This window comes from Topomyia yanbarensis, chromosome 2 (assembly GCF_030247195.1).
Source record: "Topomyia yanbarensis strain Yona2022 chromosome 2, ASM3024719v1, whole genome shotgun sequence".
NCBI lineage: Eukaryota > Metazoa > Arthropoda > Insecta > Diptera > Culicidae > Topomyia > Topomyia yanbarensis.
This window is the reverse complement of record NC_080671.1, coordinates 122,705,378-122,849,556: the sequence shown is the minus strand read 5'-3', so window position 1 is coordinate 122,849,556 and position 144,179 is coordinate 122,705,378. Positions and strand designations below refer to the sequence as shown.

At 38.8% G+C, this 144,179-nt stretch overlaps 1 protein-coding gene across 1 annotated transcript; it reads right to left on the bottom strand.

The window, feature by feature from the left end:
* Positions 1-26,882: 26,882 nt before the first annotated feature.
* LOC131680183 (photoreceptor-specific nuclear receptor-like) lies at positions 26,883-128,808 on the bottom strand. Its single transcript, XM_058960902.1, has 11 exons — positions 128,082-128,808; positions 109,645-109,788; positions 109,336-109,573; positions 86,122-86,225; positions 51,504-51,618; positions 50,750-51,303; positions 28,617-28,717; positions 28,437-28,547; positions 28,221-28,370; positions 27,988-28,152; positions 26,883-27,926 (listed from the first exon to the last, which is right to left on the bottom strand). Exons 1-11 carry the CDS (start codon positions 128,134-128,136, stop codon positions 27,744-27,746), a joined length of 1,920 nt encoding a protein of 639 aa, XP_058816885.1. The 5' UTR covers positions 128,137-128,808; the 3' UTR covers positions 26,883-27,743.
* Between the last annotated feature and the right edge of the window lie 15,371 nt (positions 128,809-144,179).

Below are 144,179 nucleotides of genomic sequence, written 5' to 3'. Positions count from 1 at the left end.
AGCGTACGTGCAGCATCTTGAAGCATCGCTGCCACCGGAGGAGGAGCTCATCGAAGGACTGCTGGACAAGGTCTAAAGCAGCCATAAGCAGCACTGCGGAGAGCGTCCTGGGATACGTACAGAGGAGTCGACGGAACGACTGGTTCGATGGCGAGTGCCAAGAGATATTGGACGAGAAGAATGTAGCACGCGCAGCGATGTTGCTTCAAGCCACTCGTCAGAACGTGGAGTTATATCGACGGAAGCGAAAACAGGGGACTAGTCTTTTTCAGGACAAAAAGCGCCGTCTGAAAGAGTCTGAGAGAGAGGAGATGGAGCTGCTGTATCGCTCTCAGGAAACGAGGGCGTTCTTCAAGAAGCTGAATGACTCTTGCAACGGTTTTGTGCCGCGGGCCGAAATGTGTAGAGGCAAGGAAGGTGGCATCTTGACGGACGAACGTGAGGTGGTCGAAAGGTGGAGGCAGTACTACAACGAACATCTGAATGGTGCGCAGGCGGACAATCGGGCGTTGGAGGAGGACGATTATGTTAGTGTCGCAGCTGACGGGGATGTACCGGCGCCCACTATGAATGAGGTTAACGAAGCTATTCAACAGCTCAAGAACAACATAGCAGCTGGTAATGATGGTCTAGGAGCGGAACTCTTCAAGATGGGTCCGGAGAAACTGACGGAATGCATGCACTGAATAATCGAAAGAATATGGGACAGGGAATAGCTTCCGGAGGAGTGGAAGGAAGGGGTCATCACCCCAAGAAAAGCGACAAATTGGACTGTGAAAACTATAGAGCGATCACAGTGACAAATGCCGCTTACAAAGTGCTATCCCTGATTCTGTTCCGGCGCCTATCACCGCTGGTGAATGGATTTGTCGGGAGTTATCAGGCCGGTTTCATCGACGGCCGATCAACAAAAGACCAAATCATTACTATACGTCAAATCCTCCAAAAATGCCGTGAATTCCAGGTCCCGACACATCACCTGTTCATCGACTTTAAAGCCGCATATGACACGATGTACCGTGTGGAGCTATGGAAAATGATGGACGAGAACGGCTTCCCTGGGAAGCTGATAAGACTGATTAAGGCTACGATGGATGGTGTAAGGTGCTGTGTCAAAATTTCGGGCGGCCTCTCGGGTCCGTTTGAAACACGCAGGGGACAAGGCGATGGGTTGTCCTGCCTGCTGTTCAATATAGCACTGGGAGGTGTAATGCGAAGAGCGGGGTTCAACATGCGGGGCACGATTTTCACGAGGTCCAGACAGTTCGTTTGCTTCTCTGACGACGTGGACATAATCGGTAAAAGCAAGGAGACGGTAGCAGATCTGTATACCCGATAAAAGCGCGAAGCAGCATGAGTAGGACTGAAGATAAATGTGTCTAAGACGAAGTACGATGAACCTCGAACTTGCGCGACTCTATGGTGAGCCAAGTATCCGGAAAGTAGCTCAAGCTGGAAGGGTACGGTGGGCGGGGTATATTGTGAGCATGCCGGACAACAACCCCACCAAGTTGGTTTTCACCTCCAACCCGGCAGGTACAAGATGAAGAGGAGCATAGCGTTCCCGGTGGCTGGACCAAGTGGAGCAGAGCCTGGCGAGTATCGGGCACCTGAGAGGTTGGAGAAAGCAGCAATTGACCGAGCGACGTTGCGGAATATTGTGGAACAGATTAAATCATGATAATATGATGTACATTCAGGAAATATAATATAATTCATCCTGCCACTGTTATCTGCCAAAAAAATGCGAACAGTAGCCCTGTCAAATACGAACCCCGGGATTAATTTGAAATTGGTTTTCGCATAAGTTTCATCGTCGATGAAAACACACCCATCGAGTTTGATCAGCACTCGGCCGTAAGTGCATCAAAATGAGAACCAACCTGATATCTTATGTGGCACTACCAATATGAAATCTAATTAACATTTGAACACTGAGAACTGACATACAAGTAAAGTTTTCAACTTGTGTAAGAAAATAAACTGTCGCTTTCAAATGACAACAGCAAGTAGCAACTTGCCACTGGTCGGCGCTTCGATCGGCGGCCAGCAATCGCTATACGGGACTTGTATGCAAACTATGGTGACTCACGCATGCAAACCTGTGCGACGGTGATTTCAACGTATTTTCATTTAAATGTTTACACAGGTTTTTAGGGAAAGTTTGTTTTAGCTTATATGTCTGTTCTCTGTGATTTGAATTCGATGCTAACATCAAAATGTTATTTCGTTTTTCTGCAGTTATTATGTTTGACTTTGCACGGGAAATGACACGATTGTACATTGATGCTTTTAGAATTTCTATCGCTATTTGTATCGCTAAGAGTTCTGCTATAGCAAAACCCTTCAGATTAGCGAATAGCAACAACATAAAAAGAATCATCATGAGCTGTTTGTATTTAGAAAAAATGGCAAAATGAACTCCCTGAAGATTAGTAGAGGACAAAATAGAGATTGCATTCAAGGATGGTGTGATTAGTCCAACTATTCGCCTATTGTTAAAAATAAGTCTCCAAAATTCAACAGCTAGAGCCGCCTATGCATAGTAGACAAACACAGGAGAATTTTCTGAAAATACATTTTTATTAAATTAACCGAAAAAATTGGAAAGTCCACGTGAACATCGTAGGGAAGGGTTAGGGGTTTACGTTTCGTGCGGTCATTCTAATTGTCTTCGAACGATTAAGCTCTCTTCCAAGCTAGGTATTCACATTATTAATTGAATGTTTATGCTTCCACCAAAACAAAATGCCCACTACGAGCTTGGTCTGACCCCAATATGTATATAAGAAAATAACATGGATATTCTACGATCGATTTCTCAATGATCCCTGTTTTCTTCGGCATCTTGTCAAGAATCCAACTTCATTTAATTTTAAAACCAATGATGCCAATTTACCAAACAATATACATATGCAATTATCACTTCTATCAAGTGTATTTTTAATTGCCGCTCACTGCAAAGGTATACAATTTTTTGTTTGTTTCGAAAATATGTGATTCGAAACCATTAGGGACTGCCGGACATGCTGGTAAACACGAAAAAATCTAATTAATTTTTATTTCATGTGTCGTTGTCATGTCAGTGCAATTGATATTAATTGGTTCCGTTTCTGGCTGTGCGCCATCATCAATGCCACAGAGCGGATGGATAAGGACGATGCGATGGTTTTGTAAAATAACAGTGTGAGACCGGATTTAATTGATTGGACGCATACAAGCATTATTTTCATTGTCCCTTTGAAATCGGGGGGTTCCTGAAACACTGTTGCCGAAAAAAAAGTGAAAGTGAAACAGCTTCGGGGATCAATGAAGCAATTGTCTGGCTTGGTTCGGCTATGGGTGAACCGCAACCATATTTTGGGCTGGAGCAGCAACATAATATTATTTATTTTCAAATTTTCCTTTGAACAATAAAAAAAGAAAATATCTCGGGTCCTCCACCCTGGGTTTGCTTTGTTATTTTTACCAGGGTGATTGATATCGACTCTAATCAATTATGTAAGTCATTATTATTTTATTGGCTTTCATCTTCGAAACTATTGATCGTGGCTAGTTTCGTTACAGAATAAGGAGATGGGTTGAAGCTATTATCTTCAACACCACATGACAGGAGCACAAAATTTTACATTCGTGATTGATTAATGGGTAAGGGTGCTTATCCCAAGTCAGGCACACGTGACTACTGTTGTATTACGCTTCTCAACTGACACAATTTAACAAATGAAAACCAGTTTGAAGTTCTATGCTGAGAGGATGAGTTGAGCAACCATTACATTTATCCGCGCTCGGGGAGATGCTGGCAATACGGACCCCCTGAGGTGAGGTTATGTATTTTATTAATTGGATTAATTAAATTTATATTTTTAATTGAATTGAAATCGAGGCAAGGGATGGTAAGCTGCTCTCAGTCAAAATGCATTTATATTCCCATCATAATTACATTAATTGATTGGAGTGTTGGAATCATACTCCAAAGTGTAAGATTTAGTATGCTATTACTCTTTACGGTGCTATTCTTAACTTTTAACTCGAGCCCTTTACTCTTTACTCTTTACTCTTTACTCTTTACTCTTTACTCTTTACTCTTTACTCTTTACTCTTTACTCTTTACTCTTTACTCTTTACTCTTTACTCTTTACTCTTTACTCTTTACTCTTTACTCTTTACTCTTTACTCTTTACTCTTTACTCTTTACTCTTTACTCTTTACTCTTTACTCTTTACTCTTTACTCTTTACTCTTTACTCTTTACTCTTTACTCTTTACTCTTTACTCTTTACTCTTTACTCTTTACTCTTTACTCTTTACTCTTTACTCTTTACTCTTTACTCTTTACTCTTTACTCTTTACTCTTTACTCTTTACTCTTTACTCTTTACTCTTTACTCTTTACTCTTTACTCTTTACTCTTTACTCTTTACTCTTTACTCTTTACTCTTTACTCTTTACTCTTTACTCTTTACTCTTTACTCTTTACTCTTTACTCTTTACTCTTTACTCTTTACTCTTTACTCTTTACTCTTTACTCTTTACTCTTTACTCTTTACTCTTTACTCTTTACTCTTTACTCTTTACTCTTTACTCTTTACTCTTTACTCTTTACTCTTTACTCTTTACTCTTTACTCTTTACTCTTTACTCTTTACTCTTTACTCTTTACTCTTTACTCTTTACTCTTTACTCTTTACTCTTTACTCTTTACTCTTTACTCTTTACTCTTTACTCTTTACTCTTTACTCTTTACTCTTTACTCTTTACTCTTTACTCTTTACTCTTTACTCTTTACTCTTTACTCTTTACTCTTTACTCTTTACTCTTTACTCTTTACTCTTTACTCTTTACTCTTTACTCTTTACTCTTTACTCTTTACTCTTTACTCTTTACTCTTTACTCTTTACTCTTTACTCTTTACTCTTTACTCTTTACTCTTTACTCTTTACTCTTTACTCTTTACTCTTTACTCTTTACTCTTTACTCTTTACTCTTTACTCTTTACTCTTTACTCTTTACTCTTTACTCTTTACTCTTTACTCTTTACTCTTTACTCTTTACTCTTTACTCTTTACTCTTTACTCTTTACTCTTTACTCTTTACTCTTTACTCTTTACTCTTTACTCTTTACTCTTTACTCTTTACTCTTTACTCTTTACTCTTTACTCTTTACTCTTTACTCTTTACTCTTTACTCTTTACTCTTTACTCTTTACTCTTTACTCTTTACTCTTTACTCTTTACTCTTTACTCTTTACTCTTTACTCTTTACTCTTTACTCTTTACTCTTTACTCTTTACTCTTTACTCTTTACTCTTTACTCTTTACTCTTTACTCTTTACTCTTTACTCTTTACTCTTTACTCTTTACTCTTTACTCTTTACTCTTTACTCTTTACTCTTTACTCTTTACTCTTTACTCTTTACTCTTTACTCTTTACTCTTTACTCTTTACTCTTTACTCTTTACTCTTTACTCTTTACTCTTTACTCTTTACTCTTTACTCTTTACTCTTTACTCTTTACTCTTTACTCTTTACTCTTTACTCTTTACTCTTTACTCTTTACTCTTTACTCTTTACTCTTTACTCTTTACTCTTTACTCTTTACTCTTTACTCTTTACTCTTTACTCTTTACTCTTTACTCTTTACTCTTTACTCTTTACTCTTTACTCTTTACTCTTTACTCTTTACTCTTTACTCTTTACTCTTTACTCTTTACTCTTTACTCTTTACTCTTTACTCTTTACTCTTTACTCTTTACTCTTTACTCTTTACTCTTTACTCTTTACTCTTTACTCTTTACTCTTTACTCTTTACTCTTTACTCTTTACTCTTTACTCTTTACTCTTTACTCTTTACTCTTTACTCTTTACTCTTTACTCTTTACTCTTTACTCTTTACTCTTTACTCTTTACTCTTTACTCTTTACTCTTTACTCTTTACTCTTTACTCTTTACTCTTTACTCTTTACTCTTTACTCTTTACTCTTTACTCTTTACTCTTTACTCTTTACTCTTTACTCTTTACTCTTTACTCTTTACTCTTTACTCTTTACTCTTTACTCTTTACTCTTTACTCTTTACTCTTTACTCTTTACTCTTTACTCTTTACTCTTTACTCTTTACTCTTTACTCTTTACTCTTTACTCTTTACTCTTTACTCTTTACTCTTTACTCTTTACTCTTTACTCTTTACTCTTTACTCTTTACTCTTTACTCTTTACTCTTTACTCTTTACTCTTTACTCTTTACTCTTTACTCTTTACTCTTTACTCTTTACTCTTTACTCTTTACTCTTTACTCTTTACTCTTTACTCTTTACTCTTTACTCTTTACTCTTTACTCTTTACTCTTTACTCTTTACTCTTTACTCTTTACTCTTTACTCTTTACTCTTTACTCTTTACTCTTTACTCTTTACTCTTTACTCTTTACTCTTTACTCTTTACTCTTTACTCTTTACTCTTTACTCTTTACTCTTTACTCTTTACTCTTTACTCTTTACTCTTTACTCTTTACTCTTTACTCTTTACTCTTTACTCTTTACTCTTTACTCTTTACTCTTTACTCTTTACTCTTTACTCTTTACTCTTTACTCTTTACTCTTTACTCTTTACTCTTTACTCTTTACTCTTTACTCTTTACTCTTTACTCTTTACTCTTTACTCTTTACTCTTTACTCTTTACTCTTTACTCTTTACTCTTTACTCTTTACTCTTTACTCTTTACTCTTTACTCTTTACTCTTTACTCTTTACTCTTTACTCTTTACTCTTTACTCTTTACTCTTTACTCTTTACTCTTTACTCTTTACTCTTTACTCTTTACTCTTTACTCTTTACTCTTTACTCTTTACTCTTTACTCTTTACTCTTTACTCTTTACTCTTTACTCTTTACTCTTTACTCTTTACTCTTTACTCTTTACTCTTTACTCTTTACTCTTTACTCTTTACTCTTTACTCTTTACTCTTTACTCTTTACTCTTTACTCTTTACTCTTTACTCTTTACTCTTTACTCTTTACTCTTTACTCTTTACTCTTTACTCTTTACTCTTTACTCTTTACTCTTTACTCTTTACTCTTTACTCTTTACTCTTTACTCTTTACTCTTTACTCTTTACTCTTTACTCTTTACTCTTTACTCTTTACTCTTTACTCTTTACTCTTTACTCTTTACTCTTTACTCTTTACTCTTTACTCTTTACTCTTTACTCTTTACTCTTTACTCTTTACTCTTTACTCTTTACTCTTTACTCTTTACTCTTTACTCTTTACTCTTTACTCTTTACTCTTTACTCTTTACTCTTTACTCTTTACTCTTTACTCTTTACTCTTTACTCTTTACTCTTTACTCTTTACTCTTTACTCTTTACTCTTTACTCTTTACTCTTTACTCTTTACTCTTTACTCTTTACTCTTTACTCTTTACTCTTTACTCTTTACTCTTTACTCTTTACTCTTTACTCTTTACTCTTTACTCTTTACTCTTTACTCTTTACTCTTTACTCTTTACTCTTTACTCTTTACTCTTTACTCTTTACTCTTTACTCTTTACTCTTTACTCTTTACTCTTTACTCTTTACTCTTTACTCTTTACTCTTTACTCTTTACTCTTTACTCTTTACTCTTTACTCTTAAGTAAAAACTCTTAAGTTTTTACTCGCCATTTTGCCATCGGAGCGCAACACGCCGCCATCATTCCGGTGACATCCGAATAACCGCCATCATCGACAACGTTATCGTCGATTGTCAAAACAGCCAGCATCGCCCATCGTCAGCAGTAAGAACCTTGTGCACAGGTTGGTGGAAAGCTTTTTTCATGGTCTTGATGATCTTTTCACCAGAGTAAACTGTCTAATGAGAAATTCCACGAAAAGCCGTTCGAAAATCTTTGAAATCGTGACTGTCCATCTTCGATTCCGTTTCACCAGAATGAAAGACTAAACATTTTCCGCAGTCAATGAGATCATTTTGACTCAAGAGCAATTTTTTAAAAGGGCGTGGAAGTTTTTACATGTAGTATTTTCAAAAAAAGTTAGTTTACTGTTTGTACGCGGGACATGCTTGGAGATTATGTAGATATTTCCCACAGTAGAGACACTTTTCAACATCTCTTTCACAGGAATCATCCTCATAATTCCCACCGCATTTCCCAGAACGAACATTATTGCTAAAATTGGAGGTTGTGTGTTCCAGTTGTTTTCGATTTGTACAGATAATGATACGCTGCACAGCAGGCGAACGGGTAGACGAACCTTGTCAAAAAGGAAGTAGTTGGGTAGTGAAGGTCACCCGATAAGACTCTGAGTTGACGTTTGTCCTCTTCCCGTCAGCTGCAACTGATGCTGAATGCAAACATTTGCACTCCAGTATCTTCACTGACTGGAGCATGGTGTCTTTTCAACAGCCAACCTCGTGTGTCAACAGATCTTCGCAAGTCAGAATCCAGTCGGTGATAACCGCGTCAATTTCAACCCAATTAGTTGGTACATATACTCTGCACTCCTTTGTAAAAGGCCCGTTGTCAGTAATATCGTATGCCTGCTTTAAACTAATCACCACCACCAGAAGCTTAGCAGAGCGAATTTACGATATTTATATCCCCGCCGAATATTGTTTCGTCAGAACTCGAGAAATCTGCAATAGATTCATTTTTTGTCGTTGGCCCGGAAAAAGATCACGAAGAGCCCGATGGAAAAGGATGGGTACAATTTCAAACGTGGGGTTGATTTTATTTCGACATCCATCTCACCTTGAAGCGAGCTCTTGTCAAGGAAGTCATTTTTGCACTGACCTATTGCTCAGTGCACGTTAGTAAGAAAGTCACAAATGGGAGATGTAATATAATAGCGCTACTTATCTTGGATAACGGCGTCCAGGCAGCTCACAAGAAACGAAGAACTGCTACTGCTCTGCCTGTCGAATCACGTGTATGATTGTGAATTCTTAAATAATTGTTAATAAAACTTGCATCTAAAAAGTGAAAAAAGCTAACGAAGCAATTGAAAATTGTTCTTAGATTGCAGGAAACGTCAACCTAAGGACAATATCCAACAGTACTCTTTATACATAAACGTATAACTATACAATTGTGGCCGTTTCTTTTGTTTGTTACGTGTGACTGTTTCGAGCCTAGATTTGTGTTGAAAACATTGTTAAACTCACAATTAATTCTCAGCTACAGCCCATTATGTCCCACCGCCCAGCCCAGCCACGCAATGGATCCGGTCATTATTTATACTGAATTACGTCCAAAACCGTTAATGCCGTCAACAACATCTTCTCCGGGATGGATAATCGAAAATCACTTCAAGCAAAGAGCCTCTCAGAAACAGACACAAATCCTTGCGTCAGACAGCATCCTTTCACCGCCATCGCATCGTAACAGAACACAACAAGCAATTATGTGAAAAGAGCATAATTGCGGTATTTCTTTCTACCCAAAAGGACCCCCAAGTGAATGGCGCTTTCCTGCTCTCTATCTCTATCTCTCTCTGACTGCTGACTGCAGGATAGGCCATGATGAAAGGTATAACTCAGTGCCTAATTTCTTCGTCTATTCACCATAATAACAGCAATCATCGTAATGATCGTCCTTTCACCGATACCCGACCATCCTCGTGTCGCAGAACTCGTTGTGAGAGCTATTCACAAGTTTTTGGGCGGGGGATGGGTTATAGTTGCGCTGGAGGATGTTCGTCGTCCGTGTTTTTTGTTTGTCTGCGTTTACGCTGCGGAAGTCTTTTTTGGATTTTCCAACCCAACTGCTTAATTTTGTTTGGAAAATCTTTCTGCCGCGCGTTAAGTTGTTTCTTCCGCCGCTGATGACGGTGGGTGACAAGCCACGAAAAGGATAAAGTTATGTGCTGTTTTTGCTGAAATATGCGTTGGGTAAGATCGCCCAAATTTTTGAGAGAATGTTCCATTCCACATACGAGCACTTGATTGGAGTACCACAACCACGTACCAGTGTGCTATCAACTAAACTTTTCGATTATAAAGAGTATGGGCATTTCCGAAACAAAACAACCAAAACCATGCAACGACATCCAATTGAAAAACTAATACCCTACCTATTAGGTTTATCGGAATTCAAATCTACAAATATTTGATGGCATACCACTGACAGACTGATTTAACCCTCCCCTGTCAAATTCCGGAACCCAAAAACAAGGGAACGAAACACTTGAAAGCGATAAATTCTACAACAGGCAGCCTCATTTTAATTCGTCTCGCAAATATAATAAAACACCCCTCATGCTCAAGTACCACATCGGATTGATGTGCCAGCCATAGTGTTTTGAGCCTTGTTCCGGCAGTCGGTTTATGGGTACTTTTCATTCAATGAATCAAATTCTAGTCGAGCAAATCGAACAAAAGAATTCGAAACATACGCCCATCTCGAGTGGGTGAATGGAACCGAAAGCCGAAGAGTGGGAGGCGGGAAAAAGCATGTCGAATCGTGGTAAACAAGGACCTATACCGATTTGACGCGTGTGCTAATGGGTTGGCATGTGGATGAGACGCTGCCGGGTGGTCGGCAGCTAAAGATTGCGTGTGTACGACTTCAAATGTCAATACTTTGAGAGCGTCATTCTATGTGCTGCTGGTCCATTGATGAAATGAAACAGAAACTTGCTGCGGTTGAAGTGTCCTCGTCGATCGAATCAAATCGGGATATAAGGGAGGTAGCTCGAAACATTATTGTATTTACCCTTCTTGTTCTTACTCGTGACGCGTCGGAATAGGTTGGGGATGTGTATGCAAGTCTATATTTGCCCTTCGAAGTTTGGCAGCTGAGACCGTAAATTGACGATGTGAAGTACTTTTGCTTGAAATGAATCGAATCCAATTGGCAACCGACTCTCATTTATTTCAATTTATATGCTACTGAAGGGTTTAATGAATGGAGACCGATAGAACGCGTCATGGTGATGATCAGGACAAACAAATGAGGCGTAGGTTCTCACTCATAGAGAAAATACCTCATTTTAAAAAATACTGTAGCTTGTGTACAGTATTCGATAAAACGAGAAGATTATTGCGGTATTAGAATTTCTCTTTCTGTCAAGAAGTCATAATTTAATTGTTTTTAAATTCAATCTCCATATTTAATGCGCTAGCTTAAAGGCGCATATTTTTAAAAAAAAATTAAAACTAGAGGTTTGCAATTTGAAATTTTTGTATTGTATTACATTATTTATTGGTGCTTTTACCTTGATGGGTCATCCACTCTTAAAAATTCGTATGTTAAATTTCAAGTTTACATTTCAATTGTCTTTATTCCATTTTATTTTGTTGCCATGGTTACCTAGGTGCGGGAAGCCTCCCCGCAGCTCTGAGGAGTGCTGTGGTGGACCCGCGTGGGATTCCATCGGGCCCCCTTGCCGGTGTTTATAGGATGCTGATAAAAGGTTGTTGGGGCTCCGGGCGGCTTTCCCATCCCGGTGGTGTGGCGGAGGGCCCATGCTGTGCCTTGGTTGCAGTTCTCGCTGTCTGGTGGATATGTTGGGCCATAAGTAAACCTCTCCAGCACCTGCGAGGGCACTTTTCTAGTGTGATCGTTGGGGTTGCTGATTAGATATTGTCGAAGAGACCGGCGTCTTTAAGGAAGTTTAGGACGATTTCTTCCCTTACGGAGCCATCGGCTAGAATGTCGCGAATTGAGATCGGGATGTCGTGTCTTACTCGAAATTTCTGGAGCTCGAGGCAGTTGAAGAGGATGTGTTCTACTGTTGTCCTGGTCCCGCATTTGGTGCAGATAGGAGGTGATACATTCGAGGTTGTGTGGCCGTGCATGGTCTTCGTGTGGACGGTCCGCAATCAGAACAGGACTTTCCTGTCCTTCCAGTCTGGCCGATTGTCCCCTTTTAACGAGTATCCCCTTAATTTTCTGCAGATGTCCCTTGGACGTCTGCCAGTGCTCGATGAAGTTATTGTTAGAGACTTCGACGAAGTGCCGAATGACGTCCACGGCTGGCACTTCCTTGGTTAGGGTCCTCCTGACCTCTGACTCAGCGCAGCTATGTGGTCTGCTTAAGCGTTCTTCTGCATTCTGCAGTAGCCGGGGATCCAGTATAGTATGGCGAGTAGAAAGGCGTTCATCTCGATGGCCTAGAGAAAGGGGTGTCGGTACTGTCCGCTCTCAATCGCGCAGAGTACAGAGAGGGAGTCAGTGAAAGCCGTGGTTGCTGTGTCTTCTAGGTTTCGAAATAGAGTCCGGACGATGGCTGCGGCTTTAGCGGAAAAGGCGGAAAAGAGGGATGAGTGTGTCCCGCCATAGAAGACTCCGACCTTACCGTCCTTCCTGGACCGTCGGTGTAGCTCCACGTATGATTCGAAAATCGCCGCTCCACTAGTCGATTGTAGATTGAACGGGCGACTGCAGGGATTCCTCTACTCCGGATTGTTTGGGACAGGCTTGTGTCGATCTGGCATTCCATGGGCGAGGCCATACCCGCTACAGTCGAGCTAGGGGTGATAGAGGGATCCGGCAAAGTCGACGTGCACCTCTCTGGCTATTCTCATCGTTGCCGAGCTGTCATCTCCTGATGTGCGCTTGCTGACCCTTAACGCCCGCCGTAGAGGCACCGGGGCACAGTGGTCGGAAACGCCATAAACGTGAACTTAATTCACTAGAGGCCAAACCATCAAATATATTCACAGGTTGTCTTTGGAGAAATTGTTCGTATGAATATTCCCCACAATCTGATAACAATTGAATTTAGATATGGCTTACTATGATCGATCTAAAAAAACTAATTTTTTATACTGACGAGGTAGAAAGTTGGTGTCTTCGACAAAGTTTTAGAAATGATCATAGTGAAGAACTTTGTTGAAAAACTTGAGCTCGTAGGACTAAATGTTATCGATTTATAAGGCATTTTCTATGGCAACCCCCTTAAATCTAGTTTTTTTATATAACTTTATTTATTGTGACTTTTCGTGCTATGTTCAAGACAAATGTGCAGGTATCAAAACTACTCAAAAATACTCATTCGTTTCAAAGTTATTGAAGATTTTTATATTTTTTACACCAACTTCAACTACGTATAAGAAAGAAAGGTGCAAACCAAAATGCACGAACATGCACTTTTTTCATTGTCTAAACTATGCACAATAAAGTTAAGAAGGTTTGGTGCGTGGCACTCTAGAACCATATGAATAGGGTAAGCTTACTTTATCATGTTTTTTGACTTTTTTTACAGCTTGAAGAAAATTCTAAAAAACCGAAGCTCTAAAAGTACCCGCCCTGCTAGCCAAATACAAGATAATAAATGGAAGGTGGGATTATTTTTACAGTTGTCAAATAGAAATAGAAAAATCGTCGATGCCACATACTACAACTTCCCATGGAATAATGGTTGAAATGAGCAAATTTAACGAATGCAGAGTAACGACTGCATATTTACGTCCCATCATAATCATTTATTGTTCTATATTTGGGAAATTAAGCAACAGTAAAAAAGTTTTTGTTTTGTTTGAGGAAATCAATTCCTGTTATCGTTTCATTGTTTTTTTTGTTTCTATTTAGTATTCTGTACCGTCGCTCTTTTAGAATCCTGCAGACATCAGGTACGGAAGATTTGCTTCTATCTTGACAGTGGCGTAGCCAGAAATTTGGTTTGGGGAGGAGGATTGATGAAAATCGTTAATTTTTCGAAAATGTTTTAATATAATGTAAATTTGATAAAATATTAAAAGTTCAGTAACAATCCCGGGCCCCGTGGTGGTGGAGGAACGCTACGTGGGAAGCTGAGCTGCAAGCAACCGGGCGGGTCATAGGAGGTGGATAATGCTTAATCGCGATAGCAACTAGTTGTGATTCGCGACCCGAACCAGCAGCGGGGGCTGACTGCGGGTGTGGTAGGACGAGGTAGTGGGCCCTATACGTCCTAGGCCTAAATACCACATGCCCTAAAGCAGCCCTGACAAGGCGAGCCAGTGCCGCCTTTAAATAAGCGCTTAGCCCAAATCCCTCTCCTCCCGTTATCCTTCCTCCCTTCCTTCCTTCTGCGGCTGTTCGCCCATCTAAATATGGAAGCTGTTCTTCAATGTCAGCTTCTTTCACCGAACAGCCTAGATAAGCCATGTAGTGTCGGTAGTGGTTGTTTCAACCGGCTAAGAATTACACTACGGACTACCTGTTTCAGTGGTAAAAATCTACCATACAGGGAACCCCAATTCCATAGTGTCATGCGACCCGTGCTATGGGTAAAATTGTTGAGGGGGTTTAAAACATTCTCAATGGCGAACGGAGCCTGGGAAGAGTCGGGCGAACTCCCCAGTACGCTGCATTACGCAGCGGAACGTTCACTCTACACTCCGATTTTTTTCACCGATGATCCACTTAATTTTGCCGAATTTTTGTTGGCTGGGGGTTTGCAGAGACTCTCGGCTGATGGTAGTTCGGTGAAGTTTTGTTGAGTCTCGATTATCAAATTTCGATGTGTACAGATGAACCTGCCCAGAGGCCGTGTGGTATCCGGCCTAGAATTGAGCCACTGGAGTCCTGCTGCCATGTCGTAGGAGGCGACTGAAAGTAGGAGACCCTAAGTCAAGGTGTAGTTCCGTGCCGAGGACTTAATGATTGGAGGGTCTAAAATATGCCAGTCGCGCACGGAGCATTTTGGGTTTTGCCCTTGCTGTGTTATGCGAATCTCTGACACAGTGGACCATTATTTTCTTCGCAAATCGTGGGAATCAAATGATCATGTCCCATTTAAACCTGATATGGCTCGCTAAATGCGTTAACATCCCAACTCGCTTGGTGTCCTCTAGTTGTTGTGCAATTTGTGTTGGAGATGAAATGTACAGTTCTCTAATCAACAATGGTTAGAATAGCACAAGTCAATCTCCAACATAAACGTACAGCAACTATGAATTTATCTCGACTCATGCAGGAAGGTAAAGCTTCCATAGCATTGGTTCAAGAACCGTATTTCCGTAAAGGAAACTTCTATTTTGGAAAGTTACTTAACACTGCCTTCATTGCTTACAACAAGACAGGCATGACTAACCCACGTGAAATGCCTCGTGCTTGCATTCTTGCAAATAAGGCTATTGACGCGTGTCTCATATCGGAGCTCACAACTCGCGATATCTGTGTTGTCACAGTTACATTGACTGTCGGAAACGTAGACAAGAAATATATATACTGTTCAGCATACCTACCGCATAACGAATCATCTCCTTCTGATGATTTCAAAAGCGTTGTATCATATTGTAGCAGAAATGGGCTTCCGCTCATTATCGGCAGTGATGCGAATGCTCATCACATCATTTGGGGCAGCTCAGACATCAATCTGAGAGGCTCTGAACTGATGGAGTACATAAGTAGTACAAATCTCCATATTCTGAATGTGGGAAACCGACCAACTTTTGCGAGGTCTGGGAGGGAGGAGGTGTTAGACATAACACTTTGCTCTGATAGAATTTTGCATGAACTGGGAAATTGGCAGGTTCCAAATGAAACTGAACCGTCTCTATCCGATCATAAATATATATTTTTCGAGCATTTTGATGTCACCTTCAATGTGGTGACATATCGTAATCCTAAGTCTACAAACTGGGACCTCTTTTTGGAAAACTTAGCGACTAAATTTCATGGATATTTTCCAACAATTAGTCAACTAGACGACTTAGATGACGTCGTGGATACGACAAACTCATTCATATTAGCATCCTACGAAGAAGCTTGTCCACTTCGTACTGTTAAATCGACTAGGGGAACCCCTTGGTGGAGGGCTGAGCTTGATAGAATGAAGAAAGTTATGAGAAGAGCTTGGAACCGGCGTCAGCGTGATGACTCCAGGGCTTTCAGGTCAGCTCGTAGTGCATATAAGAAATGTCTTAGATCTGCAGAACGGGCTGGCTGGCAAAGCCTATGCACTAATGTCTCTAGTCTGAACGAGGCTAGCAGATTAAATAAAATTCTCTCCAAATCGAATGATTTTCAGATGAACTCCTTGGAAACCAGAGATGGTGTTTATGTGACAGACGAAAAAGATGTTCTTAATTGTCTCTTCGACACACACTTTCCAGGTTGTATCGATCCGGAGTTGATCAATGTTCACAGATCTCATTCTGGTGATTCGGACTCGTGGTCGTTAGCACGCACATTGGTTTCCACTGAATCGGTCAAGTGGGCAGCTGACAGCTTTGCTCCGTACAAATCACCCGGAAAAGATGGAATACTTCCCGTGCTACTGCAAAAGGGATTTGATATTATTAAACATGTCTTGAAAAAGATTTTGCTTTCCAGTCTTGCTACCGGGTATATCCCGAAAGCATGGCGAGAAATAACTGTTAGATTTATTCCCAAAGGGGGGCGCTCAAGCTATGAAGAAGCCAAGAGTTTTAGGCCTATCAGCTTAAGTTCTTTTCTTCTGAAAGCTTTAGAACGGATAATCGATCATCACATCAGGAACGTTAGTTTAGTTGAATATCCTCTGCACAAAATGCAACATGCATATCAGTGTGGGAAATCCACGATCACTCTGCTTCACGATGTTGTTTACAACATTGAGAAAGCCTTCTCGCTCAAGCAATCTAGCTTGGGTGTATTCCTAGATATTGAGGGTGCTTTTGACAATGTGTCCTTCCAGTCTATTCTGGAAGCGACGCGCGGTCATGGGATACCTGCATGTATCTCAGGTTGGATAAACGCAATGCTTAGTAACCGCATACTTTGCTCGTCACTGCGACAGGCTGAGATACGGAAGTTGAGTATTTGCGGTTGTCCTCAGGGCGGCGTTCTGTCACCTTTGTTATGGAACTTAGTAGCTGACGGCTTGTTGAAGAAACTCAATGAGCTTGGATTTCCAACCTACGGGTTTGCTGACGATTACCAAATACTAATTACTGGATTTTGCATCGGAACAATCTTTGACTTGATGCAACAGGCATTAAGAGCTGTCGAACAGTGGTGTCGACAAGTTAAACTATCAGTTAATCCAAGCAAAACTTCAATGGTTCTTTTCACGAAGAAGCGAATAACAACCGGGGTTCGTCCCTTGCAGTTCTTTGATTCTGAGCTGCTGTGTGCAGATCAAGTCAAATACGTTGGAGTCATATTGGATTCCAAACTGAATTGGTCTGCTCACATTGAGTTCAGAGTCAAGAAAGCGTGCATGGCCTTCGGGCAGTGCAGACGAACTTTTGGAAAGACCTGGGGTCTCAAACCTAAATACATCTATTGGATTTACACGACAATTGTACGTCCAATACTGTCATACGGATGCCTTGTGTGGTGGCAGAGGGGAGAGGTGGTGACAGTCCAGTCAAAGCTAAACCATCTGCAAAGAATGGCGCTCATGGCGTTGACTGGTGCTTTCACCACGACTCCGACTGCTGCTCTTGAGGCACTTCTAAATATCAAACCATTACACATACACTTAAAACAAGAAGCACTATCATGTGCATACAGACTGCAGGTTACTGGGCTTTGGAACAGTAATCATGTTGATCTTGCTACCAGTCATACACGATTGTGGTCACAGATGGTTACATGGGGTGAAGATATTCTTGCTCCCAGCGATATTACACTCACTTGTAGTTTTCCTTACAGGACATTCCATGTTAAAATTCCCTCTCGAGAGGAGTGGTTGTCTGGCTTTATGGAAAGACAACAACAAACGCAAGTGGTTTGTTACACTGACGGTTCTCTGATGGAGGGACGTGCTGGTGCTGGTGTCTACTGTCGTGAAATGAGACTGGAACAATCTCACTCACTAGGTAGATACTGTACTGTATTCCAAGCAGAAATCTTTGCGATTATGTGCGGGGTGCAATCGGCCCTTCAACTGAGTTTGTCCGGCAGAGTTATAAACTTCTGCTCCGATAGTCAGGCTGCAATCAAGGCCCTTAGCTCAGACAAATCCCGGTCCAAGCTAGTGATCGCGTGCCGAACCCAAATCGAAGAACTAAGCATTGTCAACACTATCTACCTTGTCTGGGTGCCCGGACATTGCGGTATTACTGGAAATGAATGGGCTGACGAATTGGCCAGGGCAGGTTCAGCGATTGACTTCATTGGTCCTGAGCCCGCGCTGCCAATTTCGACAAGTTGGATAAGGGAAAAAATACGGTCCTGGGCTTCGTCCGAGCACCGCAATTATTGGAGAAATCTACAAACGTGTCGCCAAACAAAGGCGTTTCTAGAACAACCATGCCCAGTGGTTTCGAAAAATCTCTTACATTTTTCGAAGCTCCACTGCGGCATGCTGACCAGGGCTTTAACCGGCCACTGCAAACTCAATTATCACATGGCAACTATTCAGCGCGCTGAGTCTTTTTCATGTGATCTTTGTGAATCCGACTACGGAACTTCATATCATCTGATATGCAACTGCCCAGCGCTAGCGCAATTGCGATTACGAGTCTTCAGCCGTCCTTATATAGACGAAACCATGTTTGGTCGACTGAAACTCAGAGACATACTAAAGTTTCTTATCCAATGTGGTAAAGAGCTTTAGGCTTATTCGCAGGCAAGTTGAACTACTTGTGAGTTTAATTTACCTGTTGTTTATTTTTTGTTTTGTGCTGTTTTTCCCACCCTTCCAAGTCTACTTCCCCACACCTCCTTGTCCTTTCCTTCCGCTCAGGAAATGATGAAAACACACAGCAAGGCACAAATCCCCGACTATGTACGGGGAACGTGCCATTTGAGCCAATATATTCTGATTCCTGATACGTCCCATCATAATCATTTATTGTTCTATATTTGGGAAATTAAGCAACAGTAAAAAAGTTTTTGTTTTGTTTAAGGAAATCAATTCCTGTTATCGTTTCATTGTTTTTTTTGTTTCTATTTAGTATTCTGTACCGTCGCTCTTTTAGAATTCTGCAGACATCAGGTACGGAAGATTTGCTTCTATCTTGACAGTGGCGTAGCCAGAAATTTGGTTTGGGGAGGAGGATTGATGAAAATCGTTAATTTTTCGAAAATGTTTTAATATAATGTAAATTTGATAAAATATTAAAAGTTCAGTAACAAAAACAGTTCATCAGTTACCATTCCATCCTACAAATGAGAAAAAAATAATAAGTAATACTTGTCATATCTTCAAAGACAACTTTCTATTATTAAATATTAAAAAATCAAAGAATATACACTTTTTCAGTGGAATATATGTTCGACAACTTTTCTTAAAGTCACATAATTTCGAAACCAACTTCGAAGGTTGGTCGTTAAATGGTGAATACTTCCCAGTGTTCACAAGCTCCTATCTCATGCTTCCCTGTGCATCTATTGATGACATTTAATCTGTAGGCCGACATCGACTGGGTACTACCGCCTTCTGCATTAGAAGCGAAATGATAAGGTGCGAGCGGGTATGGGCGCTATAACCCTACCGTAGAAAGAACTAAATACAAAGAAACCCCGCACGGCTGTTGTTCGACGAGACACCACCTTACACCCAGAAAACACCACGTTACGAAGAACCAGGAACAAAAGGCTGATCTGGAACAATCGGTCAAAGTTTACGTAACGAAAAAAGGACTATGATTGAAAACTTGGCACATCGAACTGCAAGTCACTTTGCTTCCCTTGGTTCGAACGAATCCTACACGATGAACTGAAAACTCGCAACTTGAAAGCAGTAGCATTGTAGGAATTTTACTTAGCGGAACAGAATGTATGTAAAAGCGGGCATCGAACGGTTACATTTTGTTAGAGCGACAGCACAACAAACGAGTTAAGAATCCGCTTTGTAGTACTGGGCAAGATGCGCCAATGCGTAATCAAGTAGCAGACGATCAGCAAAAGGATGTGTGTGGATCAACGGCCATTTCTACAACTACAGCATCGTCAATGTGCACTGCCCTCACGAAGCGTGATCCGAGAACGAGAAAGAAGGATTTTACACGCATTTGGAGCCCGCGGCAGAATGTAAAGCTCCTCATCAGCGACATGAACGCCACACTTAAGATCACCTGGTTAACAAACTGAGAACTAAATCGACCAGGTTCTAATGAACAGAAGTTTCTTCTCCGACATCACAAATATTCCGCAGTGCGAATATAAACTCAGAATCCCTTCAGGAAGATCGGAATACCGAAACGATGGAACATCTGTAGAGTTACGAAAATTCTACGAGCAGGTAAATCGCTCGAGCAAAGGCTAGGTGCCAAAGGCCGACATATGAAGAGATACTAATGGAGACTACCTCACGACCGAGTGTGAGCTGATCGATAAGTGTATTATGACGAACATCGAAATAGCAGTAGACGACGAGAGTATCGCCAGAATCAACCTGGGGACATGCGTAGCTGACGACAGATTCCCAGTACCGGATCTACCAAATTTTTTTAAGGAGATCGGACGGTTGAGGACTGATAAAGCCACTGGCAATGACCAACTGCCATGTGAGCTACTGAAACACGGAAGAGAGGCGTTGGTTAGAGAATTCCACTGAGTGGTTTTCAAGATCTGGAAGAAACAGATTTTACTGAAGGCTTGGATGGAGGAAGTAATATGTCCCGTCTATAAAAAGGGTGTTAAGCGGGTGCCCTGCGATGAGACAAACAGCCATGGACCGAGTAGTAGTAGTAAAAGACAACGCGGTCTTAGACTGATTGGTAACTAAATTATTTAAGTGAAAGTTTAGCAAGAAGTTTTCGAATATAAAATAACACTCAGATATAATCATTTTAGTGATAAATCCTCCTAGAAATAATCATGGAAAATCAACTCTTCAAAAAGTAGTAAAAGGCTTGATGTCTTCAGCAAAGTTTTTGCGAATTTCATTTAAAACATCTTTATTGGAAATATGAACGCTCTATGTCTGTAGCATATCGAGATATAAATCGATATTTACGTAATTATTCTTAAATCCAGTTTTCTTCAATGTTACTGTAAACTTCAGAGACGCATGGCTTGAAGAAAATGTTTATTTTGTTGTTCATTAACAGCAAAAGAGATTGATCATATACAGTAATATTTTGATTTTGAAGGTTCACTTTCGCAAATAGCACATATATCTCGATGCCCTGAATATATGGAGCATTCATATCTTCAGCCACGTTATTTGTAATAAAATTCTCGAAAATTTTACTGAAGGCACCAAGTTTTTCGAGACTGAATTTGTTTGATGAATCCATCTGGGAGGATTAATTACCAAAATTATTTTACCAGAAGATGTTTTACGTTGCAAAATTCTTCGAAAATATACCTCTAAACCTGACTGTTTCGAAGCTATATGATATTGAGCGTAAAAACTGTTTTCGAGCATTTATTATTCTTTTCTTCGCATTTAAAATTTATAACATAACAACGAGTCCTTCTATACGAAATTGTATTACGCCATTTAATTCAGTACTCAAATGTACATTATAAATAGTCACTAACTCGCTTTTTTAATTTTCTTCATTTCCAATCCTACTTGATGGCTACTCAAATAATTGATAGCACAAAAAAATTAAATACTCATAAAAGCTGATCCTGGCCTACTAGAGCCCAACGGAAAATGCCTTTTTGCATCAGTTTCTATGTGGATTATGGATTCTTGTCAATTATAAGCTCCTCACTAAGACGTCAGTTAAAAATCCCATTCCCATAATTTACCAAAAGTCCCAACGATGTTTAAAATATTAAGTTCTCACTGTAATGATAGGATAGTAAACATCTAAAACTCTTACTTAAATATTAAATATAAAGTATTTTTTTGAATTGAACTGGTCATCAGCAATTTTTTTTTCAATTCAATTAATTTTGATTTGCAACACCCCCCCCCCCCCTCCCCCCTGGCTACGCCACTGTATCTTAAGTGCAAAGTACGCTCGATGTGCTGGTATCATACGGATCTGCATCCTGACGAAACTCAATATATCAATATATACAGTTAATATCATTCATAATAATTCCACGACTTGATGTTTTACCTCCTGTTGGGTTAAAACGGGTCACTAAACATGTCTGATTGACAATGGTCTGAGCGTATCTCTAGTTTTCGTAGCTCCTGCCCCCACCAATTCCTCTATCAGTTCCGGCTATATTCGATACACCGAATCAATTGGCATCGGCATCGTGTGGTAACCTATGAAATGATTTTGAACAACTCTGCCTTGGGTACTTCGACAAGAATGCTTTTCACATTTCCGGTCAATTTTGTTTGTTTTGGTTTGCATGAGATTTAAAAACCGCTAACATTTTCGGGTTGGTGCGGAAACTAATGTTGTTTTTTCTTGAAGCGAAACTGAGTCGGCTTTAACCTCAACTGCTGTCAAAATGTATGAGCTAACAGCAGTTGGGGCTAGAACCTGACTCAGTTTCGGGGTCAAGCAAAAACGCTATAAGTAACGCATTTAGCTCTGTGTTAAAATCACAGACACTTTATACACAGACTAGCGAAGCGTCAAAAATTATGATGAAAATTCATCTCGTGTTACGTCTATTTGTCGGTGATATCGGTCTGGTGAAACTGACACTGAAAATCTTTCCTACGTTAAGCTCAACCACACGACGGTTAATTTATGAGACCACTCGCAACTTCAGTGCACCAGCGTCGCGAAAAGTCAATATCATTCTGCCCAACAATTCCTTGAAAAAAAAAAATGCAGGTCAAGATTTAATCAATGAACCTCGTATTGAAAACAATTTTCGTGTTTTCACAAAACTTGTTCACACAAAAAAGAGAAAAAAATGGCATTATGCTCTAATTTTCAGTAAAGTTACTGTGGTTGTGTCTGAAAACGTTTACTATTTTTATGATTCTGGTTCATAATTTGAGGATGCACTGATTTGTATTAACTATACATATATGTTCGGCAAAAATATGTGTATCGAACCCGCAAACAACTTTATGGAAGATTCCAAGAAGATAGGAGAATGTCTAAAAAATTTATCATGAAAAAGCTAATTTTAAGGAGTCTTCCATACAATATGTTCCATAACTTGTAAACTGTTAAAGCTGATGTCTTCAGCAATTTCTTTTGTAGTAACATTTGCTACAACTTTGCCGAAGACACAGTCTCTATCTTAATTAGTTCGGAAAATAAATTTTGTATATCACTTATAGGTGAATTAATCACTGAACGGTATGCTCCTGTGGATGCGCAATCATAAGAACAACAACTTTTCCGAACAAACTATACTTCTAAAGTCAACTTAATTTTGAGCACGAAATCGACGTTTTAAAACACTGTGCAGCGGCGGCGCACAGGTCTGTAAGTCTAGAGCTTTTATTCTAAACGACATATCTACAATGAATGACTCTCTTTGTTTACTTTCTCTTTCGATTTTAACGGCATTAATATAAAACTTTAAACTTATTTTAAAGTACAGATTGAAAGACGGTGGTTTTGACTAGCATATTATGCAAAGAGTTGAGGGATAAATGTTAAAGCAACCGCATTATTAACAGAAGAGAAAGTAAACAATGACAGTCAATCATTTTAAATAGCCTTTTGAAAAAAAAAGAAATATTATCAGTCAATTTAACATTTTAAATAATCCTGAATTCCGCGAAACAGTAGTGCTTCTCACATCATTTTACACGATAGTGTAATCCATATATGAAACTAACAAGGATAACTGATTCGAGATAAAAAGGATCCGATCTAAAACTGATAAGCTTCTGATAGCTTTGTATAAGCTATCCGTTTATAAAGTTTAAAAGAATGCTAAATTTGCTACACACAGTGCTTATCCAGCGCTTTCATCCAATTTGGATAATATCAAAGTGCAATCATAAGCTTTTGAGCAACATTAATTGCATGCAACATTGCCTGCAAAATCGTGTTCCATGTATCGGATGTCTTCCGTTGAAACATTTCAAGATATATTAATTTGATATGTGATGACCAAGTGTAGACTTTGTAGATTTACAATAATGGAAAATGCTTGTGTTTCATGAAACGGGTGGGGGGGGGGTCAGCCGGTGTAATTGCCGCGGAGCCCGGGTCGTATTTGGGGGCTCGCGTTTTTACCCGGAAGATGGGCGAAAACATTCGGTATCCATAGAGGAGCACTAAAAATAGTGTTTGTAATTTCTTTGTAATCATTCGCCTTATTAAATTGTTATATTCAATTTGAAAGACATTTTAATTAATAACTTGAGAATTTGAACTCCTATTGCGCACACCATAATATTATTTCATATTTGACTTTTGTTAAAATAGGGTGACCATATCAGGCGAGTAAAAATCCAGGACAGTCGAAAGGAGAGACCCTCCTCCGCTATCTCTTGCTGGAATATGCCTGGCGAAACTCTTCCCAATGATCCGTCAGAATATCTTTCGTGAGATCACGTACACCACACCGAGTGCTTATGCGGTTTAACACAAACGCTATTCTTGCTACCCCACAATCAGCGAAGATTTCAAGCTGTTGTTTTAGAAATCTGCAATCTTCAATTGAATGAATGGGACGACATCTTATGCTCAGTGCCAACGAGTCTTCAGGCTATTTCTGACGTAAAAGTCAATGTAAATGCCTAACAATCTGTAATCACAACCATTATAGCTCTCGATCTATTGGCTAGAATCGAAACAACTGCAAAAACTACCATTGGTTCCAAATTTCTCCATTTAAGCGATTGTTATATCAAATACAAATTATTTGTATTTGGTTATATTGTGGTTCACTCTAATGAAAGCGGCAAATAGGTTAGTGTAAATAACATTGTTTTTACCATTTCAATCATGAAATTTATCATTAAAAAAGTAAACATGGCGAAACATTAAACAAATAGAAATAAAGGTGCACCAGGTGCGGCAGAATTACCACCATTTCAGCATTTTTAGCAACTGCCGAAATCTTGACGGATATCTGTCGGCTCTTCCTGCCATCGGTTAGTATAGTTGGTAGACTTGAATATTTACGGTTCTATACTCTGCTTGAAAGCAACATGAGAGTTAGTTTCCGTTGCAGTTATGATTACGGTCGGCCGCAACTCAATGAAGTAAATTATTTTAGGCTTAGAGGAGAAAACCCAGGACAATTCAAGCGTTTTCCTCGACATCCCAGGACACCAGGACAATCAACTCAAAACCAGGACATGTCCTGGGAAACCAGGACGTATGGTCACCCTAGTTAAAACAAACGTTCTTAAGCGAGTTGTCTATTTTGTTCTATTTGTTGTTCAAAAAAGCCGAGTTTGTATTGTTTGAATCGACGGAGTACTCTACCAAATATTTAGAAGCCAATTCAAAGTATTTTCGAAGAAAGCAATAGAGCGCCAAACAGGAACACGAACGCACGGACGAACGATCGCTTCTTTGCTGGTGGTACCAGTTGTTGGTTTGGAGACACTGGGCGCGATTTTTATTGAGTGAATATTTGTTCCTGTCAGACCCATAGATATTGGTTTTGAAGCCGTTTGTGGATTGGCACAAGATAACGGAGTGTTGTTTACGGTTATAGTAGGAGGACTTTTCTTATCGGCTTATGCAAAATGTTTTCCGTGATGCAGTGTCTTTTTCAGAAGTTGCGCATAGAAATCCACCATGTATGCATAACCTGTTGCCTGAGGAAACGTCCCATTTTCAGTTAATCTGCATAAAATGGTTACGCATGAAGGAGTTGGTTTGTACGGAAGCATTCTCACCACACGAGCAACGTTAGGGACACCTGAGTAAAAGTTTCTCCTAGTTTCAGTTGCTATGGAATCCACTTTTCTGCCCCCTGACATAAATTTGTTACTCACGATGTCAGGGATGCGTTTAGATAATTCATGTACGCAATGTTTGACTTGGTGTGTTTGCAGAGCATCAACTTCTCCCATATTGACTACCATCTGTACATTTAGTGAATGTTTCACTTTATGAGCAGCTGGTCTTACAGGACATTTGAATCAATAGCAACAAAATTCGTCTACAGTGGGGCTAGTTTTTGTCGTGTATCTGTAGCAGAACGGAGGCGAGATGAGAAGATAGACTGACCTTAGTTAACTGGGGAGTAAAATGGATATTTTTGTGTTTTTAAGGAATGTTAAAATAATTTTACCTCGAAAAAATGCATTGTGTTAAGATAGAACGGTGATTTTGGGCCTTGCCAAAGATACTTGCGATGTTTATAAGAACCCAATTAATATGTGCGAAAAAATGAAATCAAATCAGTTCAATTCAGCCAACAGCACCAGTATTCGGTTGCCTGTTGTATTCGCGGGTGTTTTATTTGCGTGTGATTACTGCGAACTGTGTCTATATTGTTGTCGGGTTCTACATAATTCTACAACCTATCAAAACCTGCTCCTGCGTTAGACGCATCACATAGTTTTTCAAAAAAAACCTGCAAAAAATTGCGATTAGAAAACAATTTTCATGGATTCATCTTTTTGATTTTATATTTCTAAATGGGAATTTCGAGCTGCATCTGCCACCTTCTCATCTTGCATACAACAAAAGATAAAACTGCTTCACACTACCAGCAAATAAATCAACCCAGGTGTCGTTTTGTGTTCCAACTTACTATGTCGAATGTGAACAAAAATGGCCTATCGTGGCCAAACTGTTTCCTGTTTACTTTCCGAGATATCCCTGTTCTAAAAGTGAAAATTACAAATAGAGCTAAATATGGCCAATTTTTACACCCTACAATTGCATCATATTAGACATAGCGTGTTGCGTGTGTTCCAAACCATCAATCAAGCAGAAGCGTTTGTTTTGCGGAACGAAATATATCGTTGGATGTGGCAACATGAAGTCAGTACCTCTGTATATATAGGCGATGACACAATCGAGGTACGAATACACAAATTAGTTCCGTGTACCTCTAATAACGTTGTTAATCGTTACGCACTCCCGGGTATCCGTAAATTGAAAAACTCCTAACTATGGCAATTTTAGCCGATTTGTCATCTTCTTGGAACCAAAGGAAGAGGAAATCGCGTATTTTTAGTTTAAATAAAATATGATGTCGATGTGAATGAAACTCTTTCAACCATGTTCATATACCTTATATTTCGTAACTATTCAATCTTATCCAATACCACAAGAATATTTGGATTCCGAAGAATGTTCTTACATTTATTGAAGTTAGCGAGTGTGCTTCCCAGAAAGTACAATCCCCCATAAATACTAATCCACACTCATTGCACTTGTTTGGCATTCCACTCTCCGCACTGTTTTCAATATGCATATGTCAATTGTACAACATGGTGTAACGTAACTGATTATGGTCCAACCAATTATATTATCGCGAGGTAACCGAAAAAGCCGTCTTTTGAATTCAATAATGATCACAACTGGTAAATAAACACCGCAATACAATTTCCCTGATTAGAGCAACCGGTGAAACAAGCCGCAATCAAACAAATCTGTCCGGTACAGAAGTTTTCAGTATTGCGGCGAAGCATAAGCCCATTAGGTGGAAAGGAAAAAAAATGAAATAGTGAAGTAGAATATGTTTGTACACTGAAATAGTCCACACGTGACGTGAAATGTGACCGCAGGAAAATGTACGCACGAGCCTGCAAATGTGAAATCGTACCGCCCAGCAATCTAGTTCGGGCGACCACATTTCAGGATCCTCACCTCACTTGCAGATTTTGCGGTGGGTAACAAATTTGGACCAGGCATAAAACGAACTGTTCTAATTACGCAAATTATCGAAAGTTTTTAGCTACAAAAAAGTCGACCTAACATTCGACAGAATTGACAAATATTCCGCAAAAGCGGTCATTGAAGCAATTTCGCGTGACCCTCGTGCTATGTGTGCAATATTATCTATTTCGAAACTATTTAGGCTAGTCTTAAACTATATTCACAGATTCGACCCAGCAACAAAAAACAATCCAGCTACAGTCGATCACTAATTTTTGTACATATCACAAAGAACTTTCTCCATCGGGGTGTTTCCGATCGTTTTCTGGAAGTAAATTGATTCAATTTTGTGCGAATTGATGCTCCTCAGTAAGGGCACCATCAGCAGCAACCTTCCGAAACGAGCAATTTGACCGGGGAACTGGGTTCGAGAGTGTTGAGCCAACATGACCTGAAAGAAAAATCGATTGTAAGGTTATTGGCTATTCATAGCTTGAACATTTATAATTTACTTGTGCTTGATCTTGAAGATTTTCGATTTGAACCGGATCCTTGAGCCCACGGGCTTCCGATCGGAACAAGACGATCGCTTTCATACAAGCAAACTCGGCTGGATCTACCATCACCGATTTGAAGCGGCAAAGCGTATCGTTCAGAACTCGTAGGTCTTGTGCTAGCTAAAAAGTGTTAAAATGTCGAATTTAGAAATATTCAACTCACTCAAATGCTATACAAATTCTTTTACCTGACCCGGTTTGAAGACTCCGGAATTATTTACACTCGAACAGTGCTCGTTGAGCGAGAACAGAGTGCAGGCAGATGTGTCGATCGGCATGCACCATTGGATTGCATTCAGAAGAAATAGTTCGGCCCAAGATTCCTCCAGCAGGATGACCTGAACGGAAAAGTTAAAGAATTGGAAAAAATGTTTTAACTCATGCACGACTCAGCGAAACGTTACCTGATCTCTGAAAGTCAAGCTTGCAAAACTGGGTAAATTTTTTGCCCACTTTACAGCCATGAACAGAAGTCTTGCGCTGGTTTCGTAGATCGTCTCCTGGAAGTTGAACATCTGAAACGGATATGTGTCAGCATTAGTAATGTAATCGTCTGCTAAGTTTGTAAACTAATTGCTTCTTACCGGGCTTTGGCCGTACAGCGGGTGATTGACCAAGCTAGGAATGCCGGAATTATTCTGAGCGGGTTCCGCATCTTCGTCGTTGGTGACATCAATCGAATCGTCTGTAAAGAGAAGAAAGATTTTTAATAACTGACCAAAGGAGCTATTGAAAGATTGGTAGAATTCGGCCGTAAATCATTTAGCTTAGCCTTTTCTAGATAAAAACAACCCATTTTAATCCATTTTGTGGTGCAACGGTGCATTTCTTATGTATCCAAACTGTGATTCAGATTAGTGAAAATTTATTCAGTCATCGCCGAAGAACCGTTGTGACTTTAGTTTTGGGATATGCCCGGAAATTGGGACTTCTGTAAATATCGATAGTAGACAATATATTCAAAAAATCTTTTATTTGCCGTTAATGATCTAGACCTGCAAATCGAAGTCCTTTGATGATCATTTCCATAGATTTTAACCTCTAAGGTATATCGGTTGTACCGGTTTACATGGATAATTTCTATGTGACCGCAATAACGAACTTGTAACCCTAGAACCAGAATTCTGATCTGAATGAAATTCAATAGCAGTCAATGGGAGTATTGTATCTTTCATTTGAAATCTATTTTGGCCAAGAATTCGCTGAGATATAGGAATTCAGTAAGTTCCCCGAGGTCATCAAGAACTGTCATAGGCGGCCAATGTGGTGAAATTGGCTTCGCTTAGTCATAAGTGATCTGGACTCGCAAATTCTAGTAATTTTGCTTCCATTTTAATATGAATTACATCATTTGGACATGATGGTGGTGCCAGTTTTTATAATTTGCTGTGTGACCGCACTCTTCAACTCGATCAACTAAATATTTAAAAGCAGCGTATTATCGTTATACTATTCATTTGAAATTATCTTTATGTAAATCCATCAAGCCATATCTGAGAAAATTAGGCGACATGATTTGGCACACACAGACACCTACACACAAACATTTTGCGATCTCTACGAACTGAATCGAATGGTATATGTCACTCATCCATCAGAGCTTTAGTCGGAAAGCATAGCCTTTATTTATATAAGAAGAGCTAAAGGTTCCGGGGAATTTTATTTGCGGTGGCACTCTTCAACTTATAACTCCCGAAGAAGTACTCCGATCCAGATGAAGTTCGACAGCACTTAGTTACTATACCTTTCATTTGAGACAAAGTTCTTGAAAGTCGGGTGAACCATTCCGGAAAAAGATGTGCGCTTAATTCAGGAACTTGATCCTTTCCTCGAAGCTTCTGGTTCCATTGCAGGTAGCCTAAATGGTCAAAGAGGGTTTGATCGGATGTAAGTTGGCAAAAAACAAAAATCCCAGTAGGGGATGATCCATAAATGACGTAGCATTTTTTGAGTGATTTTTAACACCCCCCTCCACCATCGTAGCATTTCGTCACAAACTTCTATATACCCGCCTGGTAATTACGTAGCTTGACGGTAACCCTCACCCCCCCCCTCGTTGTCCCCGTAAAAAAAATCAAAAACGATGTTAGATGAAACGGGTAAGATTGTTGTGACATAAGGTCAACCCCTATTCCCCTTTAAAAAAGCTACGTAGCATGACATGACCCCCTACCCCCTGTCGTCACACATCATCACAAAATACAAAACTCCCCCCTCCCCCATATAATGCTACGTCATTTATGGATGGTCCCTAGTTAAAAAAATATTTCAATAATTCTTGCGTCATTTTGATTACACGGTAATACCGGTTTTTATGGGAATGCGATGTGTGACTAAACTTCTCAAGTCGTAACTCCGGAACCAGAATTCCGATCCAAATAAAATTCAATGGCATTGTCGATAAGGACATAAACAATACTGTCCAAAGAATGTGTGCGGACAAAAAATGGGACGCGGTGAACAGAGCAGTCGTCCAGATCATGTCAGCGATGCAACGAAGATGACGAGAAGAGAAACGACTAGCAACATAGCAGTATAGGGCTTTGGGTCGTCGAGGAACCGGAAATGACACTCCAACCGGACCGACCTTGGCACTCGAAAAGTCAGTTTGCTGAAGAGTGATAAAGGAGACCAGCGAGCGCGACCAGAGTAGGCTAGATCCATCGCCGGGGACTAGACTGAGCGCACGTATCGTCGACGATAGATCGTCGGGGCACCTAAGAACCGGAAGTCATCCACCCTCCGGAATAGCTGGACTGACCTCGCCACCTATCCGATATGCATCGAAACAATGGTTTTAAGAGAACTTTCGACGTCGAGAAATTTCCCCGTAAGCGTAGGCTAGGCCCAACACCGGGGACTAGTTCGAGTATATCGTAAAGTAGCATTGGCAAATGATCCTCGGGGAGCCTGTAAAATGGAAGTCACTCTCCACGCAGAATCGCAGGACCGACTTCGGCATCCACTGTAGCATTGGTTTCGGAAGATCTTCCAATGCCGGGGAACTCTGCGTCCGAGTAGGAAAAATCCACCGTTGGGAATTATTCCGGGTACTCCGTAGCGAATCGCCGGCTTGAATCTTGGGGGCACCAGTAAACCGAACATAATCCTCCACCCGGAATCGCTGGACAGACCGCGCACTCGGCCGAACTGCATCGAAGCAAGAATAACACGTCCGTCAATGGTTGCGGGAGACATTCTTTCATCGAGGAACTCTTCGCCGAGGTAGGCTAGTTTCCTGTCAAATGGCATGAAATCGGTAGTACAGTACTGAATGTATTCTGGGTCAGCGTAAAAGCTTTACCACCGAGTAAAAAAACACACGCACAAACCAAATCAGATTGCTAAAAGGAGCTGTGCCGAAAAGGAGTCGCCAATCCCTGGGGCGACACATACCGAGTCGTGATGGCGAAAATGAAGTGCCCGTCGACGCCAGCCGAAATGTTCCCGTTACCAGAGCAAAAGCCCATAATACACCCATGCTCATGGGGTTTGACATGGGTGTTTGAAATGGGTTCAACCCATAAAAACATCATCACCATGGTCCTGCAGATCCCATATGAAATACCATATGTTGGTGTATTTATGGGTTATTGAGACCATTTTATGGTGTCTTGATGGTTGTGAATTTTGGCAGGGACCATGTTTAAGGTCTTTTCAAGGGGCTATGTGGTGTTTGAACCCATGAGTATTTGCTCGGGTAAGCTGAAGATAATCGGACACCATACGGCGAAGCAGAAGAAGCAAACACGGACGATCTGCAAGTGATAAACGATCAGCTCACAGAAGCGTCGAAGCGCCTGAAGCCAAAGTATGCCCTCGGTCCGGATGGAATACCAAACATCATGCTGAAAACTTTTCTGGCATGTCCGGACATGTTGCTGTAGAAACGTTTAATGAATGAAGGCAACATCCCCGAAATGTGGAAGATCTAGAAGCTGGTGTTGCTGTTAAAACCGGGGAAGCCACCTGGCGATCCGACCTCGTACAGGCCCATATGTCTACTGGATGAACTACTGGAAAGGATCATCCTTAACAGGTTGACGAAATTCACGGAAGGTGAGCGCGGACTGTCCATCTTGCAGTTCGGATTCCATATGGATGCAATATGGACAGTGCTCGAGAGAGTGGAGAAGGCATCTGGGGACACTATAAATGTGAATACTGCATATTGCCATAGCGCTGAACAGAATAGCGATCCCCAACTATCTATGCCGGATCTTGAAGAGCTACTTCCAGAGCAGAGTGCTGCTGTACGAGAGGAACGAAGGGCCGATGTCAATGCAAGTACACCGGGTGTTCCTCACGGCTCCATTCTCGGTCCAACTCTTTGAAACGGGATGTATGATGGGGTCTTGATACTGCGCCCTATCCAGGAAAATCGTGGGTTTCGTGTACGGAAGGGGGGGGGGGGGGGGGTTCGGAGACGACGCGTCGCTAACGGTGATGGTTAAGACACTTGAAGAAGTGGAGGTGTCTGTGGCTCGATTAAGAACTGGATGGACGAGGGCAAGCTGCAAGACGCAGTTGTTGTTCATCAGTAACTGCAAAGTGGTGCAGCGGATCGACGTCGGAGGGCACGTGAATTGCATCGAATCGTGTATTGAAGCAAATGGGAGTAATAAACGACGGTCGGTTGGCTTCAACAACCACGTCGGATCCCGCCTGGGGTGCGGCACTGAAAACCAAGCGAAACCACAAAAAGCTTAACAGGAAGTTGCGCTGATAGCCTAACGAGTCGCGAGTACGTACAGAACAATATCATCAGAGGCAGTATGCATTATCGCCGGGATGATCCCCAGCTGCATTACCCTGGTGAAGGATATCGAGGGCTACAATCGGAGAATCACCAGGAAGAAGGTGAGAATCGATTTGTTGGCGAGGTGGCACCAGGAATTGGGCCATACGGAGAAGAGAAGGTGGACTTACGGTGCATCGCAAATCTGTCGACGTCGTTAATAGAAAGCACGGAGGGTGGAACTTCTGTTGGGCCTCGACTGCTACAAGAAGCATCTTCATCGATTCGGATACACAAGATCACCGTTTTCCCCGGAATTTGAGAACGTCTAGGAGGCACCGGAGCACGTAGTGTTCGAATGTCAGAGGTTCGAAGCGATACGCAGAGAGATGTTTGAAACGGAATGACCGGACACCAACCCGGATAATGTCGTCGACAGAATGACAAGCGACGTAAACACATGGAACGCAGTCAACAGAGTGGTGACGCAGATAACGATTGCCCTAGTGCGGAAATGGCGTGATGAACAGCGAGCAACGCTACCGGGAGATCAATCACCGCCGAGCAATTCTCGCCGAAGTCGACTGGATCCCCCGCCAGGGACTAGCAGAGTAGATCGCAACAGAGCACTGGGTATGGGTCGTCGGGGCACCAACAAACAGGACGCTACGCTCCATCGAAAAAAATCGGAATCGCCTTACTCCACCGGAATCACCGGACCAACCTCGGCACCAGGTTGGTTGACTCGGTTTCGGGAGAACTTCTCTCGCCAGAGAACTCTTCGTCCATTGTCAGTAACTAGACCGAGTAATTCACAAACAAGTCGGGAGCTGAATGGATCAACGGGGAAGTGGTGCTAAATGGCACGAGGAGGGCGTCAAAGGGCTCAAGAATTTGGGGTGTTTAATGGCACAAAAACGCCGAGTCGTGGTGCTGAATGACAGAAGGGAACCGAAGGGCTTAGTTAATTAGACAATCTGAAGTTTGCCGCCCAGATTGTCTTCGTAGGAGAAAAGCACTAATTCTCGATCCATAGCTAGCTTTCGTACTGCCATAGAGAAATTGTGACATTGTGTGGATAGTCGAAAATGGTCTGTGTGTCAAGAAGTGGTGCTCAAACCTTGCAGACGGAACTAACTAGCCACCCCCCCCCCCCCTTCTCCTTCTCCGAAGTAATGCCTTAAGGTAGCGCCGTATTTGTTTCAGCGGGTTGGGTGACTGATAGAACCCCTTCCATGAGTGGGTTTTTGTACAATTTTCTTACTCTTAAAAATACACACATAGTCTTTTTTATGAGCGTGTCCACTGGAAAACAGAGAAAGAATGACCGGAACGGTGAGAATGGAAAAAAACGGTGAAAATTCACCTTTTTATTGGAAACACTGAGAAAAGATATGTCCTCAAGCAGGAATCGAACCAGCGATTTCCCAGTCTCTAGTTGGATGCGTTAACCACTCCGTCAACGAGGAACTGTGATGATGTCATCACATATTCCCAACAGTATCGTGATCATCACCACAGCCCCCAATATCCTCCTAATTGGCCTACCGACCCCCAATGTCTTCTATAAGCAGATCGTCACCTCTCCCTCTTATCGATCGGGCCAAATTTCTCTCGTTATCTATTTTTAGGGCCAAACAGTGATAATAAATATCTCAAGCCTTGAGCGCAGTCCACTGGACCTAAAAATAGATAACGAGAGAGATTTGGCCCGATCGATGAGAGGGAGAGGTGACGATTTGCTTATAGGAGACATTGGGGGTCGATAGGTCTATTAGGAGGGTAGTGGAGACTGTGATGGTGATCACGATACAGCCAGGTTTTTACGCGGGAGATACGTACCGCGTAAAAAACCGCATAAAAAACCACGTTAATTGGAAAATCCGCGTTAATTGGAAAATCCGCGTAAAAAACGCGTTAATTCGAAAATCCGCGTAAAAAAACTCTCAGCAAAAGACTTAGAATATTTTTGGAAGTTTTTTTTGCACGGATTTCGCAATTAATGCGGTTTTTGCAAAAATAGTCCTTTTGAATGCAAAAGACTTAGACTTTTTTCTGAAAAAATCCTTTTAAATGCAAAGAACTTAAAAGAATTTTGGAAGCTTTTGTTTTGCGCGGATCTCGCAATTAATACGGTTTTTGCAAAAAAGTCCTTTTGAATTTGATTTCAAAATGGTGTCAAAAATAAATTTCAGGCACCTACTCTTCAAGACCACTCCGAAAATACCCATATTGTTGAGGTGTGGGCCATAAGGAGGCTTGCAGACATGTTCTATCTTTCCGAAAATCAAAAGTATTTTGCATTCAAAAGGACTTAGAATATTTTTTTGCAAAAACCGTGTCAATTGCGGAATCCGCGCAAAATAAAAACTGGCAAAGTTCTTTGCATTTAAAAGTCTTTTGCATTCAAAAGGATTTAGCGTATTTTTGCAAAAACCGTTTTAATTGGAAAATCCGCGTAAAAAAACCGCGGTAATTGGAAAATCCTCACAAAAAACCGCGTTAATTGAAAAATCCGCGTAGAAAACTCTTTAAAAACCGCGCAATAAAAACCGCGTGAAAACCTGGGAATATGTGATGACATCAACACAGTTCTTTGATGGCGGAGTGGTTAAGGCCCCGAACTAAAGACTGGGAGATCGCAGGTTCGATTCCTGTTTGAGGACATATCTTTTCTTACTGTTTCCAATAAAAAGGTGAATTTTCACCGTTTTCTTCATTCTCACCGTTCCGGTCATCCTTTCTCTGTCTGTTTTCCAGTGGACACGTTCATAAAAATCCTTAAAAAAGGAAAAAAAGACTCACGTCAAAACAAGGAATATGCATAGTTTTATTTTATATGCGAAAAGCAAAAAGCTTCCAGGAATTTCATGCGTAACCGCACTCTTTAACTCATAACTCCGGAACCAGAATTTCGAAAATTTCGAAAAGAAATTCTACAGCAGTTTATAAGTATAGGGGAACCCGGGGCTATTAAGACAGTAGGGGTAATTCGGACCCCCTCGATTTCTCAGAAAATTGTAAGACTTTTTGACTGTCGTACATATTCGTGGAATCGCTATTCTGAAACATTAATTTTAACAGCAGAATCTAATTATTTGTTTTGTTTATAAAGGCGATACAACGTTTTTCATTTTTTTGCCATCCTCAAAAGAAAAATCACAATAATGCAAAAACCGTAATTAAAGCAACAAATAAAATTGAAAAAAATGAAAGGTATGTATTTAAGAAAGCTTGAGGCTCTTATTTTGGAATGATTTTTGTTTGGATGAAACCACAGATATTTTCAAGACGCTAACCACTTTTGCGCGAAATGAGCGTACGGGGCTATTCGGACCCCTATTCTATCAAACACCGTTTAGCGGTTTCGCTGGCGATTGCACACGGCATAGCAAAGAAAACACATGATGCGCCAATCGACAGCTGCGACTAACCAAATTAAGTTTTTGCATCGGATTTTTTTTTTGTTTCTTAAGGAGTTTCTCTAATAAATATTTCACAGGTAAATATAGTTATATTGTAAAAAAACTAAAAAAAATGACGGTCTGAATTGCCCCGTAGGGAGGTCCGAATTATCCCAACATTGTAAAAGGATGGAAAAACGTAGAGTTTTGCAAATCGCCACCTAGCGCTGCCATGGAGTGGTGCAAATTAATTTTTATGGCACCAAAATGTAGTTTAGATTTCAAACTAACAATTAGAACTTTTGACCGATTAATTTTTTCACATCTATCCACCTAAAAGGGCGATTTTCTTAGGTAGGTCCGAATAGCCTTCCCCTACCATAACTATCATTAGAAATAAAGTTCTTCGAAACTGCAAATCACATCGAAAGTGGCCAAAGTCGTCAAAGATGGTTTAATTGGGCGTCAGTGAGCCAGAATCACAAATCTCTGCATTCTGGAAATTATTTTATAAATTTTGGCGTCATTTAGATAGCCAGATGATACCCGTTAATAAGAGAATTCTTATAATTCGCACTCTTTAAACCGTAACTCCGGAACCAGACCTCCGATCCAAATATAATTCAATGGTAGCCGATGGCCTTTTCAGCTGTTTTAGTTGAGGATGCTGGTTTATTTGTTGTTGTCAGTAATGGTGTCTGTATTATACTTAGTTGTCTCAGCACAGTTTTTTTTTTAAATAGATAAATCAGAAATTAGAATATATTGGCTCAAATGGCATGTTCCCCGTATGTAGTCGTGGATTTGTGACTTGCTAGGGATTCTCATAATTTCCTTTGCGGAAGGAAAGGAGGAGGTAACAAATAGAATTGAGAGGGTGGGAAGAAGTAGTTGAAGTGGTTAAAATCGCCTGCGAGCAAACCTAAAGCTCTTTGCAACATGTGATAAGAAACTTTGGTATATCTCCGAGTTTCATCCGTCCAAACACGGTGTCGGCTTTGTAAGGTCGGCCGAAAACTCCGCTACTGCTGGGCAGTTGAATATCAGATTATATGAGGTTCCGTAGTCGGTTTCACAAAGATCACATGAAAATGACTCAGCGCGCTGAATAGTTGCCATGTAATAATTGAGTTTGGAGTGGCCGATTAAAATTCTGGTCAGCATGCCACAGTGGAGTTTTGAAAAATGTAGGAGATTTTTCGAAATCACTGGGCAAGGTTGTTCTAGAAACGCCTTTGTTTGGCGTCACGTTTGTAGATTTCTCCAATAATTGCGGTGCTCTAACGAAACCCTGGACCGTATTTATCTAAATTGGCAGGGCGGGCTCAGGACCAACGAAGTCAGTCGCTGCACCAGCGCTGGCGAATTTGACAGTCCATTCATTTCCAATAATACCGGAATGTCCGGGCACCCACACAAGGTAGATAGTCTGGATAATGCTTAGTTCTTCGATTCCGGTTCGGCACACGATCACTAGCTTGGTTCGTGATTTGTCCGAGCTAAGGGCCTTGTTTGCAGCCTGACTATCGGAGCAGAAGTTTATAACTTTGCTGGATAAGCTTCGCTGAAGGTCCGATTGTACCCTGCACATAATTACGAAGATTGCTGCTTGGAATAGAGTACGGTATCTACCTAGTGAGTGAGATTGTTCAGAATTCCGCAAAACGACTGCTTGGTATAACCTGTGGACTGATATCAGTACTAGCTTCATTAGCCTAGGCTCCATTTTCACTTTCAGAAATTTGAAGTCAATAGCGGTGTTGTGTCGAAGCAGCACTATTTCGAAAACTACACTCAAAACAGCAAGAAGGAAGTTGCTAGTTGTCGTTCACGTTGTACTTTGTTCCATTTAGTCAAGTCCAATCTGTTGAAACCGTTGGTGATACAAAATCAGAAACCATTTTCAGTAGTGCTTCCTGAGCAAAATCTAACATCAGAATTACAGAGAAGTAACATATCATTTTGATGTCATCATATGAAATCTTAATTTGATTTCATGATCTTATGAAATCTTAATTATAATTGTCAAATGTTCTGATTGTATTCTTCAAATTTCTTTGGCAGAACATCAAATTAAATACTTGTTTTGCCATAAGCAAGAAATTTTACCAACGCAATGAGATCTCACTTTGCGTTCGCCGATAGCAGAAATAGTTTTCTGTTCAATGTCATCTTTTTTATTTTAAATTTTTAATTTCGGATTTCATAGCTAATTTTACGGTCCCAAATTTTTTAAATATTTCTTCTGTCTATGGATCCCATGAAATAATCGATTCTATTCCTGATAAAACAAGGTACCAAGTTACAGTTTTTACAATCCGATCATGCCGTAGGCTTGGACATAAAAATAAATAAGTCATGAAACCTTTTGGGGCCGATAATGTAGTTACTGACGGTTTGAAAGAGGTATTGAGGGAATACGTTTCCCAGAGACGTTGTTTAGCAACGCAACCCTTATTCTTTCTGTTTTCGTAAAAACGACCTTAATCTGAACTTTTCCACTGTGAATGAAGGAGTGGAATCGTGACGTAGTCTTAGCCAAAGGGAGATTCGGAACTCAATATGTTGGTCAAATAATATTGAATACGGTTCTAGTTAAGTAATACCTATGATGTCCGACCTAACTATAGAGCTAAAAATGAATTCACATCCGAAGGACTATAAAATTAAATCTCCTATGTGCAATTGCAATACTCTTTAGGCTTAAATTGCAATTAATCATCGAATCACTTCTCGATTGCAAAATCCCACCCGACACGGGGCACACGCTTCGCAACCCTCTTGGGATATTTACCGAAAATCATCGCAGCACCAGGCTCAATTTTACTTTGAACATAAACAATCTTCTAGGTCGTTCTGTTGCCTTTGTATCAGTACGACTCGCTACTTCGGATTGTGTCAGAACGAACGAAAACAGCTAAATGGCTGTTAAACGGCTATAAAATTTCAATGAAAAACTCATATCTGCTGTTCCCGGGTATTCAATTGGAAAAGTTTTTAGAGTAGCAAGTTGAAAAATATATCCTTTTTTTCTGATTCGTCTTGTGCCACCATAGCAAATCACACCAGACGGGACATCAGGTAGGTAGGTATATTGAAAAACAGGGAAATGATTATTGCCGTAATCTAGGGCTAAAACTCGCACAAAAAAGATAACCTGCCTTTTTTTTTTCTTAAGCAATCACAAAGAAAACTTCGACTTCGGTAATGGGTACGCTGTGAGACATTTTCGTTTGCCTTCGCCATTGCGTTGCCACCGTCGTCTGTCGTGAGTCACGTGGTGTGGCATTAGGAGCTTACCCCGTGAATTTCGCAATGAAGGAGAAAAAAACAACAGGCACCCCTCACAACCTGTCCCCAGAGATTGCAACGCAGCCGCGAAGAATTCGTTCAAGATGCAAACAAATATCTCCAGACAGCACCGGCAGAAGCAGCTAAAACATTTGATGCAAAATCCCTTTCGGAAGGCTTTTTATTTGATTGAATTTTTATTTCTCCTCTCCCCGGTCCGTGCTCGTTTGATTTTTTTTAAACGTTCACGTCGCAGACTAGGAGTAAATCCCACTGATTTGCATCGAGGCTAGCGAGCGCCTTTTAACTGTCGCGCTTTTGCGGGTGACATTCGGGGAGTGTAATGTAGAGTAATAAAAAAATTGTTGTAAAATTTGGGAACCTGCAGCAGACGATGACAGTACGACGGACGGGAAAGGATTTGTATGGAAATCAGCTAACAGATGGAAGGGGCTGGGTAGGCTTACCAAAAAGGCTTTTCGTTGCTAGTTTGGTAACAGATTGTTTGATTTGTTTGACTGATGCAAGGTGTGGTGTATTACTTTATTAATCGTTTGATCATATGCTAGATCAACTCACATCCGAACGTATGGCGTCCGGGTTCACACCGCCCTTGCCGTCAAATGTCGTAGAAGTTGGTCACGTGCAAATCTTTAGAAGAAAATCTTCCGAATTTAAAATTGAATCAAAATGATATCCTAGAAAATCTTGTCACAGTTGAAGTCAATTAAAAATATACACCGGTTAAAAAACCTTTAATGTGCGTCCAACGAATTCTTCGGAACATAACTTCTTTGGTAACAGTCTATTATCTTTCCCCGGACATAACCAGCATGGAGGCCGTGTGGCATCGGGCGGGATTAAGTTGCTAAACGGGTTGAAGTGGCTGGCAGGACTAAAATATGCCAGTCGCGCACGAAGTGTCGTGTTACCCTTACTGTGTTAAGCGAATCTCTGACAGAGTGGAAACGTAGCACAAATTAATCTTCAACATTAACGTACAGCAACTATGAATGTATTCCGCCTTGTGTAGGAAGAAAAAGTTTCTATAGCTTTGGTCCAAGAACCTTATTTCCATAAAGGAAACTTTTATGTTGCAAAGCTACTTAACCCCGTCTTCGTAGTTTGGCATGGCATGACAAATCCACGTGAAATGCCTCATGCATGCATGTTTTATGTTACTCATATTGACCGCATAATGAACCATTACCTTCTGATGATTTCAAAAGGGTTGTATCATACTGTGGCAGAAATTGGTTTCCCCTTATACTCGGCGAAGATACAAATGCCCACCACGTAATTTGGGGCTGATAAACAGATTAATAAACCGAATCATCAACCAGCAAACGAGTGCTGAGAGTGGGCGCATCCCCGAAAGCGAACAAATGGAATTTCGATCACTCCACCATGTAGATGGTCTCACGCCTGCCCTCTCTAAAATCATTTAAAGAAACCACAAAAATATTTCCCTTTAACCCTCCGGCACTCGCGCGAATGGCTCCCCGATTGAGCAGCCGCTGGTGCTGAAAGAAGATTTCGCTAGATTTTCTGAAGGTTGCACAAAATACAACGGCCTGAGTGCCGGAGGGTTAAATATACAAAAACCATTTTATCTCCAATCACAAAATTGAAAGATCCAACATCGGAACAATCTAAGCGGAATCCGATCTATCACATTCCTTGCTAAGATTGTGAGAGCTCATATGTCGGATTAACAAATCAAGTACTCAAACAACGGCTATCTGGCCACCGCTCGCTTATAAAACGATACAACGATTTCAAATCGTCAAACTGTGAGCGGGAGACAGGAAACGCAGATGAGTTAAAAAACAGCGCTAATGGTTCACATGATCGATTTGTCAAAAACCAAAATTCTTGATCATGACAACAGACTACCGGCCCTTCAATTTCTAAGAAATGTGCCGTATTTTCAGTGACGGTTCAACTATCAATTTAAACGCAACATACTCTGGTGTGTTGCATTCTCTCTCGCATTAAGCATAACCATTACTCGCTCTTTCTATTATTGTTTCTCTCTCTCCGCGGATTCATTCCATCTGTCAAATTTTCGTTTCTACTACCATCTGTTCCGTACCAAGACGATAATTACACACACTTTTGCTTTATTGAAACATTTCATTGCTCAGTCTGCTAGTAATGTGCGTGGGGTTCCTTTATGCCAGATTTCCGAAAAATAAAATATTTCCGTTAAAATTCATTTCAACCAAACTTAATGATGTTACAGTGTAGAATAGCGTTTTGAGATTCCATGTTCAAAATCACTTGACTATGATATTATTGTAACCGTTGTAAGTAATTCTGTACTGTTTGTAAATCTGCGATTGATTGATATATGATAAGTTGTTAATTGTAGTTTTGCCCTGAAGATGAAGGCGTAGACCTTTGAAGGCTAGCATAAAAGCGTTGCATAACTATCATCGTTCCGTGTATTCCAATCACAGGATGAATCGAATACACAACGTAGGCCGCAGCCATCAGACGAAACATTGTTTCTCTGATGATCCGTCAGTTAATCCGTCGGCGGACCGGTGCCAATAATCGCGTTTTTCAGATTTCATTTGCATTTGTAGCGTCGCGTATATTGGTAAAAATTCGGGCGATCTGACGTTCAAAAGTCCCTTTCGCGTACAATTCTAAGCAATCTCTAACCACCATGAAGTAGGTGACTGTTCGCGGTTGTTCGCGTCGGGTACTCGTTTCGTCTGACCTTTAATCGTAGTGCAAATGCATTGTGTAAAACCTGGCGGAAAATGTAGGGACACTTGGGGTTTTTGATGTCCCATGTGGAAATTCCTGCTAGTTTATAAGATTACCGAGACCAGGAATCACTTACTTCGGTTTTGTAACAGCACCCTTCAAGGGTCACTCTTAGGCCTTTACGAGGAAGCTTAAGATAGAAAACTGATTTTCCTCTTTCGTAAATTTATAGGCACATTAGAAGAAATTCCCACAATAGGATGGTCAGACTCTCGCTCTTTAGTGTACAAGGAAACGTAGAAATTAGTCGTTTTCGATGGCGTAGCGCTCTTTTGCATTCCTTACCGGAGCGTTTCTTGAAAGAATGTTTAATTTTGTCCCACATAATTTATATGCGGGATATATCGAGAGATCATACGGAGTCTCTCCACAGTAGGAAAACTGTTCATGATTCTCTCCACATTTTCCACAGCGTGTCTTATTTCTACAATAAATCACTGCACAGTATTTTAAAACGTCGTTTTCGTGCTCAAAATTAATAGCGTCTAAACCGTTGACTTTAGAGGTATAGTTTGTTCGGAGAAGTTGTTGTTCTTATGATTGCGCATCTACACGAGGTTACCGTTCTGTGATCACCTATAAGTGATATACGAAATTTATTTTTTGAACTAATTGAGATAGAGACTTTGTGTTTTCGATAAAGTTGTAGAAAATGTTACTACAAAAGAAATTGCTAAAGACACTATATATCTAGCTTCAATAGTTTACGAGTTATGGAAAATATTATATGGAAGATCCCTTAAAATTAGTTTTTTCATGATAACTTTTTTAGACATTCTCGTATCTTCTTGGAATCTTCCACAAAGTTGTTTGCGGTATCAAAGCACATATTTTTGTTGAACATAGTTACTTCCTATCTGTTGAATTTAAAAAGATATTCCAAATTTTACGATATTTTTGGGGTAACTTCCACCTTAAATCATTCGTTAAGGAGCAAAAAGGAGCAAACAACATCATAACATACTGAAAGTAACAAACAGTAACTATGTTCAGCAAAAATATATGTTTCGATACCGCAAACAACTTTGTGGAAGATTCCAAGAAGATACGAGAATGTCTAAAAAAGTTATCATGAAAAAACTAATTTTAAGGGATCTTCCATATAATATGTTCCATAACTCGTAAACTGTTGAAGATAGATATATAGTGTCTTCAGCAATTTCTTTTGTAGTAACATTTCCTACTACTTTGTCGAAGACACAAAATGTCTATCTCAATTAGTTCGGAAAATAAATTTCGTACATCACTTATAGGTGAATTAATCACAGAACGGTAACCTCGTGTAGATGCGCAATCATAAGAACAACAACTTCTCCGAACAAACTATACCTCTAAAGTCAACGGTTTAGACGCTATGAATTTTGAGCACGAAAACGACGTTTTAAAACACTGTGCACTGTAGGCCCAATTGTTTGTAACGACGGTAGTTCATGCCTCGCGGCACAAAAAGGCAAATAGGTAGACTAGCCACGTCCGAAAGATCAAATTTTGGAGGATCAGATTTGGCGAAAGGTTCGAAATGAGGTTGATGGAAAATAAGTTTTTAAGTTTTCACATACTGCTTGATTTTTTCCTGAACGCAATTGCTTGCGAACCAGAATTTTCACTGGCCGAAGCAAAGGGTTCTTGAAGGAGTGAACCCCATATATCGTAATTAAGGCCCCTGCTGGAGACTACACCATCAATCCCTACTGCACGGGCGGGAAACGACAACATAGATAAGATACTTCTTTGTTCACGGCCAAGTGGTATTTAGTTAAATCTCGCATATATCGATAATTTTAAATGGCTTATCTTTGCCCTCATTAAAGTTTGTTATGAATATATACCAAATTGGTTACTGACACTTTTTGCCTGTATCAGATAACTAGCAGTTGGGAAATTGGATTCTGAGATGATTATGACTTTCATTGGTTTAGTTTTCGATAAAAAAAAACACAAAAAAATCAGTTTGGACAAGGAAAAGCTTTTTTTAAAATAACTTTTTTCCCTTGTGCCCTTGAATTTTTGACGACAGGTAGAGAACATAATTACCTACCATGGAACAAAATTTCATCCAAATCAAACATGGGTTTTTTTATAAATCGACCTTGAATTTTTAAAATCAATTTTTTTCGGTGTAGGAGTCGATGAAGAATTTGTTCAATATTTTGATTAAAAAATTTGACTAATTTCTTGAAAATCGCTCCTACAACATTTTGACGTAGGACTACGTCTTTGTTTTCGATATGGGGGTGCACTTTGCAAATTCTACAAAAATGGTATGTAACTAAAAGTGGTCCAATTTTAAACGCATATAATTCAGCCATTTAACGATAAATTTCCAATTTTTTTGCACAAATCGCCCCGAAATACTTTTAAGAATAGATTCCAATAGATAAACCCAAAGATTTTTTCCAATAGATAAACCCAAAGATTTCCAATAGATAAACCCAAAGATTCATGGCATTAAAAATTTAAATAATATGCAACCTTGTCAAAATATAGCGCAATTACATACAGAAGATAGCGCTTCCCAAGCCCGGTACGACAGATTTGTGTATCTAGCGCACTACGCTTCTATGAATGACCTCATCATCGACTATTTAAAGAACGGATTTGGCCGGACAAGCTCAGTTGCCTGTTGAACGGAACTGCGCTATGTGTTTTCACAGCCGTTACTGCTTGTGAAGATACGCTGTCCAGTGCAATGCTTTGTTTTGTGCTGTGCTCGTTTCCAGCACACTTTTATGTACAATCTCGAACACAGTTATACCTACACAAAATCGCTTGTACATTCGAGCTGCATTTGCAAACACGGTTAACATAGTGTCGTGGTACTAGTTGTCTCTTTCGCTCTACCCAGCATCATCAGCGTTGACTCATTTTTCTTAGTTCGCTTGGGTTCAATGTTTGAGGCGAATGTAGGTATATCTAATTTGTTGGCAGGGTTACCATATTCACAGATTTTTCTGTAATGTCAGACATTTTTTTCACAATTTTTGATCACAGATTCTTTTTCACAGATGGTAGATTTTTGGCATTTTGATAAAAATTTGATAGATTTTCGGAAATATTTTGATTTTGTGCAGATTTTTCGGAAATTTATCACAGATTTTTTTCCTGTTTCAGTTATCACAGATGGTAAAATGAGATTTTTGACCGAAACACAGATTTCAATGTGGCATCCCTGTTTGTTAACGGATGCATGCGTAACCTGCATGATAGCAATCTGTGCTTTCATTGCGCAAACACGAAAACTTTCTTAGCAACAAATTTACTCGGACCGATGGAAAGCACGGATACATGATTAACACCACTGCATTCGCTACATTTGTATACGTACTTTAGGAAAGTTAAAATGATGACGAAATAAAACTAGAAAGCTTGGTCTATACATGAAATGTTATTATATTGTCTAAAATTTGATTTTTCTTCGCCGGTCCGGGTTTTTTTCCACACACAATCGAAAAGTTTTTACAATTTTTAAAAGCTGATCTTGTGCTATCAAGATTTAGTTTCAGATAGTAGTTCGGTCACGGTTTTCTGTCCTCTTTTTCAAATCTTCTGAAATAAGTTTAATTGAATTCGATCGCCTACTACAAATGAAATTACCTGATAACCAAGAAGGTTTGGCTCAATATGTAACATTCGATGTTGATTGGTTGTGCTTAAACTATTCGTAAGAAATATATTTGATTTATTATTACTCTAAATGAACTAAGAAAATAAATATTTTACATTAAGTAGTACAGTCCTACGTCTACAGTTCGTGCAACCCCATAGGGCTGCCCCTTGTAGTTTTTTTGTAGGATTTGTCATTTTTATACTATAACCATTTGAAAAAAATTGTTAAAAAAAATGTTTGACCCTTTGCAAAAGACAGTCTAGATCATTTTTGGAAAAACAAAGTATGCAAAGTGGCTTTTTGTGACAATGTCTTCATGTACAGAAAGTTTCATTAAAATCTGAGAGGGTGCTGACAACTCTGAATACTATTAGCGCGAAATTCGTCAATTATGGAGAAATAACTCTTCAAAAATAGTAAGAGACTTAGTGTCTTCAGTAAAGTTGCTGATAATGTTATTTTAAACAACTTTGTTGAAAATATGAAGGCTACATGAATGCAGTATATCGAGATATAAAATGATAGTTAACAAATTTTCTTACAGCCAGCTCAATAATTTATTTTACTGTAGGTTTTAGAGACTACCTTCAATAGAATGTGAATTATATTATTTATACACAACAGAATAACCTGTTTTAATGGTTTTCTTTCCCATATCGTCGATGTTGTGCTATCTAATGACAAGCACCATTTTGCACACGAGAAAAATGATTCAATTCAGAGAGGACAATGCTTCTATCTTTTGTGTATTAATCTCTCAATCATTATGAAGTCGGTTGACCATATTGAGAGTGCTTGCCAAAAATGTAATACACTCACATGTCATACGTCTGAATTGATGACAAAATATGTATGACGTATCATAATCGCGAATAAAGAATCAATTATTAACTTTTATTCATATTTTTGGTAGAATTAGATCTATAAACAATCGGTGAGATGAATTTGGAAGGAAATCAGTAAACTGCATTTTTCTCACAATTTGTGTATTTTTGTTTTGAAAATGATTATGCCATTGTATTTCTCAGATAATTTTACACATAAAAACAACTAAAACATCAATATAATTTGAGCCAATCCCAAGACACAGTCATTTGAAGCAAAAAGCTCACAATTTTGCAGCATGTTTATCGCAGTAGCTCATTACCCATCGTACTGATTGCTTAGCTTCACTCACCATTTCCGATCGTTTTTCCCCGTTGGATACCACCAGTCCCAAAATGGCGCTTGTCATAAGATAGCACAATAGCGACGATATAGTATAATATATTTCGATATTCTGAATACATGGAGTAGTCATGTCGTTGACAAGATTAGTAATGGAATGTCATCAACAAAGTTTATTTTAATTATAGAGGCTTTAACCTTACAATTTTTCGGCTCTTTTTCAGGTTAGAAAAATTTCTAACCTGACGTACGGGGTTGGGAATCGAACCCAGGTGAGCTGCATACAATGCAATCGACTGGACAACCACTCTATGGCCGCTTCATTCGATAAAATTGTTTGAAATAGCATTTTCGAAAACTTTGCTGAAGACATTAAATCTCGAACTAAATTTGTTTGAAAAGTAAATTTGTTATAATTACGCCTCGGAGGATTGACCACTAAAATTATTTCATTAGATGAGGTGCTCCTTTACGTTGTAATATCGTGACCATAAAAATTGTTTTCGAGCATTAAATTTACATTTCTTCAATATAGAATCTCACAACTCGAGAACAAGTCCTCGTATACAAAATTTTATTACACCATTCAATTCAACACTCAAATATACACCATTAATAGCCATTAAATTAAAAATTCTGAAACTTTTATTATATCCAATCCTTCTTAGAGGCTATTAATATAATTGATAATACAAAAAAATAAAATACCAATAAAACCGACCTGCTAGAGACAAACGGAAAACGTCATTTGTCATCATTTTCCTTCTACTTTCCAAAATATTATTGTCGTTGTTAATCACATTGAGTTTTTGTCTCAACTCTCAAAAAATACATTTTAAAAAAATTTGTAAAATGTATTTTTTTTGAAATTGTATGCAATCTTTCGGTGAGAAAGTTTATATTTATAAACATCAAACTACGCTTCCCATACGAAGAGCTCATGGTAATTTTACAACTATGGGATCTCGACAAAGAGATCAGTTACAAGATCCAATACCCATAATTTTTCAAAAGTTCCCATGATGCTTAACCAATAGGTTCTCAATGTAGTGATCCGACATTATATTTACAAAATTATTATGGCGCAATATTTAATTAAATTAGTCAGCATAAAGTTTTTTAAGATCCATCCCCTTGCTACGCCACTGTTTTGCGCCCACTGTTTAAAGTTTCTATGGGATTTTGCATGGGAAAATTAACTTTCACAAGATAATTGCTCCAGAAGTCCTAAAAATAAATCGTAATCTCGCTTTTATAGGAAACTAGCTAATACCCATCCCGCGTTGCTGCGACTTTCAACGAAATAGGTGGAAAACACCATTTGTTCCGAAGCGCCATCTGGCGGACAGATAATCCCCAACTAATAGCACACAAACACGCTCCATAACAAATGCCTACTATGTGCAAATTTTTACAGCAATCGGTTAAGCCGTTTGGAAGTCCATAAATCATATATATACAAACATTGACTTTTATATATATATATATATATAGATTTAACAAAGAAACTAAATCTCGCGGACTACGAAACGATCTGAGGCTTGAGAAAAAAGATATTAAGCAGAACCCGATTGATGCTCTGACGAGTGATAAAATATTAATTTTTTCTAGCACCCCTGCTGCTGCTTGTTTAACTATATGCAATTTGGTTATGATCTGTTTGGATACATCACAAGAGTTTTGAGGGATAAATTGAGGCTTATTTTGTACATAATAAGAGTAAGTTACCACACGGAGCCATCTCGGTCCAGTAATATTCTTCCTCTACTTTAATGACGTCAATTTCACATTACAAGGACCCCGCCTTTCTTTCGCCGACGACATGAAAATTTTTCAACAAATACGGGATAAAACCGATACCGAGCTTCTTCAGAGGGAACTGGACAGCTTTAGTACGTGGTGTGATCTAAACAGAATGGTTTTAAACCCGAGCAAATGCTCAATCGTTACGTTCACGCGGAAACGCCATCCGACTCAGTTTAACTACCATTTCTTCGGCTCGAGTATTCTAAGACACTCTCACATCAAAGATCTCGGAGTCATCATGGATTCGGCACTAACATTCAAACCACATACTTCATACATCGTGGATAAGGCATCACGACAGCTTGGGTTCATCTTCCGAATAGCGAAAAACTTCAGGGACGTATATTGTCTTAAATCGCTTCACTGCGCGTTGATCCGCTCAACGTTAGAATATTGTTCAGCTGTTTGGAATCCGTACTACCAGAACGGAATTGACAGAATCGAGGCTCAACGCAGGTTCATACGCTTCGCCCTTCGGCATCTCCCATGGCGAAACAGATTTCAGCTACCGAGCTATGAAAACCGTTGCCAGCTAATACACCTCGATACACTCAGCATTCAGAAGGACTACTCTCGAGCCTTGTTCGTCTCGGACTTACTCTCTGCCAGAGTGGATTGCCCTACAATTCTTGGACGTCTGGATCTTCAAGCCCGCGTTCGAGCTCTACGTAATAACTCTCTTCTGCGAGTTCGGTTCAGGAGAACCAACTATGGTTGCCAGAGCGCTGTTACCGGACTCCAGCGAATTTTTAACAGTGTGGCGACGGCCTTTGACTTCAACCGGACGCGGAATGCGATAAAAGCGAAAATTTTGGAAATTTTAAAATGTAATTAGTTTAAGAAACCACCATTGGGGCCAAGGGGCCTGTTGGTGAAAGTAATAAACATAAACATAGGTTAAATTTTTTGTATATAATTTTACCGTCAGTAGCAGTGATGCTATACAAATTGAAATTTTCATCAATCGATTTTTGCTTAATAACTTTTTTCCACAAGCGTCAGATCGTTTCGCGGTCTTTGAGACTTTGTTTCCTTGACAAATTTCGTATAAAAATGAGATATCTATTTATTTTTAGGAGGTAACGGGCGACTCTTGAAAGAATTATTTAGCAAAAGTCGATTTTCCCATACGAAATCCCATGTAAACTTTAAACCGTGGGCGAAAAATATAGTTTTACCGATCGAGCTTAAAATTGGCAGAGTTGCTCTGACACCTAAATGGGACCCAGAAAGTTACTAGGAGCAAAATTTTATTATTTTTTATGTAACCGCGTCCCACTCTAGTGTCCATGCATAAAGATAGCCTTAACTATAAATAACAAATGCATAATTGAACACATATATTAGAATGATTACGAAATTGTAACCTTCCATGGCAGACAAGTCACAAGCTGCATCCATACTGTATAACTAACTTATCTAAAGTGACTGTTATAGCAGCGCTTAGTCCAGACTTCACATACTCAGCAACCCTTAAGCGATATTACCTAATACCCGTATCACCATGAAATCTAAGTAAATCATACGCTCCCATCCCCTTAACATCCATCTCGCACCCTTCCGTCGGCAATTATTTATGCGGTATTAAAATACCGAAATGTGACAAATAGTTATTTTATGTGGCTTCCCTTGTTAGCTTAAGGTGCACCGACAGCGTCAGCCCAGCGGAACCCTTCATTTAGTTATCCTCCAAGTCACCCCTATTTCAACCAAACTTCATTAGTCAAATTAGGTTTCCCTTTCGACGGGCAGAGATTTTCCTCTCCCTCCTCCTTCCAGCAGAACAGCAGAACTGCATCAAATTATGATTACTATTTTATGGTTGCTATTCCCACACTGAATTGGGTATCAGAAACAACTCCTTCATCTCAATTGGATCTCAGCAAGTGCAATAAAATTTCCATCAGTTTGATTGAATCAACTCACCATCGTTGTCGTTGGCGTTATCCTCCGCAAGGTTCGGACTCGCGGACCCACAGGACGAACTGCTGTGGCCATGCTGCTTGACCGAAGAGTTCTCCTGTCCGACTGAATTGAGGCACCCCGACGCTGCTCCATTTGTGTTCTGATGCACCGGCGAGGCTCCACCGGCGGGCGAATGCTGCTCGCTGGAATTGGAGTGATTTGATGACTGGGTGTTATTGAGATTTTCCGTCGAGCTAAGATTGTTGTTGTTGACCAGAGGACTGTTGTTGTTGTTGTTATTATTGCTGTTATGGCTATTGGCGACGGCTGACATGGCAGCAACAGCCGAAACGTTATGACTGGCCACGTTGACTCCGTTCAGACCCAATGATAACCCATTGGCTAGGCCGTGCATTGCGTGGTGTGGATGGTGCGGGTGGTGATGAGGAAGGCTGTTCACCAGCGAAGAGACTTGGCTGTGATGATGCAGGAATTGACTAGTGGGAAGGCCCGGTCCTGGGAGGATACTCGGCCCGTACCGGGATGGGGAGAGCAGGGCCAGCGAAACGGGAGGGCTGAAATTAAAAAAACGCATCTTACTAAACAAAAAATATTTTTTAAACAAACATTTTATGAATCTCGAAATTGAGAAACGAGAAAATGGTTAGAATGCCGGAAAATTTTTCAGATTAATTACATTGTCCTCGGGGAAGTGTGAAAATCATGAGAGTGACTTTCGGGTGAAAACAAAAACGCTGCAAAAAAGAATACTCACCCGAAAACGCCGACCGCAACCGCAGCTTCCCGTAGGGCACGTCCCTGTTCCATGTCCCGCAGTGCTTCCGGTCTGATTGTTGCCGTATTACGTGGCTGCCGCTCATTTTGAACCGCTGGGAGTGATTATTATTTAAACGCGGGTTTTCCGCCAACCCACCGAGAAGCGTGAAAAGAAAGACAAAAGGAAAAATACCTCAATCAACGTGAATCTGCTACATGTGTGAGAGATGGGTGACATTTTTATGCATAATTAATTTTCTCTGATGATGTGATTTACTTTTTTGCGCGTGTGTGAAAAGATTAACACATTTTAAGGGTCGAAAGAGCTATGCAACAGTGGACACGTGCCGCGGATATCTGCCTCTTCAGCTGCGAAAAGGGGTTAACCGCAGCGAACATCTCAATTGAGATAGCCGTGCATGTTTGAGGTGAGTCTTCGAAGTAGGCTCATCAAATATTCCGAGCGAGCAACTGTCACACAACTGCGCTACATCTTTGGATTTGAACAATCATTATCAACGCGCACACAGACCGTAGCTGAGCGCGGTGATAGGTGCTGCTGGTACGGGTACTGGATATCCAAAAACAACATGTACCAATTTGCAGTAATAGATGTATAATAATTAGTGGCTTTGTAGTCTGTCACACTGGGAAGTCCGGAGCTGGCGCGTGTCTTCAAAGCGCCCGAAGAGCCAGCGCCTCGTTCCGCTTGTTATTGATGCTTCAGTGGCAGCACAATTCGCCCTGGAGATCATTTGAATAAACAACAAAGTGACACTTTAACGCTCGATGATATTCGGAAAGTGTGCATGCTTGTAGTTGTCGTTTTAACCTAGAGAAAATTCGGTTCTTTTTCTGGATGTAGGTCGAATAATGAAGATATGAATCAATCGCTGACATATTTAAATAATTGATTTGTTGTGACTGCTAAATCTGATAATGTATATGTTAGCAAGAAAAAATACTACTTCGTCCGTACCATTATTAACACACTCAAATAAGTCAATTACAGCGAAAATAAAAAAAAATGAACAATGTGGCAAATGAAGAAATTATTGCGTGATTCCGAATGTTTGTTGCAGTTAACCAAAAAAAATTATTTTATCTTTTGTGGCTGCTTCTGTTTGCTCTATATGTTACAAATTGCCCGAATCCAATGTAGTTGGAAGCGAGTTATTTGTCCACATGTATCGTCCCATCCGGGTAGTACATTAATAATGTAACTGAGGACCCACGGTGGTCGGGCACTAGCGACTGAGGACCCTGCCTGAGGCTAAGCTTAGCATCGGCTCGTGACCCTCCTCAGCGTCGGTCAGAGCCTTAGGTTAACACCACGGTTTCACAGTGTACGTGTGGTGTCAATGCATGTTTGTCCTCCTCTCGCAGTTATAGTTTTAAGTTAGCGGATGTATTATAAAAACCTGGTTGGGTGGTATTTTATGTTTTAATATTTTGTATTGTATTAATTAGCGTAGCGTCTTATTCATTTGTGAACATTTTAACTCACCGAGTAAACTCCAAATTAGCGCCTAATTCCTCATCATGACCTTGCGCGCTTTAGAGTCGTATAGTTTTACTGCATGAAGGAGTTTTATATTTAGTATTGGATTTGCGTTTTATGTTGTGTATTTAGTTTACCCATTTGCTGGGCAGCTCAAAACTCCCGCCTGTCCAAACGACCGCCAATGATCAGAGCGCGGCTTCGGTCTATTGTCTGAAACGCGTCAGTTGGGGTTTTGCCCCTTAACTCTGTAATTATTAGTGTACTTAGAATGCTTCTCGTTTTTGTTACTTACTTAGTTTACCACTTTTCCGTACTATTAACACTTAACACTCACGACTTTAGTTTTAAATGTTGGCTTTTGACTTTTTAAAACTTTCTTTCGGGATGCAGAGTATTCGTAACGGACTCTTGCTGGTTACGGAATAAATGAGGAAGATTCCTATGTCATGAATCCTTTTTATTAGTTTTTCTGTTTTAGGCCATTTTTAATTTTTAGTATTTTTAACAAAATGGATTATCATTGTACGGAGCTTTTTTATATTTTTTTTTGACATGCATGTATTTTTGTATTATTGCAGCGAGGACTCACACCGTTGTGATCGTTGTAATAGGGTTTTTCCATCTTTAGATTTGTTCGTGTTGATCTGTTATACGGTGTACTGAATTTGAACATTTGAAGTAAACTATTCCGTTTCTTTTGCCAGATTATATTTTGTGTTGTGACCTAGCCTTAAATTTGCGTAACGGTCACAAGGTCTCAGATTTGATGAAAACCGGTAATGTTTCGGGTGTTCAAAGCCTCATATCTCTGGTTACAAGTGCGTGCGGTGAACAAATTTGATTGCGTCTTGATTGCTGGAGTTTTTTTTTGCAACTTTAAGGGTATAATTCTTTGTACTTTTACTGCGGCTTCCGAATTAGGTCTCAGATTTTATGAAAACCGGAAATGTTCTGAATCTTCAAAGCCCCATATCTCCGGCCACAGTTATGTGCGGTGAACAATTAAATTGCATATTATTTCCTAAAAAATTCCGCAACTTTTGGTATATATATTGTCATACTTTTTCAGAGGCTTCCAATTAATTGCCTTTTGGTCGGATTTCTTCCACTGTATCCACATATCGTATAATCTCTATAGCGCTCCTCTCCGCCCATCAAACCCCCTTCCTATCAACGCCCCCTCCACACCCTTCGGTCAGGTTTCGTTCCCATCCATCCTCTTACAGACCCATTACTCTCTCATTTCCATCGCCTTCACCCAGTGGAGTGGTGTCTCTGAGTTGTGGGTTTTTCATCCTCTTCACCAGTGGCGGATCCTGGGGGAGGGTCTTGAGGGTCCGGAAACCCCCCCCCCCGTAATTTCTATTTTAAATTCATTCTAAGTTTAAAATCATTCCAAACCTAATTCGATTACCAAAACTGATTTTAATTGAATAAGTGTATTATATATTACGTATTGTACAATGAACATTTGAAGCAGTGGCGTAGTAAGAAAATTTTTCGGGGGGATATGAATTTTTTTTAGTATATATATATATATATATATATATATATATATATATATATATATATATATATATATATATATATATATATATATATATATATATATATATATATATATATATATATATATATATATATATATATATATATATATATATATATATATATATATATATATATATATATATATATATATATATATATATATATATATATATATATATATATATGAAAAAAATGTTCAAAAATATTCTGAGCAGGAAAAAAAATGATTAAAAACCATCAACTCAGGGAACGGGTTTGAGTAGTCAAGGTAGGAAAGCTAGCTGTTGGTATAGAATTATTGCTCTTCCCCTACGAGGACAACCTGGGCGCCAAACTTCAGACTGTCTAATTTACTGAGCCCTTCAGTTCCCTTGTGCCATTCAGTACCACTTCCTCGTTGAGCTTCCGACTGGTTCGCGAACTACTCGGTCTAGTGCCCGACAATAGATCTAGCCTACTCCGACGAAAAGTTCCCTGGCGCGAAAAGTTCGAGCCAACCAGCCAGGGCATCCGGTTTGCTGGAGCCCCGGCGCGACTGGTGGTGTATCGTCGCGGTGTCGTTCCCGGCGGTGAATCTGACTGTAAGCTGACGGAGAGGTCTCAGACGAAAGAAGTTCTCCCGATACCGATGCTTATTTGGTTTCAGTACTACAACTTCTTGAGCCCTTTGGCTCCGTAACGGGTGCCATTTAGCACCGCAACTCCTTTAAGCCATTTAGTTCTCTTCTTGGGCCATTTAACAATACCTCCTTGATGGTCCATTCAGTCCTCGACTTGTTCGCGAACAACTCGGTCTACTCCCCGACGATGGACCTGACCTACTCCGACAGAGAATTCCCCGGCGAGAGAAGTTCTCCCGAGATCGAGCTAATCAGCTAGGTGCCGAGGTCAGTTCGGCGATTCTGGTGAAGCAGGGTATCCGATGCACTGCTGCGCCGATGACCCGCGACTAGTGGTGTCTCGTCGCTGTCTACTCAGTCTAGTTCCCAGCGATGAATCTAGCTTACGCTAACACAGAGTTCCCTGGCGAAAAAAGTTTTCCCAATATCGATTCTTCTTTGGTTTTCGCTATTTTTCTATCGAACCCACCGGTGGGGTGCCGTGGTCGGTCTGGCGAATTCGCATGGAGCGTGACGTCCGGTTCGCTGGCGTTTCGACGACTCATACTCGCTGCTCTGGTGCAGTCTACTCGACTAGTCCTCGGCGGTGGATCTAGCTTATACCTGCGGAGAGCTCCCTGGCGGTGATTGTTCTCCCGAAACCGTTGTTCGAGGTCCATTCCGCTGTAAGACGGTCATGATCTACATCAGTGGTTCTCAACCTTTTTCGTACCACGGACTCCTTAGATATCACACTGCGTTGCTGCGGACCCCCACAGATAAACATCAATTTTGTATGCTATCAATATGTTATTTTCAATTTGTTAGGAAACAAGATTTGAAATTTCAATATGCACTCGGAAAATATATTTTTCTTTGCGGACTCCCAGCAATGACTTCGCGGTCCCTCTAGGGGCCCGCGGACCCCAGGCTGAGAATCACTGATCTACATCATATCTCTGTTTACTGCGTTCCACGTCTTTACGTCGCTTGTCATTCTGTAGGCTGCATTATCCGGGTTGATTTACGGTCTTCCCGTTTTAAGTAGCTCCCTGCACGTCACTTTAAACCTCAGACATTCAAAGACTCTCCTCGGACATTCAAAGACTTCAAACCTAGGACATTCAAAGACGCTCCGGTGTCTCCTCGACGTTCTCACACTCCAGCCACAGTGTTGACGTTGCGTACCCACACCGATGAAGATACTCCTTAAGCAGCCGTGGCTCGGTAGGAGCCTGTTTCAGGTAGAAGGTCATCTCTCCGTGCTTTCTATTGACCCACGTTGACAGGTTTGGATGAGCCGGTAGGTCCACTTTCCTTTCTCCGTATTATCCCATTCCTGCTGCTACGTCAGCATCGAATCGATTCTCATCATCTTCCTCACATTTCTGACGTTTCATTGATTGTAGCACTTGATATCCTCCGTCAGGGTAATGCAGATGGGGATCATCTCGGCGTCAAGGTATACTGCTTCCGGTACGCAATCGCAACTCGTACGACCAATAGTCGAAGCGTCCTGTTCAGCTTTTCGCGGTTTCACTTGGTTTTCAGCGCCGCACCCCAAGCAGGAGCCCCATATCGCAGTATCGATGGCGAAACACTTGAAAAAGACCCGACATTTCGCATGTGTAATCAACGTGGTTGTTTAAGCTCAATCAGTCGTCGATTATCACTTCCAATTGCTTCAGTGCACGCTTCGATGCAATCACATGCCCTTCGATGGTGATCTGTGTCCGCTGAACCGCTTTGCAATTGCTGTCCAACAACAAATCCGTCTTGTAGTGAGCTATTTGCAGTTTGACCCGTTCATCCAGCTCTCGTTCGCATCTATTGTCTCCGTCACCGACACCTCCATTTCTTCAAGTGTCTCACCGTTAGTGACACATCGTCCACGAAACCAACGATTTTCACTTTCCTGGGCAGCCGCAGTGTTAAGACCCCACACTGATAGAATATATTCTAAAATCGCTAGGAATTAATTTCGTACAAACAACTTTCGTAAAATATACGAATTTTTTCGTACATATGATGAATCGTTCATAGTTCTATCGAAACACTTGTATTTTTTATTACGAGTTTTTCGTGAAAACCACGAAATGACTTTCGTTAGCTTATTACGAAACAGCTTCATTCAGCAAACGAGTCGTTCGCTGTTATATACGAATATCTTTATAATATTAACGAGCACCATTCGTCAAACCGTCCAAGTCAAAAGAGCAATATGGAGCCATTGTTGCTATACGTCAGATAATTGTTGTTGTCTGACTATTTAGTAGTCGTATCCGTGGAAGATTTCCTGAACCTCTTTCGCTTCCAGTTGATTCAGAATCTGGAGCAGTACAGAATCAGTTGAGCCGTCGCGAACTGCTCGTTGATTTTGTATGAATAATTTTGAGTTTTTCTCTGCCTGAGAAAAATCGGTGCTGTCAAGCCGTGTGGTGTCCGGCGGGATGAAATCTTTTTGCACTATTTCAACCAAGAATAGAACCTCTGGGAACTGCTCCCATGTCGTAAGAGGCGACTAACAACATGCTAGGAGTTCCTAGGCCGAGGTTTTGTTCCGTACCGAAGACTTAATCTGGGCGGACCTTAAGGTTTTCCATATTACCCTCTTTCCAGTCCGTATTTAGTGAATCACTGACATATACCTTTTCTGATTCGCCTTTCTTGATTGTGTACCAACGTTTTAAGTTTCTTCTGGCGGTTGTATATTAGCCGTAAATGACGAAATCTAATTCTACACTAAGTAACAGAATATATTAATATACCGGCACTTCCACGCCAAGGTTTAACTTCCAAAGCTTTGGCTTAAAAACCGTTTTTAAAAAATGGAAACTTTCATGCAGGAAATTTATTGAATTGGCCTAAGATGGAGCTGTCGAATTTCACAAAAAGCTTTTTATGTTGCAAGTGATCTGTAGTTGTGTTAAATTAGGTATTTTTCTATTATATTTGGAACCGTCTACCGACAAATCTACATTTACGAATACCTCCAAAAGTGACTTCTTGAGGTCTCATGAAGGCCTGACACTAGCTTTATGATACTTTTGCTTTTCTAAACAGTAATAAAAATCTCAACATTCAAGAACTTCACTTTGTCAGAAAATGTAGGGCCATCGGAAGCTAAAACTTCGTAAAATCGCACTCCTGGTCCTTTTTTCAGTGCAGTACTCTACGTCACTCGTTCAAATTTGCACCGCTCTTATGGTAGTCGGTATTTGCTAGTATTACTGTTCTCCCATCCATTCTGGTAGTCAAACGGTGGGATAGCAAAATTCTTACAAGTTTCCTATCTCATGCCTCCACGCGATTCTAAGTCTATTGATGACATTTGGTCCTTAGACCGCAGAATGAGAGGGTGCGAACAGAATGAGAGGGTGCGAACAGATCTAGTCGAGAAAACATTGCCGTAAAAATGAATAGTTGATCGGAAATTAGCCCCAATACGACTAATCTGACTAGTATCTATGAACACGGCTCAATACGTATTGAAAATTCGCCGCGTCTGTTTTTATGAACCTAATTTAAAGCTCCGTTATTGCTAACAAGCCCGTGCATCAGATTAACAATCCTTTATATTTCCCTTCAGTGTTCGGTATTATCGCTCGTATACTTGTATTCCACAAACAATCCGATATGGAAAATAAGAAATACTTTCCTTGATTTATAACATCTCGCGCTATTTTTGCCAGTATAATATGCTGTCACTTGGTAGTTTTCAAGCCAATAAATATATCGTAGAGAAGAAGTAGCGAGTTCTGTCCAAATACTGTTGCAATAAATAGTGATCCGGCCCATTACGCAGATAAGATTAGCTTTTCCAGGCAATACTCCCACGATCGGCTGTGTGGAGTTCAAATTGTTTTTGTTTAGGGAACATAGTATACTCTCGGTAGCCGGCTGCCCAGAGTTTAAAAATAACCAAAAACTAAACAAGATCATCTCTTTTTCGAGTGATCGTGCACTCGAAGACTAACTAAACAACTACCTAATAAAATATGCTTTACAGGTCGCATCGTTTGCTTGGAGCGAATCCTAGACCTGATACCCTTCCAAACCACCAACTCCGCGACACCTATGGAAGAGTCTGATGAATCGTCGTCCTTCCGTTAAGTAGGTGGAGCATCAACACTTCCTGTCTACCTTATCCTTTATCCTTCCCCGTGAACGATGGAGATGGGGGCGGCCGGCAATGATGGCTATCATGCTGTTGAGGTTTTAATATGGGTCGGATTGGTATGAATTCCTACTTACCACTTCCTAAGCAACTCTTATTAGATAATCAGCAGTCAAACATGATGAAGTCAGTGTGCAATCCGCCAAAATCATCGTCACAACGCAACGCAACGCAACGCAACGCAACGCCTGAGAAAAATCGGTGCTGTCAAACATCGATCCTAAAAGATCGAATGCGACCAACGAAATCGTTTGTAATATACATAAACGTTTATTAAAATAAACGAAATATTTCGTTTCTTTCACGAAAAAAAAATGTCGATAACTTTCGTGCAATCGATTTGGACACATCGATTTTTTTAAATAAAAAAAAAACGACGTTGTCAAACATCGATCCCAAAAGATCGACTGAAAACAATAAGAGGCTAATAAATACGAAAACTTTTCTAAGATAAACGAAAAGATTTCGTGCGACCAACGAAATCGTTCGTAATATACACAAACGTATATTAATATAAACAAAACATTTCATCTCATTCTCGAAAAATAATGTCGTTATCAACGATAACATTCGTGCAGTGTACATTAAATGTGTAAAATTTACGAAAGCTTTCGTTCATCATGCGGCCCCCCTTGTTCATGAAATGAACGAAACTTACTATTTACAATGCACGAAAATACTTCGTTGCAGAAAACGACGAATGAATTCGTGCATTGCATGATCGATTTCATTATATTTACGAATTTATATTATCAGTGCATCATACATCCCATTCCAAAGTGTTGGACAGAGAATGAAGCCCTGAGTAACGCCCGCTGCGACTCGCATTGCCTTCTGCCCTTTTGTTCATCTGGTACAGCAGTGCTCTACTCTGGAAGTAGCTCTTCAGGATCTGGCTCATTCTTTCATGCCACGCTGCGGCATTGGTCTATTCGAGGCTGGATGGCCCGGTGACTTCCTTGACTTTGGCAGCAACATCAGTTTCTGCACCTTCCTCATTTCGGGGATTACCATCATCTAAAGACTTCAGCAGTAGCATCCTGACCATGTCCGGATATGCCAGGATCGCAGCTTTCAGCGCCACGGTTGGTATTCCATCCGAACCGGGGGTTTTCTTTGAGTTTAGTCACATCGACGCTTCTTTGAGCTCGTCGTTAGTCACTTGCCACTCGGCTGCGTTACCTCCTTCTTCTTCGCCGTACGGTGTCGGTGACCAGGTAGTTGAATCGTGATTCGTGAAGAGACCCTCAACGATTATCTTTAGCTTACCCGGGTATATTTCAGCTGGTGTCGACGGACCCTCGTCTTCGTCATGACGACTCAGTACGCGTCTCCCAGGGATTGGCGTTTATTTCTCAGCACAGCTATTTATGGCAATTGGCTTGCTACGCTTGATCTCCCGTTTTAAAGAGTCCCTACCTTCTAGATACGTCGCTTGCGCTCCTCTCTGACTCTCCGATCTTGCGCTCTGAGCCCGCCTTCTGGCTCTAAGACAAGCAGCGTGTAGCGTACTAAGCTGCACGCCGTCTACTGCATGACCCTAGTTTTCGCGACATTGTAACGTCACAAGCCGTCACAATCCTTCTTGTTAGATCAGCCGTATCAACGTACTTGATTCCGTTGTTCGCCGAAGTAACTCAACAAAGAGGTTTTCGTTAAAGGCTTTCGTCTTCCACTTTAGCTTGCTGCCCTTCCTTCTTCGTGCTACAGCAGGGTTCCATTGGCCGATACGGTAGCGAATTGCCTGGTTGTCTATATGGGGATACTTCTCTTACACTCTCCAGTCCATGTTCGCCGTCAGTAAAGGACTACAGAATGTGGCGAAATTTCTCTCGGTACCGATATCCGTTTCGTGAACCATTAAGCTCCTCGCTTCGCCGCGATCTACTTGTTATAGTTCTCGGCGGTTGAGCTAGCCTCCACAACGTGCCGACAGGTAGGTGTCGAGTCTGCAGCGAATTTTCACTACAAGGAAATATTTTCACTTTTGCAAATGAAACTTTGAGAATTTCATTTAAAATTTTAGGCATATTTTTGTTTAACATATTGAATGTTTTCAAAATTCTCTAAAATATTTCGGGGGGGGGGGGGTGGTTTGTCCCCAATTAGAAATAATTAGAAATAAATAGAAAGGAGTGCATACGCTATGTTGTGATTATTTCAACGTTGAAATGACCAATGAACGTTAAAGTTAATGTCGCTGTGTCAGTTTCAGTATACTGTCTTCATATTTATAGTTTGTGATTAATTGTTTCATTTGGAACTCTTGTTCCAGAGATATAGTATCATGAATCCTATATGAACCAATATCAAGAAAACGAAAAGGTTAAAACTATCAGAATGAGCTTGAAAATAAGTATTGAAATACATTTTTTGTATTAGGAGTGGTTATATAAAATTTCTTGATTACAAAAGCTGCTTTTGACGATTCCGGGGATCATTAATATAAGCATGAACATTATTTAAGAATTTCAAATATTTGCTTACATTGATCGTGTTAACGGTATATTGGGAATTCCAGTACAACTCAGTATCATTTATTGCTACACAGTAATGCTGTATGGCAAAAATGTAGTCAGATTAACTATCTTTTTAATACATAGACTCTAATTATAATCCACGCTCATTCCGTTGTGGAATATGAAGCACTCAACCGAAACATGTAATGAAGTATCCTTTTCTGGTCTAGTAGTTGAGACTGCCTTTAAAACTTTAAGTGACGCGTTCTCAGTTTAGGGCAAATTCGGGCAACTGAAATCTTCGCAATAAATTAGAAGATGCATTATCCTTGCATCCCCCATCGAGAATTCCAGGGGACATTGGGGAACTTTTTTCCCGGATCCAATTTGTTGACATTTTAGGACTTTGGATGGTTATTTTTCATGTAACTCCATACCAATGCCATATATATGCTTTTGCAATAATATAATCACAAAGCTAGCATTCTGAGCTTTAAAATGATATATTTGAACATATATTTAATTTAAAATCCAGCAAAGATATGAACAGTAGAGAAACGCACGTGATATGTCTATTTTTCATCAGTTTTATCTTTAGACATCCATATTACACAGTTTAGTGAATATATATTTCCGAGATACTCTGGGAATTTCTTAGCTAGAGTATATATAAACATTCAGTATAGAATTGGTTTAAATTGAAGTTGATGAAATTTTTGTTTTTTGGCCACATGCCTCCCCATAGTGCACCACAGTATGCAGATGATGCAAAATTTATTAGAATGAATGTTAAATTACTTAGATTTATAGCTGCTTTGATCACATTCTTTTCCGATTTCCTCCATTTTTTCAAATTTGAAATGATTGATGCAATGCTTCAATTGGCTACCATTAAATTTCATCCCGATCTAACTTTCAGTTCCGGAAATACAGGTTGATTAGTGCGGTCACTTAGAAATTTCCCATATGCCGTACCATCACAATACTTTTTTTTACCTCTCATCTGGAAAGGTTTTGCCGTTACTCTTTAAATCGTCAACCTAATCCAATACAATTTTTTTTTACTTAAATGGATATTCTGTATTGTATTTTTTTTTTCATTTTTTTCCCGCCCGTCAAACCCTCTTCCTATCAAACCACCCCTCACCTCCCTTAGTTCAGGTTTCCACCCCATCCATCCTCTTACGGACACATTACTCTCTCTCATTCCCATCGTCTTCACCCAGTGGAGTGGTGTCTCTGAGTTGTGGGTTTTCCATCCTCTTTACAAACCCACCTCCGCATGACAAAATAATTTAGTAAAAAGACACCATTGAACTAATACTGATTAAGCTAATTAAATATGATATATTTTTTTGTTTTAATTATTCCGGCGTCGATAAGTAGTTCATCAAACGGCGTACTAAGAATGTAATAGACATTTCCACAATCATAGTTTGGAGAAATGAGAAAGGCACAATTGACACAATATAAAAAATCTGTTTTAATCATAGTTTGGATTAAAACAGGTTTTTTATATTGTGTCTCTTTTGAATCAAAGCTCAGCGTAAGAAACTGGAATTGTGAACAACTTGTAAATTCAAATGAAATGTAACACTCCTTTTATGCGCATCTTGTGAGACAAAAACATTGTGCGTCTTGCATTAGTGGGGTCCACTTATATAATTGTGCAAAAAGTACCTAATGTTTGATAATTCCTTTTGAAGAAGGAAAATGACTTAGACATGTGCGCTATTCTGCAAAATGTTTGTTAAGGTTTCATCTATAAAATAAAAATTTTCGAGTGTAAGGTGTCAAAAATGGCGTCCAAAATGGCGACTCCAGCAAAAGGTGTTTTGAAAACCGACCTCATCTGAGGGCACGATTCAGGTGGCAATTCGTCGTCTACAAGCAGCAAACCAAAACGATCTGGAAGATTACATTCCGTAGAGGCGCCCCAACCTGAAAAACATGAAAAAATTGATATAGAAACAAAATGGCGACCACTTGAAAATAAAGTATCGTGTTTTCGCATGATTTTTCCACTTTGGCCGGCTGTAAAAAAGCGGTAATGATCAAAATATTGCGATTTTGTAGGATACAGCGCCCGAAGAATGTTGTCTTCTTTTAGGTGGGCAAAACCCGAAGTTGATTGGTTGAGTGGTTCAAAAACGAGAATGCCTGCAGATTCGAAAAAGCTTGTTCCGAGAAAGCCGCCATTTTCATTTGATACCTTACAATCGAATTTTTTTATTTTGTAGATGAAACCTTAATAAACATTTTGCAGAGTAGCGCACACGTCTTAGGCATTATAATGCTTCAAAAAAACATTAGGTACTTTTTGCCACAATTATATAAGAAGATCCCCTTAACAACGAAAAATCTGATTTTTAGAAAACCCCTCGACAGGTGAAGCCTAGTCGTCAATGAAAAGCACCTACCAAAAACAAAAAGTTAGACAATTTGTAATAAAGGTCTATTGATTATTTGCCAGTAACACATTTTTCAGCTGGACTGCGCATTGACATTCTACCAACACACAATATTTGGAGATCGTGGGCTAGTCTAGTTTGATTACTAATATGTCGCTTTCAATAAATTGAACAGAGAAGAAACTATTTTCAAAAAAAAAAAACGAAAGCTTTTTCCCAATCTGGCACAAATTTCTCTATTTTCACCATAAGTCTTTTTATGTCTGTGGGATAAAAATTCTATTTTAGACAATTAAAAATCAAACACAAAAGTCAACGCTTAGTAGATATCCTTTGTAAACCCATCATTACTTTCGAATATTTATCTTCCAATTCCAATTACCTAATTTTCAAGAGATATGCAAAGAGCCAACAAAATGTTCCCTACTTGGGCATTCCAACCGCTAAGTCCACAAATATCAGCGAAAAGCACCGATTATCACACGCCTCGCATCCATTGTCTTGAAAAAGGTTTCTTCCCTCGATGGGGATTTAAGCGCTTCAAATTTGATTACAATTTTGCCGCTCCCTTCAAACACCGTTGCGCTCTCATGAATAATGATAAAAATCGGATCCAGAAGCAACAGCAGCACAAAGCAGCTTGTCGCAACATCATTATCTTCAATTTTCCCACATCACGATCACAGGAACCCATCAAACCAAACCGAGTACCGGGTGGATTTTCCTGCAAATTTTCCTAACCTGAAGGCATTTTCACAGCCAGAGCGAAACATTATTTGCTTAACGAGTCACAACTTGTCTATGCATGCGATCAGTATAGAAAAAAAATGTAATTTTACAACCATCTCGCAATCATCGCTGTACGAGCTGTTCTTGTTCATGTCACCTCAATTCCCAGGGTTCATCCTTCTGTTTTATTTGCAACCTTATGCGCCTACCGTCGCGCACACCCTGCCACTCTGCAGGCGATGTGTTTTATGAAACACACATCCCGATCCCACCCACTCAACCGTTTGCCCACCGCCCACCGTAAAAATATGAGAACCATGCATATCCGCCCTACTCCAGCCCAAATTGAAAACATATTTTGTTTGATGATGAGCATTCGGTTTTGGCCTGATTCGCCTTGGAAAAAAAAAACTTCCTTTTACCATCATAACGATTGCCCTGACATCAGTTTAGCTTGGCTGTGCTAGATCTGCTGGAACGGACAAGCGGAAGCTCGTATCGGCTTCGGGAAGACCAAAAACCGGTGCAGTGGGCTCCCGCTGTTGCCTGGGTGGGACACCGGCAGGGCTGCAAAAAGCATGAAACAAAACACGTGCCGCGGGAAATTACATTTTCTATTTTGTGGCGAAAACAGACAGAAGAAGGTCGGTCGGTTTCGTCGGTTGGTCGGATTCCTACACGATGTGGGAGGGATGTCGGCGAAGAAGAGAAAATTGTCGCACCGTGCTGTACCACCTGGAGTGATGACAGTGTGTGAAATGGTTTGTTTGTTTCACCGAGGTTTTTTCCTCTAACAGAGGTGGTGGTTTGTACAAATTTGTCTTGGTTACAGTTTTGCATACGATGCCGTAGTGCGATTATTTCAACTAGAATATGTCGGTGAAGGCGGACTTTTGCTTAGGATTTGTGCAAAAATATAGCATAGTTTAGAAAAATTGCAGCAGAAACGAACAGGTCAAGGAATAATGAAAGTTTTGCCTCGTCTCCGGCAACGTTTGAAAGCAGTGATCAAGACAACCGCTGGAACTGATGAATGATTCACACAATACAAAATTACCTTTCCAAGTTTGCTTCTACCAAAAAAAAATTTGTCACTATAATAATTATGAAAATGCTCTAACCATTTTTTCTGCATTATTCAGAAGAAATCAGATTCTTCTATTCAAGAATTTTTTTTATTAAGTTATAGTTTAACAATATTCATGAACAGTACCTGCATATTGTAGAATTGAATTCAATCCCCTGCCAGTTCCAGCCTTTGGTTGTGAAATAGCTGAAATTGATCCAAAAAGGTCTATTTCAGCAAAATGTTTAATATTGCGGTTATTTTTTTGAAAATACTACATAGATTAACTACTGGCAAGTGATAAGCAAAATATTTATTTAAAAAAATGATTCTGCTGAAGCAGAGCGAAATTATTTGCAACATGTGTACACGTTTGCAGGTGACTTGTTCATAATCTTATCTATGATACATGATGATTTCGATTAACTCTGAAGACCTTCTTTTAAGTACCAATAATACCAAGCGTGAATAACAATCAGCTTTAAGAATCTGTTATTCTTTTTTACTTTTAGGCATTTATAAATTTCAGACATGGTTTCAAAATCATCCACTCAATGCCATTTTGAAGGATTTCACATTACATTTATTGCAGTAAGCTTCAAACTAGTTAATATCACCACATGGTATGTCGCGGTTCGCTCATGGTGCAATAAATTAACAGTGGGAAGAGTCTATGGTAATTCAAAGTACCGAATGAAAATAGTCTCAGAGTAGTTTTACTAAACGCAGCTAAGTAGATTGATAAGCTAGATGTACTGAAATCTAGAAACTAGTGAAATATTCCTACTTTGAATTTTTGCTTCCTTGAATTTCGGAGGAAGCTATATAACATGAATTCGCGATCGCGCTTCGCGAGTGGTGAAGAGACTAGAAGCAAACTAGAGGGCAGAAAGGTTTACGGAACAGCCATTTGTCCAAACTGCGGAAAAGATTTAATGTCCGTCGTTTGCAAGACGGAGGACAGAGTATTTGGTAAGTCTTTTTACTTTTGCTAAGCTTTGTGAGACTATCTCTGTGCTGTGCCTATCGGAATCGGTATTGCGAATTCAGGCGAATATTTCCACTGCGGATCCGCCGCGTTTCTTTGAAAGTTGCCGAACCGACACAATTTTGTGAGAGTCTCCATTGATCCTCCCCTGGGAAACGGGTCCTGGCATAAAACGCTATCGGCACATCCACTGCAATACAGTGGATGACGCATAAGTGTCGATAGTTTTAAGTCAACAATTTGCAGCATAATTAGTCAGCTTCCGGAGACGCTAATGTTGGTTAGTTGCGGCAATACTAAAGGTACAGGTATTATCCTCGATTTTAAATCTGAGTTTAATCGTATTTAAGAGTTAAATACCTGAGGAATACCACGAAGGTCCGTCCGAAAATCTCTTAAATCGTGACCGACCATCTTAGATTCCGATAAAACTTTACAGGTTCAACCGGCATGGAAGACTAAACATTTTCCACAATCAATAAGATTATTTTGACTCAAGTGTAATTTTTTAAAAGGGCGTACGTGCAATAATTTCAATTTTTTGTTCGATTACACTATTTTATACAGTAAAACTATCTGAGAACGAAATACAGGTAATGAATACTTCTGCTCGAAAACAATATACACTGAAAAAAATGTGTCATTTTTCACAAAAACAAAAATTTATAATAAAAATTTAAATTACGAAAAACCCATTTTTTCTAATTTTTTATATTTTGTCAACAAAAATCTGAAAAGAAAGGAAACATTTGGAATGCAGTTTTATGATGGAAAAATTATCAGCAAAAAGTTTTTCTAACAAAAACTTTGTACAAGTTTTTAAATTTCATACTAATTGACATACAACACTGTAATTTTATTACAGAATATAATTCTAAGTATCATTTTAAATCAAAATGCATTTAACTAATATTTTACAAAATGCGATAGTTTTCGAGATATTTGGAATTTTGCTCCAACAAAAACAATTAATTCATGTAATTATGTTCTTTTTAAAACTTATTCGCGTTACCCTATCATAAATTGTCAAAAGTCTAATGTTTATCGTTTTAAAAATATAAAAGAAGCTTTTTCAGTGTATTTGGATCATGGAGAAGTTTTTAATAAAAAAGTTTTCCTAACAACAACTTTTGACAAATTTTTATAATTCATACTATTTGCAGTCAAAAGTACAATTTTATTTTTGAATATGATTCTAAACGCCATTTTAAACCAAAATGCTCATAACAAAAATTTTCTGAAATGTAGTAGTTCTCGAGATATTTTAAATTTTGTTTTATTAAGACCACCATTAACGCAATTATTTTGTTTTATTACGACCTTTTCAGAAGTTATTCGCGTTTTTTCCATCAACAGCGTTTAGTTTTTCGTAAGGCCCATAACATTTCCTATAACTATAACCCATTGACATCAAGGCGATATTGTAAACCATTTGAAAGCTATACAAAAACAACCAAAATATAATTCAACTATATAGTTTAATCATCAGATCCTATGGTTGAATCATATCTTGATTGTTTTTGAATAGCTTTCAAACGATTTACAATATCGCCTTGATGTCAATGGGAAAGTTGTAGGAAATATATGGGCCTTACGAAAAACTAATTGTTGTCGATGGAGAAACGCGAATAACTTCTGAAATGGTCGTAATAAAACAAAATAATTGCGTTAATGGTGGTCGTAAGAAAACAAGATTTAAAATATCTCGAGAACTACTACATTTCAGAAATTTTTGTTATGAGCATTTTGATTTAAAATGGCATTTAGAATCATATTCAAAAATAAAATTGTACTTTTGACAGCAAATAGTATGAATTATAAAAATTTGTCAAAAGTTGTTAGGAAAACTTTTTTTATTAAAAACTTCTCCATGATCCAAATACACTGAAAAAGCTTCTTTTATGTCTTTGAAACGATAAAAAATTGAATTTTGACAATTTATGATGAGGTAACGCGAATAAGTTTTAAAAAGGACATAATTACATAACCTAAATGTTTTTGTTGGAGCAAAATTCCAAATATCTCGAAAACTATCGCATTTTGGAAGATATTTGTTAAAGGCATTTTGATTTAAAATGATACTTAAAATTATAATCTGAAATAAAATTACAGTTTTGTATGTCAATTAGTATGAAATTTAAAAACATGCATAAAGTTATTGTTAGAAAAACTTTTTTGCTGATAATTTCTCCATCATGAAATTACATTCAAAATGTTTCTTTTCTCTTAAGATTTTTGTTGACAAAATATAAAAAAAATAGAAAAAATGGGTTTTTTTCGCAATTTGAATTTTTATCATAAATTTTTGTTTTTGTGAAAAATGACACATTTTTTCAGTGTATATTGTTTTCGTGCAGAAGTGTTCATTACCTGGATTTCGTTCTCAGATAGTTTTACTGTATAAAATAGTGTAATCGAACAAAAAATTGAAATTATTGCACGTGGAAACGTTTACGCCCTTTTGAAAAATTGCTCTTGTATCAGAATATTGAAATTGCCAGAAAAAATCATACATCAGGTACACTGGGTATTCTTGATCCCTATCATTAACTCTTACAGACTCTTCCAAAATGCATAGAAATAGAAATAATCACTTACATAAAGTACCCGATAGTATAAATTAAACTAAAATGTTTGATTTGCGAACAAATTTTGATATAAGTTATTGAAAGCTGGAAAAGGCAATCAAACAGCATTGATTTACCGCAAATATCTGGCTTCACTTTCTGCTGGTGTTAAAGTTTATCGTGCATCTAAAAAGGTAGTCTTAGTAGTTATTTTGTCAAGCTAAGCGCTTAGCTTAACTTTCATTTCTATTAGTCATAGTGTGTTCTGTTTGTTCAGCCCTAGTAGGCAGGGGATCAAGTTACCACACGTTTTTACAAAAACTTCATTTTGACATGATTTTCAAAACTGTTCATATTACTGACAGGACATGGTATTTGGATTTACATATTATTCACAGCTCTTACAATTTGAATGGACTGCAATATGACGATATTTGCAATCAATTTTTTTTATTTCACTTAAAAGTTATGTGAAAAAAACCAAAGTGGGATCAAGTGTACCCACTCTCTCCCATATACGGCCTCTATCAAAAGCAAGTATCGGACTAACGTTCCTTCCGCAATCTACGTTCGGGCCTGGCCGGCGCCGGTTTTGATCAGTAAACACTTTAGGATTAATTATCCCCTTGGAAAGCGAGTCCGGGCATAGATCGCTACCGGCACATCCACTGCAATACAGTGGATGATACATAATAATTTAAAGTGTGCAATTTGCAGCATAATTAGTCAGCTTCCGGAAACTCTAATGTTGGTAAGTTTCGGCGATACTAAAGGTGTGTTATCCTCGATTTTAAGTCTGAGTTTAATCGTATTTAAGAGTTTCATACCTGCTACTTCAGCAAAGTCCAATGAATAATGCACTAAAATAAGACTCCAGACGATCATCAAAATCCTGGTCTTGGTATCTAGAGGGAAAATTGACTAGATCGAATGTGTTATATGGTGGCTGCGATTGCGTGTGATCTCGCTTTCAGAGTCAGTGGTACGATCACTGTCGTCAATGCGATAATCATGTGCTCTTCCCGACACGTTATCATAGCCCAGGGATAGCAAACGGTTTTTATTGTATTGTATTGTCTTCAATTAAAAAAGTTACATCGCACAGACGTAGACTAAACACTAACTTAAACCTATTTTTAATTTAAGCGATTCTTTACTAAAATGAAAATCAAATAAATGATAGACACTGTTGAACCGTTGACAGCAAACATCCAAAGGATTATTCTGGCCGTACTGCGTGCGATGTGTTGAGAGTCGGAAAAAATCAATTCTCCGGAAAGATCTTCCCGGAACGTTGAGGTCAAGTTTTGCTAGAAGCACAGGAGAGCCTATGTTGTCTGTTAGAAGGTCGAAAATGAAAAGTCGTTGCAGAAAGATCCGTCTGTTTTCCAGCGTAGGAAGATTGATGAGGATACAGCGATCTTCATATGGAGGAAGCTGGAAACGATTTTGCCAGGGTAACCGACGAAGTGCAAACCTGATAAAGTTCTTCTGTACCCTTTCGATACGATTAATGTGCATGGTGTGATACGGAGCTCAAATAGTAACGCCATATTCTAGAATACTGCGTACCAATGCAATGTATAGTGTTTTTAGACAATACACATCATTGAAATCACGAGTGTTGCGTTTGATGAGTCCAAGTACAGCGTAGGCTTTAGCTATAACGGAAGAGTAATGTGCGGTAAAGCGTAGCTTACAGTCGAGAATGACACCAAGTTCCTTGACGGATACGACTCGTTCAAAGCAAAAGGTTTTATGCATAAGGTCGGAGTCCCAAGGGTTACAGTTTCGATTCCTGCCTCTGGGGTGATTTTTTCACATAATTACTTTCATTTAACTCACCATTTCGTTCTGTTGTCCCCGTGCGATATGATGATGATGAAAATGTAGTGAACCCACCATCAGTGCAAGGGCTACGTCGGTGGCTGTAATTGCTTTTAACAGCAAAGCTAAACGTTGCTAGCAAAGGACTTTTGCTGTAAGGGATGGATCCATAAGCAGAATTTCTTATGCGCTCTCCACAGGGGAAAGAATCTCTTTCCAGTGATAAAATCCAGCAGTTTGACTAGCGTGATTTGAAATACTTATTAGGACACTGCCTGATGGTTTGTGTGAGAAACTTACCGCGCCGTGACAGATAGGAAAATTAACAGCCACTACATATTTCCGAAAAATTCGGAAATCTGAGCAGACATTATTATCTTCTGACTAGAGACAGGCAATCCACGTACTTTAACTCATGACACAGTTCGTATGAGGCCCTTATGCATCCCTCTATCCAAATAATGTAATAAATATCATGATGAAATTGCGTACAACTAATGTAATAAATATAGTTCAAATTGTGATAATAAAAAGTAATAAAAAGTAATAAAGTGCTAAGAAGTAAAAAAATGTAATTTTTGAAAATATTAAATAAATAAATAATTTATGAAAATAATAAAAATTATGTTTATAGCAAATACTAAGTTTATACTCTTTTATTCTGTAATTGCTTTCTACTTATGGTGATGGATGGATCGATCGACTATGTTGAGTACATAGAATTTACCGCGGAAAAGGAGAGAGGCAGATGGAAAAATAACTAATCGATGACTGGGTAAAGTTCTCTGTATATGGATCGACTCGAAAGCGAGTTCAGCGTGTTCTTAAGAAGCATTTACACGCAGAGTTCAGAATGTCGTTGCTGAGTAGCGATGTCACTTGGTTTACTGCGTAGACTTGTAGGTTATTATAGCTTCTTTAGATTGGAACCAGTGGTTGGAGATTTTAAGAGATTATTGAATATATATCATATCCGTTTTGCTAGGAATGATATGCTATGGAAAAACCGAGCAGTGAGAAAAGAAATATCTTATGCATATCACGGTTGGATCATTCTTTAGTTGGCAGAACTCATGTGCCCAACTAGTGTTGGAATGAACAAAGTTTTGAGTCCTGCATGAATAAAACCTCGGATAAACTGAACACATTATAGAAAATCAATAAAACACATGAAACTAAAAAAATATTGAAGCAAAAATAGTACTCAAATCTGTAAATGAGTAGAACGATTAATTGTTGTTAATTCGAATTAATAAAATAGATATATCAAATTTGTTTAGCTCATTAAATAAAAAAATTGTCAACATCAAAGAAATTTATAAAATTATTAGAAAAAATAAATTAATTCAAACTAATAAATGGCATGAAATGGTTGACTGAACAAAATTGATTAAACCAGTGGAATAAAAAAAACTCAATATTGAATTAAAGGAAGAAAATAAATATAACATTAATTAATTATTAAATTAAATAAAATGAATAATTTGGACATAATTAATAAAATTAATAGAAGGATTAGAATGAATAAAATAAACAAAATAAATAGAATTGATAAAATGAGAAAAGAGAAGAAAAACAAAAAATTTAATGAATTAAATGAGTAAAATAAAAAATTAAACGACCTTGAAAAAGTTGTAAAATCGATGGAATAAATAAAATAGTGCCAATTCAATAATTTGGATGATTAAAATGATAGACAGAAAAAAATTGATGATTAAAACTGAATAAAATATATAAACTGTAATTTTTTTTTTAAAAGCATAAAATCTAAACAGTGCAGTAAATATGTTGAATGGAATAATCATATTAAACATAAATAAATGCATGAAATGAATAAACTAACGGAATCGAAAGCACGAAACAAATAAAATAGATAAAATGAGGCTAAAAAATAATATGAATGAAAAGAATGCTGAATAAAATAATTGATAAAAATGAAATTATCAAATATTAAAAATTGATGAATTAAATTAATGAAACGAATAAAATGAAAAAATAGTGTTCAAAATGAAATTAAAAAAAAAATGATTTAAATCAAGTAAACGACTAATACGAATTGTTCGATATTGAGAACTAGAAAGCTCTGATATATTTGTGAAAAATATTTGAAAATGGCTAACTAATATACAATGAACTTTCTAGTGGTTCCATTCTTGTTTGTTTTCACCTTTTCGTTTACGTTCTTCTTTTCTTGACGGAGTCATTCAAGTTGTTTGGTGTTTCTACTTTATTGGTGGAGCTTAATTTGTTATTAGGAAACTGTAAAGTTTGATTTGTTTTGGAAATCAATGATGCCTTTTTGGTCACAGATTTCTGAAAAAAAAGATTTTTGTACCGAATAGAATTTTCAGATCCAGTGTTTTAACGCATAATTGTAAATAGTAAACAGAGATAAGATCACACGTGCTGAGAATACGATTCGTGAATGAGACAGGTAGATAGTTTTAAAAGAATTTATTTTTTTTTTCCATACGTTTATTTGACACGGCATTTGCAAAAGCTTTTTACGCCAGTTTCTTTTTTTACAAAGCACGTTACAAAAATCTTTAAGACTAATTTTAACTATACTAGTACTTTGTCTAAAACTAACACTGAAATCACTTTATTGTTTGCTTTTTTCCTTACATTGTTGTATTTCATACTGATCTAGTATTTTCGGGTGTATTTATTTACTTTTTTTTCTGTTATTGTCTAAATTTAAAAACTAAATATTCTAGGACACTTTAATTGGTGAATGATTAGCCTTGGATGAGAGTATGAGTAGATGAATTTAATTAAATTTTGACAGACGCTGTTTTTAGAAAATGATAGATAAGTTCCATGTATAGAGGATCGCGATACGCCAGGATGTCTCTAACAGGAACATGGATTGGTCTTCCTCGGACTTGTAAAGAATCTACTAATTGTGATCTGGCTTCACGATATTCAGTGCAGGACCAAACAACATGCTCAATGTCATGGTAACCTTCTCCACAAGCACAATGATTACCCTCAGCGAGCCCAATACGACGGAGATGCGCATCTAAAGTATAATGATTGGACATGAGCCTAGACATCACACGGATGAAGTCCCGACTTACATCCAATCCTTTGAACCATGCCTTCGTTGATACTTTAGGGATAATTGAGTGTAGCCATCGTCCCATATCTCCATTGTCCCAAGATGTTTGCCAACTAGCAAGTGTCCTCTATCGCGAAGCGCTATAAAATTCATTGTAAGCGATGGGTCTTTCATATATTTCACCATCTAGTGCACCAATCTTGGCTAAATTATCAGCTTTCTCATTGCCCGCAATAGAGCAATGGGCGGGGAGCCACACTAGGGTAAATTTATAACATTTTCTTGTCAGGTTACTCAGAGATTCTCGTATCTTCCCCAAAAAGAATGGATCGTGATTATCAATCCTCTTTGAGCGTAGAGCTGCAATTGTGCTGAGACTATCAGTGAGGATAAAGTAATGGTTCGGGGGTAAAGTATTAATTATTTGAAAACTATAGTGAACTGCTGCTAGTTCCGCTATATAAACAGAGGCGGGTTCTGCAAGTTTAAGAGAAATTGAAAAATTATTGTTGAAAATACCGAAACCAGTGGCCTCACTGATTCGTGACCCATCAGTGTAAAACATTTTAAGGCCGTCTATGTGTTGATATTTACTTGTGAATATTTTAGGGATCTCCCGCGAGCGTAGATGATCCGGAATTCCACGAATCTCTGCTTGCATGGACGTGTCGAAGAATAAAGTGGATTCAGGAATATCTAGTATATTGACGTATGTGGGAACATACCTAGCAGGCGTTATTTCTTGTGACATGTGATTGAAATACACTGTCATGAATCTGGTTTGGGGTTGAAGCTCGACAAGTCTTTCAAAATTTTCAATTACCAGTGGATTCATAACCTCGCATCGAATAAGTAAACGAGAAGAGAGATCCCAGAATCGGTCTTTTAAAGGAAGAACTCCCGCTAGTACTTCAAGACTCATCGTATGGGTCGACTGCATGCAACCTAAGGCAATTCGTAAACAGCGGTACTGTATCCGTTCCAGTTTAATAATGTGAGTGTTCGCAGCTGAACGGAAACAGATGCATCCATATTCCATTACTGAAAGTATTGTTGTTTGATACAATCTTATCATGTCACTTGGATGAGAACCCCACCATGATCCAGTTATTGTTCGCAGAAAATTTATCCTTTGTTGGCATTTCGTTATTAGATACCTAATGTGGCCTCCCCATGTGCCTTTAGAATCGAACCAAATTCCAAGGTATTTAAAAGTCAGGACTTGGGCTATCGTTCTACCAACCAACTGAAGCTGAAGCTGAGCTGGATCACGCTTCCTTGAAAAAACAACCAACTCTGTTTTCTCCGTAGAGAAATCGATGCCTAACTTCAAAGCCCAACTTGATAAATTATCCAAACTATCTTGCAGTGGTTGTTGTAAATTTAAGGCTTTTGGTCCTGTAACAGAAACCACGCCATCATCTGCAAGTTGCCTTAGAGTGCATGGGCTGACAATACAATTATCAATATCATTCACGTAAAAATTGTAGAGAAGGGGGCTTAAACAAGAACCTTGTGGGAGTCCCATGTAACTTATTCTGAGTGTCGCCAAATCGCCATATGAAAAATGCATGTGCTTTTCTGACAATAAATGGTATAAATAATTATTTAATATCGGTGAAAGACCACATTGATGTAGCTTCTCCGAGAGAACATCAATGGAGACTGAGTCGAATGCTCCTTTTATGTCTAAGAACACAGACGCCATTTGTTCTTTTTTTGCGTAAGCGAGTTGGATTTCTGACGAAAGTAGCGCCAGACAATCATTCGTTCCCTTTCCCCTCCGAAAACCAAACTGGGTATCTGATAGCAAGCCGTTCGCCTCAACCCAATTGTCGAGACGTCGTAGGATAATTTTTTCCAACAATTTCCTGATGCAGGATAGCATTGCAATCGGTCGATACGAGTTATGATCGGAGGCTGGTTTTCCCGGTTTTGGAATAGCGATAACTCTCACTTGTCTCCAGTCGTGCGGGACAATGTTCTGCTCAAGAAGCTTATTGAATAAATTCAACAAGCGTCTTTTTGCTAGGTCAGGCAGATTCTTCACCAAGTTGAATTTAATTATGTCTAGTCCCGGAGCATTATTGTTGCATGAGAGAAGTGCAATTGAGAATTCCATCATTGTCAAAGGCGAATCTATGAAATCGTTACTTGTGGGAGCATCGCGAGTGATTTTCTGCGCAGGAGCAGAATCGGGACAAATTTTCTTGGCAAAATTAAATATCCAACGATTCGAAAAATCTTCGCTTTCATTAGTCACGCTTCGATTCCTCATTCTTCTGGCTGTGTTCCAAAGAGTACTCATTGATGTTTCTCTTGACTAGCCATTAACGAAGTGTCTCCAATAACTAGATTTTTTGGCACGACGTATACTGTCAAATTTGTTTTGCAAAATGAAATAATTTTCAAAGTTCTCACGTATACCCCCTTTCTGTTTCATAATTTCTTTGTAGGCAACTTGTTTAGCTTCATATGCATCAGAGCACTCTTTGTCCCACCAAGGATTAGGGGGCCGTCTATTTATTGTCATTCCAGGATTGCATTTCGTTTGGGCTTGTTCTGCTGCTTCAATAATTAAACCCGCTAAGAATTCATATTCTTCGGTAGGGGGTAGCTCTTCTGTCGAAGCAAGAGAAGTGGAAATTAATGTTTCGTATGTTTTCCAATCAATATTTCGTGTTAAGTCATAAGGAACATTGATTGAATTCGTAAGGCCTAATTCACTGTTAATTGAAACAACGATTGGCAAATGATCGCTACCGTGAGGATCAGGTACAACCTTCCACGTGCAATCTAACCGAAGTGATGTCGAGCACAGAGATAGATCTAATGCACTTGGACGTGCAGGAGGTCTGGGGATGCGTGTTGTTTCGCCAGTATTTAAAACTGTCATATTAAATTCGTCACAAACATTGTATATCAAAGAGGATCGATTATCATTGTAGAGGGAACCCCACAATACTCCGTGCGAGTTGAAGTCTCCCAGTATCAGACGCGGAGTAGCCATGGATTCCACTACCTCAAAAATTTGACGTTGTCCAATTTGAACTTTGGGAGGTATATATATAGAAGCGATAGACATGTCTTTGCCTTTAATGTTCGTTTGGACAGCTACAGCCTCAATGCCCGCAAACAAGGGGATGTTAATTCTATAGAAAGAATAGCACTTTTTAATTCCTAGAAGCACTCCTCCATACGGGGTGTCTCGGTCTAGGCGAATAATGTTGAAATCATTTAAGTTGAAAATCATGTTTGAGGTAAGCCATGTTTCACATAGAGCAAAAGCATCGCATTTTAAATTATGCAGTAAAATTTTTAAGGAATCAATTTTAGGTATGATACTTCTGCAATTCCACTGTAAAACAGTGATGGAATCTTTCATTGGAGGAGGTGAATTACCCATTGAAAGATACAATCGCTGCAAGGATGGGCCATTGAGCAATCAGCTGCTCTAAAAATGTTCTAATTGTTGGGAGGAAAGCTGAAAGTATACTCTTTAGTGGTTCAGAAATATTGAATGCTTTAAAAATCCAATCAACAATTTCAGAAAATTTCAATAATCCTACCCCCGGCTGAGGCTCAGAGGAAGTCGAAATTTTATTATTTCCAGTAATGGTGTTCTGTTTGGATTGTACGTTCCCAAAACCGGGCGGAATTGATTTCGGTTTTGAATCGGAATTTTTCGGTTTTGGGCGCAGTTTATCTATTGGTGGAGAAATTTTAAGGCCCTTTCTTGGCAGCTTGGGAAAAGAAGACTGTTTTCTTTTTCTGGAATTTCCGGGTAAAACAAATGATGTACCTTCGCACGCTCCGTCAGAGTCAGACTGTTCCGAAAATAGAGATGCGTAAGTGTTTTCTAAGAAGATGGGTTTAGGGGTAGCATTTTTCAACATTTCTGCATAGGAGCGCTTAGACCTCTCCTTCAAGGATCGTTTAATTTTATCCTCACGCAATTTATAAATGGGGCATGCAGGGAGCTCATGTGAGTTTTCTCCGCACATTAAACATTTTTCTGAATTTTCATTGCATGTATCCTCTTGATGAGAACCCCCACATTTGCCACACCGTGCCTTATTGGAACAGTAAGTGGCTGTGTGGCCAAGCTGTTTGCAATTAAGGCAATTCATTACACGAGGGATAAAAAGGCGAACAGGGAGACGAATCTTATCGATAATGACATAGTTGGGCAGCGCAGACCCAGCGAAAGTCACTCGAAATGAGTCAGACAGTCGATAAACTTTTTTATCTTCTTCGTGTGATACTGAATGCAATTGCTTGCATTCAAGTATTTTTACGTCTTTAAGTATGGTGTCTTTGAAACGACCAACCCCATGCTTAACTAAGTCATCAACAGTCAAACTCGATTCTGTGATGACCCCATTAATTTCAATTTCTTTTGAAGGAATATACGCTCTATATTCACGCGTAAAAAGCTCGCAAGAAGCAATTGCATTGGCTTGTTTGAGACTACCAACGACAATGCGTATTTTATCTTTATTAACTTTGACGATCTCTTTTACATCCGAGAATCGCGAAGTCAAATCTTTAGAAATTTGAATGATATTTAGCGCCTTTGCTTTACGCCTAATAAATACAATCCATGGTCCCGTTGACGACTCTGGGTAAATTTTAATTCTAGTCGGATTTACATTTTCAGCATAAGGCTTAGGGGGAGGGTCTGTTACTCGTTCTCCCATCTCTTCATCCATTTTACCTAGTAAGAAAAACTATCACAAAAAGGAATGAAAAATATACCTGTTATCTGCTATCTATTAGGTGACGAAGACACCAATAGAACACACCTCATGTGTTACGTTGTAAACTCGGTGCCCGTTGTTTGACAATGTGACACTTGCTATCCTTCTTCGTCGCGTTGCTTCTTCAGTAGAGAAATAGTCCTACCTGCAACACTTCAAAACTCTCTCCGATTAAGCTGCTCGTCGGTATCACCACCACAAGCGCGCTCTCTCCGTTTCCACCACCTCGGTAGACAAATGTGGCTACCTGTGGCTTGCTGCGAAAATCCCACTGTCGATGCGGCACTTTTCGGTGCCACTTGTTTTCCTTATTCGTCGTACCACTTCTGCGGTAGACAAATAGAGCAAATGGGTCTACCTGTGACGCTTCCCTCTCGTCGATTAGAATTGCCCGACGACACCAATACACTATATTTTTTTCTGTGTGTACAGGCACGATCACTGTCGATTTCTGCCACCGCGGTAGGCAAATTCGTCTACCCACGGTTTGCTGTCAAAACACCACTTGTCGCGGATGCCGTTGACCACGCCTCCGACGTATCAACTGTCGACTCACACTTAACAAACTGGTCTCTCTCTCTCTCTCTCTCTCTCTCTCTCTCTCTCTCTCTCTCTTTCTCTCTCTCTCTCTCTCTCTCCCACAATAACGCATACAGCGTCTCGCACTCCGTCACTCTCTCGAGAACAAAACCTTCCACCTGGAGGCACAACCGCCTCGGTCCGTTGCAAAAACTGTTATGTAAAGAATTTAATTATTGGTTTTTGAGAAATAGTTAATTTATTATTGAGCTAATTTACAAAATTTTGTCGGAATGGATTTCCTTGCATCGTGTGTTTTCATAGCCTGATATTCAAAATTCGGTTGCGTTTTGCCCCTAAAACCCCTATAGAGCAATACTCTGTATGAAACTGTCTCATTTTCAGTTTTTAGAAATTGGTAAGTGAGGAATAGAAATATAAAATGTTTAATATCTACGTCGTTCGTGAACGGGTTTTGACAACCTATAGCTTGTTAGAAAGATATTTTCATAAGCTAATTATATGCAGTGCATGCACATAGCGCTGCTTTGTTAAAAATGTATTTGCTTAAAACGTGTTGTGTTTTAACAAAATCCCAAAAACAAAAATATTGGTGTCAAACTGTCACGTTAAGTCTTTTCTTTGAAACTGGTTTCGTTAAGGTCGATTCAGCCGTTGATGAGATAATTACATGACAATTGTGCACATACATACATTCACACAAATACACACATTGTCCCAATTTGTCGAGTTGAGTCGGAAGAAGTTTTCAAAGTTTGAGCGAATCCTATACATTTCTTTTCTAAGAAATGTAAAATGTAGGATTATTGTTTTGTTCTTGCCGGTTTTAAAATATAATTAACAATCTATGGTTTCATTCACATTGCAATTCATGATTATTATAAAATTTTGCGCATTCTTCTTTTAGTGTGACTCTCATGGACGAGTAACATCTGAAAGCTGGAGTCAGAAATGATCCCAATGGTGTATTCTCTAATGACGTGTAAGAGAATGGAAGCACGGATTTCTTTTAAATTTATTGCACCTTCCAGTTTAGTGGCGTAGCCAAAAATTTGGCTTGATGAAAAATGTGGATTTTTCAAAAATGCTTAAATTTAATGTAAGTTTGATAAATTAGTTAAAGGTCCGCAAACAGAATTAGTCTAATAGATGCTGTTTATTATTTCTTTTATAATACGTCAGTGAAGTTAAAGAATTCAAATACAAAGAGTACTTTTAAAGTAGAATGAATGTTCAAAAAAATTTCTAACGGTCAATATCATTAAACTTTGAAGGTTTAACAACCTCGAAGAAGCTTTTTAACATAAAAAGCGCTTCTTTTGATATAATAATGTTGGTGATTACCTCTCCTAGAAGTCATTATGGAGAAATAATTCTTAAAGAATAGTAAGGGATTTGATGTCTTCAGCAAACACATCATTAAACATTGTTGATAATGTCATTTTAGACAACTTTGTTGAAAATATGAAGGCTACACAAATGCGAGATATAAAACGATATTTCAGAAAGTGCCTGTTCATTTCAATAAATCTTTTTATTTCGAGCTTATGAGACTACCTTGAATAGAATGTGAATTTTATTGTTCATACACAGCAGAAGAGATTTATCAATTGCAGTAATATCATAATAACTTGTTTTAAAGATTTTCTCTCACATATAGTCTTACATATTTCGTTATTCTGAATACACGAAGTATTGATATCTTCAAAAAAATTAGCTAGGGAATGTCTTCAGCAAAGTTTTTTTTAAACATATTATTTTTTTATTAATTTTAGAGGCCTTAGGATCCTTAGGGTCTTTCGGTTCTTTTTTCAGGTTAGCAAAATTTCGCTGAGTACACCAAAAAAATCTAATGCTCATAAAAACCGATCCTGACCTGCTACAGACAAACGGAAAACGTCATTTTTCATCATTTTCTGCTTTCCGAAATATTATTGTCGTTGTTAATCATATTGAGTTTTTATCTCAATTTTACGCATTCTCACAACATTTTAGCAGATATGGAAATATACGCAATTTTTTGAAGAGCAAGTTTTTGTTTATAGGCAATCAACTTAACCCTAGAACGGTCTTGTGAAACTTTTAGAAGGCACTCTGATTATGAACACGGTCATCCATAATTTCAGAGGAAAATGTCGTCGTACGCCATCTCTTTTCTACAATTGGGAGAGATGCCGCATCAAAATTGCGGGTGAGATGCCGCACCTAATGGCGGAGGATACGTAGCTAAAATGTATATTTTTCGCCTCGGAATGTCATTAAATGATCATTTACGTCAGTAATTGGTTCTTAATAAAGTATATCCACAAACTAACGGACCAAACTCAGTGACATATAGGATTTTGAGTCTATTTATCTATATATTTAAACGAGCAATATGTATCTAAGTATTAATTACATCGGTTTATTCTCAGACACTTATTTTCGTGAACGCATTGATTTGTAGTGATGTCAATATTGGGATAAAAACGAAAATTTCAACGAATTGATGTTTTTTCAAAATGAATCTTTCAAGAACAAACCTTTTATATAAATTCATTGTTGGGAGTAATACCCAAAAACTGCTTTTAAGGAACCCCTACCAACACATAGATATATATCGTTCGTACAAACTTATAGATAAATAGTACTGTTAATTAAGTTACTCCAACTTAACCGTTATACAAGGTTGCGATTGAAAAATATTTTTAAAAAGTTGAATAAAAAAATGTTTCTAAAAAGGGTAGTACCTCCTTAAGAAAAATGAAGGTTCTAACCGATTTATAGGTGTAATCAAACTTCATGAAACTCATCTTCAGCTGAGCACAAAAACATCAACGAGAGCTAAAAAATACTTTTATTCACCATTTTTTCAGTTTATGACCACGGTTCGGCGTCTCTCGGCACATGCGGCATCTCTCCAGCAATGACCGTGAAAATTTGATGATTTTTTTAGCATGGCAAAAACCTTTTCACAGTATTTTAGAAACTTGTCGCAATTGATAAAAATAACTTCATCGAATATTGAATGGTTTACTTTGATGCAGGATCGATTTTTAGAAATGTGCGGAATCTCTCCCCAAATTACCCTATTAAAAAGATTTCAGCTCTGGGGTACGAATATACACCATAAAACCGCTTACTTATAAAAAAAAAGTCACGAAACCGTTGTAGGGGTAATCAAACTTCGCTTCCCATTCGAAACATTGTCCCAAATCCATATTTCGGAACATCTTTTCAAACAAGAGCTCATAACAACTATGGGACCTGGTATTGGAGATCAGTTATAAGATCCAATTCTCACAATTTGCCAAAATTCCTCATGATGCCTAAAACAACTGGTTCTCAATTAAGTGACCAGATATACTTCCATTATTATTATTATTGAGTAGGGGGACCCGGGACTGTTAGGACAGTGGGGGTAACTCGGACTCCCTCGATTTCTCAGGAAATCACTGAATTTAATTCTTCGTTTATTTAGAAAGAAGATACAACGTGTTTCATTTTTGGCCATCCTCAAAACAAAAATCATTATAATGGTAAAATCGTGATTAAAGTAACAAATAAAAATTAAAAAATAACAGGTAAGTTTTTTGGAAAGCTTGATGCTCCTATTTAATGAAATGATTTTTGTTTGGGTGAAAACATAGATATTCTCAAGACGCTAACCATTTTTGTGCGAAATGAGCGTACGGGGCTATTCGGACCCCCTCTTCCGTCAATCACAACGTTCAGGGGCTTGCGGTGGTGCACACCATTACCCATGCCACAGCAAAGGAAAGACATAATGCGCCCATCGACAGCTGTGACTGATCAGAATAAGTTTTTGTAACGCAATTTAATTTTTTTAGCTTCATCTATCTTCATATCTATCCACCTAAGAAAACTTAGGTAGTTCCGAATAGCCCCGGGTTTCCCTATTTATTTAAATTAGTCAGCATTAGGTGTTTCATTTCAATCCAGTTTGTAGCAAAGTGCTATGGTGGTTCATTTTGTAGACATTGATAACTTTACTTTGTACCACATTATTTCTGTTATGCTTAGCATTTTATATAGTAAATATAATATAATATTGTAGCGGACTACATATGGCTGAGGAGGGTGCGTCAGCACACTATAAAGGATGCAACTGAACAGTGAAACAAAAATACAATCGGAGGCAGTTCGCTAAAGATACTATTCTCTTGATCTACCATTTTCAGGTGAGTACGCTGGAGGGAAATTTTCTGGTTCGCGCAGGTTTCGCGAGATTACACGTCATTATTTTCAATCCAAATTATCATATCAACACTTTATTGTGAAAAGGGTGAAATTTACAAAGACAAGTTCTCTATATAGGCGAATAAAGAGTTAAATGCAAAGATTTTATTTTTAAATTTGATTCAACGATACTGCTTGCACAAACTCAAGCAATAATTGCATTTATTTAAAGTTTTACCCTCCATATTATATGAAAAATGTCAGAGTGATACATTTTCTTTGTTTTTTCTGCAGCGGTTCTGGTGTGTAATTTTTGTTTCCTCGATTTTTGATGATCATAAAGATATTCCCAGCTGTACATACAGTGAAGAACCGATTTTATCAGCTCCCGATTTTATCTTCCCCCGATTTTGTCTACCCACGATTTTATCACCTTTTTCATCCGACTTTTTGTCAGTATTATATGAATAAAAAATTTATTAGCTCTAGCAAACGTGCCCAGTTAAATCCGAGTAAACCCTTTCTGGAGCACAATTTCTTGTCTTAAAGATGCAAAATAAGCAAAAAAAAAATTTGCGCCGGAATACCCTCTTAAGGGAAATTTATACCAAAGAATCAAAAATAGTTATGACGCTACATCTAGGAACTATAGAAGAATCTGCTAGGGGCCGGGTATAGCGTAGTTGGAAAATCGATTGCCTTGCACGCAGCTCATATTTTCGCCGCTGGGTGGTACTGTATGCATCTTATTATCTCTGTAAGAGAAAATAAGTAAGATAATTTAATTGTTTACAACTTTATCGAAGACTGTCCATCGGGATTTGCTAAAAGAAGTTATTGGACTTTTAACGAAGTGATGTCTGAGTCAGTTTTGCATGAGGCCTAATAGTGCATGGTTATGTATCAGGACTCGATTCCCACGACCTACAATTCAGAGGAATTGTAATACGAGATTTGATTCGGTTATAACATTTTAGTTCCACCTGTGACCACATAGAGTGCGCCAAAACTAACTTTTCATAGAAGAGAGATAGAATATCGAGATTGCAAATTGGCTGTTCTACAACTGTCTGGAAGACACCTAATTTCTATCGCTCTCCGTTGACAAGTTAGTGTTGGCGCCATCTATACGGTAACATGTAGAAATAAAATGTTTTAACTAAAACTTAACTCGTATTACTTACTATAATTAATCTGAACATGCTATTGAGCTAAACCTAATCATTATTTCACAAAAATGTGTAGGTCGTGGGAATCGAGTCCTGGTACACAACCGAGCACTGCTGGGCCCCATGTAAAACTGACTCAGGCATCACTTTGCTAAAAGTTTAATAACTTCTTTTAACAAAGCAGTTTTCAACAAAATTGTAGATAATTAAATTACCTTTCTTATTTCCACTTACATTGATAATATGATGCATACCGTGCCACCTAGCGGCGAAAATGCGAGCTAGTGAGTTTTCTTCATGTAAATTGTCGAAAAATCCCATACAAACTTCAGGCACCTTGGTCCGGTAGCTAGACTTGTCCGTTTTGCTTCAAATTTGGTGCAAGTTCTCCTGGTGGGACTAGAAATCGATTATCGATTCAGAGGTGAGCCGGTAGAGGTCACTGTTTTCTTGTCACTGTACTATAGCCGTTTCGTATTCCCGAATTTTCTGGGAGCGCTAATTTCACCACATCCACAAATCGTCAGCTAAATCAGAAGCTTATTTGCCATATTCTGCTTATCCTTCTTTCAGAGATACTCTGGAACGGCAAACCACAACTTCGAGCCAACACATTTTAGTCAAGAGAATCCATTTTTGTAACACTATTTAAAATATAACAAAATCACATTATTTCAACGATAGATTAAAGCTTTGCATGTATTTCAGAGCATGTTTGTAGGATTTTTAGATTCCATTGTCTTTGTTTCAGAACAGTTTCCATTACGAATTTTTAACAAATCCACATTTCTTTTTTCACTGATTATCAGGTCTGTCAACTGAAGTCACAGTAACTAATTATATTGCGCATTAAATTAATCAAACCCCACTCCGAAGTTTCGTCTACCCTTAGAAAAGAGTGTGTCACTAAAATTAAGAATTCTGAAATTCTCGAAAACGAAAATTCTTTTCGTATTTGAAATCACTATGCTCGATGCATGAAACAATAAATTTTCCGTTGTCTCTTTATTGTATAGTCAATGCACTTACCGTCTTTGTTCATTCCCATGTTGAGACACTTCTTCAGTCGACACGCTTGGCATTGGTTGCGATGCGCCTTATCGACGGTGCAGTTCCCTGTGCCAGCTTGACACCTGCAAATAAAAATATGAAATACTGTTATGAAAATTACCACTCTTGATTGCTACCCCCAATCAATCACGTTATAAATGATAGGTATATTAAAAAAAACAAAGCAAATTAAAAACTATCGTACAAAGTTGCAATAATTGAAGAAAAATCCTCTGTTGGCATACTTCCAAGAATTGTTGTTGAAACACAATAGAAACGACGTAATCTGCAAACATTCTATCAATTGGTTAGTGTGCCAAAATCTGCGTTCACAATAGACGAGAGGTGTACTCCAACTCAAAGTATTTGCTCATTTCTAGCAGAACAGTGAAAAAAAATATAAGTATGCAAAGTGTGGTGGGAAACAGTACAGTTATGACTGTCGGCGAAAAATATGCAAACACATTCTCAGTTTCATAACCTTATAACAAAAGGTTACCCTAATTTAATTACTTTAATTGTACCTATCACAAAGTATTGATGAAGTGACAGAAGTTGAAAATTTAGCCATATGTACTGCGTAAATCCATGGATGCGCCCGGCTAGACTTAAATAAGATCATTTCACTCCTACCGACGGCGAACTGCATTATCATCTATTCTGCTATGAAATGAAGCCACCGCCCGTCGGATGTACGCAGGGCAATGTTCTAACAAAAAGTGTACGTACATACAGGACAGACACTTGAACCCACCGAGTACATACATACAGCACATCGAAGCGGACAGCAGCGCCGGGTGCTCAATTGAATAGATTTTTAATACCGGATCATCCTTTTGCATTTTGGTTTAATTTTCTCTGTCTCGTTTTTGTTCTTTAGCCTTTTCCATTCCCTGCACGCGATGACTTTGCGCTGATGACAGTCGTTTTTGGCACGGGATGGTGTACGTTGTTCGGGCGTTTCTACCCTACCCGTGCCGGTCTAACGAAACTTCAAGGATCTCACCACTAAATCCTATCAAAGCGAGGCGAGCAACAACAAAAACCAGCCGAATGGAACTGTTCCGTACCCGAGCACTACAGAGACACACCATTCGTCGGTAACGTTAATTGGAATTGAAGTGAATGCCATTTGCTAACATTGGAACATCGAACGGTTGGTGGTGCCAAACCACGTATTGAACTTTGGAAGGGAAAACAGAAAGCATCATCAAAATGCTACAAGTTCAAATCCATCCCTCCTTGTGCTGGGGTTCAGCTCGGCTGCCCCCAATCGACGAACGATGCTGATTGAATCGAATTGACTCCACCGAACGTAGGTCGCCATGTTCTGTGGCAATCCCGTCGAGTAGAGAATGTATAGCATTGGAGTATGTATAGGGAGGAAACAGCCATCAGCTATCGTGTTCGGCAGACAGGAGCAAAAACGACACCATTTTCATCCAAATTGAATAAAATATAAAACATCCAAACGAGAGTGCTCTGAACGTGCAAAAACTTGCATTGAAGCAGTATATGTGGATTGAATGGGCTGGGAAGAACTGCATTTTCGGATGTCTTGAAGACTTTGATCACAAACGAAGAGAGATTGATCCGGCTATGCGAAGATTGTTATGAGAAGCCAGAATGTGATAGAAATTTCGATTCCCATCCCCAAATCCAACCAAACATTGAATGTACACAAAAACCTGGTACTACATTGTTGAACACACTCCCTTAGCTATGCCATCAAACATATGGGCAAATTTTTCACGGGATTACCAGCATCAAGATAGAAAAATTACATGCCATAGAATATCAATTTATCATAACACCATTCATCAACCGCCGTAATCTCTAGTCGAAACCCTGTTGCACAACGACAGTCGCTTATGCAAAGCGGAACCCTCAAATCCCACTTGCGCCTGCCCTCCAGAACACGAACACTTGCCATCAGAGTCTGTCGAAGCGTACTGCTAAAAAGCAACATATTCGTCCTTACAGACAACTGAATCAAATTTGTATTCATCCTTCCCGAAACCGGTGAATAAAAACGCCAACTGGTGTCCCGAAATTGCAAACCCTTCGTCCTGCCGCCTGTCGTCAGCGGTGAAGGTGAGCACAGCAAAGTGCATTAACTCTGGTCTACGAACAATTGAATAGCGACATCTGATAAATTTTGACCCTAATCTTCCGCCTCCTACTCTTCGCATCAAACACCCTCCGGAACTGCACGATTCTTTGGGCCAAACCAACAAAAAAGAAATAGTCCATTCCGGAATCGTTGATTAATTAGAATTTAATTTATTGAGTGGCACTCTAGCTGGCACCGGTCCGTGTCACCCCAGCTCGGTCAAATTAGATACAAACAGCATAAAAAAGATCAGCATCAGCAGCTCGGAGATATTTCCACAAATTTCCCCTCGAAATCACAGTCAGCAGTCACGGTAGCACCTTCTCGGGTGAAGGGAACCGTTCGCTCAATTGTGTTATCGATTGTGTTTCGTTAAATTGATACCGGGGATTAAGTTGTATACGTATAACGTGCGTGCCCTTCGCAAATATTGTTCGTTCCACTCGTACCGCAAATCGGTGCTAAAATTTGTTTTACTTGCCCTTCTGTTATGATTTAGGGCTTTGGGATGGTGATCCGGTAAATATTGACATTCGCGGGTGTCAAAGTTGGTAAATGTTGTCGGATGTCTTTAAGAAGGTGGGTCGGAAGATACATTGAAGCCATGAGTGAAGTTACTAAAAATAATCGCTCTACACATAATTGTCCCATGTGTATATGGAATCTCATAGCATATGGGACAGTTATGCTTATAGCGGCAGTATAGGAGTAAGTGGAAGTACTTAAGCACGTTATACAAAACTGTAATTTTTCTACAATTTTATCATCACTTATTTTAAAAATTTATTTGACACGGTTCAATGCGTTAGCAAAACTGAGCCGTGGATCGTTTCCTGTTTTAGCAAAATGTAAAAATAAAACATAAATTAAATAAATGCTAGTCTGTCAGGTCTTGTTGATGCAGTTTTCTGCAGCGTGTTAAGATTTTCTTCCTTGGCGGGGAAATATTAGCTACGTTGTTCACCGCAACTTCAAGTCAATCGGTCTGCCCAGGGCGGATCCTGTGCAGTCCGGACACTCCCTCCTTCCGACTGAATGAATTGGCGATACCAAATATTCATAAGGATATAGAAAATCACTACTTGACAGATAAAATTTATGTTGAACTGTAACTAATGAGCTAACACCATACATTTACTTACGACCCGAACCCGAAATTTTTAATATAGAGAACCAACCAAAACTACCGAAGATTTTGAAATTTAAACATCAACGCTTCACCACAAACTGTACAAAAATACATGAATCACTCGAATTTGTTATAAAATAAAACTTGTGAACCTATACAGTGGCGAGCAAAACTGGATATATGTGTTAAATATTTTGTATTTTTGATAATACATATATGTAAACTACTATTCCGTATTGAGAAACTATTACACTAATTATTAAACTGAGTGTGTGCTCCGACTTTTGAAAGGTAATGTGCGTCGCCCTATACTGTTACTGAAAATCTTTGCATCCCAATGTTGCCATGTATCCACTTTTGCTCCTTTTCAAAAGTCATTTTTGGTTACCATCAATTTCAACTATTGCCATTATTATCCGAACTATTTATTGTTTTGTACTTGTTTACGATCTTTTCTCAAGAAATAATCATTTTAATAAGTGTTTGGAAAAATCTCTCAGAAATCTTTGTGTATTCGAATCGATAACATTACACGTAGGGGAATATGAGAAAAATATCAAAAGATCTAGAAAATATTATTGTGGTCCTTTATGAAAAGGGCTTATATGCACGAACATTTGCTAGCTTGGTAAACGTTTGTCACAGAACAAATGTGTAGGTCGCAAATGGATGGAATATTACAATGAATCTGTTTTTAATTTTTTATTACGACTAGTATGCAGTACCATTTTTTTAAATTTTCAATGACACTCAATTAGCCACAGATTACTAAGTACGGAAAGTTGTGGAAATTAATAGCAAGGATGTGAAATATATAATATTGGAAAACTCGAAGTCATTAGACACAGGCTTAAAAATTTACGAACTAATCTTTTGTCTTCTGCTGGTAGGGGTCGAGCTTAGGCAGAGTTGTTACGAATCGTTCGAGTCTACCAGCATGTCTCACGGCAAAGACAGACTTGTCCGTCTTTACCACGAGAACCGGATAAAAATGTGAAAGCATGATTGAAATTCTGCAAGGATAATAAAAGCTAGATCGCGGTCGACTGGAAGCGAGTTATCGGACGGTAAGGAATATTTTTGGTATCTGCCGAATGAAAGTCTTCAAAAACACCAAGTGAAGCAAACAGTAAAACATGAAGAAGGGAGTTTGATGGTGTGGGGCTGCTTTACATCGTGACATGTTGGACCTCTAGTGCGAATAGAGGGGATTATAAAAAAAGAAGATTACCTAAACATATTGCAAAATAGTTTACCTGACTTTGTCGAAGAATGTGCATATCCCGAATCAGTGGCGTAGCCAGAAATTTGGTTTAGAGGGGGTTTTGATGAAAATCGCAAATTTTTTGAATAAATGCTAAAATTTAATATGAGTTTGATAAATTATTAAAAACTCAAAAACATAAGTAGTCTAACAGATGTCATTCCAGTCTACAAACAAGAAGGATCAACATGGAACAGTTTTCAAACCTCTATAGATTATTTTCTTGTATAATATGTCAATGAAGTCAAAAATTGCGATCTTTTAAAGTGGTATAAATGATCTAAAAAATTTTCAACGTTCAAGATCACCTAATATAATAATCCTTGACTTTGAAGGGTTGACAACTTCGGGAAGTTATCAACATAAAACAGCGCCTGCTTTGATATAGAAATTTTAGTCATTAATTCTCATAGAGGTAATTATGGTGAATTAATTTTTCAAAAATATTAAGAGACATGGGCCTTCAGCAAAGTTTTTGATAATGTCATTTCAAACAATTTTGTTGAAAATATGAAGGCTACATGAATTCAACATATAGGGATTTAAATGGACTGGGCCTGCTATATTTCTTCTTAGTGAAGAAAAATTTAGGTGAAAACTTTTTTTTTCTGCGCTACGGATAAAATTGTTTGAAACAATCATTGCGAGTTGAGAACACAAAACCTATAACTAAATTATGGATGGATGGAACTGAAACTTGCGTTTCGACTTCATCTCATCAGAATCCGACACTAACTTGGTGGGCGGACTAAGCTTGCGCCGAATTGATGCTAGCTCCTGAAAATGGAATCACTCTTTGTGTTTTTAAGTCCTTTTAATATCTGGGAATTATTTATTTTATATCCAGTTCCCTTATTTTTTTGTAAGCTTCAAAGGCACCTTGAACGCAATGTGAATTTATTATTTAATTACCGCAGAAGAGATTTATCAAATACAGTAATTTCAGAATAGCTTGTTGTAAAGGTTTTCTACTACTATATTTCGATACTCTGAATATGTGGGATATTTATGTCTTTGACAAAGTTGTTTGAAATAGCACTTTCGAAAACTTTGCTGGAGACATTAAGTCTCGACCCAAATTTGGTTGAAGAGTAATTCTTCTCTATAATTACTTCTAGGAGGATTAACCGTCAAAATTATTCTATCAGCAGATGAACAGTTTTACGTTTTGAAAATCTTCAATGTTACTTAACATCGAAATTTGGCAGTTTCGAATGAATGTGATCGTGACCGTTAAAAATTTATCGAGCATTAATTTTACTTTTCTTCATTAGTCAACCTCACAACTTGCAGTACTAGTACGTAGCACACAAAATTTTAGTACGCCATTTATTGCATCCTGCTAAGAGGCTATTCATATAGTTGATAATACAACAAAAATCCAATGCTCATAAAACCGATCCTGACCTGCTAGAGACAAAATTACATCAGCTTTCAACTAGTTTCTGAAATGTTATTCTTGTTGTTAACCATATTGAATTGTTGTTTAAACTCTACACAATCTAAAAAAATACATTTTCAGCAAATGTTGAAATGTATGTAAGTTTTCGGTAAACAAGCCTATGTTTTATATGCAATCAACCTATTCAAATTTAGATTCCCATTCGAAAAATTGTCTCTAATCCATATTTTGAAGCATCTTTCCAAAAATGAGCTCATAATAATTCAGACAGTTATTTTATTTTACATTGAAGTAATTTGACAACTATGGGATTTTGGCTAAGAGATAAGTTACAAGATCCCCTTCCCATAATTTTCCAAAAGTTCTCATGACGCTTTAAACACAGTTCTCAATGTAGTGATCAGAGAATATTTTTCCAAAAATATTTTGTGGAATATTAAATTAAATTCGTAAGCATAAATTTTTTTTTCAATCCAATTAATTTTGGTTTGGGGGGGGGGGGTTTAACCCCCAAACCCCCCCCCCCCTGGCTACGCCACTGTCCCGAATACGAGATCATTTTCCAGAAAGATGGTGATCCAAAACACATGGCCAAGATAGTCAAAGCTTCAGTACAAGAACAAAAACTCAATGTATTATAATGACCAGGGCTTTGTGCTCTGATTTGAACCCGTTAGAAAATTTGTAGGTAATTGTGAAAAGGAAACTTTCACAATATGACTCACTCCTCCCCCCAAGAATATAAACGAGCTGCGGTCCAGAGTTGAAGATCCATATAATCGAAACATTGGTCGAGAGCCTCCCACACCGTCTAAAAATGTAATAAAAAATAAAGGACTTTGGACCAAATGCTAGGATACTAGTAAAGTTCTATTGATAATAATCGAGCAAAAGTGGATAAATGGACCTTGAACGGATTATTATGTTTTTTAGTAGCAGAATGGAATAAAAGGCGATTTTTTTTCAATCTTCATATCTGTCATTATATACATGATAAAAGAAAATAAACATGTCTTAATAGTGTGGTAAAATAAAAAAGCTAGTATAATCTTATATAAATTTTTAAATTCTGTATCCAGTTTTGCTCGCCACTGTATTTACCTATGATAAAGCGAATTCCTGGCAAACGAAATTCACTTATGCATTCAATATATAAATCGACGACGTTTCAACAGGAAAGGTGGATAAACCAGCTGCTAACTTGTCGAAGAATAGGACACTAAATGTTTTATTTCTTATTTATTTTATTTTATTTCATCTTATCATCTGACCTTATCGGGGACGGGCATAGCGTAGCTCAGCGGTTCTCAACCTTTTTTCGTACCACCCTTAGAAATTACCTTGGGTTGCTGCGGACCTCCACGGATGAACATCGATTTTGTATGCTATCAGTTTAGTAGGAAGCAAGACTTGAAATTTCAATCTGCACTCGGAACATATATTTTTCTTCGCGGACCCCCAGCAACAACTTCACGGCCCCCTAGGGGTCCGCGGACCCCAGGTGGAGAATCACTGGCGTAGTTGGCAAATCGATTGCCTTGTACGCAATAGAGATGGTCGGGTTTCAATTTTTTCGAACCCGAACCCGAGAGCTTGAAAATTGAAAAACCCGGACCCGACCCGAGCCCGAAATTATAAAATTTTAAAAACCCGACCTTAGCCCGAACATTAAAAAATTGGAAAACCCGAACCCGCGAATGACCCGGACCCGAGTATTTAAAAATTCGAAAAACCCGAACCCGACCTGAACCAGAAAATTTATAATTTTGAGAAATCCGATCCGAACCCAACTTTTTAATATGGAGAATCAACCAAAGATGCCGAATATTTTAAATTTTAGGCACCCGAGCTGGATCCTAGGCTCATCTAGGAATTATAGAATTACTCGAACCTGTAGTAGCACCGTACACGTATAGTTATATCTGCCTATTGCAAAACGAATTATTGGCGAGTGGAATTCACATTTATATTTACTATTAATGAACGTCGCAGGCCCGTGCGCACGAGGGAGGGAGGGCGTTGGGGATTCAACCCCTCCCCCCATGAGCGTTTTGAATTACTTTTAAAAATTTATTATTTTCCTGTCCAGGAAAAAAATATACTGCAAACCGTTTGGACACATAAAATGTCATTTGAGTTCGGTCACTCTAGAAATAAGTCGATGAAGAAACCAACGACGAAACTTTGCGAGGGTAGCTGGAAAGGGATGTATGTCAAGTTAGACGGCTTCTCTGAAGGATCGGTTAACGTTTTGACAAGCTTCTATATTAACAAAAAATAGTGAGTATACAGCAGATGTCGGTCAGTGGGCTAGCAACGGCAGTTAAGGAGGAAAAACACGAAATTGGAGAAAATCGGGATATCGTTGTCTAGAGAAATTTTACCTCCGATGATTATTCCGTTAGAGTGGCAGGGAAATGGATCGCGTAAATGGGCATCGGTATAGGGTGAAATACTGCCGCCAAGAAGTTCTCAGCACCAGCTAGCAGATAAATAGGAACGACTAGCATCAAGAAGAATAGGAAACCCGGCGAAGGTGGTTGTAAACAGATGTAAATCCTTATGGTCGACACCCCCGGATCGGTTCATGTACCAACAGGGTAAGATATTTGCAGCAGACCTGAGCAGGTGAGATATATCGCGAAGGTTTGACAGCAAGTAAGGAAAATTTGACAGTAAGTAAGGAAAAGTAGTTATGGATAAAAACATGACGATTAACACAAAACAAAATAAGCAACAACACAATCATTACTAAAGCAGTACTTAACGGTTGCCCCGGATGGATGACGATTACGGGATACAAGAGGTTTAAGTTTAGTCGGTTGGCTTAACAACTACTACAAAACAATCCCAATCCACCACGAGCCAGCAGGCAACGCACAATGGTCGGAAATGCCAAAAACGTCACTAGAGGCCAAACCATCGAATATATTCATCTTTGTATCTTTGGAGGAATTGTTCGTAAGAATATTCCCCACAATCTGATAAAAATTGAATTAAAGGAATGGCTTACTATGATTGAACTAGAAAAATTAACTTTTTATACTGACGAGGTAGAAAGTTGGTGTCTTCGACAAAGTTTTAGGAATGCTCATAATGAAGAATTTTGTTCAACAACTTGAGCTTATAGGACTTAATGTTATCGATCTATAAAGCGTTTTCCCTTAAATTTAGCTTTTTAATATAGTTTTTTTCGCTGTGACTTTTCGTGCAAACGATGTTCCAGACAAATGTTGAGGTATTAAAACTACATAATATTGTTGAAGACTGCATGTAAAAATTAAATTATTGTTGAAGACTGCATGTAAAAATATCGTTGAATACTGCATATAAAAATTTTACCTGAATTCGGCGGCGCGGCGCACACCCCTTGTAAAAATACTCATTCGTTTTAGAGTTATTGCAGAATTTTAAATTTTTTTACACTAAGTTCAACTGCGTATAAGAGAGAAAGGTGCAAATCAAAATGGACAAACAGGCACTATTTTCAATGTCCGGACTACGCATAATAAAGGTAAGAAGGTTTTAAGCTCATTTTGTAATGTGTTTTTACTTTCAGTTTTCAACAATATTATGTGGTTTTAGTGCCTCCTCATTTGTCTGGAGCACGGTTTGCACGAAAAGTCACAGTGGAAAGTTATATTAAAAAAACTAAATTTGAGGGTGTTGCCATAGAAAACGCTTTACAAATCGATAACATTAAATCTTACAAGTTCTACTAGTTCAACAAAATTCTAATTTTAATTTTTATCATGTTATGGGGAATAGTCTTACGAACAATTCGTCCAAAGATACCCTGTAAATATATTCGATGGTTTGGCCCCTACCCGATCAGAAACACATAACAGAAATATTTCAAAAGTATATATCGCATTGTTACTTGTTATAAATTTCTGTTATTTTGACTACTAACGAGACCTAATTTATAACAGAATATGTTACAGAAATTGTGTTCTGTTATAATCTTATTTCTTTCTGATCGGGTAGTGAAAGTTCACGGTTTTGGGGTTTCCGACCACTAAGCAGCGCCCTAGTAACAATTGTGGTTTTATGATAATTTTATACTGCCGTGATACGTATAACAGTCTCACCTGCATAGGAAACCCATAGCAAATGGGACTGTTATGCGGATAACGGCAGTATAGCCACTGATAAAACATAGATTGCACTTGTAGCGTGCTATAAAACTTGAATTGTTGCTTGGGCGGTGTCTTTTGATGACTCCTTCTCGATAACAAACATTTACCCAATTTGTTGAGCAGAGTCGTTTAGCCGTCGAATTTGTTCTGGGAAATTGATAAGTCAACGATATCTTAACCGGAACGTAGGATAAATCGGCGGCTAACTCATGTGGAAACAGAATACCTCATAATGGCAGTGTCAAACAACCTTGCCCGTCGTACCTAATCAAAATTTCCATTTTTTAGCGAAAATCATTCCTGCAGGAGTAGTGTTGTATAATTTATTACACGTATTAAATAAGCCTTGGGTCATTAAATTAAGAATAAATTGCTCCTTTTATTACATAAACCGATGTAGCTCTTTTTTTCTAAATATAGCATTATATATGTTCAAACCTTAAAACATTTAAATAATTTTTAATTATTTTTTTACGGAAATGTAAACACGTACTCGTTTAACAGTATCGGTTTTCCTTGACAGTGGATTATAGCCACACGGATTAGAATTTTTGACAGTAATCCCAGCAAAAAGATAGGGATCCAGGTAGTTCAATGGAAGGCGTGATCGTAATAATTCAATTTTATAAAATAATTTCTATTTGTTATTTCGCGTATAAAAAAGTGAAATAAAATCGATTACATATCTTTGACGTCAACTGCATCGGATAAAATCAAAAACAGCCTTATTTTTTTTATTCATTTCGTTTATTTGATAGCCACAAATACGTTAGCTTGGCGGTGCCAAATGCTTATGTTTTTACATTTTGGATATCTTAAAACTAGGAGGTTACAATGTGCAAAAACAGCCTTATGACCCAATTGCCAATTCGTATTCGACAGTTTACACGACGTCGCCCTCGTTACTGGTTGGTCACCGGGCTGCAATGACATTTTAAGTATGTCGAAATTTATATTCCGTAGTGGAAAGTTGAACCAATACTTTTTGACAAATTTCCTTTGACTTGGTTTATTGATGATTATGAAAAATAAATCTCATACACACTTAATTTTTTCTGCCGACTCTCAGCTTTTTTCGCATCTTTTTTCTAAATCTTAACAGCTGAGATCTCTGTAAATATTTTTTTTGGCTGAGATCTCAGTTTGATAGCTGAGACTCGGAAAATATTTCGCCGAAAATCAGCAAACACTTTACTGAGATTTCAGTTTATAAATTTACTGACTACACGGCTGTTGGGAAATTACCGAGCCGAATTGAGTGTGTAGAGATTTTAGATGCGAAACACATACTATTGAATGCTGTCTCATGAGTGCTCACCTAAAAAATAAAATAAGTCGAGCAGTTTGTGAATCTGAAGCGAAGAAAATTTGTACATGAATGAAATCACAATATTTGAGCATCAGCAAATATGACAAATTCTAGCGATTCAAAGGTGGTAAAATTTAGTACGGTTATATATGTCATCCATTTGTATTACGAAGTAAAATTAGTTACTACAAAAAGAGACTGGGTGTTGTGTATAGACGTATACAGTGTCAAGAAATGTGATCTGTTCAAAACCCGAACCCGACCCGAAAACCAAAAATTTTAAATCGAATAACCCGAAAGTTTTAAATTTCAAAACTCGAGCCCGAGAAGTTTAAATTTATGGTACCCGAACCTGACCCGAAGCCCGTCGGGTTCAGGTCGGGTCCGGGTTCCGAGTCTAAAAACCCGAACCCAAACATCTCTAGTACGCAGCTTACCCGGGTTCGAATCACAACCCCGAACATAGGGTTAGAGATTTTTCTTAAGAGATTTGTCTAACTCGAAGAGGCGAATGACCTTAAAGTTAAAACCTTTATAATCTAAAAAAAAAATTAAAAAAATCTGACCTTATCGGTCTTAAACTTCCGGAAGTCGCGTTAAAAAATTATACGAGCACTCGCGTCGTGCACTGAGTGCACATTCCATTAACTTTATAATAAATTGGAAACTGTTACATATAGAACCAAATGATATTCTACAAAGTTATACAGCGAGTAAAACATCAGCCGATTGAAGCAGTGTTCAGTTCGAAATGACGCCGTTAGGGGGCGTTGGTATGTATCCAAAAACCCCAACCCGCGGATATTTTGAAGGTTTTGATTCTACCGGGAAGGACGACAATTTGCGATCCAGTCTCAAACTCGTCTTGTGACATGTCCAACTTCATGATTTTGTAAATCAAGAACACTGGAAAACATTTTGAAGGTTTTCTGGTCGAATTGGCCTCATCCCGGGGTACTCCGGGAACCTGGTTCCACCGGGAAGGAGGACAATTTTCGACGCATTCTAAAACCCATCTTGCGACATGTCAAACTTCATGATTTTGTAAAACAATTACACTGAATTACATTTTGAAGGTATTTTTCTCAAATTGGCCACATCCCATGGTATTCCGAGAACCTGGTTCGATCCATTCTCAAAACCGTCTTGCGAAATGACAAACTTTATGAAGGTTTTCTGGTCGAATTGATCACATCCCTGGCTATTCTGGGAACCTGATTCCATCGGGAAGGAGGACAATTTTCGACGCATTCGAAAACCCATCTTGTGACATGTCAAACTTCACGATTTTGCAAGACGAGGATATTTTGAAAGTTTTTTGGTCGAATTTTCCACACCCCCGGGAACCTGGTTCTATCGAAAAGGACGACAATTTTTGACCCATTCTTAAACCTGTCTTGTGACACGTCAAACTTTATGATTTGGCAAAATAAATGCACTGAAGAACATTTTGAACGTTTTTTGGTCGAATTGGCCACACCATAAGGTATTGAAGGTACCTGGTTGCACCTTGTTTCTTGTGGAACCTAGTTCCACAAAGGCTTGTTTTGCAAAATGTTGAAGTTTGACATGGTTCAAGGCGGGGTTTAGAATGTATCGAAAATTATCCTCCTGCCAAGTGGAACCAGATTCCTGGAGTACTTCGGGATGTGGCCAATACCAAAACCTTCAAAATGACAACGCACATGTTTAAAATGTTCAAAATATTCAAAAACTAAATTAACTGTTGTTTTTAAAACAAAAAAAGGTTGACATCCGTTTTCTCAAGGGTTATATCGTTCCACTAACGAAATGTTGTATTCAGGATCATCCGTGGGTGTCCGTGGAAAAGATCAGATGGATTAATCGGTGTTGTTTGTCAAATGCTAGAGATCTTGACAAAACGTATGCATGCAAAACGTTTCCAATCCGTCAGGGATTGGTCAAATGGCATCAATTTGAATTTCCATCTTTCCATTATTTAAGCTAGAAAAAAAACTAAACGATAAGTCGCGTTGGTGAACTCCGTGCACATGTTCAAACTTGTCATTTTCAAAAATTCATAAAAGAAAGTTTTCGTTTCATGACATAAGTTTTTATATACTTCTCCGAAAGTTAAAACTTCAACTTGAACATCTAAGTTTTGGAACAATTGATTGTCCGGAAATTCCAAACCTCGGCCCTAGTAGCATATGACGCTCATATCCACTAAACAACACGTTCCATGGCGACATGACTGGGAACTCTAATGATATGGGGTGACTCACTCCCTGTCAGAGTATGAACCGTGCGGCGAAAACTAAATATCAGAATGACGGTCCGCGTGTCCTTGGATTCACGGGAATTTGTGAAGGGCCACACGGTTACAAAATCGAATTTATACACGCGAAGTCACATACACGCGGTCACACGCAACAAACACGTTAACATACGAATGCTTAAGCCCTTCGCGACCATCCACAACACACACCTACGCTCGCAATCGCGCAAACTTGATAACACCCCGGTAATAAGGTAAAAGTTACAAACGCGGTCTCAAACGCGAACCCACAAACGTTCGTATTCGCGCGATTATGAATCGGTCACGGCCGGAAATCTTTACCCTCCATGATAGCATTTTCGGTCCATACATTAAGTTGAACCAATCAAAAAATAAAGCTCATGACCACTAGACAACACAATCCATGACGACATGACCAGGAACTCTGATGATATGGAAGAACTTCCTTTCTTCTAGCATCTGAACCGCACAGCGAAGATTGATTATCTGATTCACGGTCCGCCCGCAATCATCTAAGAACACACGTGAACATGCGAAAGGCCACACGATCATAAAATAGCATTTATGCACGCGAAGTTAGATACACGTTAACACGCGAGACATACAAACTCACACGCAATCTAACACGTTAACGCACAAGCGCTCGAGCCCTTCGCGTTGATACACGCGATCTCGAAGTGCCAACGCCCGCACATATCTGAATCGTATAATGAATATCACATTCAGAATCGCGGTCCGCTGCAATTAGCCTTAAGCAGTGTTTTAGTGGGTGACATTTCCTGACTCATTTGAAATTGTAGAGAGTGATTCTTCTAGTTTTTTTAGCTTTCCATTTTCCTGTAGCTTTTTTTCCCCGTTAACCCCTTCATGCCCGTGTTGTTTATACACAAAAAAGTTGTAAAACAGCTATAACTTATGGTTTAGGCAAGATTTATCCACAAAAATAAGTAAGGCTAATAAATATGACTATCACTTTTTATTTCAGCAGTAATATTTACAAGTATTAGCTTTAAAACTGAGGTTATTGCAATTAGTCTGATTGGATTCCAATGGAGCAGTGCTGCCAGGGACAGTTTACGTTGACGGCGAAAAAATAAAATATTGGTATATCTTCGTTATTTAGCAATGTAATTAAAAACTTATAAAACCCTTTCCATCTAGCCTATCTTCGACTACGTTTTCCACGCAATTGGACTTTCATGAAAATTCTAGGAAAATTGTCTTGAGCATTGGCATGTAAAAATTGAGCAGCTTCTAGCACTGCGAAGTTTTTCGTATTTCTTGACTCTACCATTGTCAAGGAAAAATAGTTTTGGAACGAAATATGCACATCAGAAAAGTTGGGTATGAAAGGGTTAATATCATTTTAGTTATTTTATATAAATTTTTCTTAAGGCTACAGTTTGTTCACTATTGATTTTTTTAATTTTTTTCCATTTTACCTATTTTGAAAGTAATTTTTGCATTGACGATTTTTCTAAATGTTTACTTTTTCTTTTTTTTTCTTAGATTTTTTTAATTTCCTAAAAAATATTTACCTTTTTGGGTATTATGTGCATTTTTTCTTCGTTTTACATTTAGTTCGTAGTTTGAATTTATTTCAAATTTAATTTCTTAAGTTTTTTTGATTCTGTAAATAATTTAATCCGTTTTATATTTCTTTCAATTTCATTTTCTCATTTTTGTTTCATTTCCGGGTCTAGTTGGCGGTGTTTTCAGTTTTCATTTTTTATCGCTTTGATTTATGTACATCTTTCAAAATTGAACACTTTGCAGGAAATGACAGACTGTTGGCAGCACCTCTGAATTTTTTGGAAATATTTGATACATTGCACAGTGGTCCAGGAAGCGAAATGAGCGGGAAACAATTGTTCACGAATTCATCTGTAGGTTTAGAAATTTAGTGTCTTAGAAACATTTATTGTGCGTGACAAACTGCATCTTTTGGCTGAAACGGTTTTAGGGTGGCCCTTAAAATGTCAAAGTTGTAGACATTATTTCAAATTCTAGTTCAGAAAGAATGATACTTTCTTCTGCAATAATCTAAAACAATCAATTCTAAGCAACTTTGTTGAAGATGCTTACTTTGTAACTCAAACCGTTTACATTTTATAGTGAGTTACATATCAAAACATAGAGTGTCTCTCAAAAAAGCAGTTTTCTCCGCACAGTTTTTTAATATGATTTTTCTCACAAAAGTACTCTTCAATGTACTTTTAGATTGGCATGATTAGAGGCAAGGATTTGCTGAAGGAAGAAATTTTTTATCTTGTCTGGTTCAAAAGTTATACTTAATTTTCACTTAAAAGTATGCCCTTTTAAAATGTCGATATCTCAAAAGGGGGCAAACAAAAATTGATAATTTTGATTGCATTTGAAAGGCTGTAATTTTGTCTACAATATGTTGAAAAATTGGAGAACGCTTTTTTGTTTTTCTCAAATAAATCCAATTTAAGTAAAAGCATTTTTGCGTATAATCCTACAGCGCATATATTAAAAAATATTTGTTTTACGCGGAATTTGTGGATTCTTATAAAGACTTTTCAAGGATCACATACATTTGCAGGCTTTTCATACTGCAGATAGGGTAAAGACCACCAATCACCAATGACTTGACCTACAATTTTCTTCCAATTATTGCCAAGATTTCCCAAAATCTACACACATTTACAAGCGATTTCATTCATTTGTAGGAACGGTTTCAGCAGGTAGCAGTATCAAGATCTGCAATCTACTAACCTCAAACCAACAAATTTGATCTTCATATAACAGTATTGTTCAAGTAAAAAAAATCTGGTATCCTTCTGTTATATAAACGCAACAAATAATTCAACATAGTTTTCAATATTTTTAAATGAAATAAGAGAATCATTCAAATACTTTAAAACGGCTGTCCTAGATTTGGTAGACCACTCTGCAAAGCGCTTAATTGAGTACATCAAGTGCAATACTGAAACTAAACATGATTTTGATTATCAAATGGGGAACTGATGAGAGTTCGACTCATTGCAGCTAAGATGTTTGGTAACGATTTCCAGTATTACACACACTAGCAGTCATCTTTAAAAGACGCGCTTATTGTAGTTTTAAAATAATCAAACTAATCCTCTACTACACAAATTAATAGGTATGATCAAAGCTTCATCGACGAAGATGAAAACAGAGAATTGCGCGAATACAACAATTCTTATATACAGTATGTAAAAAAATTAAAGACACCCCTTTATCGTTTCAGTAGTTTTGTTCATAGGAAAGGTTTGTTGTATTGTACGATGAGCATACTTTTAAAATTTTTGATTTGCCGTTTCAAACCCAACAAATAAAAAACTAAATAAATTAGTCGTCGTAATAAAGTCTAGTAGTGGTAATTCCCATCGGCTGCTATTAATTTTTTTGTTGATTGGACTTCTGGTTCCGGAGTTACGGGTTGAAGAGTTCGACCACACAGCAAATTCCCATATAAACTGAAATGAAAAATTCTCGAATGGGGGAGTAAGGGATAAATTTGAAAATCAAATTTGTATTTTGGATGCAAATGACTTTAGAATGCATGAAACGTTGAGATTTGATGAAATCTCGAAAAAAAATTTGACGAAATTGACTTTTTTGGACTTCGGCACATTTTTGCCTTTCTCATATAGAAAGGTTATGCAATCACTCTAAAAATCGTCAACCTAATCCCGGCCAATTTTTTTTACCTATAAAGGCTTAGGTAGGAGTATGCAATAAGGGGTTGGCACTTTAAAATTAAAACTAATTTAAAATTTCTTAACAAGTTGAAAATTTTCGGCGGTGTCCGAACCCTCCGGATCTTCCTCCTTGATCCGCCGCTGGTTTCAAACCATGTTTCAGTGTCGACACATAATATCTCAAGAACTTGGGTGTCGATCAGTATATTATCAGTGAACTCCAATGGATTTCAAATTTTACCTTTTTGGTACTCGGGCAAGCTACAGTGGTGGGGGCTGTCGGACCCCCGGGCTCCTATTTTCTCACTATGGTATATAAGAAAGGTTGTTTGTTATTTGCTTCTTTTCGCTGGCGAACTGTCAGTTTGAAATTTTTTTCAACCTGAGAATTCATTATGGGCTAACGAGAAAAACATCGATGAGCTCTCACGGCACAGTGGTCCAAAATGCAAATTTAGCACGAATTTTGAGATTTTACTAAAACTAATCAACTTAGCCTTATTAAGTCTTTGGAGAAGTTTTCGTAGTTTATGAGCCCCCTCTTTTTGTTAAAACAACAGTTAGGGTGGTTCTAATTTTACCAAGATCAAAAAATTAACTTTTTAATCATTTTAGCTAGAGCCAAACGACCTTCAGCGAAGTTGTAGAACGACAAATTTTGGAAAAGTTTGCTGAAGACATGTAAATGGGTCATTCCATGCGAAGTGATCAAGGCACGTGTAATCGACCTCCACGGATTTGAACAAAATTTAGAGGAATTGTTCATCTGGGGCCAATATATAAAAACCCAAATTTTTGTGACAATTGAACCACCCCTCGGGTCATGGGAGCACCCCCCGTTTTGACAAATTGCCAAAACCCTTGATTTTCTTTTGATCATATCTCCGGTTCTATTTACTCTAGAATCAAACCACAAGATGGCTTTTGAAGAAAATTGTTCAAGGAGTCTATAAAAAATATTATTTTTTGCCGACAGTGTTGCCAACTATGCATTTTTTTCAGTTAAATATTAAAAGTTAATTTTTCTCTCAACACGTATATTTTAATTTTGAAAATTTTAATGCCATCGCGTTCCTCAGACATTTTTACATAAAAAACACTTATCATCACAATATAATATGAGCGCATCTTGAGATACACCGTTTTGAAGAGAAAAAACCGCAATTTCCCATATAAAATCGCAAGCGCACAACACTAAAAAACCAACTTGAGTATTCTGAGTTCAAACATAATTTTTCGTGAAGTAGACGAGAAATGATGAAAAACTACAGTTTTGGTTTGCTTCTAGCAGATCGATTTTTATGACAGTTTGAAGATTTTCTCAATTTTGGCCAATAAAAATGGATTTTTATATGAGAAAATCGGAGTTTTTCCCTTCAAAACGGTATATCTCAAGATGCGCTCATATTATATTGGGACGATAACTTTTTTTTATGTAAAAATGTCTGAGTTACGCGATGGCATTAAAATTTTCAAAATTAAAATATACGTGTTGAGAGAAAAATTAACTTTTAATATTTAACTGAAAAAATTGCATAGTTGGCAACGCTGTCGGCAAAAAATAATATTTTTTATAGACTCCTTGAACAATTTTCTTCAAAAGCCATCCTGTGGTTTGATTCTAGAGTAAATAGAACCGGAGATATGATCAAAAGAAAATCAAGGGTTTTGGCAATTTTCCAAAACGGGGGGTGCTCCCATGACACGAGGGGTGGTTCAATTGACACAAAAATTTGGATTTTTATATATTAGCGCTAGATGAACAATTCCTCCAAATTTTGTTCAAATACGTGAAGGTCGATTTCAAGTTTGCATCTTTATTTGATCACTTCGCGTGGAATGACCCAAATATAAATTTAAAGTAGGAGCTTAGGGTGTTTCTTCGAAATACAGTTTTATTCCAATAACTTTTGCTGTATTCATTAAAAACTGAAGTAGTCTGCAGACAACTTTAAGATTGTTTCAAGGCGAATAATTTGTTTCATGGCATTATGTATCTAGATATTTGCGTTGAAAAATTATGAGCACTTTTTCGCCAAAAATAGGGTTGTTCTCAATAACAGTATCACTCATTTGGGGCAAATAAAAGATAATTCTTTTTGAACTATAAATAAGGTCGTGATTAGAGTTATAATTGAGTAAAAAATGGCGAGTGCGATATTTTTAAAAATTTCATAAAATTGATTAAAAAAATCTATTTTTTAAATATTAAGTGCTTATATCTTCTGAACAATAAAAGCTGGAGTTTTGATGTATTAGAAGAAAATGTTCGTCTTCAAAAACTCTGAAAAATATCTGAAGAATAGGTTGTAAAAGAATGAAAACTAAAAAGGTTATGTTAAAAATTTGGTTTTTCATGAATTGACTCTTTGTAATATGTTTAAATTACTTTCACGGTGAACAATACAAAAAATGTAGTTTCGTTTTCATGATAAAATATTGCACTTTGCAATACTTTTTCATTATTTTAAATAGTGGGTAGGGTGATTCTAATTTTTTTTAAATCAGAAAAATAACTTTTTAATGATTCGAGATAGAGTTTCGCTGTCTTCCACAAAATTGAAGATAATGAAATTTTGAAAAACTGTGTCGAAGACACTGGAACTCTATGTCGTATACTTTGCATTTCACAAGAAATTTACCAAAAAAATGTAGGGTATTTCTTAAAAAATGGTTTTCTTTGTATAACTTTTGCAGTTTTGATTTTTCATTAAGATCACTTTAGAAATACTTTCAGATATTTTGAAGGAGAACAATTTGTCTTAATATATTGAACCTTTAGCTTCGCTCGTTAGAAAGTTATATATACTTTTTACTAAAAATAAACAATTTTTTGAGTAAATATTGCTAGATATGGTTTATAGAGCTTAGGCAGTATAACTACGAATCACCCGAGTTCACTAACATGTGTCCTGGTAACGATAGACGTGTCCATCTTTACCATGACAACCGACAAATGCCTAAGCTCGACCCTCATTAACAGAAGACAAAGATTAAACCCGTACGATATTAAGCCTGTTCTAATGACCCTGCTACTTCTAGTTTTCCGATCTGTTTACTTCACACCCTTGCTCTCACTTGAGTACTATGGCTCTAATTTTCATAACTTTCCCTACCCAGTAATCTCTAGCTAATTGAATGTCGTTAAATTTAAAAAAGTTAAAATTCCTTCTAAATTTGCATTCTGGACCACTGTGCTTTGGGGGCACGCCTCGACGCATGCGTAACTGGAATAGTATTACCGGCAGCATGGATTATTCAAACCTTTGGATTTTCGATTTCTATTTGGATTTTAACTAATTCAGAATACCATACTACCAATGAATCAAATTTCCCGTTAGTGTGTCCTTAACCTGTTCTGTTGTCTTCAACAATAAACTGAAACCGACAGAATAAACCTCAACCTTTCAAACAATTCAATACATCCTTGAGGGTAACATTGGCCCTCGTAACTGGAGACAAGTAGCGCCATCCCAAAACAAAGAAAACCAGCATCCCTCCAGCCACAACTCGTATCGGTCGACTGCAATGCTGTACTGAATTTGGAACTGGTTACGGAAAATTATCATTCTTCGTTTCAAAAATTATGTCGAAGCAAATGTCTTGTTGTCAGACACAAAACTTTGCTTCAATATGAACAAAGTGACGATAGATTGCCTGGCGTCGCCAAAAGCCGTCTAAGTGACAAATGTGCGTACTTTTACAAAACCGTTAGCGTGATTTCATTCTAAAGTCCATAAATCGTTGCTTGATCCGAATTTAATTATGCCCTACCTTTTAGCAATTACAAAATTTACTAATCTATTATATAATCCAAAAGTAAAAAAGTGAATAACATTTAGTACTACCATTAGCCAAAAAACAATAAACTTTACAAATACAACCGTTACACCGGCAGTTAAAATCAAATGGCTTTCTAAACCTCACCTGCTACCGTCCTACTATCAGTACAAGAGCCTTCGTACCATACGCGCATCGCCTGTGAATACAATTCGCTGCTGGGACACTTCTGCACAGGAATCACATTACTGATTTATGTCCCATCATAAAAACTAACTCGAATTTGTCATTCTGGTACAAATATTGAGAGCCACCCAAAATGAGCGTCCCATCAAACATGTAATCCGCTGCTAGTCCTCTGTTCAAGTACCTTTCAGATTGCTACATTCCCATGTACAACAACGACTGCCAAGGTATGAAACAGCGTTATTGAATCCCTGCAACCTCCAACATCCGATGCGGAGGCCTCCACCGCCGCCGCCACCGAATCATCATCATCAACGAAGCAGGATCTGTCGGAGTACAGAGCTCAATCGAATCCGGTCGATGTGCGGTGGCAGAACGGCAGAAACAAGAAATCCCATAAATCATAAGAATGTAATCCCACGTAATCCTGCCTGTATACATAAATTTTGATTCAATATTTTGATATTTGTGCTGTGGTCCTGCGTTCTGGGGGGCACCAACGACGAGGATGCCGTTCGTTGTTTGGGTTTGTACAAGTGGAAAAGTTATACGGATTATTGCCGACTCTGTGCTCTGCTTTGGACTGGTAGAAACCGACCGAACCCAGTCATCGGATGTGCAAATTGATGCGCTCCGTTTGGGGTGGCGTAGGCTATACAACTCCGACCGATCCAGCAAGCATCAGTACACGGTTGCCTTTGCCCACCGAGAGCACCAATCCTGTCCGTATCTCTCCTCTCCATGTACAAGAATGGCCAACTCGAGGATACCGTTGTGATCCCCCTGGGGTGCCATTATTCACTTTCAGCCATGTTTGACCGCCCTGCGGTGGATCCGGCGAGTGAGCGATGTGTGAGTTTGAGCATGTATGGGCTACGGGACTGGGTTGATATCAAAGTTATTTTATTTTTCATTTTTCTTCTCAACCACCAGAAATGGGGTTCCAGCAATGACGGAAGGGTACATGAAAGATAAATCCGATGAACCGTGTGTCCGTGTAGTAGGTCTAGTACGGCGATACTCATTTGACTGGCAGGTGGAGCGTACAAATGAAGCTTTCATGTGGAAGTAAATGTTTACGCATCGCAGAGTTGTTGGGAAATGACGGTGGGTGAATTTGGAACCAATGATTAATTTTTGTAGCTTCTTGCGATTTTACCAGACGAGAAATGTACAAGTAGGAACCTAATGCTGATTGTTGCTGATTGTTGTAGTTTTCAAATGTGGTATGTAATGAGAAATATAATCTAATTTTAAAATAAGTCGTTATAAGTTTCTAAAAGATTTGTTGCTGTTATGAACAACAATTTGTGATTCAACCATATTCCGGTTTCACGGGTGCTTTCCTTTTCCTGTATCTGTGCATCTATCATGTCTATCTGTATGATCAGTCGCACTAGTCCGACCGAGGTTGATGTTGATGCCGATGATGATGATGATGGTGCTCGATGCCAGTAGGCTGACGGTGGCCTTTTGCAACAAACACGGAATATATTGACAACGTTCCCCTCTCAAGTAAACTATGGAAAGTGGGAAATCAGCCGCACCGAAAAGCGAGAAGGGTGAATTGACTATTACCACACCGGTCCGTACCATATTTGGGTAGGCTCATTGCTTGTCCCGAGGGATCGATCGGAATTATGTCGAGGATACACTCGGCCAAATGTGACCCGACCGTCAACGGACGGATTCACTTATGCGAATATTGAGAGGTTATCTCCGATGGCTGGTCCGGCAGGGGATTACGAGCAGGGCGCTTTTGTGTGTTTGTAAATTAAATATAACTTATGATAATAAAACATAAATATGTAAACAATCGAGTTGAATCGTTGGAAGATTTACCAAAGAGGGTGACTTGTAATTTGTCAGCGGATTGTTAGTCGCACATCCAAGTGGAAAACTAATGCCTACTCATTTCCTACCTGTAGATAAGTTTCCGCCGCACGCTGCGCTTGAAGAATCCGGAACATCCATTACATGCTAGAATGCCGTAATGCTTCCCCGAGCTGGTGTCTCCGCAAACCACACAAATCAGGCCGAGATTTTGCGCTTTTCGTGCACTTACAGTTCCACCCTCGCTAGACGGGGTCAGGTGCTGTGAAGGCCACGAAAGCAAACGGTTCTGGGGTGAGTAGCAGGATATAGGCGATCCGCGGTGTTCTGCAACGAAAACAGGCCGTGTTTAAATTAAGAACTTTGGTTAAAATCATTGCACAGCTTTATTTGTTTACCTGACTTCCCCGAAAGTCCATTTTCAGTCCTAACTAAACCTCCGTGACCGGAATCATCAATGCCAAACCCTCGACCGCTCTGGAGACCATTTTCTTCCTTCTCTAGCTTGTCGTAGAAATCCGCAATGGATGATTTGTTGAAACCTTTGAAATATGAAAAATATTTAGTTTTTTTATGTTTTTTTCTTTTTCACTCAGGATGGTTTAATTAGTTTAATTGTTTAACGACCAAGAAAGCGTTAATATTACATATGCTACTGCCCTGTAAAATTCGCGCTGCTAAAAAAATTACCCCCAACAGAAATCACTAAATCAGCACTCTTAACGTATTTGGCAAATTGTTCCACCACTTCACACTGACTGACAGTACCTTCTAATGGAATCGTGAAAAGCCAAATTTGCATAAATCTACGATCGATATTTACATCACGTCCCATCGACCCTATTGACGGAAACGCAGCATCCCAGGGCTTGGTATATTTCTCCATTCGTCTTTGGGGAGGGTGCTTTAGCCTATATCTGGCCGCCTTTACTTCGGACCATATCAAAGCAGTAAATGTAAATTTAATCAACTACCGTCGCACACTTTCTGCATATAAGTACGTAATATAAAAAGATTTACATAATTGAAGCTAGAATTAATCGCTGTTAACCAAATGTTTGGGAATGATCTTATTTGAATTAGAGAAGTAGTGAAATCATTTATTTATGTAGAAACAAAATCATAAAAAATCGACACATAATTCAACTCTCGATATTAATTGAACTCCACGTATTTCTCATCGTAAAGTCAATAGCAATAGCTGTACTAAAATTGTTTCAGGTAAGAACAACAAATTGCTCTTTGTCCCCAGTATCTTCCAGCTGCAGTAAAGTATAACGCATTCTGTTTACCGATAAACAACGCGAACAAATAGTACGACTATATTTAATGTTTTATACCTAACGAAAGACATCGCTACCAAATTGAATCAACAGCTCAACTCTACACCGCTTCTACCTTTTTTTTCTTCATAAACTGTTTGTGGCCGTTAAACATTGGCGAGGAATAATACGTCCCGTTCAAAGTAAACCTCGCCGGGTACATACATCACTTCACTTTCTTTATCCGCAGTGGATGTCTGGTTGGATGAGTAGACCAGAGCCAGCAGTGGTGCGGCCTTCAAAGGAGGTTGATCACTCACTGTGCAAAATGGTTCGCGTTTCTTTGATCCCCGCCTTAGCCATTATAGCCGGTCTGTTCATATTCTTTTTAACACTTACGAGATTGCGATATGCAAGCGTACAGGTTTTTTGTTGTTATCATATGCGCTACTACAAAGACATTGGAGACGGGCATAGCGTAGTTGGTAAATCGATTGTCTTGTACATAGCTCACCTGGGTTCGATACTCAACCCCGCACATAGGGTTAGATATTTTTCCAAAAGAGATTTCTCTAATCTGAAAAGTGGCGAATGACTTTAAGGTTAAAATATCTATAATCAAAATAAAAAAACGAAGATAGATTTCATCAATTTTTAGACGATGATTCCGCCACCTTGTGTTTAATCATTAAATGTTTCTCTCAGTTCGCTACAAGTTTACTGTTCCATTCCAATTTTGAAGATGATCTGAAGTGTTTCTGTGCAACTATAGCTAAAATTTTGAAAACCATAATACTTATCATTAAAATTATGAAACCAAATTATTGTCATTAATTTCACTATGATGTCGAAGTGTTTACCTCGAGGCTAACATATTTTTCGCCCGTAAGCCGGAGGCTGAAAAATCGACGGATAGAGTGACCCGTTGTTTCAGGCAGAATCCGAACCTCTACGTCCAAGATGACGCAAGCAAACTGGGAGTGTGTTCAATAGGGTGGGACAAAAAATATATTCCAGCTCCGAGCAACTTTTTGGAGACCATTTGGGTCCTAGAATATCTGTGCAAATTATTAGCTTGATCCCTGAAACTATATTTTTGCGCCCACTCTTTAAAATTTACATGGGATTTTATATGGGAAAATTATTTTTCACAAAATAATTCTTCCAGGAGTCCCCATTGCATCCTAAAAATAAACTGTTCTGTGACTGTAGGAAATTTAACAAAGAAACAAAGTCTCGAATCTACGAAACGATTTTTAGGAGGTAACGGGCGACTCTTTTAGGAATTAATTTACAAAAGACGTTTTTCCCATACGAAATCCCATGTACACTTTAAACCGTGGACGCAAAAATATAGTTTCACTGATGGAACTAAAAATTTGCAGAGTTGTTCTGGGAGCTAAATAGGACCCAAAAAGTTACACGGAGCGAAATTTATTTTTTTTTTTCATATAACCATGTCCCACTCTAGTGTTCAACAACCGTCCATCGATCTAATAAACGAGTCGGATTGACAACCTACGAAAAGGTGGTGATTCCAAATTGTGATGATAATCAGAAAAAGTCGGCCAGGAAACGATCACGGAAGCTGTACATGAAAATACTTCCTGGACAGGAATATTATACAACGTCTGGAAGAAGAAAGGTGGCAGAGATTTTCAAACACATTGAGCTGTCGAAGTTCGAAAAGAAAGATCTTGTGTAGCTGACCATCTGTTCCAGTGCACAGTGGTTTTTTTTCGCCAAAAACGTGCGAAAAATTATTCACGCAAAACGGTAAGATGTCTTCTGGGATGTTTTAAGATGATCCAAGAACTTTATTTTGACGATATAGTCATAATGATTAATCCCCCTTGAAATGAGAGTTTTGCCACAATTTATTTCAAAGTATGATAAACAAAATGAAGTATTTAGAAGTTTCAAAGAACTTCTTTTTTGCGAACATTTTTACTGAAGATCTAAAATCTCTATTTATAGTACACCCGAAGTTATTGACCTTTTTTAACAACCTCTTAAAAGCTTTTATTCAACATAACTTTTTAAATATCGAAGATAGAGCTTCAGAATGTTTTAGAAAGTTGTTCGTCTTATCAAGATACATATCAGAGATCATCAGACAATCTCTTGCGAATTAAAATTATTTGGTAATTTTTGGTAAAATTAGCATAAGTTTTAAAAGCAATAACTTTTGAACGGGTTTTTGCCAGTCAGCTCTAATTGCAATTTGAAATGCTACATCAACACTAAATGAAATGCAATAGAGTTCACTTGTCTTTCGTTGTCTCCAGTAAAGTTATAGATGAGTTGAAAAAATTATTGTCTTTCAAAAAATGTCAAATATCTTCGAAAATACTCGAGATAAGAAAAAAATATACGTTAATAAAAATTGTGTATTTTGACGATTGAAATAACTTCGTAGACTTTACGAAACCCGTAGGAATTATAATTGAAAAGACTTTTAAAAAATATTTCTGGGGGTTATCCAAATATAAAGAGCTATAACTTCATAAGCATTTAAAGAAGAAGCTTTTGGTATTCAGTAGATATTCGTAAAAGCAATCTACGCATCTTTTCCTAAGACGTTAGATCATTTCTTCTACTAAAAAAAAATAGTTGAAAATCTTACTTATAGGAGGAATAATCACAAAAATCATAACAGCAAATGATAAATCTTGAGATTTTTAATGAGTTGTCCGAATACACTATTGACGTAAACTCAGCCATTTTCCCGTTAAAAACAAATCACCATTTGAAACACTTTATTTTTCAAACAATGTCAAATTACTTTGAAAATACACGAGATAAGCTATTGTTGTAACATAGAAAGTTTTTAATTTTGATAATTTAAACCTGAACTGAACATCTCGAGTTTGTCAGAATGATATTTCAAAAGTTAAATTATTTAATTGGTTTTAAAGGGATCGTCCACAAACAATCAGCCATAATGTCTAAGATATTAAAGATAAACACTTAGTGTCTTCGGTAAAGTTATTGGCAAAGGCTTGCTCTATAACTTTGCCGCAGACATAATTTGGATATATGTGCTTTCAAGAAAGTTGGTAAATAAATCTCATTCTAGGGAGATTAATCATTGAAATAACAACACCATATGAAAGGGTTTATAGCGTCAACAAAACCCTCCGAAGACGTAATTGATCTATCGTTAACCCTAGAACGTTGCACTGGGGTACAAATGTACCCCACGCCTTCTTTGGAGCCGTGTGAATACGATAATTCGGCATTTATCGACCTAAGACCCTAACCATAATTCAATTTAGAGTTCATAGTAAGAGTAGGAAAAGGTGGTATAGCCAGTTTGCTTATAGCCTTCGTGGAAACAGGTGTCAAAGTTGGCGTGGGGTATACTTGTACCCCAGTGTACGGTTGCCGTTAGCGTTTCGTCAGGTTTTGTGCTGTCAGTGAAAATGTGACTCGCGACAATACCAGTTTAAATACTGGTTGTTTTACTACGTTAGTAACAATTAGTATTATTAAATCGTTTTTAATCATTTATTCAATTACTTTAATTTAATTTTGAAAAAAATCGTTCTGATTTTTGCTGATTTTTATTGTTGCATTTTATATTTTTAATAGTTTTTCAAAACAATGGCTCGCAAGTATAATTTGCGCACAGTAGCTTCTGTAACAGTAACGTTATGTGTTACCAATGTATTACTGGTCAGAAATATTTGTTTCATTTCAATATCCACCCCATTTTGTGGTATTTTCTAATCCCGATTTTAAAACTTTCACTCTTCCAAATAATTGCACTTTTTCAAAAATATCGAAATTCCATTTTATACCGTTCTTTCAACTTATAGAAACATTTGATTTTTTTTTCAAATCAGTTGAAAATTCGCTAAGTTATAGTAATTTTTGTGAAAAAAGTCAAAACCACGATTTTTCCACTTCTTTTTTTGTTCAAACCTATTTATGTATCATTGATTCACAGCTGTTTTTGCACTTAAAAAACGAAGAAAATGACGTACTACACATTTTTTTGTTTGCATTTTTACCTGCAAAAATTTCGATCATAGCGTGGGGTACATTTATACCCCAGTGCAACGTTCTAGGGTGGAAAACGCAAGTGCAACATTCTAGGGTTAACGATTTAGGCGAAATTAATAGATCGCACGATTTTGGTGAAAAAAAAATACTGTGCAGTGGCTTGAAGAGCGACATTTACTTCGCAAACGGTACCATCAACTAGGGAATTTAAGTGCAGGAGTCCCTGTTACGTTCTCGTTCCCTCACGCAAACCGTTCGGTGTTGACCGGGTTTAGTATCATGCCATTACAGAGAAAAGATCATGAAATGGTATGCCTCGATCAACTTCCTGATAGTGCCCAATGATATGAACCCTCTCAACATGCCAGAGCTCCGCCCAATAGAATAATATTAGGTAGATCATGGCAAACTGGCGGTCTGTGGCAAGGAAAGTGACCAAAGAGACTGTGCAAAACTTAATGGAAGCAGTCAAACGAAAGGCGCGGTAATTCGCATTCACTTAAAAAGAACTTTTTGTGAATATGGTCCCTTAATTCTGTGCGAATTAACCTCGCAAAGAAAACATGATTTGTTTTTTTAATCAAAAATTTATCCAATTTACATACATTCTTGTTTTACCAATTTTTGACCGAAACACCCTTTAACTTGAAGTACTACATTTAGCACACAACTGGTAAACACAATCTTCTTCGGACCAAAGAAAAAAAGTGTTTGAATCTGTTGCAGATTTCTCGAGTTCTGACGGATCGGCCGTGACAGAAATATCGAAAATTCGCCCTGATAAACTTCGGGTGGTGGTTAACAGTTCAACTCAGGCAAACGATATTGCTGGCTACGAGCCCTTTACGAAGGAGTACAGGGTGTATATTCCAGCTAGCAGGGTTGAAATCAGTGGGGTCGTTTCCGATTCGAGTCTGAATTGCGAGGACCTGCTAAAATATGGGACTGGCTGTTTCAAAGACCCCATGCTTAAGCCAGTGAAGATACTGGAATGCAAACGTTTGCATTCAGCATCAGTCGCAGCTGACGGCAAGAAAATATACGTCAACTCAGACTCTTATCGGGTGACCTTCGCCGGCTCTGCCCTGCCCAATTACCTCCTCTTTAACAAGGTTCGTCTACCTGTTCGCCTCTTTGTACCGCGGGTCATGAACTGTACTAATTGCAAACAATTGGGACACACAGCCTCCCATTGTAGCAATAATGCTTGCTGTGGGAAATGCGGTGGGAATCATACGGATGATTCCTGTGGTAGAGATATCGAAAAGTGTCTCTACTGTGGGGGAAACCCACATGATCTCCCTTCATGTCCCGCGTACAAACAGCGCGAGGAAAATCTTAAGCGTTCCCTTCAGGGACGCTCTAAGCGATCTTTTGCAGAAATGCTTAAGATAGCTACGCCACCTGTCTCTACAAACATCTTTACCAACTTGTCTACTGACGAAGGCGACTGTGATGAACCCCAGGAGGGAACATCTTCTGCTGTGCCTAGAAGTAGTAGAAAAAGGAAGAACATTTCCTCTTCCAATCTTCGTCGTAAAGGCCAGAAGGTGTCTCTTCATGGTCCCCCTAAAATAACTACTCAAGGAAGTACTGGTGCAAAACCGAAGCAAGTCGCTCCCGGTCTCAGTAACCTGAGCTCAGAAAAGGAGTTCCCAGCACTTCCAGGAACATCAAAAACCCCAAGTGTTGCCATATCTCAGCCAGAGAAAGAACACAGTGCTGGCTTAATAAATTTCTCTGACATTGTGGACCGTATTCTTACAGCGTTAAACATTTCTGACCCCCTTAAAAGTATCTTGATAAACTTTCTCCCCGCAGTAAAAACATTTTTGATGCAGTTCACTGCGAAATGGCCCCTTCTTTCAGCGATTGTATCCTTCGATGGCTAATTCATCGAACGAGGTCAAGGATTTAATCACTGTTCTACAGTGGAATTGCAGAAGCATTATCCCGAAAATCGATTCGTTTAAAATCTTACTAAATAATTTGAAATGCGATGCATTTGCCCTATGCGAGACATGGCTCACTTCAGAAATAACCCTACACTTCCACGATTTTAATATTATTCGCTTGGATCGAGAAGACTCTTACGGAGGAGTACTTTTGGGGATCAAAAAGTGCTATTCTTTCAATCGGATCGACCTCCCCTCGACACCAGGCATTGAAGTTGTCGCTTGCCAAACCAGAATTGAAGGCAAAGAACTTTGCATTGCTTCCACCTACATCCCCCCAAGAGCTTCAGTTAGCCACCGACGGCTTTGCGATATTGCGGAACTCCTCCCCGCACCGAGGCTAGTTTTAGGTGACTTTAACTCCCACGGCACGGCATGTGGTTGCCTTCATGACGATAATCGATCTACCATACTCCATGAGCTTTGCGACAACTTCAATATGACTATTTTGAATACGGGTGAAATGACCTGCCCCTCCAGCGCGAGCGCCTTAGATCTGTCCCTCTGCTCGACATCGCTGCGGTTAGATTGCATGTGGAAGGTAGTCTCTGATCCCCACGGCAGCGACCATCTGCCAATCGTAATTAATATTGCTAACGGTTCAGGGCCACCGAATACAATCAATGTTTCGTATGACCTCACACGAAATATTGATTGGAAGAGCTACGCGTCCGCGATATCCGACAAAATCGAGTGCGCTCAAGAGCTTCCTCCGGAGGAAGAGTACGGGTTCCTGGCTGGCTTGATTCTCGATACCGCGATTCAAGCTCAGACTAAACGCGTACCAGACGCGAACTCACGCGGGCGTCCTCCCAATCCATGGTGGGACAAAGAGTGCTCAGACGTGTACGCGGAGAAGGCCGCTGCGTATAAGACCTTCCGGGACGACGGGCTGCCAGCTAGTTACCGACAGTACGCGATGGCGGAAACGCGCATGAAGAGTTTGATAAAAGCCAAAAAACGTAGCTACTGGCGCCGGTTCGTCGACGGACTAACGAGAGAAACATCGATGAGCACTCTTTGGAGTACGGCTCGGCGCTTACGAAACCGAAACAGTACTAATGAGAGCGTGGAATATTCAAACCGTTGGATATTCGATTTTGCCAAGAAGGTTTGTCCGGATTCCGCCCCGGCACAGAAGATCTACCGCGCCGCGTCCCCTCACAATAACGCGAACGAAACACCGTTTTCGATGGTGGAGTTCTCACTTGCTCTCTTGTCATGTAACAATAAAACCCCAGGGCCAGACAGAATCAAATTTAACTTGTTAAAGAATCTGCCAGACTCTGCCTAGAGACGCTTGTTGAATTTATTTAATAAGTTTCTTGAGGGTAATATTGTCCCTCTTGACTGGAGGCAAGTGAAGGTCATCGCCATTCAAAAACCAGCCTCCGACCACAACTCGTATCGACCGATTGCGATGCTGTCCTGTATCCGAAAGTCGATAATTGGGTTGAAGCAAATGGCTTACTGTCAGATACACAATTTGGTTTCCGCAAAGGCAAAGGGACGAACGATTGTCTTGTGTTGCTCTCAACGGAAATTCAAATGGCTTATGCTAGCAAAGAGCAGATGGCATCAGTTTTCCTAGATATAAAGGGGGCTTTTGATTCAGTTTCTATCAAAATTCTTTCAGAGAAGCTGCACCAGCATGGTCTTTTACCGACTCTAAACAACTTTTTGCTAAACTTGCTGTCTGAAAAACATATGCATTTTTCGCATGGTGATTTATCGACATCACGAATTAGCTACATGGGCCTTCCCCAGGGCTTATGTCTAAGCCCCCTTCTCTATAACTTTTACGTGAATGACATTGACGAATGTCTTGTCAATTCCTGCGCGCTAAGGCAGCTTGCAGATGACGGTGTGGTCTCTATTACAGGTCCCAAAGCCGTCGATCTGCAAGGACCATTGCAAGATACCTTGGACAATTTGTCTACTTGGGCCCTCCAGCTAGGTATCGAGTTATCCACGGATAAAACTGAGCTAGTCGTATTTTCAAGGAAGCGTGAACCAGCGCAACTACTACAGCTTCAATTAATGGGTCAAACTATTGCTCAAGTTTCAACTTTCAAATATCTCTGGGTCTGGTTCGACTCTAAAGGAACCTGGGGATGTCACATTAGGTATCTGAAACAGAAGTGCCAGCAAAGGATCAACTTTCTCCGTACAATAACCGGAACATGGTGGGGTGCCCACCCAGGAGACCTGATCAAGCTTTACCAAACAACAATATTGTCTGTGATGGAGTACGGGAGTTTCTGTTTCCGCTCCGCTGCGAACATACATTTCATCAAACTAGAGCGAATCCAATATTGTTGTTTGCGTATTGCTTTGGGTTGCATGCACTCGACACATACGATGAGTTTAGAAGTGCTGGCGGGCGTCCTTCCGCTGAAAAATCGATTTTGGGACCTCTCATATCGATTGCTCATCCGATGCGATATCTTGAATCCGTTAGTAATTGCAAATTTCGAAAGGCTTGTCGAGCTCAATTCTCAAACCCGATTTATGTCCTTGTACTTCGATTACATGGCACAAAATATCAATCCTTCTTCATACTATCCCAACCGTGTCAATCTCTTTCATGCTTCTGATTCAACTGTATTCTTCGACACATCCATAAAAGACGAGATTCGTGGAATCCCGGATCACATACGTCCGCAAGTGATCCCAAGCATCTTTCATAGTAAATTTCGAGAAGTCGACTGCAACAAAATGTTTTACACCGACGGTTCAAGCCTCGACGGCTCCACTGGCTTCGGTATATTCAATCAAAACCTCACCGCCTCATTCAAACTCAATGATCCTGCTTCAGTTTACGTCGCAGAACTTGCTGCTATTCAGTATACCCTTGGGATCACTGATACTTTGCCCACCGATCATTACTTTATTGTCTCGGATAGCCTCAGCTCAATCGAGGCTCTCCGTTCAATGAAACCTAGAAAGCACATTCCATATTTTCTGGGAAAAATCTGGGAGCGCCTGCGTGCTTTGTCTGTAAGATCGTACAAGATTACCTTAGTTTGGGTTCCCTCGCATTGCTCCATTCCAGGTAATGAAGAAGCGGACTCTTTAGCTAAGGCGGGCGCTTTACAAGGTGACATATATGAAAGACCAATTAGCTTCAGCGAATTTTTCAGTATTACTCATCAGAGAACCTTCGAAAGTTGGCAAACTTCATGGAGCAATGGTGAACTGGGAAGGTGCTACATTCGATAATCCCTAAGGTATCGACGAAACCTTGGTTCAGGGGGATGGATGTGGGTCGGGATTTCATTCGCGTGATGTCTCGGCTCATGTCCAATCACTACACGCTGGACGCACATCTCCGGCGTATTGGGCTCGTGGATAGCGGTATCTGCGCTTGTGGTAACGGTTATCACGAAATCGAACATGTTGTCTGGGCATGCGCCGAGTACTGTTCTGCCAGATCTCAACTATTCGATTCCCTTCGGGCCCGAGGAAGATCACCCAATGTCCCGGTTCGAGATGTACTAGCAAGCCGCGATATTCTCTACATGTCCCTTATATACACGTTCCTCAAAACCATCAATATCCAAATTTAAATGCCCCTATCTTTTCTCTTATCATTCCCAGAAGTGCTCTCTTCCGCCTACCATACCCCAACGATGGTTTGATACGACTCCAAGACGAGACAAAACATCTGTCGAATGAACCAACAACACGAGATCTACAGTACAATATCACACGCGCAGCGCGGTGTGTTTCCGATCCGTATCTGAGCCGTACTACGAAATTGTCTGGAGGAACCCCTGCCGGCTCGAGGAAAACCACCCCACGTCCCAATACTTGATACATCCGTTCGAATCTGTAATCCTGGACGTTGATTCCTGATGACGGAAACTGAAAGTTTATATCCCCCCCGTTCAGCCTTGTCCACCCTCTCTCCCATGTCTCTGATACACAGATGTATGACTTCACCCCTTCTCCCCTTGAATATCTTCCCAAAACTTATGTGCCCCCCTATCTTCTAGTTTTAGTTGATCAATATTTAATCTCATTAAGAAATGCACAACAGTACCACTGCTATAAAATAGCCCTAATTAATTCTCCCTAATCTTGAACCACTCTCTCTAGTTATTTCTAGTTAATAAGCTTGTAAAATGTTCCGCTTAGTTAATAATTAATTTCTCCTACAATCTCCCTCCTAAAAATCATAAAGTGAATTACTATAAAAAGAACACACAAAATGACCCGTCCCCAAATCTTACGAATATTATATTATACCCTCTTTTATATGTATAAGTTAGCTGTAAAGTTTTTTTTTAGTTTCATTATATAAAACAAAATAATATTGAAATGTGTAACCCCCTAGTTTTAAGAAATTCAAAATGTAAAACAATGAAAAAATGGCACCTTTAAGCTAATGCATACGTGCCTTATCAAATAAACAAATTGAAAAAAAACACAATCTTCCAATTTATTTGGACAATAACGCATTCAAGGTAATGCACGTTCGATCGCCGCTTGCTACGAAAAATTACAATGGAGAAATATTGGCTACGGAGCTCATGTGATGTAAGCCATCTTTTATAACCCTTGTTTTTGGTACTCACTATTCAAAAAACCGAGCTGCGTACTTATGAACATCACATTGTCACCAGTTATTCTAAGACAAATGCGTCTATTGCACATAAAATCAACTTTAAAATCTTTAGCAATTACTTATCTTTGACCACCAGTAATGTCGGCTCAATGTTCATCAAACACCGGCTGTAAGCAGCACACGTAACTTCCAACTAAGAAATAAACATCTTGCGAAAAAGAACTAAACTGACGTTATTCACGGTAAATAAAAATGTTACACAAATTATCTGTGGTTACAAAACAACCTTTACACTATTTCTTACAACTTTATTAGGAGAAATTATTAAACTTTTAACGAAGTGTCGAATGGGGCCTAACAACACATGGTGATGAATTAATAGTCAATTCTCATTAAGATTTTGTGAAAAAAATATTTGGTTTAGCTAAATAGTATGCTTGGAAGTACTAATACATGCATAGCCCCGGGTTCCCCTAAGTATTGCGAGAAAATCGCCTTTGTTTTAAACTGCCAATATAGCATATTTGGTAACACTTTATCCAAAAATAACAATTTTTCTAAATTCCTTGAAAATTTCCTTCTCACCAATGGTTTCTAGACCAAATTCAGCCGAAGATATGTATAAAAGTTAACAATAATTGATGCAGTATTTGCATGCAAAATTTTTTGTGCACGATTATAACACGCCATACAAATTTTATCAACAATACACACTTATGACACGTGTGAGTGCGGCTTTAGTTTCCATTTTAAGCAATGACTCTCAATTTAGTCAAACAGTCTTCACAATACTTGGGAGATTAATACAGAATAGGTGGAAGCCAAAGATGATGTTTTAAATATAAAGACACGCGGAGAGAAAAACCATAAATTTGGCTACACAGTTTACCAAGTAATTTTGTCTGCTAGTTTTGGCAACCAGGATTTTTGTGTAAGCAGCGAGTGATTTGTAGTTTAAATGAATGGCTTGAAGAATTCTTTTTATGAAACATTTCGCAAAATGCTCAATCATGCAATTTTGAAACACATTGATTTACGTAACTGAGCCTGTCTGTAGAGGCAGATCACTCTAGGAATGAATAACAAATTTGCATCAAATTAGAAAAAATGCATTTAATTTCCATTTTTGCATCAACTTTGCACTCCCTCGCAGAAAAGATTGTTTAACAATCGTCCACTTTGTTTGATGTTTTGTTGAATGTAGGGCTGGTTTTTGTATGGTTTTGACGTCTTATACGCAGCGCAAAATTCATTATGAATTTCTATTTTGATGGAAAGAAATACAGTTAATTTTGCTGATTCTTAAAAATGCATCACAACTGATCTGCCACTAGGCCTACATGTTTTTCGTTGCACTAGAGAGGATACATCGAGAACGCGGTTGACGAGTAATAGCGATATAGCCGCACAGTTGGCTGCTTTGCTGATGACGTTCGAAATTAATATTTATGACGAATGTCACGATCTTAGGAAAAATCTGCTTTAATCTACCTATCTACCTACCAGGAGGAAGATTCGGGGGGTCCAGGCCCCGCCAAAAATTTTCAACTTGTTAAGAAATTTTAAATTAGTTTCAATTTTGAAGTAGTTTCAAACTCAAAATCATTTCGAACCAATTTTTATTGGTTTTTCAGATCCACTAGGAAAGTTTATTCTGGAGGAACTAGGAAATTTAATTGGGGGAGGGGGGGGGGGGGGGGGGGGTTTCGATTGCATAAACTTTCTATATGAGAAAGGTAAAAATGTGAATTTTCTGTGTGGTCGCACTCTTCAACCCGTAACTCCGCATTCGGAAGTCGGAATTGAATGAAATTCAAAATCAGCCTATGGTAATGTTGTGCATTTGTTGGTCGCATACATACATACATACGCACACACACAGACATTTTCCGAATTCGACGAACTTGGTTTGGAAGATATGGTGCACACCATAAATATCATAAAGAAATGTTTCTTCCAATGACTGTTGGTTCGTCATTATTCACTATTTTATACACTTGAAAGTATATGTTATTGCTTCTTATTATTAAACCGTTAAATGCGCAATGTTGTTTCAATGCAATATTGCGAAAACCATATCAAAATTATCATAGTAACGTATTAAAACTGTGAAATAGTTTTAAGTGAATTTGGAAAAAAAGGTTTGCGCCCTTAAGGGTTAAAAAATACAAGAAACATTGCATTTTGATGACATGCAACCATTTAAAGAAAGCATAAGATGTAAACCTGTAGTGATAGAAATGTTGTTTCTACAGTAAAGCCAACTTACGAACTACCATCGCACAGAGGCGTAACAAACTTCAAATCCTGACCAAAATAGAAAAAATATTGTTTTTGTTTATTAGCTTAAATTGTTCTTCGAAACATACTTTAACGTTTTGCTCAAAAAGAAAAGCGTTTTCGTTTGATAATTTTTGTATGCAATTATTTGAAATCAGTAATTTTTTTACACATTCTAATAGCTTGAAAGCCATTGTTCCTAAATGTTTTAGATTGCTCAAAAACTAATTACCCGAAGTCAATATATAAATCAAAATCGTGCTTTTCATAGCAAACTCCAGCAACTACAATCAATTGGGGTCAATTTTAGCTTTTCTTTGTCATTTTTGTGTAGGTTTTATAAAAGTGCTCACTTTTTTCAATTTTCCACATATTCGTTAGTAAAAAAAAGTACCTTGTCGGGTAAATCAGTTAAAAGGAGAAAATTATTTGGAGTGTCCCCTCAACATTCCCAATTAATCCCATTCGATTTTTACAGCTGTTTGAAAATGTCGTGTTTTTTGTTCAAATTTAAGAGAATAGGGGAACATGGGGAGACTTGACCAAGCGCAAAATTCTATTTTCGGCTATGGTGTCTTCTATTCGATTCTTAATTTTTTTTTCAAAAATATTTTTATACTTGTTTCGATCCCTTAAGGTAATTTTGAAAGTTTGGAGTAAAAAATCCTTTCCTTGCAGAAAATATTACGTGATTAATAAATTTGCATTAAATGATGTACTTTTTTATCAAACTTTGTATGGACATATCTACTCGACTACTAGTTACTATTAAAGGACTAATATACCATCTTAATCCTTGTGAAGCAGTGAAATGATTTTACAGAAACTGGAACATTGGAATAGTTATTACTAGAATTCGCATGAAATTGAACGAAATAACTAATGTTGGGGAGACTTGACCAAGATTTTATGGGGAGACTTGACCAAGTGGCGATCAGCTGAAGAAAGATACAAAATTCCTAATATTTATTATTTACTGTTCATGTTAATCCCGCCATAAAAATATCCCACCCCAAACATAAGTCGTTATATTTTAAAATTTGTAAGCAAAGTTAGCAATAGTAGGACTGATTTCGTGACGTGTGAACATGCAATGCAAGCAGTACAGTTAATCCTTAAAAAGAAATGCATTTAAAAAAATCAAAATTTATCAAATGCAACTCTTTTATATTTTTTACTGCTACCAAAGGATCTCGACAATAGGGGAAAAAATAATTACAGTATTTTTTATGTCATTATTTTTTGTTATGATTTTTCAAAATTCTCTTGGTCAAGTCTCCCCACGCCTTGGTCAAGTCTCCCCGCAATGGGGAGACTTGACCAGAAAAAACGATCACACTATCGTTCTCCCGTGATACTTGTGGAGTGCGCAGTAGTGCGGCCTCTAGCAAAAGCAACCATCGGACTAACCATTCCTTCACTTTCCTCCCGCGATTTACGTAACAATTTAGGATTACCAGGAGTTGCACATTGAATGATGTTTCGCTACTCCCAAATATAATTATCTACTTATTCCCTGTGCAACTTCAACTAGTCCAGATTGATAACGGAGTGGCGGCCAGGGGTGGTCGCACAAGCTCAAGCTAAAGCTTATATGACAAGAATGATTTGAGTCCCCCATATTATTTTTGTTAGATTGCGTCTATTAACCAAATTGAGCTATTAGGACCACTATAGTCATATAAAAGAGTGTGAAATATAACTTCCACTAACCTTTCTATATGAAACGTAACGTACACAAATTGCCTTGAAAACGTAAGCGAAGCATCAAACAAATTATGCAATCTTCTCAATCCAGTTACTTGTCTCCGGATTGCAAGTGTTGATTGAATACGATAATCACTTGGATAGATTTCTATTACCGAATTTACAAAAACATGAATATTTTTTCTAATATAAGGAAACCAGAAAAGCAAAAAAAAAAAACATATGAACTTGACACAAAATGTTTTAATTTATGAAAACAGTTAAAATAAACTAAATGTCAATGCGAAGTTTCCTCAAACTGATAGATTACTCTAAAAACACGTTTACATTGAAAAATAGTAATGCTAGTGGAATTCGTTTATTTTCGGCTTTGCATCACTCTGCAAGTAGGTTTAATATTTTCATATTTTGGTCATAAATTGTCTAAAAACATGAAAAGCCATTTTGCATCACTTGTTATCGCATAAAAAAGCTTAAAATCCACGGATTTGATATAGTTACGCCACTGTGCATCGTTTCTAGAATATCGGTTAAAAATTTGAACAAAATAATAAATGATTTTTTTTGCCTTTCTCATATAAAGAAAGGCTATGCAATCACTGTAAAAATCGACTTTTTAACCGAGGCCCAGAGGGCCGAGTGTCATACACCATTCGATTCAGTTCGTCGAGATCGGCAAATGTCGGTGTGTATGTATGTGTGTGTGTATGTATGTGTGTGTATGTGTGTGTGTCATTTAAACTCACACAATTTTCTCGGAGATGGCTGAACCGATTTTCGCAAACTTAGTTTCATCTGAAAGGTGTAACGCTCCCATAAGCTGCTATTGAATTTTTAGCTGATCCGACTTCCGGTTCCGGAGTTACGGGTTGAAGAGTGCGGTCACACAGCAAATTCCCATATAAACTGGTACCACCATGATGTTAAAATGATATAAAACATTAAAATTGATGTAACATTACTCTAGTTTGCGGGTCTGGATCACTAATGATCAATTAAAGTAGCTGTGACCACATTGGCCACCTATGACGGTTCATGACGCCCCCGGGGAACCCGCCAAGTTCCTAAGCTAATATCACACCCATCCCCCAACGAATTCTCTACCGATTTTTACAAACTTGATTTCAAATTAGAGTGACAGTAATACCATTGACTGCTGCTGAATTTCATTCGGTTCTGACTCTTGCTTCCGGAGTTACAGGGGTGTTAGTAAAGATACACTGGAATTTCCCATATAAATCGGTACAATCCTATTACCTCAGAGGCTAAAAACTATTGAAATTGTCACCAAATTACTTCTAATCGCAGATCTAGATCACTGATTGCCAATCAAACATTCTTTGAATATATTGTCCACTATCGACGATTCCGGAAGTCCGGAATTCCGGGCATATTCCACAATTAAAGTCACATCGGTTCTTCGGTGATGACTGAACCGATTTTCTCAAACCATGTCTCAAATGGAAGGCAAAATATGCAGTTGAGTACCCTCACGCCCGCATTTCCTTCATCCACCCCGTATACCGAAATAAGATGAAGGATTTCTGACGCATCCTCCACTCCCACTCTACTAACCCCCCATTCCCTCCGCTTTCAAACCCATTTCACCAACATTTAAAAATATAATCACATGAAGATAACATTGAACTCATGCTGATTAAGCTAATTAAATATTATTCTTTTGCCTTTCTCATATAGAAAGGTTATGCAATTGCTCCAAAAACCGACTTTCTAACCGAGGCCCGGAGGGCCGAGACTCATATACCATTCGACTCAGTTCGCCGAGATCGCAAAATATCTGTGTGTATGTATGTGTGTATGTATGTATGCATGTATATATGTATGTGTGTATGTGCGGATTTGTTAACAAAATGTCCACATCGGTTTCTCGGAGATGGCTGAACCGATTTTTACGAACTAAGATTCAAATGAAAGGTATAATATTACCATAGGTTGTTATTGAATTTCATTTTCAACCGACATCTTGTTCCGGATAACGAGTTGAAGAGTATGGTTTCAAAACAAAATTTGTTGATTTGTCCACATCGGTTTCTCGGAATTTTCTATACCGATTTTGACACACTTGATTTTAAATGATAGGTCCATCATCTGTTGAATTTTGTGTGGATCCGAGTTCTGGTTCCTGAATTACAGGGTCATACATACGATCACGCAGCAAATCCCGATTCTAACGAATTCTGCGATGAATGTAAAAAGGTGAATTTTTTTTTCCAAAATGTCACAACTGTTGAATTTGTAGATCTAGGTCACCAATAGTCATTCAAAATCTCTTTGGCCACACTGGCCACCATCGATGGATCCGGAAGTATCCAAATTCAGAATAACGGTTATATTGGTTTCTCGCAAATGGCTAGACCGATTTGATCAACTTAGTCTCAAATGAAAGGTGTTGCGTCCCCGGAAACTGATATTAAATTCCATCTCCATCCGACTTCCGGCTCCGGAATTACGGGTTGTGGAGTGCGATCACATAGAAAACTCCGATTCAAACCGATACCGCGATGAATGCAAAAACGTGCTCTTATATATACTTACCAAGTGTAATGAAAGACATTTCCATAATGTTATATTGTACGAACCAGCTATTAAATCATAGTTTGGAGAAATGAGAAAGGCACAATTGCACCTCTAGGTGGATTAAAACAGGTTTTTTAAATTTACCTTTAAAAGCCAACTGTCGAAATTCTCTTTGAAAGCAAATTCCTGACAAACCGTTACTGGTTAAACACAGTTCATAGCAGTTAATGAAAGAGAAAACTTTTCTCTTTTGTAACGGTTTGTCCGGAATTTCCTTTGAAAGGGAGTTTTGACAGTTGGCTTTTAAGCCGTTATCATATGTTTGCCGAGATTTGTTCCTAACACTTCTCTGTGCATTATTCTCTGGCAAATCAGTTTTCACTCATAAATCGGAGTTTAGAAGATAATAAATTGCCAAGTTTTTACAGCCTAATTAGTGCTGTGGATCGAGATCAGTTTGAGTACCCTAAATATCAACCTAGTAGGCCAATTATTCGATTTCAAACAATGCCCACCTGTTTTGGTATCTTGTAAAACCGTCGAGCCTTCCATGTTACGAAAGGAAAACATTCACTCGCTTCAACCGCAGAACGCAGCACTATTTTCTCACTAATTCAGCACTTCCGAATCCAGATTATCCCATTTGATCTCTGAAAATGCACTATCAAATGGTTTGCAACCGATTCGCTCACGTTCGTTTGATCTAAAACAGATTAATCCGGATGAATTATGTGATGCAATGCAGCACGATGGCTAAACTACTGTCAATCCAGCCTCCGAATCTCAAAAAAAACTTATCCTGCGAAAGATGCACCAAATCAATCCGATTAATTACCACTTGCCGTTGTTCGTCCTAGTCGAAAATTGAAACCGCACAGTTTCAAGTTTTTTTTTTCGCGAACTACACTAAATGAATGCACTTTTTTGCACTCTGCGCTCGTTCATGCAACACACACTTTTAATGGGTGTTATTTCTCTTCGTTCCCACGGAAGACAATTGATCAAAGGATCCAAAGTGATTCGATACCGTGCAGAGCTTCAGAAGCACTCCATTCGCGCCCGTCCCGATCAGATCAGTGACTAAAAATCACTCCGTTAATTCGATAACAACAACCGCTGCTGCTGCCACCGTCGTCATCGCGGAGAGACCGGAACCCTCAAATTCTGCCACTGTTGCTGCTATATCACCATCATCATCTCCCGGAGATCAGAACACGCGCGGAAAATGCATGCAATGGAGACTTTATGATTCGTCCTACTTGATGTCGAAATTCCACATTTTTTACTTTTGCCGTAAGCCACGGCAAACTCCTCCTCCCTGTCGACGAGTGTATGAATCTGTCTCATCTCGTACAGCTTCCGTCTCGTTCTGACCGTACGCCAAGAGGGCATAGGAGCACCGAGCTTCCAGGTTCATTCTGGTATATGTTATATACCAAATGGCATAATAATTCCACCATATCGTATTTCTGCCGTTACTACCGACGACGACGACGGCGACGATTCCGTTCACGACGACATACACCACACACAGCACCGATGGCAAAGTCAGGCCGCAACACACATTTGCTGATCTGATTGCGATGGGTGTGATGTCATGGGTGGTACGGGTAGGAAAAGTCAGAAAGGACGTGGAGGAGTAAATGGCATGGCTTTACCCAATCCATGCTTCCTACGGACGGGCATTTCCCATCTGTCGCATGGAAAGCACCATCCAAGGCAGTTTCTCAAACAACTGGAGCTGCGAGAGAACGAAGAGCAGAGAGTGCGAGCTAGTGAGAGCTGTAGACAAGAAGCAGCTCGGCTATTGAATTGTATGTATACTGATACGGAATGAGCTGCACGGTGGGATTCATGTGAGGGACTAATTTTCAACTCGGAAATTTCAGAGAAATATCTTCTTGAATTTTTTATTTGTGATTTTATTTTTAACTTAACTGATACAAAAATGGTGATTTCTTCGATTATAATATAAATTTTTCCACTTATTTGACTTATTTTTATTTCGTTTAATTCTCATTCCCATTGGGTGATTATTTTTTTATAATTGATAACGCAAAAAATTATCAAATGCTTACAAAAACCGATCCTAATGCACTAGAGACAAACGGAATACGTCATTTTTCATCATTGTCCATCTACTTTCCTAAAAACAATATGCAGTCTCAGCACACTAAAGTACAGTCCAAGAAAGGTTTTAGTATAAAGTCATCGGAAGCATTGAAAAATCTGGGAAGAAGATATAGGCTACATGAGACTATTTTCGCCATGTTTCTATGATCACCCAACCCATTTGAAGCAGCTGGTTGGTTAGAGCAGCGCCTGCTATCTTTGAACAGCGCATTGGGTCAAATGCTAGTGTGATAATTGGGGTACTCGATTTGAGTTTTCGTTGTGCTCAAACACGAGCATTTCATCGTTTTCAGGGCATTTGTGTTATTAGGTTGGTTCTTAACAACGTAGCAATTCTGTTGATACCAATTTATACGCAATCCATCGATTGTGGGCCGCGTAAATAATGAATTAGTGAGGTACCCTCCGTAATAGGGTGAAAATAGACACTATACCCTAAGTTCGGCAGGCTTTATGCGGGTGTTAAAAAAGACCCGTCTATTTCTAATGATACATGTGATTTTTATTGTATACATCCTTCAATAGTACTATTTCCATTTGATGCACTCTTTGAACATACAACATTTATTTGGACCAAAAACTCCCATAGCCTACTAACAAATAAGCACCTAAATAGTTATATAATAAAACACGCAGTTATACTTTCAACTTCAATCTTTGAGGAATAGTTGACCAAATTAAACAAAGACCCACTGTTCGTAAAGAAAACAATGTGTGATCTGTATTACGGTTCTTGAGTGCACCCATGTTGTCTATGTATTTTCTCTTTCATTCTACAATATCTCTTGAACAACAACGATATCGCTCCAAGCCAGTCATTTTGGATTCTGCGGCTTCAGTAGTAACTTGCTCTCAGCTGTGAAGGAAGTTTCGCTTTTCATTCGGCACTATCCACTGAACGGTCATCGCTAGAAGACACAATGTTTTAGAGTGCACAGAGCCAAACACGGGCAGTCATGCACAATGTAAAATAGCAGGAAGGAAGGGAGGAACGGCTAAGTATATAAGAGACGAATGGTAGGTAGGAGGAAAGCTAGTGTGGCAATTCGACGGCAATCCCCAACCCGTGATGGGTGGTCGCAGTAGCAAAATGGCAAATAGCAACATAGTAACAGAGCAAATGTGAAGCTATAGATAAATTTTCCCTCTCTCGCCCGTCTGCCACTTCAAGGGGGTGCAGACAAATACATGTGCACTGGTCGTGATGTTATGTTGTGGCCAAACGTGGTTTTTAGACGATAGCGGACAGTGTACTGGAAAATGAGATTGGAAAAGTTTTGCGGATAATTATCTTTAGAGTTTGTTAAATACCACTTTTAATATTATTGGCAATGAAAATTCTGATGTTTTTTTTAGAAAATAGGATAAAATGACCTAAATGAAAAATTAATATACAGTGATGTTTTAATAAGTCCCCGATTTAATCTGTCACCGATTTAGTTAACTTTTTGACCCGATTTTTTCAGCAACATATGATTAATTATCCGTTTGATGGGCTCTAGCAGATAAACCGTTTCAAATTCGACTAAACTATTTCTTGGGAACATTTTCCTTATCTTAGAGATGCAAAATATGCAAAAAATATGGGGAGGGGGTGTGAGACCCTATCAAAATCCCGAAACCTACCACAGTCGAAATTTTTTTTTGGCTGGGATTAGGTTGGCGGTTTTCAAACAAAAATGTCCTAAAATCCAATAAAGTACATTTCCACTAAATTTTTTTCGAGACTACATAAAATCTCGACATTTGGCATCAAAAATATAAATTCGATTTTGAAATTTTTCTTTAATCCCCCTTTGAACATTATTCAGTTCCTGCTTTTATGGACCTAGAATCCGTCGTACGTGGACAGAGCGACTTTGTATTATCATTAGTGCTCTAGACTGACACATCCATGTAATTTTCCACCGATTTTAATAAGTTTTGCATCATTTTGAATCATAGTGGTACCAGTTTATATGGAAAATTGCTGTGTGGCTGCACTCTTCAACCCATAACTCCGGAGCCGGAATTTCGAGCTACATCAATTCAATAGCAGATGATGGGTGAAGCATTCATTTGAGACTAAGTTTGTGCAAATCGGTCCAACCATCTCTGAAAAAATGAGTGACATTTTAGACACACACACCAACATACACATACGGGGCCAACAGGGACAGGAAGGATAGGAATTGTAGGGCTTAACGCCCCCCTGACCTACTGCGAGTTGGGGAGTCTCGCTAGGATATGGTGTGGTTTGGATTGGGTTCTGCTAAACCTCTTAAAAACCATAATTCCGAAAGCAGCTTTGACTAAGCGAGTCTGTGCCGCTTCCGTTAAGATTTCAGTAATCAAAGATCTTAGCAATCAAAGCACTCTAGCCCAACCTGCATATGGTCAAGGCTCCGAAAATGGTAACCACTGGCAACTGGAAAAACTTTTTATCAAATTTTGCGTCAAACTACTTTTTCCATTTGTATATATCCTCTAATATTAAAAAAAAAAAGAATTATTAGCCCAGAAAAATATTCCATGTCTGTAATTTATAAAAGTTTGTTGATACTTCCTGCATGTCCTGAAAATGACTAAAAGACCGTACGGAGATAAAAAGGAAAACAAAATCCATATTGTAAACTTTTTGCCTGTAGCAGCATTTTTCCATTGTAGGCTAATTTAAATTGGATGGCATTGCTTGAAAATTTGAGATGAATATGGAAGACTGCTTATTTTTAATTGTCAAGTAATGAAAAACAAATAACTTGTAACGTGACAGATCAAAAATTCGAAAAAGTTTTGTGGACCACACCAACAGTTTGCATACAATGTCTAACCAACATTTTTTCTTACTACTTTGAGTCTACTTTTTGAAACTGCATTGTGAAATTTTATTTATTTATTCATTTTTGAGAAAACACAGTTGATCTTAGGTAACGTGACAGATTTTTTCTGCTATAAAGCAATTGCATCAAGTTTGATTCAACTACGTCAAAAATGGTGACCATCTTCGACTCTAATGCAACTTTTTAGGTTTCATTTATATAGAAGACTAAGGATTTTGCATTGTTAAACATGCAATTTTTATTCAAAAGTAATATTTGAAAAGGGCATATGAGATCTTGAATACGCTACTTTTAAAATATATTGTTCGAAAATCGCCATTTGTCAAGCAAAACTATATGATAGCGAGTTCAAGGGAATTAATTCTTTTGTGTGAATATTTTTGGTGATTTTTATCAAAAAGAAAAGACAAAAAAGTTGGAAAATATAATTACAAAAACATTGATTTTTTGCTAACGCAAGCCTAAAAAAAGAAGATTGCAATATTAAGAAGTCATTAGCATAAAAGCATTTTCACAACGACTTTTAGTATGCTTCTAAATTGCCTAATAATTTCCAGTCATAAAAAAAATTGTTATGCACTATTAATACTAAATATATTTCATAGCAAAATACTCTTAAGAAAAATTTTCCAAAATATTTTGCTTTTTTTTTAATCTAGTAGTGAAAATATTTAAATAAGTTACTCACAAATACCAAACTCTGAAAATCACAACGCGTTTAAAATATAAATAAAAAAAATATTTAAAATATAATTACATTGTGGTGAAAATAATGACAAATGATTTTATAGCTCATTAAAAGTTGTCCTTCAAAATGCAGATGTTTTTAAGATAGTTTAGATTTTCTCTCGACATAAAATGTTACTTCGTGAAAATACGACCTTTTCATAAGTTATTCACGTTTGTTCATCAAAACCAATATGTTTTTCAAAATAAACATGAAATTTCCCGTTAATACTCAGTTTCCAGACCAAGGATGATTTGTGCACGACTGTCTTGATATGCTTGCTTCAATAAAAATATAGAACTGTAACGTGACAGATCATTGAGAATACTCCATAAAATCTAAAACAAAGTTTTTCTTCAGGAAAACTATATTTCAAACTCTTCCTTGTTTTCCAAACTTCAACTTAAAATTGTGTTCAGGCAAATTTGGGGACCAACGGAACAGACTTTTTCAATTTTGTCGGGCAACATCAAAACTCACTGCGAAAATTGTGTAACGTGACAGACGTATTAAAATGACAATAACATGAAAACCGTTCATGATGGAAAATAACTTTCTGTAGAAAAAATGTGCGGCTTAGTGACCTTAATAATGTGCAATTGTGATAGAATCTGATTTTATCGTTTTTGCAAACTTATCTTATGAAATATGCGTAAATTTGTAACGTGACGATCGTGAGGATCGACGCCAGAAGCATCCTGATTACGGCTTACTGTTCATGGCGAACGTTAACAGACAGGAAACAGATCACCAATTGGACGGCGACTTTGGACTGACAGACGTGTTGTTCTACTAAATAGCACGACTGCCTCCGTCTCATCAAAAACTTGGCAGGTCTCCTGGTACGTTCAAAGGTCGTTCCCATTTAGTTGATGGTACTAGGTTCAGATGGACCATTCCCGATTTTACGCCGAGGCTCAGAACACTACTGCCCATGAAGAATGATGTCAACCCTAGCACGATATCCCTGCTCGCATAGATAACCATGGAATCACAAGAGGCGACTACGTACAACGCGACCCGGAGTTGAGACTCACCAACAGGGAGACTTCTAAAAAAACAAATGTGATTAGAGAGGCAAGTAGAGCAAAGGACGCGATTGGGTTTGCAAGGAGCGGTGAATTGCAGAAATCACCGGTTACGCCATCGCATAGAGGTTTTTTTCGCCAAAACGTGCGAAAAATTAATAACGGAAAACGGTAAAGCGTACAGCAATGGTACCTTCTAGGATGCATTATGAAGATCCATTTTGATGATATAGTTACAGTGAGATATTTGCCACAATTTTTTTTTCAAAGTGTGCAAAATAGGTTGAAATTTTCGGAAATATTAAAGAACTTGTTTTTGCGAAAATCTTTGCTGAAGACCATAAATCTCTATTTATAGTACACTCGAAGTTATTGACCGTTGTTCGTGAATGACCCTTAAAAACATTTTCTCAACATAACTTCTTAAATATCGTAGATAAAGCTTCAGCATGTTCTAGAAAGTTATTTGTCTTGTAAAGATACATATCTTTTCAGAGTAGATCTCAGCCTATCTCTTGCGACTTGGTAGTTATTGGGTAATTTTTGGTAAAATTCGTGAAAGTTTAAAAAATTATAACTTAATCGGGAAAAACGGGCAGCCAACTCTAGTTGCAATTAGAAATGCTGCATAAACACTATAAAACTCAAAAGAGGTTACTTGTCTCTCGTTGTCTCCATTTTGATAATTGAAACCTTTTTACGTAACATACCGAACTAGTCAGAATGATATTTAAAAGTTATAGTAATGAATTGGCTTTAAAGGGGTAATCCACAAACAAACAGCAATAATGTTGAAGATGTTAAAGATGAAGGCTTTGTGTCTTCAGCAAAGTTGTTGGCAAAAACTTACTCTACAACTTTGCTGAAGATAGGTCCGTGTGCAGAAAATTCTCAAGGCAGGGGTTTTGTTTTTGTCATCCTTATATAAGGAAGGTATAGGAACCCTCAAACGTTGAAGATTTTTCCGAGTCCCGGAGGGTTTAGTCTTGTGTCTTTGTTCAACATTTTGAAACAATATCTGTTATCGATCAGACACTACCGCCTGCTGGCATATGGTAGTGTCGGATTCTTATTGGGGTGGTTTGTAGTGAGCCTACCGACTAAACCTAAGCCTTTTGTTCCTGCCAATCCTCATCCTTCCGGACTACCGTTGGATATTACTTCAGGAGAGATTGTGCTCTTTTTCTCTTAATTTTGTGTTAATCGTTCGTATTCTTTACATTAATGCTGTTTCTTGCTTGCTGTCCAACCTTGATGGTATAACTGCCCTGCTCAGGTCAATTGCAAATATCGCCATCTGCCGAAACGCGAACCGATCCAAAGATGTCGAGCATAGAACCTTACGTCTCTTTACAATCATCTTTGCAGTTTCTTATCCTTATTCGCGATACTCGTTCCAAATTATCTACCAGCTGGTGCTGAGAGTTTTCCGGCGACGAAATTTCTCCCGATGCCGATTCCCGTTTTCTTGTGCCACTCTGGTGCAGAGATCACCTACGATAAAATTTCCCGATTTTCTCCGAGTTCGTGTTATTCGTTCGTTATTTTTTCTCTTTAGCTGCTATTATTAACTCGCTGACCGACCGGTGCTGTGTAACTGATCTACTCACAACTGTTTTTAATATCGAAACGTGTCCATCTTTACCGTGACTTTCTTCAAAGACTTGTTTCTAGAATAACCGATCTTAAATGACATTGTGTGTCGAAAAGGCTCGCAACATAAATTTTTTAGTTCTGATCAGGAAATTAAGAAATTTTCAAAAGTAATTCAAAACTCTCATGGTAGGGGTTTGAACCCCAAAATCCTCCCCTTGCGTACGGGCTTGGTTGAAGACATAGCTTTAATATATGCGCATGCAAGAAAATTATTATATGTATCTCACTTTTAAGGAGATTACTCATCAAAATAACAACACCATAAGAAAGGGCTTGTACTGTTCACAAATTCTTCCGAAGACATCATTGACCTAAATCTAACGATTTAGGCGTAATTAATAGATCGCATGGATTTGGCGAAAAAAACCACTGTGCACCGGTAGCCACAGCGAGTACCAGCAGCGGTTTGGTGCAGTATAAGCCACGAGCAAACCAGCGTGAGTTGGGGTTACTGAATCGAGTGTTCACCCTGAGATCGGGTAAAGACACCGCCCAGAGTAGCTCACATGTTGGGAAGTCAGGAGTTCTTAAGTTCTTGTAGGACAAGCACAATGTAGGTAAAATAGCTAGTGACGAGTATTAAATCAGTCGTAACAGCTGCTGATCGAGAGCAGAAGGCGCTCTTGATGAGAATCTGAATCAACCGAAAAAGCTCTGAGGGCAGCCGCAGAACATGCGATGGCAGAAACTGAGGTGACACCGAAGAGTCACCACAATACTCGCTCGGAGAAAAGAGTGGGGGTCATGCCGGGGGAGCAAGAGGACTCCAAAAAGCAGAAGAGCGAACTGGAGGGAACCCATAGCCGAGGAACGTTGGGAAAGTCCGTGGCTAGTGCATCGTAGGAAGGTAGCAGGCGAAGCGGAAAGAACGGAAACAAAAGGAAGAAAAGAAGAAGTGTTAATTCTTCTTTTCTTCCTTTTGTTTCCGAGAAACACCCGGGAGAGGTAAAAGGCCGATGCACTGATTATCAAAGCGAACGATAAAACATTCTACGCCGATTTTTGCGAGCTCGTTGTTAAATCTTTGGGCAGCGTAGCGAACGTGAGAGCCCTGTCGCAGGAAGCCGTAATCGAGTGCAAGGGTCTATACGAGATAACGACCGTAAAAGAACTGAGGGGTGCACTGATCGAGAAGTGTAAACTGTGTACGTGTCCGTGCGACTATTCGGATTTAGAAATCACTAGCTAATACCCATCGCACGTTGCTGCAACGTTCAACTAAATAGGAGGAAAACAAAATTTGTTCCGCAGCGCCAACTGGCGTGCAGATAATCTCCAACGCTCCAGAAAAACTGCCTGCTATGTATAAATTTTGACGGAAATCGGTGAAGCCGTTTGGCAGTCCATACGTCATATACATACAAAAATTTACTTTTATATATATAGAAAGATAGATATGAAGACAGCGTCACTCCAACTCCGACTGTCAATGAGCTGTCGGAAACAGTACAGAAGGCATCTGATGTAACAATGCCGAGGAAAATGGAGCCGAAGCACCACCGGCGTTTTGGTGGAACGAAAGGCCAAGCAAAAAATCCAAAAGGCAGTTTTAAACGCGAGATAGTGCTAAGCAAGGAGCTGTGGAGAGAAGTAAACGCTAACCCCTGGGGCAATGCTTACGGTGTCGTACTGGCCAGGGTTAAGGATCCATCGACGCCAGTCGAAATGTGCGCTGACAAAATGAAGATTATCGTAGAAGGTCTTTTCCCGAAGTTCGATCCAACCGCATGGTCACCTACACCGTACGTTGATGCAGACGGTGGAAATGCTGGTGACAGTCGAGTGTCCAACGACGAGCTACTTATAGTGGATAAAGGGCTGATAGCGAGGGAAGCTCCCGAATAGGACGGTATCCACAACGTGACGCTGAAGACAGCGATCTTGGTGTTTCTGGACATGTTCAGGATAGTTCTACAGAAATGCCTGGACGAAGCCTACTTCCCGGATAGATGGAATATCCAGAAGCTGGTATTGCTACCAAAACCAGGGAAGCCATTTGGATATCCAGCATTGTATCGGCCTATATGCCTGCTTGATATTCTTGGCAAACTTCTGGAAAGGGTCATCCTCAACAGGCTGACGATCTACGCTTAAAGTGAGAACGGACTATCGCAGAGTCAGTTCGGGTTCTTGAAAGGGATATCGACGGTGGACGCCATCCGCGCCGAAGCAATCTTAATTTCGACGTGAAGAACACGTTCAACAGTGTTAGCTAGGGAGCGATCGCCGTAGCGCTTCACAGAATGCGGGTTCCGGACTATCTGCGCAAAGTTCTGAAAAGTTATTTCCACAACCGAGTACTGGCGTACGAAACGAACATGGGGCTGAGGTCGATTAAGGTCACGGCGGGAGTACTGCAGGGCTCCATACTCAGCCCAACGCTCTGGAATATAATGTACATCGGAGTGTTAACACTGGAACTGCCCAGGGGAGTTGAGATCGTCGGCTTTGCAGATGATGTTGTCCTGACGAGAACCAGCGAGACCCTTGAGAAGGTAGAGATGTTGACAGCAGAGACAATAGGCATCATGAAAACCGGGATGGATGACGTCAAGTTGCAGCTGGCTCACCACAAGACGGAGGTAGCGCTGGTCAGCAACCAGAAAATAATCCAATGTGCCGAGATTAGCATCGGCGGACACTCAATTCCAACGATGCGTGCGCCAAGGCACTTGGGTGTGATAGTCGACGATCGGTTATATTATAACAGCCATGCCAACTATGCATGTGAGAACAACTAACATATTAGCAAAAATCATGCCGAACATCGGAGGAGCAAGAGGACGCACAAGGCGTCTCATGGAGTGTGTCTCATTCTCAATACTGAAAAATAGCGAACCGGTCTGGACTGCTGCACTAAACTCAAAGCGGAAACGGGCTAAGTTGACAAGCACGTTTCGGCTAACGGCTGTTCGCGTGCAGAACGATATCGTCACAGGCGGTATGCGTAATTTCCGAGATGATTCCCATCTGCATCACTCTAGCTGAGGACGTAGAATGCTACCAGCGGAGGAATACACGAAATGTAAGAAGACTGATCAGAGCGGGCTCGTTGGGTAAGTGTCAGCAAAAACACGCTGAGAAAGGAAGGTGGACTCACCGACTCATCCCAAATGTGTCGGCTTGGGTGTATAGGAAGCATAGTGACGTGAACTTCTATTTGACGCAGTTTTTGTCCGGGTACGGATGCTTCCGTAAAAATTTGCATCGGTTTGGACTTTCTTCGTCACCCCTTTGCCCGGAGTGTTCGAACGAGCAAGAGACACCGGAGTACGTAGTTTTCGAATGCTCTAGGTTCGAAGAAGTTCATAGGGGTATGCCTAGTGTGACAGTTGATAATATCGTCGAAGAGATTGCCAGGGCGAACATACCTGGTATGCTGTCAACAGAGTAACTACGAGTGTACTCTCTGAGCTGCAGAGGAAGTGGCGAATAGACCAACAAAGTAGCGCCATTGGCTAGAAAGTCACTATGAAGCCACAAATCGGGTTTCGGCAGAAATTCCGCCGCCGGGGAGCTCTTCGACGGTGTAAACTAGGTCCATCACCAGAGAGTAGTATCGCCGGGTTCGGGTTGTCGGAGCGCCAGAGAACCGGACGTCAGGCTTCACTGGAATCGCAGGACCGACCTCAACACTCTACCGAGTAGCTCGTGAGGCTAGATCCACCGTCATGGGATTAGACCGAGCAGATAGCGTCAAATAGTCGTCGAGCACTGGCCCGTTGAGGAGGTTAGGTCCACCGCCGGGGACTAGATCGGCACGAATCGGGAAGTTAAATGGCCCACGGAAACGAACATCGGATTTTTGAGAGATCTACGGCTGTAGAATTCACATGAATGTAGGGTATTTTCATCGCCGTAGACTATCCAACTATATTGTGATAAAAGTGGTAGCTAATTCGCTCACGAAACATCGGTACCGAGAGAAATTCCGCTGCCTGGAAACTTTCAGTCGGAGTAGGGTAGTTCCACGCCAGATAATATTCGAGTAATAAAACTGGGAGCTTGATGGCTGAAGAATGCGGGTGTCGGTATCGGGAGAAATTCCTCCGTCGGGGAACTCTCAGTCGGAGTAGGGTGAGATCACCGCTGGGGACTAGATAGTAGATCGTGATAAGGTTGAGAGCTGACTGACTCACGGAAACAGGAGTTAAAAGGCTCATGTAATCAGTAATTAAACAGCTCACTGGGACGAGAGCTAAATTACGTTGTAATAGTTAGAGACAAAAGGCAAGAGAGGAGTCGAGAGCTAAATATAAACTCATAGATCAAGTCATTTCATGGACCTAGTGACGCTTCGCGATAGAACAGAAGAAAGAGGTGCGACAAAAGCACAACGAAATCCCCCATGAAGTAACACCTTGATGTAGTTCCGTGTGGGAGAATAGCAACAATAGATTAAGGAGTGTTTTAGTGGTTAGGCACGAAAGATAGTCTTGAGTCCCGCATAGTGTCAATACACTACAGGCCAGGCTTTTGAAGCTTTTTAAACCTTACTATTAAAAACACATACAGGTTTCGTCCCAATTTATCAAGCTGAGTCGATTCGTATATGAGACTTGGACCTCAGAGCCTCGGAAATTTTTTCATAACTTGAGCGATTCCTATACATTTCTTTAGTAAGAAATGTAGAACATTTCAATTTCTGCCCTTGAGAGTAAAGGACCCCCTTAAAGACATTTTATCCGCTCTCCATGATTACATTTTGATTTCTCTCTGCTGTTCCATCACATATCATGCCAGCAAGTACATAGACAATCATGTAAAGCGAATGCTGCTACTGGCTCTCAATGTTACTTACTTCCTATTCCCATGATCGCACATTTGTCCCGTTTTCTGTGAGATTTTCTATCTTTATAGGAGTACTTTGGGGTCATAGGCAGTATACTACTATATATATGTACTAAATTCTGGTTTAGATGAAAACTTTATCTGACGTCACTAAAATAGTATACCGTTTAACTTTAATTGAACACCCAAATAGGCGTTTTATACGCTGCTTGTGATCGTGGCAATAAAGTAGGGTAAATGATCTTGAGTGGGATGATTTGTTGATTTATCTGCAGTACCGTCGACACATACTACGATTTCGGCATAAAATTGAAAATATATTTTAGAAAAACGTATGAGATGAAAGGTAAAACTAATAATTTTGATAATTTGTGGATTGGATTTTAAATTTTACTCTGATTGGAACCAGAATGACAGTTTTATTGACTGAAGAATATTGATCATGAGTGGGAGTATATCCTATCAAAATATGCCAATAAAGCATCTATAACCCCTGAATATAGATTTTCTTGATAGCAAAATGCTATCAAAAATAGCTGGTAGTCTAAATCATGATTATTTGTAGTGCGATTCAATATCATAAAACCATAAACATACTTAATTTAAAACCGTCGACAAGTTCAATTTTTCCGTCGTTTTTCAAAGTTAACATTTTTTTATGAGCAAAAAAATCCTCATTTAATCTCCAAAATTTCGAGGAGAGAAAGTTTTAAGTTAATTCGATAAAAAAGATTTTTAAGTTTATTTCAACGACACTGTGATGTGTTGGTATATTCATTAAATTTCCATATAATAAGACATAAATTAAGACATTAAATTCCCATATAATAAGAATAATATTTCAACAATATTTTTCTAAATTGTTATTGTGAGCTATTGAAAGTTGATCAATTGACAGTAAATATTCGGAGATTCCGCTTAAAAACTACTACTCTCTCAATTCATCTAAATCATTGAAGTTTTGAGAGTTTTTCTCACTCCTTTTCTATTCTATCTGCCATTTTTGTTTTAAATAGGGCATTCGATTCTAGTTAGCTGAAACACGAGTATTTTACATTTCCAGGCCATTTTTGTTAACGAAATAGTATCAAAAGTGCGCCCGTTATACTAAACTTCGATATAACGTACATCTCGGTTTAAAAATTGTACGTTATATCGAAGCATGCAAAATGTCAACAGAATTGTTGTTCGTGGTTCCTTATTTTGTAGAATTTTGATATCGCGTAACTAATTTTGAAAATCTTACCTACCTAGCAGTGCGAAACAACTTTTCTAATAAGAAAATTATAGTAGATCCATAAAAAAGATGCCATAATCATTTTTTTTGCTTATATGAATTAAATTTATTGAAAATATTCTTTTTTTATTTTGATTTTAGAGGTTTTAACCTTAGGGTCATTAACCTCTTTATTGGGTTAGAGAAATCTCTTTAGAAAAATCTCTAACACTATGTGCGGGGTTGGGAATTGAACCTAGGTAAGCTGCGTACAAGGCAATCGTTTTACCAACTACGCTATCTCTACCTCCGAAAATATTCTCTATTCTGACTCCTTTCCTAATTATTAAATCATTAATTATTATTTTGTCTGGGCTTGTAAAGTGATTTTAATATTCCCACCGTCTGCGCGTCATACAATAAAAGCAATTTATGAACTTTAATCATTAGAATAGAGTATAAAGATCCACTTGTATCCACGATTAAAAAATTTCTGAAGATATATTTCAGTCCGCTAACCGATTTCCTACATACCCCAAACCGGTCGTGAAGCGTGCACAGTTGTCCGTGTAACTACAAATATGACCTCTCATTCTTTTTGTGGCATAGCATGCCGTGGAACTTAAACATTGTCATTCGGCTCAGAGAATCAGATTCCGCAGTCCCGAAACCAACCAACGATGGTCACACAAATATTATCAATTTTAGTCTTCAGTTAGAACTTAGGGGAGACCGGGGCTAGTTGGCTGTGTTTTCAGTTTTCATTTTTTACCGCTTTGATGTACCTAGATTTTGCAAAATAGAACACGTGGCATGGAAGGGCAGACAGTTGGCAACATCTCTGAATTATTAATTATTGTTTGATGCATTGTCTCCATTTTTAGAGACAAAAATATGTTACGTGGAAAAACCGCCAACTTACCCCGGCCCCGGGGTAAGTTGGCGATATGTATAAATACACCATAAAATAAGCAATCAAATGGAGAATCAAATACTTCATGGGTCCTTTTGGAACATGCTGAATGTCTTTTCAAGAAAACTGTATATTAATCGACATTTGCTATTATATTTCAGTCTCAATATCCCGGAATATTGACATTGACGCGTACTCCATAGCAAATTTTCATAGCAAGCAATAGCAAATCTTCGAAATTCTTCAGGTGACTAGCCGAAGTAAATGTTTCCTGCATTGACAAGATACACAAGAAAAAGATTCTCTTACTTTGGAGTGAATTCCAGAAATAAAATTTTTTGCATCGTAAATAGTACCGCAAACTTGTTCCGCGAGCAGCACCGCCATCACCCTAAATTACACAGTGTTTAAAATTTAGGAAATTTACTAGGTATGCTCGAAAACACAATATCGCCCAGAACCTCCACAATACAAAATGTTTTGCAACCAAAACAAATTGGATAATGAGTTTCACATAACTTGAGGTACATAACGAGAGGCAGTGCTATATGTCTAATAGAAACGGAGAAAAAGGGATTCCGCCAACTTACCCCAACCGCCAACTAGCCTCGGGCTCCCCTAATGATATTGGGTTATTTATTGAGATAAATGGTTGGTTTTAATAAATCACGATCATACGCAAATGAAATTGAAAAAAAAAATCGCTCTCGTAACCTTCAATGAAGTAGCCAATTCCTAACATGCTCATTAGAAGCCCAATTAGTACGTTTTAAGATTTTGTATAACATACTGAATTCTTAAAATATGGAATACATGCGTAATTCAAGACTAATTTGGACCTGGAAAATAAATTAAAAAATATGTACGTTATATCGAGGAAAAATGTACGTTATATCGAATGACGCTATATCGAGGGTACGTTATATCGAGGGTACGTTGTATCGAAGATTACCTGTACTATCAAAATAGGCTTGAAAACTTATGACGTTTCTTCAATACACTTTATACGAAATTAAATACAAACCCAACAGGCTAAATGTTTTAATATTCACAGTGTACCAGGCAAAGTCAGCGTAATAATCTTTATCGATGGATATAAAAGTCTCCTTCCACATCGTTAAACGCTCGAAAAGGATTCGACCGGCAATCCTGGACCTGCCACTACCATCCCAATTTCCATCTTTTCCTAACAGAGACAGAGTAATCCCTCGAAGCTTACCCAACCCACCCACCACCGCGGCATCCTAGACGGCAGCAGCAGCTGAGCGAATGGTTGGTGAACTATGGTGAACGCTCTTTCCTCTTTCTACGTTTCACACTCAGTGACGTT

Coding starts and splice junctions, on each gene's coding strand:
- LOC131680183 (XM_058960902.1), bottom strand. CDS start 128,136: ATGTTTTCCTTTCGTAACATGGAAGGCTCGACGGTTTTACAAGATACC. Junction 51,304..51,503: donor GTTGCGGTCGGCGTTTTCGG/GTGAGTATTCTT, acceptor TTTTAATTTCAG/CCCTCCCGTTTCGCTGGCCC. Junction 28,718..50,749: donor TAACGCCAACGACAACGATG/GTGAGTTGATTC, acceptor TTCTCTTTACAG/ACGATTCGATTGATGTCACC.